At 51.8% G+C, this 141,323-nt stretch overlaps 2 protein-coding genes and 1 long non-coding RNA gene across 10 annotated transcripts; 2 read left to right on the top strand and 1 right to left on the bottom strand.

Moving 5' to 3' along the window:
* The first annotated feature begins 44,255 nt into the window (after positions 1-44,255).
* Positions 44,256-48,242, top strand: Tmem250 (transmembrane protein 250). Of its 4 annotated transcripts, none has more exons than XM_006233691.4 (2): positions 44,256-45,233; positions 46,129-48,242. In XM_006233691.4, the coding sequence occupies exon 2, from the start codon at positions 46,240-46,242 to the stop codon at positions 46,657-46,659; it is 420 nt and encodes a 139-aa protein (XP_006233753.1). In that variant the 5' UTR covers positions 44,256-45,233; positions 46,129-46,239; the 3' UTR covers positions 46,660-48,242. The 4 variants fall into 4 exon arrangements, with proteins under 4 accessions (XP_006233753.1, XP_006233752.1, NP_001119767.1 ...); XM_006233690.4 differs by having other exon boundaries at positions 44,256-45,650; NM_001126295.1 differs by having other exon boundaries at positions 44,550-44,888.
* Positions 48,243-50,883: 2,641 nt separating this feature from the next.
* On the bottom strand, positions 50,884-64,225 carry LOC103691752 (uncharacterized). Of its 3 annotated transcripts, none has more exons than XR_005502057.1 (5): positions 64,097-64,224; positions 55,109-55,193; positions 54,679-55,002; positions 54,378-54,525; positions 50,884-53,629 (listed from the first exon to the last, which is right to left on the bottom strand). It is a non-coding gene; the product is annotated as an uncharacterized LOC103691752 (long non-coding RNA). The 3 variants fall into 3 exon arrangements; XR_010064734.1 differs by lacking the exon at positions 64,097-64,224 and adding an exon at positions 62,926-63,763; XR_001837060.2 differs by lacking the exon at positions 55,109-55,193 and having other exon boundaries at positions 64,097-64,225.
* On the top strand, positions 63,914-130,935 carry Nacc2 (NACC family member 2). 3 transcript variants are annotated; one of them, XM_006233679.5, is made up of 7 exons: positions 64,627-64,762; positions 95,388-95,792; positions 97,075-98,011; positions 121,856-122,020; positions 124,201-124,306; positions 124,846-124,943; positions 126,037-130,935. In XM_006233679.5, exons 3-7 carry the CDS (start codon positions 97,135-97,137, stop codon positions 126,546-126,548), a joined length of 1,758 nt encoding a protein of 585 aa, XP_006233741.1. In that variant the 5' UTR covers positions 64,627-64,762; positions 95,388-95,792; positions 97,075-97,134; the 3' UTR covers positions 126,549-130,935. The 3 variants fall into 3 exon arrangements, with proteins under 3 accessions (XP_063139538.1, NP_001094003.1, XP_006233741.1); NM_001100533.1 differs by lacking the exons at positions 64,627-64,762; positions 95,388-95,792 and adding an exon at positions 64,238-64,310 and having other exon boundaries at positions 126,037-127,822; XM_063283468.1 differs by lacking the exons at positions 64,627-64,762; positions 95,388-95,792; positions 97,075-98,011 and adding an exon at positions 63,914-64,310.
* Positions 130,936-141,323: the final 10,388 nt, after the last annotated feature.

Below are 141,323 nucleotides of genomic sequence, written 5' to 3'. Positions count from 1 at the left end.
GAGAAGGGCAGAGCCTTTGTTTGCTCTGGGGGTGAACTGCAGCCTCTGGCCTCACTCTGCCTTCCTGATGACTTAATCTGGGCTTTTGTCTGGGAAGAGCCCTGCAGCCGGAATTACCTGGGCTTTGGTTACGGTTCCTGAGCCTCTGCCCAGGAACAGGTGGTGAGGGTAAGCAGGAGCCTGTTTCTGTGCAACCCTGGGAACTTTCACACAAGCCTCGCCCCCAAGTCGAAGGCTTCCTGGGGCTTCCCGCTCTCTCTACGGGTGTGAATACTGGGGAGGTGCAAGCTCCTGAGTGGATTTCTAAACTTGCAGCCCAGGGGAGAGAGGGCCATGAGACCTGCAGATAGGTGCTTTACATAAACCAGATGCGTTCCTTTGTGAAGGCTTCACTCTCTCTCATCTTCCGTTTTTGAAAGGGTCTCATGTAGTCCATGCTGGCCTTGAACTTCTGATGCTCCTGCCTCTACCTACCAAGTGTTGGGATCATAGGATTGCACTGTCGTACTTGATTTCTTAAGAGTCAGGCACTTGGGGCTGGAGAGATGGCTCAGGGGTTAAGAGCATCCAACTGCTCTTCCAGGGGACCAGGGTTTGATTCTCATCACCCACGTGGCGGCTCACATCTGTCTATAAACCCAGTTCCATAGGAGCTGGAACCCTCACACAACAGAAAGGCATGCATGTAGGCAAGACCATCAAAGCACATAAAAGTAAAAGTAAATCTTTTAAAAAGCCACCTTCAAACCCAAGCAATCATCCTGCCGTAACCTCCCGAAAAGCTGGAAGGATAGGACTACCCCATGTGCGGGTCTGGTCAGAGGGCTCATTTCAGCCAGAAAGTACAAGTCCTAAGGCTGGCAAGAGACTGCGGTGGGGAAGGAAGATGGCCACTCAGACTGGTGAGGCTGGGAGGAGAGGAGGGTTGGCCACACCCTTCAGTCCCATGGAGAGACTGTTGGGTGGCAGATGGGGTCAGTACCAGGGGCTGCCTCAGCTGAGCGGCAGACAGGCAGGCTTCACCATGAGACCTGCTCAGTAGAACACTCATCGGAAGTGGGGACCAAGGGTCAGACGGTATCCTGGAGACAGAGCTGGGTGTCTGCCCGCCTCCCCTTCTTAAGTGCAATCAACTCCAGGATCCGCTTCCCTAGGGGGTGTCCCAGATCTGGCTGGCGACACCGCTAGGCTTCTAGAGGGGTCTCAAGCTTGACACAATGGGAGTCCCTTGCCATCACTGGATAGCCTCTGCTGCCCCCTGGCTGTCACCCCGGCCAGGGACATTCTTGCTCATGAGCAACCTGGGATTCTGCAAACAGGTTCACCAAATTGTCAATTAAGTAGAAATCAATTCCAGGCCATTTATCATAGGCTTCTGGGGTTGAGCACAGAATGCCATCGATTGGGGGTGGTCCCTAGGGAGTAATTGAGGCCAAGTGCAGCCCCACGACTGCTGCGCCAGGGCAGACACTGCGATCCATCACCTGCAGAGGTTACTGTGCTGCCCCGGGATCCCGGCCTCCCAGCAGGGAGGGCAGGGTACACACACAGGCCTGTGAGACTCTCAATACTCTGTCCATGATGCTAAACTAAATCCGAGGGCCATTTCCTGCTATGCAGGACCTTAGCCCCTGCGTGGGACACTTTGGTGTCTCCCTCACGCTGATGCTGTCAAGGCTGCAGCAGAGGGGAGCAGCTGCCCCTGCCCCATTCAGTTTCACCACCAGGGCACACTCCCCATCCCACCACCACTGCTGGGATATGATGGGCTCAGACACGACCCCTTAGGCACCTTCCCCTCTCCACCCAATGGGTCTCCTGCAGGGACAGGCTAGGGGTAGATATGTCAGCAGAGTAGGGCAGCTCCACTTGAAAGTCTCCCAAAGACTCCTCCAGGACTCTGCACACACCCTAGGAAATTTACATTGCCCAGAAGTGTCTGGGTTTCCATAACTCCTTCATATTATTTTTTTAAAGATTTACTTATTTTATATATGTGAGTACACTGCAGCTGTCTTCAGACACACCAGAAGAGGGCATCGGATCCCATTACAGATGGTTGTGAGCCACCATGTGGTTGCTGGGAATTGAACTCAGGACCTTTGGAAGAGCAGTCAGTGCTCTTAACCACTGAGCCATCTCTCCAGTCCCACTCCTTCATATTCTAGTACATTGTTGCCACTACCTACTAAAGGAAATAAAACACCCACTCCTCCCTCAATCCATAGCTGTGCTCCTCCCTTGCCCCACTCCTGAGGCTCCAGGAGAAGCTGCCCACAGTGAAGCTAGAAAATGACCATGCAACAGAACTGGTGGGACGGAGCAGTGGCCAAGAGCACTGGCTATTCTTCCAGAGGATCCAAGTTCAATTCCCAGCACCCACATGACAGCTTAGAACTGTCAATCCAGTCCCAGAGGATCTGACGCCCTTCTGGCCTCAGCAGGCACAAGGCATGCATGTGGTGTTCATACATACATGCAGGGAAAGCATGTGTGAGCCATACACATAAATAAATCTTCGAAAGATACCCTAGTGCTTTATATATATATATATATATATATATATATATATGCACTATATATGTATTCATATATGTGGCTCTTGTGTCCCCTTCTGTTTCTTTGTCTCCAGGTTCTTCTGAAAGTGACACAGTAAAGTCCCATTTCAACAACTTACATAGTATACTTCTTATTCCTTCATATACATGTGTGTGCATATATGTATATGTAAATATATAATATGTATATAATATATAATATAAATGTATATTTATACATACATAGTTATATATACATATGTGTATATATGTATATATGTATGTGTGTGCATATGTATGCACATATAAATGTGTATATATGTGTGTGCATGTGGATATGTATACACACATGTATGTATGTATGTATGTATGTATACAAGAAGACACAAGAGACTATGTAAGTTGTTGAAATGGGACTTTGCTGTGCCACTTTAGTGTAATTTGCGAGTTCCTGGTTCAGTGAGACCCTGCCTTACAGGCTATCCTGAGGACAGTTTCTAAGGCTTCCAGATACATATATTATACATGCTCTTGTGACCTTCACACATATGTGCATACACCCATGAACTCGAACATACACAGCAAAAGCCTTGATTGTTCCAAAAAGTCAGAAAAGGGAGCAAAGAACAGAGGAGAAATAGAAAATGGTCGCCTCACTGGGTGGTGGGTGGGTGGGTGCACTTAGTCCCAGCACTGGGGGCGGGGGAAGAGCAGGGCCAGGCAGATCTCTGAGATCCAGATCAGAGCAAGTTTCAGGACAGCATGGCTACATAAAGAAACAAAACAACCCCTCACACACATACACACGTACAAACAAACAAAACGGTGCTGATAACCCTGTTCCCCAATGCAACAGCCTGGACATCCACTTGGAAGGCATGGCCATGGTATGTGGCCTCCAAATGGCCCGAAGAGTTCTGATGTCTCCTATGCTGGTTACATTTTTGTCAACGTGCATAAGCTAGAGTCATCTAGGAAGGAGAAACCTCAGTTGAGAGAATACCTCCATTAAGCTGGCCTGTGGGCGTGTCTGCAGAGCATATTCTTAATTGATGATTGATTAGAGCCCAAACACCACTGTGGGTGGTGTCATCCCTGGGCACACATTTAAAACCTGTTTTTAAAAGACAACTGCATAACTCAGGGAAATTTCTGTTGCACTGGGTTCAAAACAGGGCAAACAGATTAGAGAGATGGCTCAGCTGTTAAGAGCACTGGCTGCTCTTCCAGAGGACCCAGGTTCAAAATCCCAGCACCCACATGGCAGCTCACAGCTGTCTGTAATTTCCATTCCAGAGAATCTAATGCCCTCATACAGACAGACATGGAAGCAGAACAGCAATACAAAACACAAACAAAAACAGGGAAAACTAAGCATGAAGCACGGTGTGACCCGTGTGCACACCACACACTCACACACACTCACACACACTCACACACACTCACACACACATACTCAATCTCACACACACTCACACACACTCATACACATTCACACACACTCTCACACACTCACACACTCATACACATTCACACACACTCTCACACACTCACACTCACACACACTCACACACACTCACATACACTCTCACACACTCTCTCACACACACTCACACACTCACACACACATACTCAATCTCTCTCACACACACACACACACACTTGTCAGGTATGGTGTGATCGTTCCACAGAACATACATATAGTCCATGGTATACACCACACACACACACACACACACATCACACTCACACACACACTCACACACACACCACACACACTCTCACACACTCACACTCACACACACTCACACACACTCACATACACTCTCACACACACTCTCTCACGCACACTCACACATTCACACACACACCACACACACACACACACACACACACACACACACACACATACAGAGTCTCTGCACATCTGTCATCCTCCATCTGACTTTGCAGATAAGGGGCTGAGACCCAGGGCCTGTGATGATCTGCTCAGAGCTGATTCATTTTCCCTCCTGACGACTTCTCCCGGGGTTGACCCATCCTAGAGCAGTGTGGCAGCTTGCTCCCTCCCAGACTGAGATTCTTTGGTGATCATAGCTGTTCCTGAGCACCAAAGACCCTGTCTTGGTCCCTTAGCCACCAGGTTGGTGGAAAGAGCCATGTCGCCATGTAAGGACCCAGGAACAAACCTCTGCTTCAGATCTTGCTGTCCCAGGAACAAATTAGAACCTCACTGGAATCCTCATAAATCTTCCAAAGGAAAACTAAGGCGGAGGAAGAAGGGGGCGGGGAGTGAGCTGGGTCCCTTGTTAATTCTTCCAAACTGCTGTTTATTGAAATGAGGCTCCAGGGATAAACAGGAACCAGATCAATAGCAGCCTGTCTAATACAATCAGAAAGGGGCCTTCCCGGCGACACTGGTGGCAGAGGCTGGGAGAGGCCAACGTGGGATCTGAGCCTCCCCTTCTCTCTGCAACACTAGAGACACAGGCAGCTGTCCTCTGGGCATACAAGGCTGCCTGCTCCCTGTCTGTCACAGGCGCTCCCCTTTTAGGGACATTCAGACAGGCAACTGTGTCACAGGCCCACGGTCCAGCTGGTGGGGAACCCGATGACCTCTGCCAACTCTGCTCCTCTGCCTCACCCTGCCGCTCCTGGCCAGTCTACAGTGCCCCATCGCTCCTTGTTCAGTTCCACCGACCAGGCTGCACACCATTTTTCTGGCCTGTTCCCTGCCCAAAACAACCCCTGGGCCCAAAAGTAAGGAACCACTCCCGACTCAGACATCCTTCATGCAGCCCCAGCTGCCTCATTCTGCTCTGTGTAGCCTTGATCTTTCAATGTAGCCCAGGCTAGCCTTAAACTCACCATCTCTCTGCCCATGCCTCTCTAGGCATGAGATTGTAGGCTGAGCCACCATGCCCAACTCTTCTGTAATTTATATGAAGTGGTCATCTGGGGGGGCTCTTGGCCTGTCCAGATTGCCCCAAGCCACGTGCCCTGTGGTTCTGACTAGTTGGTCAGACAAACTCTGCAGCACCATACCCAAAGGCCTCTGCCTAGGGGTGGGGCAGCAGGAATGAGTAAACACAGCACCTCCTTGACATAGATTTGACATTTGAGGTGCCCTGCTCACCTGTTGGCCTGGTCTTCATGAACCTGCCAGAGAATGGCTCAGAAGGCCCTTGACAGCTGCTTCCCTCACATCTGGAGATTTGAGTCCTTTACCCCCCCCCCCACGATGGTAGCCACACTTCTCAGCTGTCACCTCCACCACCTTCTGTTGTATAAAAATAACTCTAGGCAATGGTCTCGTGGAGGCCCTGAATCAGTCTTTTCAAGAGCACTCTCCAGGTTTCCCACATAGCTGCAGGAGAGTCACCAAGCTCAGAGATAAGGTGACGTATGGCCTGGCGTGGCTACTGAATTCATCAATTTGGAAGAGAGGCTTGTGCAGTGGACGTGTGCTGTCTAGTCTTCCCCAAGGCTCACAGGCTAGCCTTGTCCATCATCGAGAAGGCCTGGAGGATAAAGAGGGATCTGTGAAGTGGCTGCATCCTGACCACCCACCTATGCGCGGAAGCGGCTTAGATGAAGACGTCAAGGTGAATTTACAAGTCAGCCTGTGGTGAGCTGTGGTGAGCTGTGGTGAGCTGTGGTGAGCTGAGGGAACAGTTTGCTTCATTTGTCATAGACAGGATGGCTCCAAGGGAAGAAACGTCCTGAGGAGCTGGCCTGGCTTTATGGCCTTCCGACTGCTGGATCCTGTCACCCACAAGGCCCTCACACCCCAGGAGACAGATCCCGGCAGGGAGCAGGTGTCTGTTTAACTACCTCCATTTCTTCGGAGGAGGAGCGTGGGTCCTCACAGCCTGTCCCCAGGATCTCACCTTCACATCCACAGAAAGCCTGCTATAGAGACAAAACCACAGCAGAGACCATAAGGCTCTGGGTTCACAGCTCTGACCCTGTAGCCTGAGAATTATTTGAGGACCATGTGTGTGTGTTGTTGAAGTCAGCCTGGCTTTTGTTCAGAGTGCATCTGCTCAGAGAGGGGCAGATATCAGGACCAGCGGAGAGGTGCCCCTGGTTTGACCTGGATGTCGGCCTTCATGAAAAGGTAGTTTGCTGGTTGAAGAGAAGCCACTGTACTGATGGCAAGGCTCAGTGGACCTAGGAAGAGAGACCTAGGTCCTTTCAAGCTCCCATCTGGTACTTGGAGCCTGTAGCTCAGTGGCTATGGCCCTAGAGGCTTACAGCTCTGCCTGTCCATTGTCCCAGGCTACATCCACACTTCCCTTCTCTCTGTTTCTAAATGCCCACCCCTCTAGCCTCAGTTTACCTTTGCAGGACCCCATCTGTTTCCACCATATGCTTACCACCATTGCAAGCCGCATCACCCTGTGGAGTAAGGACTTTTCTAAAGCTCAACCAGCAACCAAGGTATTTCACTCAGACACACACCTCTGTCCTCAACCACCCAGGTGGCCTGGGCTGCCCGGGAACCCATGATCAGGAAATGCTGAAGTCGGCTGGAGGGGCTCTGGGAGGCCGTGAGCCGGATTCACCCAGATCAGCAAAGATGGCCGGGGGCCTCCACACGAGGGCCCTGACTCTCACCCGGGGAGGGAGAGGAGCAAAAAGAGCTGTAGAGGCTAAGAGGAAATCAAAAGCAAATTATTTTCGGGATTATAGCTCCGAAGCCCCAGCAGGTATTACCCATTTTTCATAGCAGACAAAAACATTTTCTAAGGGATCAATTTTGCCCAGAGAAGTCGCCTTCTTTCAACCCACAATCCATCATATTTCCCCATTTGCAATTTCTTGGTGTCTGAGTGTTTTAAGTTTCCTATGAATTATTTTATAAAGCTTTCTTTCCTCCTACTGAAATGAGTCAGCCCAGCCCTGCCAGACGGACCTGACACTATCGGCCATGGCTGTGGGGGCCCATGGTGCCTGGTGGGGGAAGGGATGAACTGCAGGCAAGGGACAGGATGGACTTTTTGTCAGATGGGACCCACATCCCTCAGCCATGACCAGGGCCCATCAGAGACCTAGAACAGAGGTGTCCAGCAGAGACAAAGGTGGGGACTCTCAGCCCAGCCCTTGGGAAGGGGGGCCACGGGAAGACCGCTGGAATGGGATGGGTCACCTGCTCCTGGGGCTCGGATGGTGGACGAAGGGAAAAGTTCCAGAAGAGATTTATTCCGCTGCATTGCTGAGGGTGGATCATCCCTCACAAGGCTGTGTGTGTAAAAGCTCCGGCCTGTTGATTGGTCTGTCAGGGTGATTTGTGGCTCCCCCTGTGGTAATGGGGAGCAGGGGGGCTGGTGAGAGGCAGCCGGACAGATTGCTCAACAGAGTGGCCACCCTGAGATTTATTGACCTTGATCCACAATGTCCCTTCAGGGCTTTTAATCTGCCTTTTCTGTTGTCACTGGCTGTGGTAACGCCCCCTTCCAGGGGCCCTGAGGCTTGGAGGGACAGGAGCATGGGTGACATATCCTGAGGGCTGTACCATCTGTCCCTGGGGTTCTCTTCTCAGAAGAGGACAGAGAGCCCATCCTCTGTGGGCCTGGGTATTTGCTTTTTAAAAACAGCTTTAGGACTGGGGAGATGGCTTGGTGGATAACGTGCTTGCTGGGTAAGCACGAGGACCTGAGTTCAAATCCTCAGGGCTTAAGAAAAAGCTGGGGGGCTGGAGAGATGGCTCAGTGGTTAGGGGCACACTCACTGGCTGCTCTTCCAGAGGTCCTGAGTTCAATTCCCAACAACCACATGGTGGCTCACGACCATCTCTAATGGAATCTGATGCCCTCCTCTGGCACATAGGTAATAGATGTATACATAGGCCATATACACAAAATAAATAAATAATCTTTAAAAAAAGAAAAGAAAAGAAAAGGCTGGGAAGGTATGGTGGTTGCTGACAATGCTAGCACGTCTTGAGAGGCAGAAGTGTGAGTATCCCAGGAAAAGCTGGCTCTGCAGACGATAGACACGCTGGGATTGGTGAGCTTGAGGTCTAACGAGAGACCCTGTCTGTCTCAATAAACAAAGTAGAGGGTGGTCAAAGAAGACTTCTATTGTGAAGTTCAGGTCACCCCCTCCTACTCCCGACCATGCCCATTCACCTGTACACAGGGCAATCTGAACACACACACACACACACACACACACACACACGAGGCTCGGCTCAGGAGTAGAACACTGGCCTGGTGTTGACTGTACCCTGGCCTCTATCTGTATCCCAGGACTAAGAAGGCTGAAGTAGGAGGATCACAGGTTCTAAGCTAACCTGGGCTATGTAGAGAAACCCAATTTCAAAGACAAATGAACAAAACATGTCCATTGCCTTGGAAACCTCTGCCCCGTAGCTGTCACCTCACCCTTGTCCTATCTGTGGCCGCAATCAGGCCACACCAAAACGCCTATGGGCCTTCATATAAACAGAGCACCTCCATGTTCCTTGTGTGCTTGCCTGGTTCTTTCATTGCACATACTCCAAGGGCCGCCCTGACTTGCTGTGTGTGCATCATGGCTTTATGGCTGTGTTGTGGCTGCTGTGGGATGGAGCATTTTTCTTTGCCCTTTGTTTGAGACAGAATGACCTTGAGCCGCTGATCTCTCTGCTTCCCCGTCCTGCGTTCGGGTTACAGACATATTCCGTCAGGCCTGGCCTAGACGGGTTACTTTCTAGATCCATTCACCTGTCGGCGGGCACCTGGGCTCTATCCAACTTTTAACTGGACTTAATGCTGTTGGGGACCTGTTATCGTTGGATTGTGGAATAACCCCATAGCCTCGTGTGTTTAACACTTGGTCTTCAAGCAGTGGTAATATTTTGAGAGATCGTAGAACCTTTGAGGGATGGGGCCTACCTGGTACATGCAGGGCATAGGGCTGAGTCTGTGAGACTGGAGGCACAGCCAATTTCTGACCTTAGCTTCGTCTCCTGATCCATTGACTTGTGTGCTGAATAGCTCAGCTTGACACAGGATAGAGTCACTGGGCAGAGGGAGCCTCAGTTGAGAAAATGCCCCCACCAGATTGTCTTGAGGGCAAGCCTGTGGGGGCATTTCTTGGTGGATGATTGTTGGGCAGGGGGTAGCTTATGTGGCCAGTGTTATCCTTGGGCTGGTGGTCTTGGGGATGAATAAGAAAGCAAGTTGAGGGGTTGGGGATTTGGCTCAGTGGTAGAGCGCTTACCTAGGAAGCGCAAGGTCCTGGGTTCGGTCCCCAGCCCCTGAAAAAAAAAAAAAAAAAAAGAAAGCAAGTTGAACTGGGTGGTGGTGTCCACACCTTTAATCCCAGCACTCAGGAGGCAGAGTCAGGCAGATCTCTGAGTTTGAGGCCACCCTAGACTACAGATTGAGTTCCAGGACAGCCTGGGCTGGAAAGAGAAACCCTATCTTAAAAAAAGAAAAGGAGGGGTTGGGGATTTGGCTCAGTGGCAGAGCGCTTGCCTAGGAAGCGCAAGGCCCTGGGTTCGGTCTCCAGCTCCGAAAAAAAGAACCAAAAAAAAAAAAAAGAAAAGGAAGGGAGGGAGGGAGGGAGGGAGAGAGGGAGGGAGGGAGGGAGGGAGGGAGGGAGGAAGGAAGGAAGGAAGGAAGGAAGGAAGGAAGGAAGGAAGGAAGGAAGGAAGGAAGCTCGCTCAGTAAGCAAGTGTTCCCCAATGGCTTCTTCTTCAGTTCCTGCCTCCAGGTTCCTGCCCTGCTTGAGATCCTGCCAGGACATCCCTTAGTGATGTGCCATTTTCTTGAAGCATAAGATAAAATAAGCTTTTCCCTCCCCAAATTGCGCTTGGTCAGAGTGCTTTATTATAGTGACAGAAACTCTGAGACAAGGCATGAGCTGACCGCCCCTCAGGCTCCTGCCACCACCACAGGCCCAGCTGCCTCAGTTCCCCTGTCTCCACAACCATGGAGGAGCAGAACCTCCTTCCTCCTCTAATTTGTTTCTGTCAAGGGTCTCCCCAAAGCAACAAGTTGCCAGCTGTGTGCCTGCTTCTCCAGGTAGACCTGTTCTCATGACTCATGGGTTGCTTATGCTTACTGGAGCATTTCTGGGTCACAATTCCGTGTTTGAAGAAACAGTCCGAGCAGCTGCAGGCGCGCTGGCCTCTTCCCCACTTTCCGTATCTAACTCCATCATCAGAGCAGTCCTTGCCCACACCTCTAAGATGCAGAAGGGCATGGAGAAGCCCAGCTTGCTCTTCCATGGGCCCTGGAGGCTGAGGCTACCCAGGCTCCCTGCCACTGCACTGCCCTCTATTTAGGGTCTGTGTCCCATCTGCCTTACTAGCTGTGGTTTCACAGTCAAGGTTGAGGTTGTCTTGTGCTCACGAGCTCTCCCACACATCATTAGCTGCTCTGTGCACTGACAGGCCTGTTGTCTGCCTTGAAGATCTTTCTAGCATTCCCAGAGCCATGCAGAGTAGTGTCAGTGCCCAGAGTATTAGAACAAAACCTCCTGGAGGCGCCATGCATCCCAGCCATCTGGCCATGGCATCTGCCTGCTCAAGGACCAATGACAAGTACCAAGTATTCTCAACCCGAGTGCAATCAGACTGAGCTCCATGGAGGCCCCATCCTCTCTCTGGACCTCCAGCTGCCCCCAAACAAGGTATTGCCTGTCTGGGCCCAAAGGTCCTACACAGAGAGCAGGAGTGAACATTGCAAGTAGGATCTTGTGCTTTGTGGAGACATCCCGTGACTAAGCTTTTCACACCACACTCCCACCCCATTGCACACATAAGCAGACTTTGACCCAAGAGGATTAAGTGAAGTGCTCATGGTCCTGAGGCTGCCAGGGGGCAGGCATGTGGGGACTGGGCTGTCCTCTTCTCTGTAACATATTTGGGTAGTGACTTGGCCACCTGCTGAGTGGCCCATTTCTGAGTGGGTGCCAAACACCATCCAGTAGCACCCGGTGGTTAAGATCACTTGCTATCCTTGCAGAGGACCTGGGTCTGATTCCTGGCACCCACACAGTAGGACTTCCTCCTCAGCTCTCCTCATCGCGGTCAATGGATTGAACAGTACCCATGGCCTCTTTCCAACTCCATTCTTCCTAACCTCCTCAGTGCCCCCGGCCTCTGCTCATCCACCCCTTCCTGACCTGCACTGAGCCCTGAGCCCTGTGATGGCCTGGGAGGCTAGCCTTGGTCCCAGAGGAAGGATGTACTGAGGAGACTGCTGTCCAGAGCAGAGGGCTGGCAATTCACCCTTATTAACGAAGGGCGGATATCTAGGTTCAAGGTTACCTAGGGAGCTGAGTATGGTTCCACCTATGCCTTCCCTCAGAGCCTTGATGACTAGACTCCTGTGAGACATGTTTGGGGGGCACCATACACAATTCCTAAAGCCCCTTACCCAGAACTTTATCATATGAAAGACGGGGATGCTGGGCAGGGGCAGGATGCACAAGTGGCCACCAGTTTTCTTCCCCAACACCCAAGGGAGGGAGTGCCTTGGGGCTCTAGGTGTGTTTGAAAGAGCCTTTCATCCTGGTCCTTCAGGACCACGGGGATGATCTACTCTCTACCTTCATGTGAATCAATTCCCCTTTCTGCATACCGCCAGTGTTTAAAAATCAGTGAGAACTCCAGCAAAGCCACTGGCTGGGCAGACACTACGAGGAAGTGACAGGAAATGGTACCGCCTCTCCCAAGACTCCTGGCTCAGGGACTCCCCCCACCGCACCCCCCTACTCCCGCCCGCCCGTGACCATCTTGGGGACGCCAGCACAGCAATCTGCACTGCCTTTGCACCTGAAAATTAAACTCCCTCAGCCGAAAGGAGCCTCGGCTTCAATCACTCCAGCCTGGCCTCCCATCCCCCACAACAGCATCTTTTAAGCATGCAAATGGTGACACCTTGCTAAACGGTCAGTGGGATTGATCCTGGTGTTTTCATCCAGGAAATAAAATTAAAATGGAATTGGGTAGTTATTGGGCTGCCCGGAGCACTCCCCAAGGGCCTGTACCCTTCGGCTGCTTGGGCATTCTCAGGACAGCTGCAGCTCTGGCCCCTGACCCACTTCCCGACGGGCTGTGTTCTGACCTTGAGAACTTCTGGAAGACACAGGTGAGGCTGCTGCTGACAGCAGGAGGATGGGATGTGGAGGCATCTGCTTCAGGTCTCAGCTGGTTCTTTGGGGCCTTAGGAGCGGGTGTCTAGTTTCACATCTGTCATTCATGTCCCCCTCCTCTGAACTGCCATTCAGTAAAAGAGCCAGGGCTCCCCAGACCTGCCATTTGTGATCCCCATAAATCAGACTGGCTGGGAGTGACAGAAGTCTGGACCCAGGGACCCTGGCAGAGGCAAGGGCCTAACTTCCCCTTCCTTTTACTCAAGCCCTAAACCCCAAATGCTCTAGACTCTGTAACCCTGCTCTGCCTGGCTCTGGCTCCCTGTAGGCAGGGCAAAGGCTCCAGAGTCATCCCACCCCCACCCCCACCCGCGACTGGTGGTACCCTGAGCCTGGGTTTCCTGGAAAGAGCCTGCAGAAGATGAACGGAGTCTTCATGGACTTGGAGAATAGCCTGGGGTGGTAGAAAGATCGGGAGAGTTGAAAACTGTGGCCAGAAGCTCACCAAGTCCCTCTTCCAGGCATCAGAGACAGGATAGACGCCTGCTACCCTTGAAGAGCATTAGGATATAGGACAAGCCCAGAGGACGCTTCCTGAAAACAGTAGCATGAGAATTTGGCACGTGCCTGGGACAAGGATGGCTAAAGACAGTGACACTAAGACCTTCCGAGAAGGAAACAAATGGCTGCTGTCTCCCCACCCCCAACCCCGACTAGTGCACTGCCCAGCTCAGCCTACAGGGCCTGCTCTGCTGCATGCTTCTGAGGAGAGAGAGGAGACTGCAGGCCTGGTGGCCACCAAGGCACCATGGCAGGAAAAGCCACAGTCTAGGACCCTGAGCACAAACTAAGCCCTTGTTAACTTCCCTACCCATCTCCCAGGCCTTAAGAATCAGTTCAACGGCCACTGGATAAGAAGCACAAGCCTGTTGGCCTCTGCTATGTCATTTAAAGTCATTTTCTTCCATTGTGTGGGCTTGTCTTCTCAGAAAACAGAAGTTATTAACTTCCACAGTCAGCTCCACAGAGAGACAGCTTCATTGCAGAACTTACCACAGCAAGAAGCACCTAGAAGCCAAGCCTTTGCCAGAGCAGTGTGGCACCATGTCATGACCCTTGTATTTCCTGGGGAAAGTCTGTCCCACATCCCTGTGAGAATGTTTTTAACTCCCACAACCTCTGGTTGCCTCCAGCACTGTGTGTGCTTGGATGTAATATGCCAAGTCCCCTTGGAAAGGCTGAGTACTTTGGGGCCTGAAGGTGGTCCTGGTGACTTTTTCTTATGTGGCCCTGTTTCTCTGGAGCCAGGGTTGGGGAGCAGGAAACTCCCGCACTCATCTCTGATTTAAAATGAGAATGTTAATTGTGATGTGTGATTCTCTCATAATTAAACTGATTCATTCCCAACCATCGAGGTTACACTGCATAATGTATTTAATTACCAAGATCTCCGGCACACGTTGGCAGGGCAGCCCTGGAAAGTTCTAGAGGTAATATGCTTAATTATTAAATAAATCACTGTTTAGATTGATGCACATCTGGGTTTTCTGGGTGCCCTAAGGACCAGAAACACATAGGGTGTAGTCTGGCATCTCCAGCCTGAGCCGGACTCACAGGGTCTTCAGCCCTGCCTTCCGGGAGATGGAGGGCGCTCAAGTGCTAGGCTAGAGGGCCAGACAAAACCATGACATCATCGCCTGGAACTTGGGCTGTCTGTGGGATGGTGGACACCTGACCTGTGTCCTGTGGCTTTGGAGGTATGTAGAGCCCTGGACACCTGAGAGACGATCTCATGAGGGTCAGTACTGGGGAGCCTGGCACCCCCGGCACAGGTACTGCCTCCCAAGGTCCCTGAAAGCTGACCTTATCCCAGCCCCTCCTGTCTTGGGCTGTCTGATCTACCCATCTCTAGTGCAAGCCTGACTTTAGTGCTCCGGGCATAATGTCATGTACCACTTGGACTGGCAGAGAAATAGGCAAATCTTGGCATTACAAAGGAAAGTGCTGCCTGTGACCCAGCCAGTGGGGAGAGACATAGCCAACTGGGGCCAGCCCAGTGGAGAGCTCCCATCAGGTCTGTGTTCCCTCTGCTGTGAACCAAGGCCCCCACCCCACCCTGTGCCCAGTGCTTGCCTTTCTCTCCCTAGCCCTGCCCATCTGGGGAGATCTCCCCTTTGAACACCATCTTCCAGCCTTCTCAGCAATTGCTTCTGCAAAGTACAGAGCTAGTGACTGGGAGGAGCCAAGGAGCTGTGACACCCGGCCATCTGGGACATACAGAGGGACACATGCAAGGCAGGGGGCTGTTCCTGGGACCCCAATTATGCAGACTCTTTGTCCCTTGCAGTGGAATCCCTGGGTGGGAGGGGTTCCCTATGTGCACCCTTGGCCCCCAGGGACAGGAGCAGGAGAAGGGGAGGTGCCTGCTGACAGGGCTCCGGTTACTGTGTGCACTGCCATCTGCTGCCTGGGTGGCTGGGCCTCGTGTATAATTCAGATACCTTAGACAGGCCCCAGCGAGGCACTGACAACTGGAATGGACTGATCGGATGTCGTGACACTGGACACTGGCTGTACGAGCCACGTGTCCTTTTGCCCCCTCTTCACTGGGTGACAGGTCGGGTGAAGAGCTGAATGGGAGGTCTCTTACACTGACCTGGGGATTAGGGGCCTCATTAGTCAGCAGCATCTGGAGAGGTCGCAGTGGGCTTGGGCCCAATTTTCGCTTATTTGTAGTATGACCACGAGGATGAGTTCATTGCACCCTCAGACCTCAGGCCTCAGTTTCTTTATCTGTAAAAGGTCCTAGGGCAGTACCTGGGACTGTTGTGTCTGACCAATGAGTGACCTCTGGAGACTCAGAGTGGTCCGTTCCAAGCAGGAATTCATCTAGGGATGATCTGCAGTCCTGTTCTGGCCCTGGCTTACCCTCTGCTCCTGGACACCAAAGAGGCAGGTCTAGTCTTACATCTGACTCTAAAAATGGGGTTATCCTTGGTCTGTGATGCCTGAACTTCACATCACCATGCCAACTATGTGGTCTAGTGGGGATACCAACTGTAATTACCATTCATGGCTGTGCCCTGTGGTTCCCCAGGAAGTTGGAGCAAGGGGGGGGGGCTTTCGTCCTGTCTATTCTGCAAGCTCAGTGCCTGCCCCCACCCCTGGAGGAAGCAGGTAAGAACTAGTTCTAACAAGTGCTAGGCCTGGCCATATCCAGTGAGGACACAACCTGAATGACCCAAAATCCCTAGCCGACTTCCCAGGAAAGTGCTGCCCACTTGAGGAGAGGTGAAGAGTGGGGAGGCAGGACAGCCTTCCTCCTAGTCCTCAGGGTCAGTGGGGCTTCCTCAGGAGGCACTAGAGAAGCTTCCAGCAGAGGAAACTCCCAATCTGTCTCTTCCTCCCAGCCTGTCATGGCTGTGAGAAGTGGCTGGAGGACCACTGAGCTCACAATGGAAGGACCTGAGGCTGGGCCCCTCCCAGCTCTTAGTTGTCTGAGGTGGCACTGGTGCCTTTAGGACAGTAACCAGAGCCACTCCCAGCCACCTGCAGCACTGTGGCTTTTTCCAGAGGGACGCCTCTCCTTCAATAATTGATAAGCTAGTGTACAGTTGGACCGGGGACATCTGGCAGGTGGAGAGCTTTTCACCCCCGCAGGAATTAGAGTAAACCAACTGCTCGGAGGACTGGGCTCAGAGGGTGGGAAATGGGTTTGCACCTCCCCTCCCACACTCTGGGGATTTGCCCAAGCAGGAACCAATCAACAAGAGGGACCTCTTCAGGGTTCTTTCCCCAGTGGCACATGTGAGCTCGTATACACACATTCAACACAACAGACACAGTTGAACACACTAGACACACACGAATACAAGAAGACACATTACATATGAACATCTTCCTGCGGGTGCCAAAACATCACAAGCATACACGCAAGTGTACACAGGTTTGCACACGCAGACTCTGATAAACGTGTGCAAAGACTTCTGGGTGCAATATTAGTATGCGCGTATCACATATATACACACCATGTGTGTATACATCACACATCTGTGCATACCATGTACAAATGCACACTACCTGTGTGTACCCTAATCCTCTAGGCCCACAGAGACCTCAGAGACCTTGGGACCCTCTGCTGTGTTAGGAGAGTTCCATGTAACTCTGGTCTCTGAGGTGGTGGTGGAAAAGAAAAGAGCACGCAGCACCTACAGGGATCCAGCACCAACTTGTTGAGGTGGCATCTCTTTTCCAGCCTGGGGACCTGGTGACCACAGAGTAACACCTGTGGGACATAGTGGCAGAGGGCAGAGGAGGTAGACAGAGCCTGGAGCCTTGGAAAAGCAGATGATCCTGAAGGGCATTTCATCCAAGGATGCTCTTGCCTGCTTGAGGGTTATGACACCCCTGAGGCTACACAGAGAGGCCCTCGCTTCCACTCATTCCTTAGAATATGGCGCTGTTATCCCACTTTCTAGCTGAGAAGACTGAGGTCTGAGTCAGGAAGAGCATGCCCAGTACGGTCGACTGCCAGTCTCAGTTCTGCACATCCCACTGTCCCACATCTGGCTCTGCACTCTCCCAGCTGTGCACATCTGGCCTTCCATATACGCCCTCAGCTGCTCACACGCAGCCTCACTTCACTGCTTGCCCATGCAGTAGTGACAGGGGTTCCACCAGAGGGCCTGCCAACCGGATCCATCTGCCCCCCCAGCCTTCCCCACCGCATGTCTAGTGCTCCCACATGCCACTACCCATCTGTGTCAGGGTCTCATCTGTTGTGTGTGTTAGGGAGAAGCACGCTGGGATCCAGAATCCTCAGCAACTAATTCTAGAAGTCATGGCATCAGAGAGGAAGGGAGCAGCTTCCCCCAGCAGGCAGCACCCAAGCTATGAAGATAGATTTGGTAGGCATGAATGTCAGCCTAGGACCCTAGGTAGTGCAGGGAGGGACACAGACATTGCAGTTGCTCAAGGGGCAGTGTAGCTGCTACAGCTGTCTTCTGTCACTGGTTGTGGCGTGTGGTGGACTGGCTGAGACTGTCCTCCATAGGATCTGGCACTTGAACGTCTGTTTCTGAGTTGCATGAACTGTTGGTAGAGGTCTCGGCGATATGACTTTGCTGGAGGAAGTGCGTCACTTGGGCCAGACTTTGCAGTTTCAAAGCCTGAAGTCATTCCTAGTTTGCTCCTCTTCTTACCTGCGTTTAGGATGTGAGCCCTCGCTGGGTGTGTGGCACACGCCTTTAGTCCCAGCACTCAGGAGGCAGAGGCAAGTGACTTCTGTGAGTTTGAGGCCAGCCTGGTCTACAAAGTGAGTTCCAGGACAGTCAGTGAAACCTGATCTTTAAAAAAAAAAAAAAGAGGGGCTGGGGATTTAGCTCAGTGGTAGAGCGCTTACCTAGGAAGCGCAAGGCCCTGGGTTCGGTCCCCAGCTCTGGAAAAAAAAAAAAAGAACCAAAAAAAAAAAAATTAAAAAAAAAAAAAGACATGAGCCCTCTCCCACATGATGGGCTTGTTCCCCTGAAATTGTGCAGTGGTTTGATTGATAAATGCACTCAATAATCCTTGATATTTGAATGCTTGATGACGGTGTTTCATCTATGCCCTGTTTAGGGAGGTTTGAAGTCTGGCTTTACTGGAGGAGATGTGTCATTGAAGTAGTTTTAAAGCATAAAGACTTACAGCATTTCTTGTTTGCTCTGTTCTCTGCTTATGGTTTGAGTTGTAAAACCAAATAAATTCAGTGCCTGCCCAGTGCCTGCAGCCACACTTTCCCACCATGATGGTGATGGGCTCCAGTCCCTCTGGACCTGGAAGCCCAAACAAACCCTTCCTTCTGTAACCTTGGCCATGGTGTTTTATCACAACAGGAAAATAACCCAGGCCCTAACCCAGTCCCTGACAAGCCTCTCACCATGCCTGACATTTTCACTGGGACTTGTGTGGGTGCTAACCCCTTCCTCTTGCAATGGGCATTCTCAAAAGTCACTCCACACCCGTGTCCTTGTCCCCAAATCCATAGTTTTCTCAGTACAGCAACCCTCTGTGACTTGTGACCACACCTATTAGCTGACTTCAAGAATGACCCGTGGAGGTGTCCATACTAACTGACCTGGCTCTGTCAACCTTGACCTAAGCATAGTCATCAGGACTCTGGGAGTTGGGAGCCAAGGTGTGCAAGAGCCACCTGGAGAGACTCTGAAGCCGTATCAGGACCTGCATCCTCCCCTTCTTTAACTTCGTTGGCTTTGGCAACGTTGACGTGACACCTTGGGCCTCACTGTTCTGTCAGTGGCTGTCATCCCCACACACCCTCATACAAGAGCATGTAGGCCCTGAGCTGGAGCTCACCCCCTCAGGAGTCTTCCTGTCACCTCTGGGGTCTGCTGAAAACAAGGAGACAAAGATCTGAGAGCTGAAGCCCCCTGCTGACCTGCTGTCGGTCTACAGCACAGGAAGGGAGAGGAATCTGGGTCACAGGGGTCACGGCGGCTGAGGCCAGAGTTCATAGAGGCCTGGGGAAGAACTCTCAAAAGTGGCTGCCAGTTTGGAGATGGAGTTGGGTGGATAAAGTATTTGCCTTGCACGTGTTGAAGCCCTGGGTTTGGTCCTCGATACCCTGTACAGAGTGGTGAGACTGAGGAGGGAAGTCAAGGCAGGAGGGTCAGGAATTGGAGATTATCCTCCGGGTACATAGTAGGTTTGAGAACATGCTTCAGATGTGTCAAAGATGGGGATGGGGGATGGGAGAAAAGAAAGATACAGGTTCTCGTTTCTGATGGAAACTGAGCAGCATTTCAACTCTTCCACCTCCCCTTACTCATCCAGAGAATGGGCAGAAGCAGAGTTACTCACCCCCTACCACTGGGCCTTCCCAGAGGGTTGACCACTTACATCAGGGTGGTTCACTCTGCTGAGACTCTAGTTGTCTTATAGGAGATCCAGCTGGGTCTAGGATCATTAAAACCTTCCCAGAAGACTCAACTAGGCAGTAGATGGAATCTCCATGTGGGGAGCCTCCTACGAGACCTCGCTTGGATTTGAAGTTTGGATGGTGAAGGAGTGGTGAAGGGGTTCCCCCAACCCCAGCCTTCTGCTAAGGACCTTAGAGCAGAGAGGGGGTGGCCAGTCCCTCACACCCTCAGGCCCGGAGCAGGATTGGGAGGTAGAGGGAAGGCAAGGTTGTCTAGTTCTTCTCCCAGCCCTGACCCTCCTCTTCTCCTGCCCAGCTGGGAACAAATGGACATCTGCACTCCACACAGGCCCAGGACTGCTGGGCTGGGTCTTGCCTTAAGCAAGTGCCTTCCCAAAGAGCCTCTCTTCCTGCCCAAAGGCCATGCTATTTAAGCCCTCCCAAGGGTCTGCAGCCAGGCCTGACTCGTCTGATCTCAGAGCCCTGTCATTCCCAGAGGCCATGCAGGATGCCTAGAGGCAGATGAATAACACGTTCTAAATTTTTCCAGTTTTACAACCCAGAGATGGCCTTTTAGATGGTTTCAGCAGCCACAAAGTAGGGGTGTCAGTTTATGAGGGGGATAAGCAGGGCATAAGCACGTAGGCCTGCCTGCCCCATCCCACCCAAAGATTTTTCCAGAGCCCCCAGGGAACCTCTGTCCGTAAGCAGTGACATCCGGTGGCCCTGGGGACCTTTCCTCTGGTTCACGGAATTGGTATTCTGGCCCTCGCTCATTGATCTCTCTGAGTTTTTAAAGGAAATTTTATTTGTTTAGGGTTTCTAGTCATTAAGTTAAAACCAGAAAAATAGAGCAAAATCAATAGACAAAGCCGGTTGTATTACCATGTAAAACAGACAAGGCAGGTCCTGAGCGAGAGCTCACACTGGGGGAAGGGCAGCCAACAAGTACCGAGGATGGCTGCGGGATATCTGTGGGGGTGGGAGCAGCAGGGGCAGGGTCAGACACAGTGCACAGAGGCTAGGGAGCATCTTGGTTTATAAACACTCTGTTGTGTTTTATAAAAAGATAGAAGGAATGTGTTTCGTGGGGGTGCCCGGTAAGGTGTGGGAGAAGGGGGTGCCTCCGCGGGCCCATGCTGAGGCATCCCTGTGCCCAGAGGGACCAGCCACAGCACAGTATAGTATAGAAGAGAGTTTCTTCAGGGCATGGGGAAGGGAGTTGAGAGGATAGGGGGAAGAGAGAGAGAGAGAGAGAGAGAGAGAGAGAGAGAGAGAGAGAGAGAGAGAGAGAGAGAGAGGATGAGAATGTAAAGGAGTACAGGTAGGCCACAAGCACGGGGAGAGGGGTTGGGGGGAGGAAGAGAATAGGGAGAGAGGAGGAGTGGGATGAGAAGACAGAGTGAGAGCAAGAAGGCAAGAGAGAGCAGAGAGAGCAAGCAGCCCCTTCTGTAGTGAGTCAGACACACCTAGCTGTTGCCAGGTAACTTTGGGGCGGAGCCTAGAGAAAATGCTAATGCTCTCTGAAGACCTTACTGGGAGGGAGCCTAGAGGCAACTCTGAGAGAGTACCAACCAATTAAGCTCTTTGTATGCCTGCCTTCCTCACAGAGAGGGTCCTAAGTTGGGGTGGGAGGGAGAACGCCCAGGTTAGACTAGGCCTGGTCAACAGCCACTGGGTATCACCCACCTGGCCGTCTCCAGAGAGAGCTCTTGTTGCCCCTTTCAGTGTGACTTGTCCTGGGAGTCATAACTGTTATGCACCTGGGATAGGGCATTGACAATGGATCAGAGAAGCGATTCTACCCAAGTGTACTTTACAGAGCCGGTGACCTCCCTGGAGTTACTTACAGGAAATGGTCCACTCCAAGGGAGCTGCACCAAGAATAAACCCATTCCAGCATGGCTGAAAACTCCTGTGAGCCCAGAACTTGCAGACAAGCCAGCTTTACTGGGCCGGTCCACAACTCTCTCCTCAGCATCTGTTACTACTGTGCTGGGCGGGGCCTGGTGATCATTGCCTTTCCGGGGTGTTCTGAGATTGTGCGGTTGATGAAATTATCTACACACCCCTGTTTCTACAGGAGGGTGGGTCCTGGGCTACTTCACAACTGTCACTAGATTAAAACCCAGATTTGCACCAGAAAACTCAGGGTAGCTCCAGGTGTACTGAGGTGTGTGTGTGTGTGTGTGTGTGTGTGTGTGTCTGTGTGTGTCTGTGTGTCTGTGTGTCTGTGTGTCTGTGTGTATATGTTTGTGTGTGTGTCTGTGTGTGAGCTTGTATGTGTGTTTGTCTGTGTCTGTGTATGAGCTTCTGTGTGTGTCTGTGTGTGAGCTTGTATGTGTGTGTGTCTATGTCTGTGTCTGTGTGTGAGCTTCTGTGTGTGTGTGTGTGTGTGAGCTTGTGTGTGTGTGTGAGCATGTGTGTGTGAGCTTGTGTGTGTGTGAGCATGTGTGTGTATGTGAGCTTGTGTGTATGTATGTCTGTGTGTGAGCTTGTATATGTGTCTGTGTGTGAGTTTGTGTGTGAACTTGTGTGTGTGTGTCTGTGTCTCTATGTGTGTGTCTGTGTGTGAGCTTGTGTGTGTGTGTGAGCAGTGTGTGTGTGTGTGTGAGCAGTGTGTGTGTGTGTGTGAGCTTGTGTGTGTGTGTGTGAGCAGTGTGTGTGTGTGTGTGTAAAGTGGTGGCTGCTGAGAGTTCTTCCAGGGCAGCACAGCTGGGTACACAGCTTGACTTGGTTCTCAGCACTCTGAGTTTCCTAAAATGTCTGTCCCAGGGCAGGAGGCAGGGGGATAATGATCCTGTGTGTAACTCAGACAATAGAGCCAGGAAAAAACCTATACCTCCCTGCCAGGAAACAGAGGGTGAGAAGACTGGAAGAGGCCTAGGCCAAACCTTTGAGCTTGTGTGTAACGGCTCATGGGTTGGGGATTTAGCTCAGCGAGCGCAAGGCCCTGGGTTCGGTCCCCAGCTCCAAAACCTCCCCCCCCCAAAAAAAAAAACAAAAAAAAACCTTCCAGCCCACCTGCCTTTAAAAAAAAAGAGAGAGAGAGAGAAAGATAACTCACAGAGCTACGTGTGGTGGCAACTCTGAGTTCAATGGCAGCCTGATCTCAAAAAAACTGAAGAAGAAGGTGGAGGAGGAGAAGGAAGAAGAGGAAATAATTTGTAGGCTGAGATGTAGCTCAGTGGTAAGGTACTTGCCTCCCATGGGCATTTGATTCTCTAGCATCATAAAAAGAGACCAGAAGAAGGGGTCAGAAACCACGGAATGGAGTTACAGCTGGTTGTAGCTCCTTGATGTGGGTGCTGGGTATTAAACCTCATTCTCAGAGCCAAAATTGGGCTTAAGCATTATGCCGTAGTTCTCAAAGTGGGTCATGACCCCCTTGGAGGTTCGACGACCCAAGGGAAAACACAGACATTTACATTATGATTCATAACAGTAGCAAAATGACTGTTAGGGAGTAGCAATGAGAATAAGTTTATGGTCGGGGTCACCACAACATGAGGAACTGTATGAAAGGGTCTCGGCATTAGGAAGGCTGAAAACCATTACACCTCTCCAGCCCCGTTTTTATTTATAGGTAGGATCTAGAATCTTCAATGAGCTCACGGTTCTGAACTATCATTCTGCTTCTCTGGAGAAACCTGACTGATAGGAACGGTAATTGTGTCTTTTTCTTTTTATTTGAGACAGTGTCCAGGTTAAAAATCCTGGCTGGCATGCTGACAGTGAATTCAATGTGTGGCTAAGGATGGCCTTGAACTTCTGACACTCTTGCCTCAACTTCCTGATAACAGATGTGTGCCCCCACACCCAGTTATGAGGCACTGAGGAGCAGATTCAGGGCTTCGTGCACAGGACTCCATTTAACATCTCCAGGCCCCAAATGGTAATTCTTTTATGCTTTCCCTTTCTCTCTCTCTCTCTTTCTTTCTTTCTTTCTTCCTCCCTTCCTTCTTCCTTCTTTCCTCCCTCCCTCCCTCCTTCCTTCCTTCCTTCCTTTTTCCTTCTTCCTTCCTTCCTTCCTCCTTCCTTCCTTTTTTACATAATTGGAAGGGAGGGTTTTGGGATAGAAAGGGAGGAATAGCCCCTGGCCAAGCCCTGGTTGACACGCTGTCTCTGGGTTTTCCTAGGCTGGGCTGTTCATGGAATCAGAGTCACAGGACAGTACTGTGTCACAGGCTGTCCTGATGACAGTGTCCCGCATCCATCTGACACAGTGTTCCTAAGTTGTATTTCATTCATTTAAATGTTTTAAAATTACATGTATTTGTCCATCACGTGGGGGGTGTAAATACATGACCCGAGCACGTGTATGGAGGTCAGAGGACACCTTGCAGGGGTCAGTTCTTTCCTAGTGGTTTGATGCTGGGTCCTGAGGTTCTTTCACACTATAAAATACGTGTCAGGGATGAGATCCTGACACAAAATTAACTACCCAAGCGATCAAGCTCAACCAAAGAAAGTAAGTTTCCTTTTCTACAGCACCTTCCTCCCTGAGCACCCAAAGGTCGCAGACAGGGTTTCACCCCAGCCTTTAATTCTAGCACTCAGGAGGCAGAAGCAGGTGGGTCTCTGAGTTCAAGACCAGTCTCGTCTACAGAGTGAGCTCCAGGACAGCCTGGACGACACAGAGAAACCCTGTGGAGAAGAAAAGAGAAGGGAAAAGGAAGGGAGGAAGGAGGAGGGAGGAAGGAAGGAAGGAAGGAAGGAAGGAAGGAAGGAAGGAAGGAGGGAAGGAGGGAAGGAAGGAGGAAAGGGAGGGAGGGGGAGGGAGGGGAGAGGGATGGGAAGAAGGAGAGAGGGAGGGGAGAAGGAAGTAAAGAAGGAAGGAAGGAAGGAAGGGGGGAGGAAGGAAGGGAGGGAGGGAGGGAGGGAGGGAGGAAGGGAGGAAGGGAGGGAGGGAGGAAGGAAGGAAGGGAGGGAGGAAGGAAGGGAGGGAAGAAGGAAGGAAGGGAGGAAGGGAGGAAGGGAGGGAGGAAGGAAGGAAGGAAGGAAGGGAGGAGGAGGGAGGGAGGGAGGGAGGGAGGGAGGGAGGGAGGAAGGAAGGAAGGAAGGGAGGGAGGAAGGAAGGGAGGAAGGAAGGAAGGGAGGGAGGAAGGGAGGGAGGGAGGAAGGGAGGAAGGAGGAAGGAAGGAGGAAGGAAGGCTGGCCAGGAGTTGAAGACGTGGCTCGGTAGTGGGAAGCGCTTCTTGCTCTTGCAGAGAGGATTGGAGTTGAGTTGCCAGCAACTACACTGAGTCACTCACAACTATCTGTACTACAGATCCAGGAAATCAATACACACACAATACATACATAATACATACATAACACATACATACATACATACATACATGCAGACACACAGATGTACACATAAACAAAAATTAAAAAATAAGTCTTAGAAATGTAAGACCAGTGAAGTCCCACTGCCCACACAGCCATTCTTGTACTCCAGGTATTTCTGTCTTGCAGGGGCCGTGGGGAAGTTTCCACCTGTTGCCTGGGACCATGGTGTCCCCTCCACATCAGAATTGTGCTTCCTCCTACAGACACTGGGCAGTTTCTGTGTCCGCTGCATCCTGGAGCCGTTGGGCCCAGTGCAGCCACAGGACCTGTACAATTCTCTGGAGACCCTGGCAAGAGGACATTTAAAGTGCCCTGCTCAAGACTCTGCTATTGGACAAATGGCTTCCCTGATCTCTGGGCAGCCCACTCAATCATACTTTGAGATGACTCACCAAACAGATTCCTTTCCCCAGAAGCCACATAGTCAAGACATGGTTACTGCTGTCTAGGGCCAGTGTGGAAATATGTCTCTCTCCTCAGTCCTGAAGAAACTGAGGCCTGGGCCCTGTGGAGACTCATGTGGGGTGGGAGTAGGGGTGGGGGTGGGGGTCTAGAATTCTGTTTTACAGTAGGGCTCAGGTGGGGAAAGCTGAGATCAGGGATGGGTGGTGAGAGAGAACCTCACACACCAGGGACAGTGTTCCCTTCTGATCATCATCTACATCCCCACGATAGCAGTGTTCATCCCCCAGGATTTGGGAGTTCACACCATAGAGGTATTTGGCACTTGAATCCCACGAAAAAAAAAAATTAAATCAATTACCCAGTCTAATCAAGAACTCCAGGTTTTTAATTAAACTAAGCTTAATTAAATGGCGGCCGCGCGGCTCTGTCGATGTCCTGATCAGGCCCTGGGGGCTGGGAGCAGCTGAGTGGTCCATTGCTGGCTGCTGGCTGCTGGCAGCTGGCGGGAGGATCGATGGGTTATTCGCTCACAGGAGCTGGCCCTATGACAGGAAGCATGGCGGGTGATGAGCAGCCAGGGTTCCCAGCCTGCCCTCAAGCCCTGGTCTCTGGGAGAACCCCATGAGCACAGGGGAGCAAACCCTGGAGACCCCCAATCACCTGACACAAGGGGACTGTCTACAGACACTGAGGAGATATTTAAGGTTGCACGAGGGCGGGGAGCCCTGCAGTGGAGGTCCTGTGGCATCCGCAGGCAGGTGGCCATGGATCTAGGGTCTGGTTTTGGAACACTTGGCTTCTGCAGGGTTTCTGGGCCTGGCAGTTGCCAGGGCCCTGGCTGGGCCTCCATTCATCTTGGGACTCTTCCCTCCCCTTCCCTTATTTTGCTCTGCCTCTCTAGGTTTTTTATGCCTCCTCCTCCCTCAACCCAAGCTCATTTGTGATCACAGGGCCTGACTTGGTCAGAGCTCTCAGTGATCTTTGACTGCGACTGCTGCAGGTAGCCCTGTGGAAGCTGGCTTTCCTGAGTGTCACTGTACTGCCCCTGTCAGACCCAGGGCACTTGCCCACAGTGGGTGAAGTCATTGACAGGCAACGTCTGCCTGGCCCTACCGTGGGTAAGTGGGAATAATCCTGAGAAGTTCTGAGGCTGGGGGAGGAGCTTCACTGCAAGCAGGGACTGAGTGTTTTAGAGTCTGGTCCAGGCCCACATGGGGGCCACATGTGAACAGGCCTGGGCTGGAGTCCCAATTACCAGGAAACTGTACTCGGAGGCTTCAAGTCTCTGTACTAATTGCAGGTGGAAACAGCCATCCAGAGCCCTCTTACTGCCCAGATGGCACTCACAGTGGCCCCCAAAACCAGGTTAACTCAGAGAGCCCATAAGGTCCTCTTCTAGCCCCTGGCCCTCCCACCCTGATCTCTAAGACAGGTCTCTTGGAGCCCACATCGCGTTGAACTCACTCTATATCCAAATTTAAACTTCTGATCTACTCTACCTCCCAAGTGCTGGGATTCAAGCTTGTGCCTCCATGACCGTGCTGGGCTGGAACTCAGGCTTTGTGTACACTAATGGAGCATTCTACTACTGGGCCATATCCCCAGCTCCTGCCCTGGCCTCTCTGAACGGCACGAGACTCCACGGACACCAGCAATACCTACTCCCTTTCTAATGTGTGGCCTGGGCACATGAGCCCCTGGGTGCGAGGGGTTCCGGGGCTCCGGCACTGCCAGAGGCAGCAGAGCAGCCCCATCCTGGCGTTTGAGGCTCACAGACTTTTTGGTCTCGCATTCCAGTCCACTGTGCTCTGTGGTCCTCACCGAAGCCCCTGGGATGTAAAGCTGCTCAGTTCTCGTGGGGACTCCACAATGCCTCTAAGGCCTGCCAGTCTCACCTCCACGTGCAGCTGCGTTATGCCCCTCCCCCACTGCCGCATGTGAGCAGGTGCGTCTTCCCGGCCAGCCCGGGCGCCCCACTCTGATGGATGTCTGTCGAGGGAAGCCGTGAGCCAAGAGCATCCCACCCCGGGCGCGGGAACCAAACGCATAATAAAAAAAAATAGAACCTTGACTGCAATTGTCTGATCTATATTTATTTCATAACATGTAGAATTAATAAGATACCGGGTTTGGGGTTGCCATGGCAACGGAATGCACAGAAGCTTGGCCCGGCGAATAGATGAATTCATAAATAATGCCAAAGTGCTGATAGCAACAATCGAAGGACCCCTCTCTAAGGCTCGTCTCTCACCCCAGTCTCTGCGCACCCATATCTGGGGGCAGGTCACGAGCTTGTGTCACAAGTGTCATTTTAGGATGAAGATTTCCCGAAGCGTGCCATGCAAGTAAGCTGTCGAGGAAGAGCTTTTGTTGCGATGCTATCCTACAGAGGGAGCAGATCTGGAGATAAATGGCCATTGAGAATAGGAAGGGCAGGGGACCATGAGACACCCCTCCCAGCCCTCTTACTGCCCAACTGCTCAGACAGGTAGGTGCTCAGCCTCCTGTCCTGCTGTCATGAAAACAGGACAATTCACACGAAAGCATCTCTCACTCAGGAGGTCACCGGCTCACTTGGCCCCATGCCAACCAGACACCACGCATGTGAGGGTCAGCAAGGACTACTGCAGAAGGACACCTGAAGTGGCGGTCACTTCCCGCAGAGCAGTCACCTGTCACACTGGCTGATGGTAAGATGTGCTGGGTCACCGGGGACCTGACCACTTGACGTGCAGCCAGTCCCTGCTAGATGTTCTCCAAGCACCGAAAGCTGGCTATAGCCAAACCATTCCTGTGATCTTGGGAATCTCCCACTCTTCAAGAGTGAAATAACTACTTCCCAAAAGCTGGAGCCATCGGCTGAGTGCCCGCCACATACAACTTCCCACCAGGTCACAGATGGGACATGGCTAAGTCATGGGATGGTCTGCTCTTGACTTGCCTGGATTCACAGGTGTAAGTCCTTTAATTCCTGCTCTGTGTCTTTCTGTATGGACCGTGTGGGCCCCTCCCAACCTGGCAACTTAAAGAGGCAGGAAACTCTCTGAGTCCGAGGCCAGCCTGGACTATAGAGCTAATTCTAGATCATCCAGGGCTACACAGAGAAACCCTGTCTCAACATAAAGTAACATAAAATAAAATAAAGACGACTTAAAAGAGGAAAACCTGGAGCAAAGGCCGCAGAGGTGAGCGATAGACACAGAGTTTGTGGAGCCCTGTGACAGACGGATATCGCACACCTCTGTCAAACCCACCAACTCTCAGACTATACATTAAAAGGACCCTTGTGGAGCTGTGGAAAAGTAGTCCTAAAACTGCTCCAACAAGCAAACCCCTCTGCATTTTAAGGATACAGTTCAGTTTCCATTTTTCTGCTTTTTTTTTTTTTTTTTAAAAAGAGACACACATAGCCCAGGCTTGCTTTGAACTCAGTATGTTGGTGAGGATGGCCTCAAACTCCTGATTCTCCTGCCTCAACATCTGGAGTGCTAGGATTTTAGCCATGCGCCACCACATCAGTTTAAGCATCGCTGAGGATTGAACTCAGGGTCTCACGTATGCCAAGCCAGCTCTCTACCAACTGGGCTATAGCCTTAGCCCCACTTCAACCCCTTTAATGGCCCATTATCTCCGTGAAAGAGGTTATTCTGATTGTTCGGTCCTAATAGAACTGTTCAGAACCCTTGGAGGACCTGGGGCCTGCCAAGACCTCCTCTGTCCCGAAGGCCTCTCTGTCTAACAGATGTTTACTGAGTTAGCTGGTGACAGAAATGTGTCAGGTATGAGTACCTGGGTCCAACCCATAGCCAACAGTTCCAGGTGAGAACGAGTCGAGCCTGTCATAGGATTGTGAGATTGATTTCCACACCTGCCTGTGACAATTGCACCAACAGTGGCCAGGAGCCAGGAAGTCTCCTTGCACAAGTGCTGGGGCACTCAGAATGTAGCAGTTTTCTTACTGTCATAACCACAGGCTTTACCAGTTCCACTAACAGCTGCTCCTGGCCCTCTGAGCCCAGCAGCCTATGTGAGCCAGGTACACTCACCTCATTGGACAGATGGATGGTCTAATGCTTGTGTCCTCTGTGTCCACCGTGAGGATGGAGAAACACTAGGAGCATCCTGGAGGAACGTGACCCTGCCTTGTTTCTACCACAGATAACTGAGTATAAGCCCTGCATTCCAGCCACCAGCTTCTCCACATCTGTGTCCTCCATCTCCTCACCTGGGAAATGTAGGAGTGTGTGTGTGTGTGTGTGTGTGTGTGTGTGTGTGTGTGTGTGTGTGTGTTGTGTGTGTGTTGTGTGTGTGTGTGTGTGACAGGAGAATGAAACTTAGGAGCCTGGGAGTGGTCTTTGCAGGTGTGCAAGAAAGCCTGAAGCCGCCCACAGGACAGCTCCTCCTTTCATAATACAGCAGCGTGGGATGCTCCCCTGCACAACTGTGGTGCTGCACAGAGGAGCTGTCACCCCCATTGTCACTACCACCCCCACTCCTCCATCATTGCTCCGACTGCACCTCTGTAGACAGGACGAGAAGTGGAAAGAAAGCACAAGACTGCCCCCTAGTGTCCACAGCACAAACTGCTCCAGTCTCCACTGGTTCCTCCAAAAGTAGCAAGTTCCGTCTGAGCGCCTGAGTTGGGAGACCCTCTCACAGGGCTCTCCGGGAAATAGGCCCTCTAGAGGTCAAATGGTGACCCAGCCCACTGAGTCAGAGCACTCTGGAAGTGTGGCGACCTGAAATGGAGAACCGCCAGGAGAACAAGGGCAGTGTGGTGTTGCTCAGTACTCCCACACCCCTGCCGACTAACTGGCTCCTCCCTAGTCATCTGTGACAGGTGTATAAGCCTTTTTAGTCTTGGAGTTCATCATCACCGCCTTCCCCTGGAAACATCCCCTGGGTGCTCCAAGGAAGTCCGTGCTTCTGCAGTCAGAGCACACCATCTTGCTGAGGTCCCCAAGTCAGAGTCCAGCCTGGCTGCAACTTACTGAAGGTCCCGTATCCCTCCTTGCTAGATCGGGAGTAAACTGAAGCACAAAGAGCTAGGTGATCAGAGTGAACTGAGGTACTCAAAGATGAAACTACGTGAAGTGAGGTAAATGGAGATGAACTTTATTCTGGGGTGACATGAGGCAGTATGCTGGGATGTGCAGAGAGACCCAAGGTGAGACGAACGGGGCTGAAGTTCATGAGTTGACCTCATAACACAGTCCAGACACCGCTATGGCCAGAGCTCAGATCTCCACCAGTCCCGACCCAGCAGACACTGAAGCCTCGGGCTAACCACAGCTCAGACCAGATGCGCCCTCTGGTGGCTGAGCCTGGACCTCTGGCCAGACCTTGGGGCAAGTCCCCTGAGTGGCCCTCCTCGCATTGGTCCCTGGCAGGTCAGGTGCTGTACCACTCCCACACTGACTGCAGGCTCATTTCTTAGAATACAACTCGGAACCTTGCCAGAAGGCAGATTTACCTTCAGGTGGCTAAGAAGCAGGCCAGGGAGTGACTAGAATCGCAGGTGATGTTCGTTCAATAGGTAGGCCTGCGTTCCCCTCCACTTCAGGTAAAATATGACTCTGAGGCACTATGAACAGGTTTTAAGATCAGCCTCAGGATATAGCCTCCTGCCCTGGACCCCTAGAGAGCCTCTATAATGAAAACCAACAACAAGCTTGGTGCTTTGGTGCTTCCCGTTCTCTCTCTCTCTCTCTCTCTCTCTCTCTCATTTGTTTTTTGTTTTCGTTTTTGTTTGTTTGTTTGTTTGTTTGTTTGTTTGAGATAGGGTTTCTGTGCATAGCCCTGGCTGTCCTGGAACTCACTCTGTAGACCAGCTAGGCCTTGAACTCAGAGCTCTGCCTGCCTCTGCCTCCCAAGTGCTGGCTCCCAAGCGCCACCACTGCCAGTAATTCGCTGTGCTTCTTACTGCACCCAGGCCCACCAGCCCACGGATGGCCCCATTCATGGTGGACTGGGACCTCACACATCAATTATCAATCAAGAGAATGTCCTGGGCTGGAGAGATGGCTCAGTGGTTAAGAGCACCGACTGCTCTTCCAGAGGTCCTGAGTTCAATTCCCAGCAACCACATGGTGGCTCGCAACCATCTGTAATAGGATCTGATGCCCTCTTCTGGTGTATCTGAGGACAACTATAGTGTACTTATATATAATAAATGAATAAACCTTTAAAAAAAAAAAGATAGAATGTCCTGTAGAACAATCCCATAGAAGCATTTTCCCAAGTAATATTCCTTCTTGGACCCACAATGCTGTGGTCCATGTTGTAGTCAGACTTCCACGTGGAGTCCTTGATCTGTGCAGCCACTGACGACGCAGGGCAAGGAAGCTTCTTTTGCAGGGGTGTGGATGACTGCAGACTCACAGTTAAGAATGAGAGATTAGAAGGCTTCTGGGACAACCTCTCTCTTCAATTCCCCATTAAGAAGCAGTTTAAATGGGAAGCCATTGAAGAGAACTCTTTAAGTGTTGTGGTGATAATGCTATAGTGTAGCTCCTCACGGTTGGCTTCCGCACGGGTGGGGAAGGGAAGGATTCAGTTATCTTTAAGGGGCTGGCCTCTGGGAGGTTGACCCTGCTCTCCCGTGAGCATAGGAGCAACACAAATTGAGTTGCGTTTCTTGTTGTTGTTGTTGTTGTTGTTCTTTTTCTTCTTCTTCCTCTTCTTCTTTTTCTCCTCCTTCTCCTCCTCTTCCTCTTCCTCCTCCTCCCTTTCCTCCTCTTCCCTCCTCCTTCTTTCTTCCCCCTTCTTCTTCTTTTCCTCCTCCCCCTCCTTCCCCCTCCCCCTCCTCTCCATTCTCCTCCTCCCCTTCTCTCTTCTTCCTCCTCTTCCTCTCTTCTCCTCTCCTTCCCATCCTCCTCCTCTCCCTCCTCCTCCCTCTTCTTCTTCTGTTCTGGGGAAGGTCATAGGGTGGGGAGTAGGTCTGGGAGGACTGGGAAGTAAATGGGGTAAAGATAGATTATGTGAATTATTAACTTAAAAATTATTCATTCCCCAGTGACCCTATCTCGTATCAAATCAACATAAAGCTAGTCAAAACGATGGAAAAGGAGGCTTGACCTGAACCACAACTGGTCAGAAAGGAAAAATTTGGAGGGGTAAAAAGAGCTAGGGAAGGGGCCAGGAGGAGGAGGAAATCATAAGCAAGGCCCAGAGACCTCAAACCATAGGATTTGAACTGTAGCCATAGGGAGCTTGGTTTCCCTAAGAAGTGGCAGGCCGGGGTTGGGGATTTGGCTCAGTGGTAGAGCGCTTGCCTAGGAAGCACAAGGCCCTGGGTTCGGTCCCCAGCTCCGAAAAAAAAAAAAAGAAGTGGCAGGCCAAGAGATATCTTCTGTGGTTGAAGCAGGAGCAGGAGCTCCACCTGTGGGTCTGGTTTGTCTGTAAGAAGCTCCCCTCCTGTCAGAGAAGCTCCAGGATCTTAAGGAATCAACTGGAAGGAGCTGTGTGCATCACAGCTGGACAGGCATAAATGCTGCAGAACCCAAGGATGTGTTTGCCAGAAAGGACCAGGTCACATGGCTTCTATGTAAGTTGGTATCCAGACCTGACGGTGTGTCCTCGCAGACAGCAGACCTACCCTGAGTGCCTACCGTAGGAAGGCCATACAGCTGTGCAGACTGGTGAGGATGTCCCTGCTCGGTGCAGAAGGAGCGCTGGGGTTAAGGCACCTAGGTGTGTGCGTGGGTCCTGTAGGACCGCTCAGAGGAGGGGTCTAGAGCAGGCAGACCTACGGAGGTAGGCACTGGAGTTCATGGAACAGACTGTCAGGTTGGGAGGACGAGTGTAACCTGTGGGTGGTGGCTGTTACAGAATGCCATCCTTCAAGTTGGACAGTCCTCATTTTCAACAGTGACCACTTGTAAGTCACTGGGGTCAGGCCGAGAGACTGCTGCTTCTCTCAAGGAGAGTACAAGGAAGGTCCCTGGACTTCCACCTGATATCTCTTCCACTCCTCCCACACCTCCTGTGTCAGCCCTAATTGCACGTGGCCTAGTGATGGTGATTACGGTGGTAGCTATGGTGTATAGGCTGTAGAAGGTTAAGTGAAGGGGATTGTATTGTCCCACCTCTGCAGTTAGGGGACATTGTACCCATGTTGGGGTGGGAGTTTCCTGTGATGTGCTGCTCAGGCGACGCCCAGGCCCCATGAGCAGCCCCTCCACAGTGAACTCTGGTTCCACAGGTTGGGCCTTGGTGGGGCTGTCTTGGAATCCTGTAACAGGGAGACTTTTTTTTTTTTTTTTTTTTTGTCTCCTTGATGGCAGTGATTCTGTGCCACAACAGGTTCACTGTGTGCTTACAAATGGACAGGCAAAATGGTACATTTTAGGCTGTGTATGTGACCTACTAGAGAGAGACTGCAAAAGGGAGGGAGAGGAGAAGCAAGCATTCCTGACCACAGCCAATCAGACCCCTCAGGTCTGCATCATTTGGTCTTCCACTGTAGGCATGTCCTATTTAATAAAAATCTTGGCAGTGTTGGTGGTGGTGGTGATGATGATGATGGTGATGATGGTAACGATTGATGATTGATGATGTTATGCCAGGCTTAGTGACACATGCCTTTAATTCCAGCATTCTGGAGGCAGAGGCAGGTGAGTTCAAAGCCAGCCTGGTCTACAGAGTGAGTTCCAGGACAGCCAGGGCTACACAGAAAAACAAAGCAAAACAAAACAAAAAAACCAAAGAAAACATAAAACAGAGCCTGTTCGGTCCCCAGCTCCGAAAAAAAGAAAAAAAAAAAAAAAAAAAAAAAAACAGAGCCTGGAGAGATGGCTCAGTGGTAAGAGCACTGACTGCTCTTCCAGAGGTCCTGAGTTCAATTCTCAGCAACCACATGGTGGCTCACAACCATCTGTAATGAGATCCTATGTCCTCCTCTGGTGTGTCTGAAGACAGCTACAGGGTACTCATATAAATAAAATAAATAAATATATTTTTTAAAAAAGTACTTATTTCTCTTCCAGAGGACCAGAGTTCAGTTCTCAGCACGTATATCAGATGCCTCAGAACTTCCTCCAGCTCTAGGGATCTGACATCCTTTTCTGGCCCTGGGGAGGGGGTGCCTGCATATACACAGCCAAGTATCACATTGGTTCACAGACACACACGGATAATTATAAAAAAGATAATGAGGCAAGACTGGCTGGATGAGGTGACTGTGAGGAGCTGGAGGCCTCGGCTCTGGTATCGGTGGGAGTAGGCAGACAAGAATCTTCCGGGGAGCACAGACAGACGCCAGGGCACTGGGCACTGGGCACAGCCATCCACTGACCTCTGAAAGAGAAAGAACGTCAGCGTTGGAAATGCTGAAACTAGCCTGGTTCTGCCTGTCAGTTCCACCTGATGCATGTGCCAAATCTGCTCTGAGCGTCCAGCCAAGGACCCCAAGAGTAGGACACCAGCATGGTCTCCAGAATGCCCCCTCCATCTCCACTTGCTCCAGGGTTTGGGAACCTCGCTTGAAACCCTGTTCTCCAGGCAGGCTCTCCTTCCAGTTTTTTGTTTTGTTTTGTTTTGTTTTGTTTTGTTTTGTTTTTTGTTTTTTTTCCCTCCCGGAGCTGAGGACTGAACCCAGGGCCTTGCGCTTGCTAGGCAAGCGCTCTTCTTCCAGTTTGTTTCAAACGAATTTGTCCAGGAATTCTAGGGGTTGGGAGTGCCTGGTTCCAACAGGACTAGCCAGGATTCCCCCATTCCTGCACACACCTGCACCAGCCTGCACACACCTGCACCAGCCTGCATGCCCCTGCACCAGCCCGCACACACCTGCACCAGCCCGCACACACCTGCACCAGCCAGCATGCCCCTTCGCCAGTCTGCACACACCTGCACTAGCTTGCACACACCTAGACCAGCCTGCATGCCGCTGCACCAGCCCGCACACACCTGCACCAGCCCGAACACACCTGCACCAGCCCGCACTCACCTGCACCAGCCCGCACTCACCTGCACCAGCCCGCACACACCTGCACCAGCCTGCACACACCTGCACCAGCCTGCATAACCCCTTCACCAGTCTGCACACACCTGCACTAGCCTGCACACACCTGCACCAGCCCGCACACACCTGCACCAGCCCGCACACACCTGCACCAGCCTGCATGCCCTTTCACCAGTCTGCACACACCTGCACTAGCCTGCACACACCTAGACCAGCCCGCACATACCTCCACCAGCCCGCACACACCTGCACCAGCCTGCACACACCTGCACCAGCCCGCACTCACCTGCACCAGCCTGCACACACCTGCACCAGCCTGCACGCACCTGCACCAGCCTGGACACACCTGCACCAGTGTGCACGCACCTGCACCAGTCTGCACGCACCTGCACTAGCCTGCACACACCTGCACCAGCCTGCATAACCCCTTCACCAGTCTGCACACACCTGCACTAGCCTGCACACACCTGCACCAGCCCGCACACACCTGCACCAGCCCGAACACACCTGCACCAGCCTGCACACACCTGCACCAGCCTGCATGCCCCTTCACCAGTCTGCACACACCTGCACCAGCCCGCACACACCTGCACCAGCCCGCACTCACCTGCACCAGCCAGCACACACCTGCACCAGCCAGCACACACCTGCACTAGCCTGCACACACCTAGACCAGCCTGCACGCCCCTGCACCAGCCCGCACACACCTGCACCAGCCCGAACACACCTGCACCAGCCCGCACTCACCTGCACCAGCCCGCACACACCTGCACCAGCCTGCACACACCTGCACCAGCCTGCATAACCCCTTCACCAGTCTGCACACACCTGCACTAGCCTGCACACACCTGCACCAGCCCGCACACACCTGCACCAGCCCGCACACACCTGCACTAGCCTGCACACACCTAGACCAGCCGGCACACACCTGCACCAGCCCGCACTCACCTGCACCAGCCCGCACTCACCTGCACCAGCCCGCACACACCTGCACCAGCCTGCACACACCTGCACTAGCCTGCATGCCCCTTCACCAGTCTGCAAACACCTGCACCAGCCCGCACACACCTGCACCAGCCCGCACACACCTGCACCAGCCCGCACTCACCTGCACCAGCCTGCATGCCCCTTCACCAGTCTGCACACACCTGCACTAACCCGCACACACCTGCACCAGCCCGAACACACCTGCACCAGCCCGCACACACCTGCACCAGCCCGCACACACCTGCACCAGCCCGAACACACCTGCACCAGCCCGCACACACCTGCACCAGCCCGCACACACCTGCACCAGCCCGCACACACTTTCACCGGACTGGATGCCCCTGCACCAGTCTGCACGCATCTACACCAGCCTGCACACACCTGTACCAGCCTGCATGCCCCTGCACCAGCCTGCACACACCTGCACCAGCCTGCACGTACCTGCACCAGCCTGCACACACCTGCACCAGCCTGCACACACCTGCACCAGCCTTCACGTACCTGCACCAGCCTGCACGCACCTGCACCAGCCTGCACACACCTGCACCAGCCTGCACACACCTGCACCAGCCTTCACGTACCTGCACCAGCCTGCACGCACCTGCACCAGCCTGCACACACCTGCACCAGCCCGCCCTCACCTGCACCAGCCTGCATGCCCCTTCACCAGTCTGCACACACCTGCACCAGCCCGCACTCACCTGCACCAGCCCGCACTCACCTGCACCAGCCCGCACACACCTGCACCAGCCTGCATGCCTTTTCACCAGTCTGCACACACCTGCACTAGCCTGCACACACCTAGACCAGCCCGCACACATCTCCACCAGCCCGCACACACCTGCACCAGCCCGCACTCACCTGCACCAGCCTGCATGCCCCTTCACCAGTCTGCACACACCTGCACTAGCCTTCACGTACCTGCACCAGCCTGCACACACCTGCACCAGCCTGCACGCACCTGCACCAGCCTGGACACACCTGCACCAGTGTGCACGCACCTGCACCAGCCTGCACCAGCCTGCACCAGCCTGCACCAGCCTGCACGCACCTGCACCAGCCTGCACGCACCTGCACCAGTCTGCATGCCCCTGCACCAGCCCCTTGCATTCATGGTATCCTGTAGCTTTCAAGGCCATCCAGCCGCAGAGCTCCCATCTTCCCGACTCCCTAGTGCACACTGACTCCACAGCCTACTCCACCTCAACCCATTTGTGTTTGGCAGCTTCCAGGCGGCCTCAGGCCCTGTCCCAGAGAGTCTTGAGCCCTCAGATGACCAGCACTTAGGGCCTCACTGGGGTGCTCCTCAAACAGCACTGTTTGCTCTTGCTGTGAAGATGACTGGTTGGGGCCAGTTCCCTCAAGCAGCTGGTTGGTTTGCCAGAGAGTAAGTCTGATCCCAGGGAAATCACAGGTATTCCAGAGGACTCACGCTTGGAGTCAGTCCGTGCTGGAAAGTGGGCAGGCGTCTGTCCGTGCAGCCAAGGAAGCAGAATGCCTGTGTGGTGTCTGGTGTCCAGACTCTTGAAATGTTAGTCACGGCCAATCCATCCCGCGGGACTTGTTGGAAGCGTGAATGCCCACAGATCTATTACGAGGATGTTCATTGCACCATTATTTATAATTACAAAAGCTTGGCAGGGGCTCACGTGTTTCACTGCAGAAGAAGGATGGGAGTGAGGGGGTGGAGCACGCTGGATGTGACATCGCTGTTGAACATTAGATTTGTGAAGGGGATTCACAGACACAAGACGTGTTCATTCTGGGCTGGACAGATGGCTCAGCGGTTATGATCACTGGCTGCTCTTCCAGAGGTCCTGAGTTCAATTCCCAGCACCCACACGGTGGCTCGCAACCATCTGTAATGAGATCTGATACCCTCTTCTGGTGTGTCTGAAGACAGCTACAGTGTGCTCATATAAATAAAAATCTTTAAAAACAAAACAAAAGAAGAAGAAATGTTCACTCTATTTGGCCAGGCAGGGAATACAGCAGAATGCAGACCCGGGTCCTTGGCATCTTCCCCATTCTGCTAAATAAAAAGAAGAAAGCATCCATACCCAGGCAGGGGCTGAGGCTTCATCTACTCTGGGGCCCCAGGGTGGGTGGAGAAACAAGAACAATGGGTACCTTCTGAGGGACCCAAATACCTCACACTGAAATGTAGGGGGAGGGGACAGGTGGGAGCCCAGGCTCAGGCAGCAGATGAGCTGTGTCTCCCTTCTTTATCACTTGCTTCTGATTAAATCAGTTCACTATATTTTACAGAAAGCAACACAATGTCTGCGTAACAGTGGCCATGTTTGTGGAATACACACAGACAGCAACACTGTACAGGTCTGTATAGGTCTGCAGTGTCCCTGCAGACTGCTTGGGTTCAGAGACGTCTCAGATGTGGCCACAGTCTGCAGCCCCAGATGGTTAGAGTTCGGTATGGACAAGGTATGCCTCTCTGTTGGTTCTGTTCCCTAAGTGTACTTGCCAAATCCTCCCTCAGGCCAGTTACAGGGCACAGGGGCCATCTCTGCAGTGAGTACCTAATACTGTCCACCCCACAGAGACATGAGCTGCACTGGGGAAATGAACCCTTTCTCCAAGCATACTTCAGTTCTCATGAGGGATGCATGGTAGAGGTGGGGTGCTTCCAGTGAGACCTTAAAGGAGAAGGCCAGGAGAGAGCCAGGACCTCAGAGTCAAGCAAGAGGACAGATGTCAGAATGGAGGACACCCACTCTTCACTTTGCCCACCCCAGGCAGTGCAGGTGGTCATTCCCCAGGCTGGAGTCTTCATAGGAGGTGCAGGTAGAGCGGTCTCCCAAGCAAAAACACTAGAGGGCTTGCTTATCACACACGAGGTCCTGGGTTCCATCCCCAGTATGGCAGATAGATAGATAGATAGATAGATAGATAGATAGATAGATAGATAGATGGATGGATGGATGGATGGATGGATGGATGGATGGATATCATGTTGTTCTCCGCAGTCCCCATGACCACGGGGCTACTGCCTCGGGTTGGCCCTGCCTGGCCCCCTTAGGGTATGTTCACAGGAATTCATCTTTCCTAGCCTCCACATCACTCTGGAGCTGATTAAATTAGCGAATGCAATCACAAGCTGAAGCGAGTTAATTGAGAGAATTTATTTGGGCCTGACAGTTTTATGCATGGTTGATTAAGTATTATAAGGTTTGTTTTTGATTTTGCATAATTTAACTTTAGATCCTGCGCTGGGGGGCCCATCAACCATTAACGACCAAAATAAACCTCTTTTAAGATGCGTCCATTTGTGATTTATTTCTGAGTGCAGTATCTTCCAGGTTTTTTGGGGGGGTTTCTTGGTGCTGTTGCCAAAGTGACAAATATGTTTAAAGTGACATTTTGAGCCATCCCCTTTGCCCTATAAATCTTCCGGACTGGATACAAGTCATTAAAAGTTTTGAAAGAAGTACAAGTTAGTATTTATATTGTAACACGTGACATATAAATGCCTCTGTTTGTCTTTTGCGTGCCATAAACTATATCTTAGTGACATACCCTGGGAGCTGCGCAGATCGCCCATGCTCCAGAGCAAAGATAAGATTGGTCACAAATCCTTACTGCTGTTGACAAGAAACTGTTCAATCAACAGTGGTCCAGTTAAGTCTGCTGAAATTAGTACAAGACTGGAACCCAGAAAAGACCAAGCCTGAGCCCAGCTTCTTTGATCTGTTGGGGTCAAGGGCTAGGTGGTTCAAAGGGCATGCCCACCACCAGCTAAGAGCCTCTGGCCTTGAGGAAGCCATGGTGCCTGTCTTCCTGTCCTGAGGTCTCCTACCTCCACAGCCCAAGGAGCATTTCCCCCTGTTCTGGTGGCAATGTTTACTGAGTGTTTATTCTGCCTTGGACCTTGACTAAGGGTTTCTCTGTCATTAAGTCATTGATTTACTACATGGGCTGCCAACTCAGATTCAGGAAAGTGAAACACTGTACCCGTGAGAGGGTAGGGGGTATTTCAGATCAGCATGGCTCTGTGAGTGTGGTCCTAGTGGTTCCTCATGCCTCTCTCAAAGCATCCAGAGGCACATCTGGGTGCTTCCTCAGCGTCCAAGGCAGCCTCTGTCCTCCTGTGTAGACCTGGGTGGGTTAATGCGTCTTGAGGCCCCTGAGCCTTGCAACTCTGGGGCTTATTACCCTCTAGCTCTAACATGAATGCCCTTCCTGAGGCAAACGTGTAAAAGTGTACACGTGGTATAAAGCAAACAGCCACCAGAGGTGGGTCCACCTGCATTTTGGAGTCAAGACCTCCCCATGTCAGTAAAATGGAGGCTCAGCTGCTGTCCTTGAAGTAGTTTATAAAGATCAATGCGGCCTGTTTCCTCGCTCAAGTCACAGAAAAGAGCAGCTCAAAGTGAGAACAACTCTTGTTTTAAAGGACGGCTGTGTCTGTTCTCAGATGATGCAGACAGCAAGAGGGCCACTGGGTATCTGACACAGCTCCCCAGCCCCGAATGCTCTGTTGTGATGGCACCAACCGGCCACAGACGGGAATGAACTTGTTCCATGCATGTTCACACCAGGGCAGAGCAGAAAACAGAGGTGGCCTTGGCCCAGAAGCCTCTCAATTGAGACTCTGGGCAGGCAGAAGCAATAGCTCACGGGTGACTAAGGTGCAGGGCGGTGGCTCGAACAGTGTGGAAGGACTCAGAATGATGAGGGACTTGAGAAGCAACGGCACTGAGCGACCACACCCTCCCTTGACCTGAGGAAACAAGGGTGGCTAGCGTGTCCCTAGGAAGAGTATGTGGAGTGTATTGGCCTGTGTGGCCTATACACTCAGGATGTTCCTTGCCTGAGGTCAATGACATCACACAGAGTGTGGTAGACTTCCCTGAAATACAACACTGCAGAGTACTGGCCTACTATGCTCAATTCTGGTTGAACCCTTAGCACCACCGAAATAAATTTTTAAAAAAAGAAGAGGAAGAGGAGGAGGGTGGGAACGGACCAATCTGCACCTCCTGCTATAAAAGCTTAGTGATTGGCAGCTCACACAACAGGCATCCATGGCCTCGAATCCCTATCTTCATTTCATCCTCTCATCCCTCGTGTGTGCGTGCACACGTGCATGTGCATGTGTGTTGGTCTGTGTCATGGTCTCTAGTCGTCCTGGATTAGGACCTATCAGCATAGAGACTCCACTTTACAGTACTAACCTCTTTCAAGCCCCAGTCTCCAAGTAGTTTCGTGCTGAGGCCCTAAGGGTTAGGGTTTCAACATACAGAAGTGCAGAGCACAATTCAGCTCTAAGGTACTCTGACCCTCCCAGTTCTACGAGCCAGGAGCTGGGGCAAGGTGGGACTGAAATCTGTTCTGGAGTTTCTTCTGCAGGCTGCAGAAAGGGTGTTTGGGCTGTCTGCTGACAAAAGGACTCGCAGTGTTTCCAGGTTGGTAGTGTTTCTGGGTCATCTCACTGAAGACAGCAAGCTGGCACTGGCTGCTGGCCAGAGGCCTTCAGTTCCTGCCTACAGGGCTCGAGGTGGCAACTGTCAGCTGTTATGCTATCCCTTCAGTTCCTGGGAGACCCGTGAGGGCAGGGAGGGTACCACAATGAGCCCTGTGACCTAGACTCAGTCAGCTCTGGGCAGTATGGAAGAGTGGTCCTCACAGAGGGGACTAGAGGGCCACCCAAATGCTGCCTCTGGAGCGGCAGCAAGAGATGAGCAAAGCTAAGTCCCCAACTTTCTGTGAGGGCTTGTGTATTGCTTCCTCACTTTACAGACAAGGGAACTGAGACCCAGGAGGCTGAGACTTCACCCCTGGCCAGAAGTGGTGGCTGGGACACAGAGTGGCCATTCCTGGGACACAGAGTGGGACTCAGCATTCCTGTTAGTTTGTTTGTTTCTCTATGTAACTCTGGCTGTCTTAGAACTTACCCTGTAGACCAGGATGGCCTCTGCCTCTGGAGCGCTGAGATTAAAGGTGTGTGCCACCACCACCTGGGAAACACCTGTCATTTCTACCGTGACCACAAGAAGGCCACCTTTCTTGGACTCCTGAGGTAAAGGAGTAACTGTGTTACGGATATAAGAGATCAGAGGTTGAAATTCTGTCACCAAGGTCCAGGGAGGAAGGGGATATAGTGTACAGTTTACCAGTGACACCTGCTACAATATGTTACAACAACTGTTGTCTGAGGTGAGGATGATGTGGAAGGACACACATGCCACATAGCAAATGTCCAGTCATTATCTGGATTTTGGAGTCAAGCCCAACTTAAAAAATTCTTGCCTTGTCAGTAAAATGGCAGCTGAGCTGTTGTCCTTGAAGTGCTTCATATGGATTCAAATGGCCTGTTTCCTCACTCAGATCACAAAAGACAGAAGCTCAAAGTGAGGAAAACATTATTTCAAGTGAGGGTTGCATCCACTTTCAGGCAGCGCAGACAGCAGAGGGCCACTGGGTCCCTGACACCACCCAGCTTTTACTGCCCTGTCAAGCTGGCACCAAAGCAGCTATAGACACAAATGAGCTGGCCTCAGTCCCCCGGGCCCCACACCTGGGCTTGGACTATAATGTTTACCTCCCTCCAACCTCTGTAGGCCTAGAGTCTGGGCTACCAGGTGCGCAGTCCCAGCAGGTGGCGCCAGGCCACTGTCCAGCACTTGACCACAGAGAAGTCCAGGGCAGATAGCAGAGTGGAAGGCGACAGAGAGACTCGAGGCAGATTTTTTATAGCAGGACTGGACTGTGGCAAGCAGAACAATTGGGATTCGGTCCTGTCCTTGGGGATGACCCTGCTGTGGTCAGGCTTCGGGTCCTGAGGGGGTTCCAGAATCACTTCAGTGGTGGTACCCAACACTTCCAAGAAGCAACAGAAAGCAAGAGAGTGGAGGTGACAGGAAGCATCCTTTAGTGAGACGATCTGAGTGCTTTCAGTCTGTGTACAGTGGTCTGAGGTTAGAGGGCTCTCAGCCACGGGGGGCCAAGAGCAGTCAGCAGGGAGAGAGCCACAAAGTCAGAGGTGAAGGGGTCTTACAGGAGGTACAGAGCTGAACAAGTGGAAGGAGACAGAGAGACAGAAAAAGTAGAGAAACTCGACTTTGCCCTGGAATGTGTCACTGAGCCAAGGAGAGAGCTAAAGGAGGGGTGTGTGTTTAGAAAACAGAAGGTCATCATTACTCCAGGGTGATGGAAACTCAGGCCAGGGGAGAGAATGTTTCCTTTTGTTTTGAGATAGGATTACATAGTCCAGGGGCTCCAGCTGACTTCCCAACCAGCTACAGAAGATTTACTGTAAGCATTAGTTCGGTGTGCATACGCATGGTGTGTGTGTAAACATGGAAGTCAGAGGGCAACACACAAGGGCATCGATTTTCATCTTTGTTATCTGGGTACCAAGGATGGAACTCAGATTGTTAATTTCGTGGCAAGTGCCTTCACCTACAAAGCCATCTCACTGAACCAAGATGTTTGACATCCTCTCACTAAGTAGACCTGACTGGCATAGAACTACCAAGATCTGCCTGCCTCTGCCTCCTGAGTGCTTGGATTAAAACGGTATATAATAACATAAGGCACACTCACTTATTTTTACATCTATTCGTGGGCGGTACAGGCAGGATGTGCACATGCCACAGCCTGCAGGTGCTTTTGGTCTCAAGTGGGCTGGGGCCTCCAAGAGTTCCCTATAGAGTGCAAAGGTGCGTTGCAGCCAGCTCCAGATTCCCCTTTCCTGTCAAGGGTCTGTTCCCCTTCCCTGGGGAGCCTGCATCTGACGCCTGGGCTTCAGTAATCAGGGCGGTCAATGTAGGATAACCCTGTAAAGCTACTTTCTGGTCCATCATGGGATGGACCTACCTTCCCTCCACGCCCTAACAACAAGCACACACATCAACTTTTAGCTGAAACCCACGACACCTGCTCTTAGGAAGCAGGCAAGGACATTTAGGCCGGTGACACACCAGCTTAACACTTTCTTTTGGCGCTTCCAGGATCCTTGTGCTCCACAGTGAGTGCCCCGAAAGTCCGAGATCGCTTCATCTGCAACCGTCTCTGTTCTCTGGGTGCCAGCGGCGCCCGTTGGCACACAGGAAAGTTGAGCTCTACCGCACCACCAGAAAGACAACACCTCGCTCACACCAGAGCGAGAAAGCCCCTCCCACACTCGCGCACGCGCACTGACTTGGAGAAGAACACCCCTCAGCTCCCTTAGAGTCCCCCATTTGCGCCTGCGCAGAATAGGTCAAGCCTTCGGCTGAGACCGCGGACCCTGACGTCATTGACGGCTCGCGGCGCGCGCACGTGAGCGCGCGTGCTCGGATAATGTTGAATTCCTGGATGTTTCGCGCGGGCCCGCGGCCGATGCTGCGAGGCTTCACCGTGTTGGCGCGGGCGGAGGGGGCGTGAGACCGCGCTACGGTGGCCGCCGAGGGACGACACTACGGCTCCCACGCTGGGACAAACGCCTTCGGCCCGGCCCGGGCGCGCCCTCCCCTCCGGGCCAGAATCAGCCGGGGCCAACTGAAGGGCCGCGCGAAGCGACCCATCTACGGCGGCATGTGCCTGCCCTGGCGACGCACCCCCGGGGCACAGGTTCAACCGCAGGCCCGGTCCCCAGCGCCGTCGGCCTGCCGCACGGTTCCGGACACCGGCACCGCCACGGAGAGGGCACCGGGTGAGCGGCCGAGGACGGGCGGGGACCGGCCGCGGACCTAAGGGCCGTCTCCACGGCAACGGCGCCCCGACACCGGAAGTGGCGCCCGCAGAGAACGCGGGCTGAGGGCCGGGGTCGCGCGTCGCCTACCGGGTTGTGAGGGCCGTGTCTCCACATGCCGGGTTAGCGGGCCCTGGAGAGCCGGACCTCCTACTCTGGAGTCCCGTGCGCAGAGACGCGTGACCTGGTGCCGGGCCGCCCCCATGGCGTGCACCTCCACCCGAGTACACCTGCTGCAGAATGCAAACTCCTCCGTGCTGTGTCCAGTGACACGCCTGAATGAGGGCCATTGCCCTGTCTAGCTGGGTAAAACAGAGCTAAACCTCCCCGGCTCGGGACAGGTTTCCTCCCTCTGCGCCTCGGCCGCAGCTACACTGGCGGCCATTTGCTCAGGACCTGCGGCGTGAAGGCAGCTGATGGAGAGGAAGTCGCAAAAGCCTGTTGGCAGTATTGCCCTGTCCTGTTACCAACTTTTTGGTCTCTATTGTCGTATAGTTTGAAATTTAGTTTTTTCTTTCCATCTGCAAATTAACATAGGCAGCTGCAAATGACATTTGCTTGGTGAAACAGGGAACCACATGCCATTTCTCCTCTCTTTGTGTCCCAGTTTGGAGAACTCTGGCACTATGCCCAGCCTAGACAAGCCAGCGATGCTTCTGTGTACAGGCAACTCCGAGGGAAGAGGTCTTGGTGCCTCCATTTACAGAGAAAGAGCAATGGGAGGTGAGGCAGTAACCTGCCAAAATAATGCCAGAGTTCCGGCCCAGCAGGTGACCTTAGGGTCTCACAATGTGGACACCCTGTCTTCATCCCAATCCTTTTGTGATTCTCATGGAGTGTCCTTGTAGGGTGTCATTAGATAAGTCGCTATGGAAGTACTGGGGAGTAATGGGTCAATAGAAAGCAACCAGTGACAGAGTGCATGGGGTCTTCTAGAAGTCGTAAGGAGTGGGCTTAGCTAGGGCACTACTGTCCCCGCACTATCACTGGTAGCCCTTAGAGGGGACTCTCCCCTGGCTGCTGCTGAGAGAAGGGCACTTTCCTTTCTTAGCACTGTGAGGTAGAATGTTAACCTTTGGCCTGCACAGGTTGTGGACTTATGAAGAGAATCATAAGTGCAACCTTGGGGTGCAACTGATTTACTGCAGGGGCACCCTTGAGGAAGTCTCACCTGGCACTCTCCTTGTATCTCTCCCTGCAGGCCAACACCTCCCCCAAGGCTTAGCTGAGGGCTCCTAGATGCTGATGACACCTATGCCAGCCATCTGGACACTGCACCACCACTGCAAAATAGCACTGCCGCCCGGGCCCAATGCCGGTCATGCCCATCCCGCGGCGGGTGCGCTCCTTCCACGGCCCGCACACCACCTGCCTACACGCAGCCTGCGGACCAGTGAGAACCTCTCACCTGGCCCGCACCAAGTACAACAACTTCGACGTGTATGTCAAGACCCGCTGGCTCTACGGCTTTATCCGCTTTCTGCTCTACTTCAGCTGCAGCCTCTTCACAGCGGCCCTCTGGGGCGCGCTGGCCGCGCTCTTCTGCCTGCAGTACCTGGGCGTGCGTGTGCTGCTGCGCTTCCAGCTCAAACTGTCAGTGCTGCTGCTGCTGCTGGGGCGCAGGCGCGTGGACTTCCGCTTCATGAACGAGCTGCTCATCTACGGGATCCACGTGACTATGCTGCTGGTCGGGGGACTGGGCTGGTGCTTCATGGTCTTTGTGGACATGTGAAGGTCCAGCCTCCATGGGGCTCCTGATTGGTCCTATCAAGCCGCTTTCCTTGGAGGGTGGGGCTGGTGGGGCTTTTGCTTGCCCCATCCCAGAGGTAAGGCCTGAAGCACACACTCCCACTGAGGGGAGGGAGACAAGGGCTGAGACTACTCTGTAATGGGGACACCACACAGTCTTCCCCGTTGGCTTCTGCGCTACCCTTCCTGTGCACTTTCCCAGACGTACTGTCCCTCTCAGCCTCTTGCCTTGGGTTGCCTGTGTGTTTTCAGGTTGTCCAGTGGGTGGCCCATCTGTCTTCTCTGCACCTTGAGACTTTCTGTGTGACATTCTTACCAACATCAGGCCCAACCAGTGGGACACAAAGGGGTGCCTTTGGGCTGCACGGCCCCTTTCTGTGCCCTGTTCCTGGCTCTAGCCTCAGGGACCCATCTGGCTACACAGGCAGACACACTGCTGCCACTACTTGCACCTACTCTGAGCTGCTTGAATCCTAAGCCCATGGACCACTCTGCTGTCACTGTGGCCGTGTCAGTCTTGAACCCCGAGTCAGGCCTCAGAGTGATCTTGGTTTGCATAGGTACAGTCTAGCAGGACAGCATATGTGGGATTGGCTAGTCTCTGATACAAGGGGACACAGGCACCAACTTGGACTCCAGAGCAGGGACTGGTCCATGCCCTGGGCAGGTCTGTGTGTCAGGCCATGCTAGAGCTCTGCAAACTGAGAGAGCCTAGAAAACCACTTCTGCTTGACACTGGGAGGAGTTTTCGCTATCTCTGAGGGATGAGGCCTCCAGCAGCCTCCCAGTCTTGGCCAGACCTGTGGAAAACAGGAGCAACTGACTACCCGCTAAGTGGTATTTACCAGCCCTGGATGGGCAGCCTGGGTGGGCTAGCTGTACCTTTCTCACATGCTGTTAGGCCTGGTTCATGAGATAAAAGATGGAGTACCTGACCATCTTTGGCCTCTGTTAGGGTTGGATTATGACTCTCACTGGTGACAAGGGCCTGGGTGGCCAGTGAAGTGCTTTGGTAGCAACTCCAGGGGCAGGATATTGAGCATATCGTGCTAACACATGCTTCACTCCAGATTGTCACCCCACACCCTGGGCATGGGGGTGGCCCCTTTGACCCTACCCTGCCAAGAAAACCAGTTGTGTTCCACTTAAGAAACCCAAACTGGGAAAGCAAAAGTGTAGGACTATTGGTCTAGCTCTTTAACTTGTAGCCAGCCATTGCCATTGGTCTAGCAAGAGGGCTCTTGGAGGAAGTCTGCCTGCCTCCCAGGATAGCAATGAGGTGCCTTCCCCGGGGACCCTGCTGCTGCTTGCTTGCTGCAAAGAATTGTTTGCACTAACTCCCACTCTTCCCCCAAAGCAGCATTGTTCTTTGTTAATTAGCTCATGTTTCTCTGAGTGGCCCGAAGCCCCATTTTGCTGGGTGATAGTGGGTGTGTCAGGGCTGGTGGTGGGAGGGAATGATGGGACCTTGTCACTCATTGCACACCCAGCTGCCCAGTGTCCTGAGTGCCTGTTAAATTCTTTATGAGATGAATCACCTGCATTAAACCTATTTTTTTAAGTGTGCGGATGGAGTGATCGCTTAAGTTTGCTGTGCTAGAGCCTGACACATGTCCGACAAGTACGCCGGGACAGTCGCTGGTATCTCTGTAAAGCCAGAAATCTCGTCCTTGTCAAAGGACAGCATCTGAATGTCACAGAAGCCTGTTGTTGTAAAATTATAAAATAGGGCTGTCTTTTACCCCCTCTAGATCTGGCCCTGCAGTGCCCCAAGATATCTGCTAGATAACTTGCCAGAAGCACACATCCGGATTCCGTGGTGGACCAGTGTCTCTGCCGCCACACACTCTCCCATGGAGGCTGATGTTAAGATTCCCCGCTGTACCTTTACAGGTTGTTATGAATGTTCTTAAGGGATGGATGTGTGCAGGGCTTTGTTTAGGTGGGCAATTCTATCTTATCAATTGGATCAGAGGTTACTGGGTTGTGTGTGCTTTCTTGTGGTGATTTGACTTTGGGAGAGTGTGTGCCGGCAGAGACACTGGGTCACCACGGAATTGGGATGTGTGTTTCTGGCAAGATGTCTACCAGATAGCGCTGGACCTAGTGGGGTAAAAGACAGCCATCTTTTATAATTTTACAGCCACAGAAACCATTCGCTACAGAACTGCGTTTTGAAAGCAGTTGATTTTAATGCTAAGTGCCGAAGCCTCAAAACCAGTGGTTCCACAGTCACGTGGGCTGCCCAGGACGTAGAGTGGAGTTGGTCAGTAAAAGTGAGGGCTGGATTTCTGGTGCTTTCCAGGAAGGATGGGAGCAGCATGTAGGTGCTGCGCACACTTGAAGATGCAACGTCCAGAGGCTGGGAGGAACAGGAAGCCGGGTTTCTCTGTCAGGTGCATTTGTGGTTGTTACTGGAGGATTCCTTCCTTCCTTCCTTCCTTCCTTCCTTCCTTCCTTCCTTCCTTCCTTCCTCTCTCTCTCTCTCTCTCTCTCTCTCTCTCTCTCTCTCTTTCTTTCTTTCTTTCTTTCTTTCCTAATTCTATTCCACATGTATGGGCGTTTTGCCTGCTTGTATGTCTGTGCACCTTTTGCTTGCATGCCTGGTACCCATGGAGGCCAGAAAAAGTATTGGAGTCTGTGGGACTGGGTTACACATTTGTGAGCCACCATTAAAACCGAGATCCTCTGCAAGAACAGCCAGTGCTCTTGAACCATCTCTCCAGCTCTGTTACAGGGATTTTGAGGTAGGAGTAGGGTCTCACGAACTTGTTCAGGCTGGCTTCAAACTCTCAAATGTTATGATTACCGGCATAAGTCGCCATATCCAGTGAGGTTTGTCAGGCCTCTGTCTGTGTGTATTTAAAAAGATTATTTTTGTTTCGAATGTGTGTTTTTCCTGCATGTATGTGTGCCATGTGTGACTTGGTGCCCACAAAGGTCAGAAGGCAATGGGTCACTTTAGAGCTGGAGTTCTAGATGGTGTTGTAAGCTACCAGGGGGTGCTAGGAACCAACCCCAGGTCCTCTGGGAGAATAGTCAGTGCCCTTAATTAATGAGCCATCCCTCCAGCCCTGAGTGTGTTTTGGTTTTGAGATAGGGTTTCACTGTGCACCTAGGTTGTACAGACCAGGCTGGCCTCAAATTCATAGCAATCCACCTGCCTCTGCCTCCCGAAATTAAAGGAATGTACCAACTGGCTCCCACCCAAGTTTGAGTTTTTTGGTAAGAGTAAACTGCAAAGTCAGAGAAGGGGTTTGGGGGGAGCTTAGCTTCACAGACCAGGGCTGGGGGTTGGTAGAGATGGGCCCCGGCCCAGGAAAAGCCATGCTAGGGACAGTCCTGGGATGGCTGCTAAGGCACACTAATCTGAGAATCCAAAGCTGGGCTCAATAGCAGATAGTGTGGCTATGGCAGTGACAGTAGCCCATGCACTCTAAGCCACTCAGTGCACCTGATGGGACAGACAACATGTGCTTTCCAGGAACTTCCCTAGACGTGTTCTGTGTCCTATGGTCTGAAGTGGTTAATTGGTTCATTTTACAGTGCTGGGGATGGAACCCATTGGCTTCCAAAGACCTGAAGTATTTCCCATTGTCCCTTTGCTGGGAAGAATAAGAAATCAAGTTTTAACCCCTGTTTGAGTAGATGCCACCGTCTGCTGGGACCTCCAGGCTGAGAGGCCACTGAGCACAAGGAACGTGACTGCTGAGAACAAGCTGCTCAGACCCAAGGTAGCTGAGGGCCAGGAGTTGGTGCACTAAGGGAACTGACTTGTTCCACGCGCTGGAAGCTATGGCCTATGTGTCACAGGCCTTGGAAGACCCCGGTTGCACCAGCTCCTCCTGAAAACCAAGAGCCCTTCCTGGACTCAGGGGTTATGAAGCAATTCCTGGCTTCTCTGATCAGCAGGCCTGGGTTTGTGGGCCACATTACCTAGACATTGGCGCCATTTTTGAGTGTGTGGACCTTGTGGCTCTAGGTAACATTTTGAGTTGTACAGTTGTACCTGGGGCTATCGCCTGTCTGAGGAAGTCTGGTGATTGCCCTTGGTGGCAGACATGTAAGCCAGGTCCTGGATAAAGCACCATTTTGAAGCCATTCATTCGAATAGCTCAAGAAACACCAGTAGTAACTGCATCTCCACAGGGTAGAGAAACGCTTTAGAACTACTCCCCAGGCAGGGGCATTCTGCTAAAATGCCTTGTTTCAAGCATTTTTGTTTGTTTATTAAGGCAGCACATAGGAGTATAAAAATGGGACTGAGCTCACCGCTGAAGGGCAGGGCAGGGGACCAGACCTGGCACAGACAGGATGTACCTGTGGACAGAAGGCCTCGGTGGCTGGATACGAAACAGGATCCACAGTGATAAAGCCGCCCATCTGGTCAGCTGCTGAGCCCTAGGCCCCTGACGTTCATGAGGTAGAAAAGGCAACAGACAGCTTTCAGGCTAGCCTTGTGAACTGACTTCGAAGAAGAGTAGTCAGGGGGCTGCCTGTGACCCAGTGGGTGGGAGGGAGGCAGGAAGGAGGACCAGGAATCTGGCCGCCGGCTGGCACTGTTCTGAGGTTTGCAGAGCTGGCTCAGGGGACCCAGTAGAGTGCTTAGGGTGCAGTGTCAGGGGCTACATGTTAACTTGAGAGACCAGAGCTGGGTTCTGGGTCTTCCTGGAGGAAGGGCCTACACCTCACCATCACCACAAGAAAGGGGCATCTGAAGAGAGGGGACTGTGCCCATGAAGACTTGGCACTACTCCCTAGGCAAGATGGTTAGGAGCTAGGACCAGGAAGGAAGGAGTGGAGGTGAGCAGGCCGCCAGGTGTGGGCAGCACAGACGGAAAGTCTGAAGCAGTGCTGTCTGGCCATGACTCAGGTTCTCCCTGGCCCATGTGAGGTACAGGGACCGGGTCACTGCTACCTACAACCCTGGGGAAAAGGGCAGGTGCTGCAGGGCCCCAGGCTTGGGATGAACTCATGGCTCTGAACACCCATTTGCTGCCCCTGTACCAAGTAGCAGCTTCTGCAGTCCCTGGTGAAGACCCAAACAAACATAGTACCTGTGACCTTCCCAGGGTAGTGTGAGGAAGAGAGCCAGATGGTCCCTACTCCCGAGGATGGCAGGGGCAACCCAGAGCACAGACCTGTGCAGCCACAGACTCAGCTGCGGTTATTGATGTCCCCTGACCTTGGGAAGGCCCAGTCCCTGCCAGCGTGTGAGGGGGAGGGGAGGGAGCCGGCGCCTTCACATGCTGATTCAGCGTTTTCGGGGGGGGGGGGGAGTGCTAGATTCACAGCAGCAGGGTGCCTTTCTCTTCTCCGTTTTTGGTCTTGTTTAGAAAGAAGGGTCCCCTTCTGCCTGGCCCTCTTAGGAAGCCTTCCCTCCCCTAGAGACACTGGCTCCCAGGAAGCAGCAGTCCCAGGCTGAAGCAAGCAAGGGAGATTTTCCGGAAATCCCAGCATTCAGGCTTGCCTCCCCAACAGTTCCCAAAAGAGGGAGCTGCCCCCCAGGCAGCAGCCTAGCCCAGGGAGGGACGGTCCAGAGCAGCTGATTCAGCGATCTGGAGCCCAGTGCCCCTCCCCCACCCCGCCAGGCTGCTTGCCCAGGCCTGTTGGCAGCTGTGTCACATGGGGCCTCAGGCAGAGTTGTGTGGCCCGCACTGCGCCTGGGGGTGGGGTGGCAGACTGAAGGGCACAGGCTGCCAGGTGACCCTTCCCTGCCAGGCCCGCTACTCCACCCCATCCCCACCCCTGCACTGCTTGGGTAGTCTCCTGCGGAAGAGCAGCCATAGGAGGGTGCCGGTGGACTCAGTGGGGAAGCACCGAGTGTGGTGCTGCTGAGCTGTGTTTTGAGGACTCTGGTACTGTGTCAGCCCTAGGAAATCTCATCCCAAAACAGCTGACTCCCCCAGATACAACCATTCTTCCAGAAGCCAAGGTCTGAGGCAGAGTTCTCATCTCTCTCTGGTGGGGCCAGCTGTGACCATCTCCCAGGACGGGTTATAACTAAGCTGCATCCCACCCTGAGCCAGCCCACGACCTCTGGGGCCTGGGGCCTGGGGGGCTCCTACAGCAACAGGGACAGCAGGGAATGAAGCAGATACCCTCTTCCTTGGAGGTCTGGCTTAGAGTTGATGTTACTCCAGGCTTGGGGTGTATCTAACTGTGGACCCTGGGCAGGACAGGGGAGTCTGTGGAAACCACTGACCAGGGGCAGGCTGTGTGAGCTACTTGAGAACGTGGGGCCTGTAAACAAGCTTGCTGAGTTGGTACACAGCCCTTGGTATCTTGTTACGATGGGACCGTGGCTGTAGGTAAATATTTCGGGCAGGGTGGGGTGAGGCAGGCCCAAAGCTGAAGGAGAGAACAGGATTGGTGAGGAGGGCATGGCCTGTAAGGTAGGCAGGAACGTTGAGGGGTCATCTGTCAGAGAATGGGATGGGGGTGGGAGTGGGGACAGAGTGGACATCTTGTCAAGCTTGGAAGCCCATAGGTAGATGCAGTAGTCACAAGCTACAGGTTGACCTCCCCCAACTCCTTACATGAGGAGTTTTCCCTTTCCTGGAATATTGATGACAGACTGCTGGATGCTGCATGAATATTCATACGGAGATCAATCAAGTCCAGGCTCTGGTAGTGGCACCAAGAGGTGGGACCTGCCAGGTAGCTGGTGCTGTTTGGAGGGATGCCATCAGGGGCGTGGTTATGCATCCTGCCCTGTGGGGACCAGGCTGAAGCAGTCTGCTAGGCTTCAGGTGGGTGCTGTGGTGAGTGAGTGGTGAGCTTGCTGTGCTCATACACTTGGGTACAGCCAAGGATGGACCCCAGGGAGATAAGAGAGGCCTCGGAGCTCCTGAGCAACGTGGTTGTTACTTAAATGACACCAGTGTGGAAGTTCCAAGTTTGTTTCTTCCAGTCCCCGCTGTTCCAGGCTTTGCTCTGCCCCCACTGCCTGCCTGTGGGGTGAGGAAGTCCGGCATTAGTGAAAATTCATTATTTACAGCACTATGACATCATAGCAAGATGAATTATTTGTGTGTTTTTTGAATTGTGCTGTGATAAGCCTGTCTGTTTTCCTGGCTCTGTAATACACAGGGCGTCCGTCCCTGGACGCCATTCTCTCTGGTAGCCCCGGCCACAGCAGCTGCAGCCTAGGCTGACACTTCTAGCCCACCCCCATGCCTCCCAGCAGCCAGGCATGTATCTGTTAGTGTTTGTTAGTGCACAGGTGTGTCAGTGTGAGCCGTGAGTGTGCAGGTCCTTCTAGATGTTTCCGTGGCTAGAAGCCCAGATGGCTGTCTCTGTCCTGGACAGTCCTGCCGGAGACAAGATGGCAGACAGGTGTTCTCGTGCTATACCACACTTAGCCGCCACGTCCTCCAGGAGCCGTGGAATAAGGGTAAGGAGCAGGAGGCAGGACCAAGGCCTCAGGATGCATCTCTCCTGTGGTGAAGGGAAACAGCGTTGGGAGAATCTTCTGCCAACGGAGGAGTCAGACCTGACCTCTGAACACTGGCCTTGAACTCAGTGGCCAATTGTTAAGAGAGTGAATGAACAAGCAAATGAATGGACTGCTGTTTCTCACATGCCCAGGCCTGGCACATGGCGGCCATCAGTGTCCACTTTCTGAATGACTCAGTACAGCCTAGCTGCTGGCCTAGCCTGGACCTCTTTCTGTAAACAACATGCCCAGCTCTTACGTACGATGGCCAGCAAAGGGCACAGTTGACCCCGTTGCCATCCTCACGGGGTGGGATATAGCTGGGGCTCTTGTCCCTCCTGGGAGATGAATCCCTGCAGCCAGCTCGACCCTCAGCCTTCTCCAGAGCAGGAGGCAACAGCTGTGAAGCAGCTGCACCAAGGGAAATTTAGGACAAAAGAGGAAGGAGATTAGAGCATCCAATTTAAATGGAGGGGAGGCATTCAGAAACCAAAACCGTCCTGCCCTAATTCCTGAGCAGAGGGAGTCACGGGCTCTGCAGCAACAAGAAACCAAAATACTCACCCAGTTTTCTCCTGCAGAAGGAATCCAAGTTCTCTTGGCTAGGAGCCCACATATGTCCCTGTCCTAAAGAGAGATCCACACTCTGACGATGATGGTGATGGTGGTGGTGGTGGTGGTGGTGGTGGTGGTGGTGGTGGTGGCGGTGGCGGCGGCGGCGGCGGTGATGGTGATGGTGATGGTGGTGGTGGTGATGAATGAAGAGCCCACCGGTGTCTCCTGGTCACACCCTTTCAGGGTCTGGACAGGGATGTGGGTCCTGTTCTTTGTTTGACAGGGAATCAGTGAGCATCTGCACGAAGGGCCCAGGGGTGCGGAGAGGTGCACCTGTGGTGAACAGAAGGCTCCTTAGGCAGTGTTCTAGTGCTGTGAAGAGACACCAAGGGCACAGCAACTCTTATAAACAGAAAGGATTTCATTGAGAACCGCTTACGGCTTTAGAAGTTTATGTCATTGTCATCACGGCAGGGAGCATGGCAGACTGATAGGCTGCTGGAGACATGGCCTCTGCATCCGACCTGCAGGCAGCAGGAAGAGACAGCCACTGGTCCTGGCTTGAGCTTCTGATACCTCAAAGTCAACCCCCAGTGACACATTCCTCCAACAAGGCCACACCTCCTAATCCTTCTAAGCAGTGCCACTCCCTGCTGACTAAGCATTCAAATATATGAACCTATGGGGGCCACTCTTATTCAAATCACCTCAGAGCAAGACTCCAGCATTCAGGCCCAGTCCCCACATCAGCCTGTCAGAGACTAATGAATCTTGCTAGCTTTCACCACAACCCTCAATGCTTGGACCTGGACCAACACAGAGGTACAATTCAACTCCAGTGGCTGGCTGATGCTACGACTCAGGCTTGTGAATTCAACTTGAGTCCAGTGGTGGCCACAGGAACACAGAGGCTGCCCACGTGAGGCCTTCTTAGGAGACCAGTCTAGGTGGACATTTTTATTTCAGCCTCCAGCGGCATCCAACTGCTAAGCAAAGGATCATCCTCTATAGCTTTATTGCAGAAAACAGAGATGGAGAAGCTGAGGCTAGCTGAACCTGACTCTGCTCTCAGAATTTCACCAGTGAAGTGAGTGGGGCTGTTCTACAAGCAGGAAAGTGAGCAGTGGGCATATTCCGCTCTTCACCTGCTCAACCATGCAGCCAGATCACAGGCAGCCAGGGGCCTCTTGGCTGCCAAGCTTGCAAACACTGGGGGGCCAGGCCCATCATGCCCACCCTGGCTCATCCCCCAGTAGGGCTGAGGGGTCCATGGAACGGCACCAAATCCATGAGATGAAACAACAGGCAGGGTTGGCCAGCCAACTCTAGCATTACTGTCTCAGAGACTCTGGCATTTCTGGTTTTCTGAAGCAAATTTACAAACCTAAGCCAATGAGGCAGGAATTGAGGGAGACTCTGCTCTGGTCTGAGAAGTGAAACAGGGGGGAAAAGAGTGTGTACTGCCCAGGAAACTTGGATGTGCATGACCCATCCATCCTTCAACCTATAGTCAAGAGACACCAGGCTGGGTATGGTGGCTCACACCTTTAATCCCGTATTCTGGAGGCAGAGGTAGGTGGATCTCTGTGAGTCTGTGGCAGCCTGAACTACATAGCAAGTTCCAAAATAGCCAGGGCTACATACAGAGACGTTGTCTAAAGAAAAAAAAACCAATTAAAGTGAAATAAATAGAAGTACAAGAGAAACCTCTGCCTTGGGGACAGGGGACAGTTGCCATGAGCAGCTCTAGGGTTCTTGCTCATACAATGTAGGAACAGTTTGGCTTGTTGGGACAGGCCACAACACAGGGTGGCTCTCAGTGTTCTCTCCAGGGCCACCTCAGCAGTGGGGGCCAGAAGTGGTTCAGTCCTTCCCTCCTGGTACCTTCAGGGCACTTTAAGGATTCATCATAGACCGCACCATCTCAAAGGTTTCAGAGTACAAAATGGGCAACTGTCACCAGAGCCCATCCCGGTAGAAACTATCTCTACTTAAACCCTCCCCCAAGGCCACCTTCTGCCTTTTGTCTCCAGGACCCGAGGATTCCAGAGAGCTCGCTGGAGCAGAGGTTCCTTTTGAGAGTGGGCCACCATTCTCAGAGCCATCCCTGTGGTGTCAAACTTCTTCCCTGCAGAGGCCGGGGCTGCTGCAGTGTGGATGGGTCCTTCATTGCCGTTGCCTCCACCGTTGACTGGAATGCCATCATACACACCAGTGTGCAGCTAATCTCGCTCATACCGGCTTGCATTGATTATTGATCGATTGATTGAATTTATTTAAAATTATTTTATCTAATTATTTGTATCGGTGATGCTGGATATAGACCCCAGAGCCATATACGTGCTAGATAAGCTTCAACCACTGCTATCCACCACACACCTCTGCTTTCACCTGTTTTGGGGTACTCACTCAGAGGAGGTGTGCTGAGTGGGACGGGGGTGGGGGGTCTGCCAGGGATTTTTTTATTTTCCTTTTTAAAATGGTGTGTTGTTTTTATCTTATGTGTATAAGTGTGTACATAACACAGTGCCCTCAGAGGCAGGAAGAGAGCACCAGAACTGGCACCAGAGTTAAGGCTGGCTGTGAGTCACCACGTGGGTGCTGGGAACTGAACCAAGTCCTCTGCAAGCATAGCGTGTTCTTAACCGCTGAGCCATCTCTCCAGCCCTGCCGTGTGACTTCTCCAGGCCCCCGCCTGGCCGCATTTCTCCAGCCATGCACAGGATGCTAAATTCCCCATATCCTCATCAGCCCCGATTGTTTCATATTTTCCACATCAGCTGCCGCATTGAGGGTGATGTGGAACCTCGCTTTGTCCTCCTTACTTACTCAGCAGTCAGTCTCAGAGGCTGAGAACAGTCTAGGCCTAGATAAGACTGTGTGGAGGCTGGAGGTTTCCAGGACTAGCAGCCCGTCTCAGGCCTTGAACTTACTATGACACGGAAGATGACCTTGAACTCCCGGTCCTCCTATCTCCATCTCTCAAATGATGGTATTAAGGGTGCGTACCACACCTAGTTGATGCAGTGCTGAAGACAGAATACAGGGGTATGTGCATGTTGGGAAAACACTGTGCTAACCTGTACCCAGTACCCAAAACTTGCTGATACAGTCTATTCACGGGGTCTACCTTCCCTGCTGAGACAGAAGACCATAAGAAGCTTGTTGCAAGATATCTGATCATACTGTGAACCTTGAGATTGTTTTTTTTTTATTATTAAAAAGAAAAAACAATTTCTAGTCGTGCTGTGGCCCAGCCCTTTGCACCTCAATCCCTGGTTGCAATGCACAGATACATCTGGCCTTACTACACACATTTAACCCCAAGCAATGAAGACAAAGTTAATTTGTAGAAAGAAGTACCCATATTTGAAAGTGATGTCTAATTGTGTGGCAGATAAAGTGACAAATCAGAGGAAGATTTGACAGAATAGGATATGTCCAACTCTCACAAGAAGAGAGAGGAAGAGGAAGTCACTCGAGGAGTAGTGCAGAGAGAAGAAAGGAGGCGGTTGTACTGGGGGAGTTTTACAGGTTGAAGAGAGAATGAGCCAGAGACTGAGATGAAGCCAGAAGATTAGAACAGATTGCCAGGGGCTGGAGAGACGGCTCAGCGGTTAGGAGCACGGACTGCGCTTCCAGAGGTCCTGAGTTCAATTCCCAGCAACCACACGGCGGCTCACGACCATCTGTAATGAGATCTGGTACCCTCTTCTGGTGTGTCTGAAGACAGCAACGGTTTACTCATATACATAAATCTTGAGAGAGAGAGAGAGAGAGAGAGAGAGAGAGAGAGAGAGAGAGAGAGGCTGCCAGAGTTAGTTTGAGGCCAGAGTTAGTTTGAGGCCAAGCAGAGCAACTTAGGCTGAGAGAGAAGCCGGATTGAATCAACCTCTTGGAGAGGTGTTGGAGCCAGGACAGCTGAGTTGGGCCAGCCAGAGCTCAGAAAGAACTAGAAAGGGTACAGGTCCCTGAAGCTCAGGGTGACTCCTGGTATGAGGTAGACCCTGTGCAGGGACTATTGACATGGCCTGTGGCCCCAAACAGGGAATGGGTGGTCCATACCCATTCACAGGATGGGTAATACTAAGAGACTAGATTCAAGGCTAGGGGTGGGATACAAGGGAAGAACCTGTGTGGGATGCGCTGCATGGGGGACGCCGCTCATACACCCCAACTTCCTTCAGCCTTGGTGGCTCAAGTCTGGTACTGTGCCAGGTAAGCTAGATATCCAGCCTCTGTGTCTGGAGTTAAGATAATTATGGTCAGGGGCTGGGGATTTAGCTCAGTGGTAGAGCGCTTACCTAGGAAGCGCAAGGCCCTGGGTTCGGTCCCCAGCTCCGAAAAAAAGAACCAAAAAAAAAAAAAAAAAAAGAAAGAAAAAAGAAAAAAAAAGATAATTATGGTCTGCTGTCCAAAGCTGACCAACAGGACTGTGTTCTGGCAAGAGTTCAGTTTGCAGCCCCTGCTCGGTGGTGGAATGAAACCCTGACTGTGTTCTAGACTAGTCTTGCTTGGAACAGCCTTTGCCCATTTGCATTCCTGGGAGGTTTACTTTGCTGGGTTTCTATTGGGGAGCACAGCTTTCCTATGGGGAGGACACAGTCTTCTGAGTCTAGCACTTCAGGCAAAGGCCTGTGGAAGGGTCTGGTCTTAGTCACTAGGCATCCTGGGTACCTAGTCCAGTTAGAGATGCCAGCACTCAGGTGATGGTGAAGGTATCTGTCCCTTACCAGCCTGTGAACCTCCCATCACGTCCCCGGGCAGTTCCCAGGACAGGGAGACAGACAGCCTCAGGCTCTCGGGCTGCAGACATCTGTGGGTTGCTACAGCCAGAGCCCAGACAGTGTGGAGAAACAGGGCCTGTACCTGTATATGTAGGTCAAGCATGGACAGGAGTGCCAGGTAGCCCATGGGACTCTTTCATGCAGAGGGGAAATGGGCATTTATAAGACATTCGGGGAGCTAAGGATGTGACTCAGTCAATAGAATGCTTGTCTGGCATGTACAAAGTACAAAGACTGGGTTTGACCTCCAGCACCAAAATAACCCCGGTACGGTAATACACACCTGACCTGTGACACGTGAAGAGAGGGAGCAGGGCCAGAAGTTCAAGGGCATCTTAAACTACACGGTGGGTTCAAGGCCATACTGTGTTACTCGAGACGATTTAAAACAAGATGAGGAGGAGGTGAATTTGTGCTAAAAACCTCACTTGGGCCCACAAAGTAACCGAAAGCAGGACGAAGGCGTATCTGCCTTCAACTGTCTCCTTTCTTTGGCTGAAGGCGACAGATATAAATTGTCATCCTTAATCTTGCCCTGTAGATCCCTCTTGGCTTCCCAAGGCCCACGGGATAGACTTTCCTCCTAGGTAAAGATACAAACCCTCAAAACGAACATATTAGGGCTGGGAACAGAGCCCTAGGTCAGTGGAAGAGTTTTTGCATAGCCTGTGTAAAACCCTAGGTTCAAAAGGCATTGGACATGTTAACAGTGTAATAGCTTATCAGTCCGACCTACAGGACAGACCAGAGCAGAAACCATGATGGGCCAGTGGTGAGCAGGACCACAAGTTGGTCAGGGACGCTGAACTCTTTTTTTTTTTTTTCCCCTCTGTTTAATCCTGAACCTGTCAGAACCCTGTAGACATTCTTTGGACTCACTGGCCCCTTTGCTTGCCCCTCTTCCTAATGTAGACATATTGGATAAGATTCCTTTGTTTTTCTTGTATTCTGCACACTTGTGTGCATGCTTGTGTGCATGTTTGGAGACAGGAGCTTACTATATTTGCCCTGGCTGATCTGAACTCACTATGTAAACTAGACTGACCTTGAACTCACTTGTCTCTGCCCCACAAGTGCTAGGACTAAAGGCATGTGCCACAATGGCCCAGACTTGCCTTGAATTTGCTATGTAGCTGAAGAGGACCTTGGCGTTCTGATTCTCCTAATTCCACGAGCTGAAGACCTAGGCATGCTGGCAACCAGGCCCACTACTCGTCTCTTTGTCGTATTTGGAAATGGGTAGCTAGGCATAGCTAATTCTCATGACAGCAGGGACAAAGGCACTGGGGCAGGAGAGTCCTAGAACTGGGGTGGGGGAGGCAGCTTGCATCTGGGGTGTAAGAAGGGTGACAGGAAGTCCAGCCAATGAAGCCATCACTTGTTATAGTGCTGAAGGTGGTTTGTGGGTATTTATTGAGTAACATCATGGGTAGAAGAAGCACAGGCCTTGAATTGAAGGAAGCAGGTCTCATCCTCGTCCTAGGCATTCAGACCCACACCTTGGAGTGTGGCCTCAGAGGCCTCTGGGGACTTCAGTCCTCAGGGCAAAAGCTCCTAAGCTTTCAGAATTCCCAAGAAAACAAGAGTTTTGTGTGGTAAAGTTTCTAGCACGTGGGTGCTTAGGGCCCCGCTTTTATGGCTACCCCCAGTCTGGTGTTTTCCAGATGAAAGGGGGAAGACCCTGAGGGCTGAGATGGAGATGAGCCTGCCCTTCACAGTCTTTGTTGTTAGCAAGGCTGATGGTCAGCAAAGCCTCATGCAGGACAGACAAGCACTCTGCCACCAAGCTATGTCCTGCGGCCACATGCTAGTCTTATTGCACACTGACCAAGTGCAGGGAATGCACTGCACAGGCCCTCAGTCTGCAGACTCTCTACTACAGAACATCAAATAGGTGAGCCTGAGCTTCCCACGTCTTCCTCCTCAACCGAATTCTTCTCATGTATAAAACAGGAATTAGGAGGGCTGACCTCAGGTTCGTCGTCAATACTGTGTTAGGCAATGTTCTCAGTATGAGCCCAGGCACAGGCCAGAATTTGTAACTATTCCATGCTCGCAAAAGAAAACATACAAGGAGACAAGCAAATGCTTGCGTGCGCGTGAGAAATAACTGCTACCTGTTGCCTTCTTCTGCACAGGTACAGTTGTTTGTGGGCATGTGTGGGCACGCATCTGCACATACATGTGGAAGCAAAGGATGATGCTCCTCTCCCCTTTATTTACTGAGGTAGGCTTTTGACCTAAACCCACAGTCACCAGTCATGTCCGATTGGCCCTTATGTGAGTCTAGGCAATCTGAACCTTGGTCCTCGAGTTTGCACAGCAAGGGCTTTATCCACAGAGACATCTGGTATTTTCTTAATATATCATTGAATGAAAAAAAGAAAAGGAAAGAAAAAGAAAGAAGGGGACTGGTCCTAGGTATGGTAGGAGAAAAGGTTTATTGTAGATCTGTGGGAGAGTGTAGTCAGAGGCAGGGACTTCTAGAAGAGTGCAGAGTAGACATGACTAGACTGAGCCGGGCCATGTGGGGAGGGGAAGAGGGGAAAGAAAAAGGGGGGAAGAGGGGTGAAGGGAACCAGGTGCAGCAGCCAGGAGGCCCAAAGTTACAAAGATCAGATAACCAAAATGGTCGGATTATAAAAGGAAAAGCAACCCAGTGCCCTGGGTGGGACAGTTCAGGGTATAGGGCAGGGCATGCCAACTAGGAGGGCCCTGTAACCAGGACTGTGGGCGCTGGAAGAAGCTGACAGCCAGGTTCACCTACTAAATAGGCCCCTCAGCTGTTTGTCCCAAGTTTGAAATCTCACACTCATTAAAGAAAGTGTTTATGAGGGGTTGGGGGATTTAGCTCAGCAGTAGAGCGCTTGCCTAGCAGGCGCAAGGCCCTGGGTTCGAGCCAGGTGGTGATAGCGCACACCTTTCATCTCAGCACTCTGGAGGCAGAGGCAGGCAGTTCTGAAAGTTCGAGGCCAGCCTGGTCTATGGAGTGAGTTCCAGGACAGCCAGGGTTACACAGAGAAACTCTGTCTTGAAAAAACAAACAAACAAGCCAAAAAATAGTTTTTTGGGCAGGGAGCAGTGCTCCCATTCAGCATAAGAGGAAGTTCTTGCTACATATTTCATTAACATTAACTTTTACAGAGGTAAAGGAAGAACCAGTTGTGCACTGAAAGGTACTAAATGGCTCAGTAGACGGTATGGGAGAGGTTCCTGGCACCATCTCCGTCTATGGGTCCCTTCTGTACATAGTGGCTTAGCCCTGGTCGCTGTGTCTCACGGACAGCCTCTGGTTTCCTGGAGCTCACCGTGTAGACCAGGTTGGTCTCGAACTCCTCCTACCTCTGCCTCCCAAGTGCTGGGAATAAAGGCACTGGAGCTGGTATTTAAAGTTAGGAGCCTGAAGGAATCCTCTGTGGTTACCGTCTCCAGCCTGGCTCAGGCTTGGTAAAGCCTTGCTCCCACTCACCTGTGTGGAGTAGGTAGCAGGAAAGCATCATCGCTGGTGCTTCCTGCCGGCTTGCTTAGCCAAGTTACTTCTAGCTCAGCCACGTGTGGTAGAGGGTCTCCAGCATGTAGACTCTTGCTCCTTTTCCTCAGTTTCCCTGAATATAGCAGACAGCCATCAATAGGCTGACAGTGTGGGGGTCGGGGTTTGGACCTGGGACCAAATTTAGATTTAAGTGGGGTTCTGGGGAAAGTTATAAGGTTCCATATACTTTTTCCTGGTGGGCTGAGCTACTGTGTGTGTGTGTGTGTGTGTGTGTGTGTGTGTGTCTTTGTGAGTGTGTGTGTGTGTCTGTGTGGTCAGGGTAGGGTTTGGGGTGTAGGAAGTGTTTTCTAGAAGCAGAGCTGAAGCCAAGTTTAGGCTACGAGTCAGTTATGACCACAAAGCATGGACAAAGATTGAAGCCAGGGTCTGAGATGCTCTGCCAAGCAAATGCCTAATAATGACCTTAGCCAGCAGTTAAGGTCTTGGGAGGGATGGGCCAACTTTTATTCACTTAATGCCCTTCCTCCCTAGTGACCTTGCTCATGACCTCTTTCCTGCTGCCATTCTTTCTGCAAGCACCCTTGTGTGAGCATAAGGTCAAAATGGCTGCGACCCTTGCAAGGTGCTAGTGCCTGAGCACTCACAAGGACTCAGGCTGGGAGGGCAATCAAGGGGGCTCCTGGTTACTTTGAGGTTGAGGTGCGTGGCCGGTTTTATTTCTAAGCACTTGACTTAAAACCAGATCTCTGTCCATGAGAACGTGGCCTCGAGCAAACAGAGAGCACAGTTGACCATGTCTGGAGACACTGACACGCCTGAAGCCTGAATCCCACTGGGCCTGAAGTACTGCCAGAGCCTCCTCTACATGGCTGTAAGTCGGTGGGCAGCAGGCACCAGGGCCCGGTGGTACTTATTCCAAGGCTGCTCAGTCACGCAATTTCCCATCCAAGGCCGGTGGGTGCAAATGCGGCCACGGGAAATTAAAAGGTTGAGGCTCGGTGCCCCAGGTCCTATTCCTGTTCGGCCACTGATCCCATCCCCTTCGGTGCCCGGTGCAGTCTCGGACGCTAAGCGACCTGAAGGCACGGCGCAGCAACTCTCCAGATCTCCCACCCGACCCTTCTTGGATTCCCACTCCCGCGCCCACCTGGCGACGAGTGCGCGCGCGCGCGGTCGGCGCTCTGTCCCTTTAAACAGCCCGCGGGCGCCTCCCCCGCGCCCCGCCCCCGCCGCGGTGCGGCCGCCGGTGCTGGGCGAGGTCGGAGAAAGTCCGCGGGCGCCGGAGCTCGGGGACGCCGGAGCACTTCCTGCCGCGGGCGGCGCCGCAGCTGCCCAGGCCGGACTGGGCCGGGTGCCCGCAGGTACGGCCAACTTGGCGCGCGTCGCGCCGTTTCCGCCGCGGGCCAGTCGTCCCGCCCGCACTTCCCGCAAACTCCGCGGCGCGGCCGCCCAACTTGCGCACCCGCCGCCTGCCGCAGTGCCCGCCGCGCGCCCGGGGTGCGGCCGAGTGGGGCGCGGGCCGCGCTGAAGCTGCGCGCTGGCCCCAGGGCGGAGAGGCCGGCTCGCCGAGGTGTCCCGGCCCAAAGCCGGGCCCGAGCTCGGCGAAAGCTGGCACTCCGGGCGCGCTAGCGCCTTCCTTTCCCGTTGGGGTCGTCTGGCCACGGGAGACCCCGGTTCGTCCCGCACAGGAGGGGAAGCCCCGATGACACTGGCCTCTGGCCAGGGCGCAGGGGACACACCCCTCCTGGCCGGCCAGGTCAGAGGCAGCGCGTCTGCGCATCAGATTCGGCCCGCGACCGTCTTCCCTAGCTAGGTGGGCCGTTTGGTGCCAGTGGTCGTCACTGCCTCCCTTTCTCCGGTGCCAACTCCAACTTTGAGAGACACTGGGTTTCGCTGCAGTGGGAGGGGGCTCTTGGCTTGTCCCTTTTTCTACATCTCAAAGTTGTTCATGTCTCCGGACTCTTCTCCAAGAAAACTCAAGGGTGTGTGGGCTGAGGGAGGTGAGATTGGCAGTCTTCACGGTTTTTTCGCTCGAGGCTGGGACTCGGTTCCCGCTTCTCTTGTGCATATGTTACAGGAGCCTTTGGGGTCGCCTCAGCCCTGCATTTCATGGGCAGATCTGTTCCGCGCTGCTTATTGCTGATCTCCTCCTGGTGCTTCTTGAACCCTAGGGTTTGTGCCCCCCCCCCCCCATTTTGCTCCCGGGAGCTGACCTCACCGGCACACCCACTGTGCCCTACTCCCTCTCCTTGGAGATTCTGGATGGAGGTGTTTGTTGGGCCCTATATTAGCTTTCAGGTGTAGCTCTGAGGAGTGTTGCGGCTGAGTCCGTCTAAGGTGGAGGGGGCTGGGCCATGATCCTGGCTGGCCTGGCTGGGTTCTTGGTCCAGTAAAGCCCTTCCTTCTAAGCAATTCATGTGCATATTCGTGTGTGCGCGTTCATGTTCTGGTCCTCCCTGGTGCAGCCCTCTGGTCCTGCTCTTCTGCCTCTGGTTTCCTTTTCTGTCCTAGTCTAGAAATTCTTGACTGCTACTCCCTTTTGTTTCTGTCTTGATGAAGGGTGAGAGCAGGATGTTCCATGGTGCCCTGCACACTGTGGTCTTTAAAGACGATGTCCTGGGAGGGTTAGCTGTGACTTTTCATTGCACAGTTGAGGGGACAAAGCGCGTTCAGCTACGGGGTGGACAGCCAACATTCCTGTCTCACCCTCCAACTATTTTCTCCAGGCCCGTGGAGCCAGCCACTCTTCCACCAGGGTCCTTTACCCTTCCTTCCCTCAAGGATGCTCTGTGACACTTCCTCATTGGGTGAGACCCAGGGCGGTTGGCCACTGTTCTTTGGGCCAGCTGGCTGGAATTAGCACAGTAGAACAAGGTATCTCCTGTCACTTCACAGTGGCCCGGATCTTTCCTCAGCAGTCATGCCCACGGCAGGATGGTGCTGGGTGATTCCGGGAGCTGGAAGCCATTTAGAATGCTGGGAAACACTATCAGAGAGAAACGCTTGTGCTGCAAGAGTTGAGCGCCAGGCTGCTTCTGAGCTGCTCACCCTCCACCATCGGTCTGCTCTGTGGACTGACGGCATTATGTGTGGGTGCCCAGAGTGTGCTTCCTAGGAGTGGGCTTGCGTGTGAATTGGACAACCTTCCCAAACCTCTTTCTTCAGACTAGTTCTGCACTGTCCTATCAGAATAGTGGTTTGAGGTGGAGAGCTGGGGTGCCGCAGAGTCCTGTTTGCCATAGAGGTCCTTTATGCCTGATTTACATGGTGGCCAGTGTGATCTAGGCAGGTCTTGGCATGGGGTCCAGCACTGATGGGGCAGAAACTGAGGCTGTGGTTGCCTTAACAGAATGTGAGTCCCTCTTAGATCCATGCCTTTGACATCCTTGATCCTAGAAGGTGTGTGGCACCCAGTGCCTGCCAACCCTGGCTGTCCATGTTTTCTGTACTTGATGCCCCAGACGTATTCTCTGCATGCCATAGCCCATGAAGTCACCCCATCTCCTATCTTCCTCCCACCTGGTGACTTCCAGGGAGTTCTCTGGAGAGCTTACAGTGGATCGAAGTCTCCTTGGGTGTAGGGGTGAGGTGAACCACCAGGCCTCCCTGCCTGCTGAGGGTGTGTGTGCTGATTGTTGGTCCAGTGACCATGAACCACTGTCAGACCTCAGTCCCTTCCCTTCCTCTGCCACAAAGCCACACACCCTCAGTGTAAGGGTCAGAGAAAGGGACTTATGCGCACATCCCTGGCCCAGTATGTGCTGCTGTCTCTGCAGGTCCCCACCCTTGCCTTGATAGCTGCTTATGTGTGTCTGGTCCATGCTGACCTCCTGCTGGACCTGAGTTCTCAGGCTGACATAGGCTGCCTTCCAGCTCTGAAGAGTTGTGGCTAATGGGAATGGAGTTGGATGCGTGGTGATGTTCTAGGGGTCACCCTGATCTGAGGAAACCTGCGTGGACTTTGAGACCTGTTTTTGCTTTGCTTTTTCCTTTCTTTCTTTCTTTCTTTTTTTTTTTTTTTTTTTTTTTTTTTGAGTCAGAATCTTCCATAGTTCAGGCTGGCCTTGAACCTAATATGTAAACCGAGGATGACCTTGAACCCTTGATCCTGCAGCCTTCTAAGACCCGGGATTACAAGTATGTGTCCTTACACATTCTCCAGGCCTGGCCCTTTGGAGAAGGGAGCAGAGCCATGTGGTAATGCAAGAGATACGTTTTCAATGCAAGGGGCAGTTACCGCCAGCCCCTGGGACACTGGGCTTTCGCTGTTCCTGGCAGGTGTAGCTTCCTGCACTGGCCGGTGGGAAGTGTTAAAGCCTGCTGTGCTTCAGGTGATGAAGGGGTGCTACCGCTCTCTCTGCTCAGGCAGTGTGAGCAGCCTGGCCCTGAGTTATCATGAAGTGGTTGGGGAAGCTTAGTTAGCGCCTAGCAGTCTCTACCAAGTTTCTCAGATGTGAGTAGCCCTGCTCAGAGCCTTGCCCACCGTTGCCTCCTTCTGTTTTTTTCTTTCTTTCAGCCTTACACCATCCCCACCCCCACCCCTAGCTGGGCCCCTACTACTGTGGAAGCAGCATGTGATCTGGCTGAGGTGGCCGCTCTGGCCTGCTCTCCAATGCAAGGATCCTGGCAAGCTGTGTTGCTGCTTGAGCAGATTTTCACTTTTCCTAGGCTGCCTCCCGTTGGCCTCCTGAGCCTAGAGTTCCTAGAGCCAGGCTGCTCTCTCTGCTGCAGGTGGCCGGGCCTGTCGTTGACATTAGAAGTTTGGGTTTTAGAAGCAGAGCCCTCTGTGTCTGGTTCTCCCAGACTACAAGCCTGTGAACATAGAGGAGTCTCTGTGTCCTCAATTTGGAGCTCACATTGTCTCTTGCCCAGAGAGGAGTCTGAGCCGAGCAGAGAATGAGCAGACAGAGAACGGACTCTGACCCAGGCTCTGCCTGCCCTGGAGTCTGCAATGCCAGGCCTGGGTTCTGGGAAGCTGCCGGATTAGGAATTTGAGGCCAGATTACTAGAGATTTTGCTCTCTCTCAAGGCTGTGTGACCCACCCTCCCTGGGATCCACCCTAGGTCTCCAAGCTGGCTCTGCCTGGCCTAATGCCCTTGGGGTGATGAGACCCTTGGTGAGAATGTTGCTGGCCCTTTAAGGGGAGGCTGGTTCAGTCTCAGGGAGAAGGAGGCTTTTTCTCTAGAGTTGTTTCCAGGTCCCCAGGGAAGGGCTGGCTGGGGCTCTTAGGAATCATGCCCCTCCTCCCTGCACCAGGCCTGGCATCCAGGAGGGCATCCAGCCACAGATGGGCCTCCAGCTCCAGGCCCGCCCCTTGCTGGTGTCTGGGAAGCAGGCAGGGGTGGGGTGGGGCGGGAACAACTTGGGGCCTAAAAGTGCCCATATATAGTCACTGGGGGTGAGCAGGGAGTCAGGCCTGTGAGCTGTCTGATCCTGGGGTAGCCATTGCCCCCTGGCATTCCAGTGGGGAGGGATTGCCTTCTGAAAGGCAGGAGGATCTACAGTAAAGTACACTGGGTCCAGCAAAGCCAGCCCCCAAGAAGTGTTTGTTGATTGAAAATAAAATGTCCCGATTCCTCTGTAGACAGATCCAAGAACACTTTGAAAACTTCCATTTTTAAGAGTCAGAGGTAATACTATGTCCATAGTCAAGAGTGGTTTGCAGCCCCTGGTGGGATGAATAGGAGGGTCTGGTACCTGATGGTGAGGCCATCTTTCCACCATGAGATGCTGAAGCCCCTTTTATGGGACCACTGGGTGTCTGTTCTCACTCACAACCCTATTTGGAAGAGAGGGGCGTGCTTGCCCATCCTCGTGGTTCCTGAGTCTTTCTCTTCCGGTTCCTATGTTGCTAGTTGGGGGATTTGGATGGTGGGGTTGTTGGGGATGTGGGCTGCTACCTGTGTGTGGGTCATCCCGTCCCTACCGGAGCCTGGGGCTTCTTCCTTAGCCTGCCTCTTCTCTGCCCATTCACTCTTTGCTACACTTGACTCTACTTTTAAAAGTCACAATGTTAACACAGTTTTTGGTCATTCAATCTAGTTACTATTGTGCTGCTAAGCGCCTTTGTTAAATTTTGTATATTGATACTTTTTGTTGTTGTCAGCAGTTTTTTTCTTTCTTTCTTTTTAAGATATAAAGCCATTAGGGTGAGAGAAGATTAAAAAGATACATTACAATTAAAATGTTAATGAAATCTGCATCATGCAACTTTCGAAACCCTTCAGGCATTTATCTTGCCTGTGTCATGTCCATTAACTTTGGCTATTCTTATTCCACACTGACCCCTGCTGAGAGATTTGTGCTATAATTGGATTTTTTTTCTTAAATAAAAAAAGGGGAAGGGGGGGGGAAGCTTTTAAGAAAATAGAGGTTGAATGGCCGGTCCTGGTCCTGAAATGAAGAGAGGAGAAAATGGGAAAGCTCGCTCCCTCACTGGGCAGGCTCAGAGCCCATCTCCCTCCTTGGCCTTAAGATGTGTATTTGGGGTGTGGCTTTGCAAGATGGAGAGGCTAGAGGGATGAGCATGTGGGCCAGGTTGGGGTATTGGGTATACTCATTCCTCAGGGAAGAGCCAAGATGCTGGAGTGTGTGTGATAGGAGACCCCCCCACCCCCCATCGCTCTCCTTTACCTGTGACTATTTAAGGGCACACTGGTGTTTCTGGCTAGGGCTTTAGGCTATAAAGGGGGATTCCCCAAGTCTTCCCAGGACAGTTGAGAGTTCAGGGCAGGACTGTGTGACTTCCGGGCAGGCAGGTGGGATTTGTGTGCATAGGTACGCATATGTATGCACATATGCAGTTTCGTGCTCGTGTGGCCCATGGCCAGCAGCTCCTCTCTGTCCCTGGGACTGGCTTTCCTGGGACAGCTCTGTGGGCACCTGGCAGTGCTGGAGCTGGTCAGGTGGTTGGCAGTGGGCTGCAACAGACAGATTTCATGTCTATGTTTCTGCAACACCTTTCTATAAAGGGAAACATAATTTAAAATATGATTACTTAGTGTTGTAACAGAGCCCCAGCCGCTCTGCTGTGAGGGAGATCATTATCAGTCTGATATTAACTTGCAAAGAATATTATGCAAATTGCCTGTGACTTGGGAATCCTGGCAGGCAGGGCTGGTCTGGCTTCCCTAGAGCTTGGGCCCTTGTCCTTGGGGCTGAGGCTTTTTCTTCTTTTCTTCTCCCCTCGCACACACCAGCCTCTGCCCTCAAGGTCCTCATGTCCTAGCAGTGGCCCTGAGCCTTAGGTCTGTGGGGGCCCCACCCACATCCTTGACTCCACTTTGCTACAGTGATAGGAAACTAGAAGCCTTTGGCAGGCTTGCTGTGATGTGGGGGTAGCATTTATCTGGGGTGACAGTACTGTGATGATGATTGTGGCTGGGCCTTGACACAGCACTCAAGCTCCTATGAGTCAACAGCCCCTGAGGAATGGACAGAACCAGGGGAGGCAGTTGTCCCACTGGTTGTAGGACTGCTGGGTTTGGGCTGCTTCTAGAGTATAGGGCAGCACCTGGGAAAGGGGTTACTCTGAGCTACACCATCATAGGAAGGAAGTGTTCTCAAGTATCTACCTTCCCAGTTCATCCTAATGGGCGTGGCACAATCTGGCTAGGAGAACATTTTTGTTCCACTGTAACAGAGCTCCACAGAGCAATGCCCCTGACTTTAAACAGCGGAAAGGCCTGTTTTGGGGTTCTAGAAACAGTGTGTACCTGCTGCTAGTGAAAGCCCAGTAGTCGCTTCCTTAAAGATACCCACTGGGTGTCACTGAATCTTGCTGTATCCCTAACTCCGGATGCAGTGCCAAGGTCTGCGTGGGAAGTAGGTACCTGCCTGAGTGTTCCCAGAGCTGGGGGCGGGGGTGTGTGACCTCTGGCATCTGGTAGAGAGGTATGCTCTCCTCAGAGCAGGCAGGGGCGCTTGCAAAGGCCAGGAATAGATAGAGGCATCCTCAAGGATCATATTGATGCTTATTCCAAGTGGTTCTACCCATAATGCCCGGTTTTCATACCCAGGGTCCTCTTGGAGCGTGGGCCCCAACCCTTACTGCAGTTGGGTCCTGATCCAGGGCCTAGGTTCTCTGTGTGTGGAATGAGGGAAGTGGATCATGACCTCTGAACTGCATCCAGCACCCGACTTTAGTCAACAGGGTCTCTGGCCAGGGCTGATCCATGGTGAGCTCTGGGAAGGCCACCTTGTATCACACCAAGCTACCTTCTTCCTGACTTAGCCAGTCCCTCTCCTGTGTGCTGCTACTCTGCCCACTTAGGATGGCCTCTGGAGGACTTTGGGTGCTATGCACACTTGACCTTACCTGTACCATTCTCCCTGCTCTCTCCTTATCTCTGCCTCTTCCCTTTAACTCTGGAGGAGTTCACCTCAGCTTCTTAACCCACCAATGCCCTGTTTGTGAATAAGGTCCTGTTGGAGGTTCTGGTCCAGGACAGAAAACCTTAGTGCTGGTGGCTCCTGCCGTACGTGCCAGCAGGGTGGGCTTAGGCAGTATCTGCTGCTTCTCAAAGCCTAGCGGAGGCTATGTGAGTGGCAGTCCAGCTAGAGCTCTTTGAAAGAACAGAGCAGAGGGGACCGAAGGCGGGAAATGGGGCCAAGGCTTATATAAGCTGTGGGATAGGAGAGACAGACACTGTGTTAATTATTGTAACCCAGTTTAGCAGTGAGTCTGTGTCACATGAAATGGCCTGGAAACTGAAGCGCGTGGGTCACAGTGAAGCCCAGGGGTGACATGGCTGACACAGGAACAGTGTGGGGTGCATTCCAGCCGAAGCTGTCGGGGAGGCTGAAAGAATGAGATATCCTTGGGGTTCTAACCACACCGTATTGCAGGGAAGTATTGCTCCACAGGCCTAGGCACCCTTGACCCTGCCTGCACCAGTGCTCTGTCTCCTTGTCCCGCCTCTTCTCTCTAACTGCAGGTGAGCTCACCTCAGCCCCATTTGTACCTGGGACTGAGCGTCAGGCCAGGCACTGTCTGGACCAGCAGTGGCCTCGTCAGTCTGATGTCTCTGATGTCAGTGTCAGTGGGGTTAACTTGTGCAAAATGATAGCCTTGGTTTCTCTCCTGTCACACAGCAAGCTCCCAGGTGACCAAGTGTGTGGAGGATAGAGCCCATGGACCCCGGCGTCACGGGAAGCTGCCCTGAGGTTTGGCTCTAGACCACTCGGGAGGTTGTTCATGGCATAGGAAGTTATGTCATGATGTCCTTGAGAATCCCCGCTCCACCCCCCCCCCCCCAAACACTGTATGGGACACCTCAGGGTTTGGAGACACCTCTGTCCCTACCGGCAGGGGCCTCTAGGAAGGCCAACCATTACCTTTCTTGCTGGGAAGACCTTGGGTATCTTCTGTGTGCTTCTGAGGGGTGACAGAACCTATAACCCATAGACCAAAAGTCTATGATCCATTCTTTGGGCTCCGATGGGGTGACATGATCTCCTCCAGCCTGAGGCCAAGGGTTGTGGAAGGGTAGCCCTGCCCTTCTGAGCACTCTGAAGTGATTCTGTCTACCCTCTATCCTTGCCCCGCTGACCACCACCTTCACTGATCCACTGGCTACCTGGTATTGACAGGTGACATTGTAGTTCAGATCCTTGAGGGAAAGATTAGCAATAATGAAACTTAGAGACTGCGTGTGCTGTTTAAAGAACTCTTCCCAGGCCTCTTAGGAGTAAGTTACCCTGCATACTTTAGTGTATCTTGTTCAAACAAGAGCCACCTGCTACCTACCAGTGCCAGTGCAGGCTGTGACCCCCTGGCATGCTCAGCAGCTCTTACTTGGGGACATCCTTCATAGCGAGACATCTGGTGCAGAGGCCACTTCTGGCTACTTGTGTGGCCAGAAGGTAACTTTATGTTTTTAGTGAATCTGTGGGATTTATTATTTTATTTATTTATCTTTTTTCAAAGAACAGTTTATTGGCTACACTGCAATAGTATCAGTGGCTGGCTGGGTGGTAACTAGAATTCGGATTCCAGTGTTGTTTGGTTTAATTTTTTTAACATTAACCCCCTTTCTCCCCTACCGTGTGTGTGTGTGTGTGTGTGTGTGTGTGTCTGTGTGTCTGTGTGTCTGTGTGTCTGTGTGTGTGTGTCTGTGTGTGTTCTCATGTATGCACAGTGTGGAGGTCAAAGGGCAAATTGTAGAAGAGAATTCCCCCCACCTCCCCCACATCTCTACCATGTGGCTTTTAAGCATCAAATGTAGGTAGTCAGGCTTGTGGCAAACTGCTTTACCCCACCAAGCTATCTCACTAGCCCTGTTTGTATTGGAGTATTGGGGGTTCTGTTTGCTTGTTTGTTTTCTTGAGAACAGCCCCCACTGTGTAGATCAGGCTGGCCTCCGAGTCCTGATCCTCCTCCCCCAACCTCTCCAGTCCTAGGATTACAGGTGTATACTGCAAGCCTGGTCCCCCGGGGTAGAGTCCTGACCCATCCCTTGAGGTCAGCTGTGGGATCATCTGCTCTGATGAGGACTTTCCTTCTGTAGGTGGCCGGCTTCTCTAACATCTTCCAAGCTCATCTGCCTTGTGGCACGCGCTGGCATGTGCTGAGGTATACCTTGCTGTGTGTGACGTCTGGAGCGCTCGGTGTGCCTGGTGAACGTGCTGCTGCTAGGAATGCAGTTAATAAGCACTGTCCCTACTGGCCTCCACTGATACGATGGTGACCCTCCATCCTTGCCCCTGCTGACCTGGGATGGTCCACTGTCTCTTCTCAGTTCTTGTGGTCTTGACCCAGAGGCCAGGCCAGGTGGAAGGACGTCCCCAGTTGGGTCTGCCCTGTGGCTTCCCTGATTCATACTTGTCATCACACATGCACCACTGTGTCCTCTGGTGTCCCCTCTACAGCTGGAGCTGGCGGCGTGCTCCATGGTGTGCTCTATGGCGTACACCTCATCACTTGGAGAGCTTGTCTGTCTGTTGTTTGAGGGTTCTCTTTCTGGTTTTGGGACAGTCTCTCACTGGTACCCCATGTCCTAAAACTAGCAGTGTAGCTCAGATGGCCTTAACTTATGGCAATCCTCCTGCTTCAGCCTCTTGTGTCCTGGGATTATAGGCATGAGTTGCCACACTTGGCTCGTTGCCAGAGTCTCTCAGGCTGGCCTTGGTTGAGGACTGTGTGGCTACAGTGGAGAAGTGTCAGGCATGGGATCCTGAGTGTGTGTGTCTTTGGTAGAAGCAGGAAGCTGTAGAGTTATGGAATCTAGGGATGCTAGAGGCATGTTATGGCCAACAACTGTTTCTAGAGAGGCAGGTTCCCCCTAACCCCTTCCTGCTTTTTGAGACACAGTCCCACTATGTAGCCCTGTCAAGCTTGGAACTCCATGTTTAGAACAGTCTGGCCTTGAACTCAGAGTTCTCCCGAGAGGCCAGAGGCAGGTCTCATCCTGGATGCGAGCAGCATGTTCTTGGGGATCCTTGGAGCCTACGGGTGCCTGATGTGCCCACATAGAGAAGCTCAGAGCTGGTGCCAGGCTGGCCCTGCTGCTGTCCGTCTCCTGTTCTTTAGATTGTGGAACTGTGGGGAAGAGGTGGTGATATGTCCAAGCCTGGCATCCCCATACCTCATGATCGGAAGCTGTCTCTCTCCTGACCCTGAGGTGCTTGGGTCTTCTTGTTTGATACTAGCAGGGTCCCTTCAGAGCTGCAGCAGACAGTGTGGTCAGGACAGCCTTGTGAATGGGACTGCCATTGGGAAGGACTAGGAGCTGGAAACATAAACCTTTCTGAAGGGCAGAATGTTTACTTGAGGTCCTGCTAAGTGGCACTCGTCTTGTACAGGCCGTGGGGAGTTTCTCTTGCCCTGGCCAGCCTGCAGGAGTACCAGCAGCCCCTGGCTTGGGCTCAGGTTCACAGTTTGGGCTTCTATTGTCTCTCGGCCTGTGTCTCTGTCTGCATCCTGTTGTTGGAGTAGAATACCTGAGACTGGACAATTAGGAAGACTAGAGGTTCATTTGGGTCCACAGGCCTGGATGCTGGGATGTAGAGTATGGTACCGTACCTGCCCTTCACAGCTCCTGGATGGGGGGCTGATGTCGCCCCAACTCACAAGGGAAGTAGATGGACAAGTGGATTTGAACCTCAGGTTGCTTTGTGACCCCCCTCCTATAGCCAACCTGTTTATTTTTCTGGTTTTTTTGTTTGTTTGTTTGTGACAGGATTTCTCTGTGTAGCCCTGGCTGTCCTAGAACTCTTTGTAGCCCAGGCTGGTCTTGAACTCACAGAGACTCCTGCCTCTGCCTCCTGAGTGCTGTGGTTTAGTTGTTTTTTGTTTTTTTGGTTTTTTTTATGGTATGTGACTGCATATGCATGTATACTACATGAGTACAGTGCCCCTTGATGACAGAAGAAGGCAGCAGAGCCCCTGGAGTTGGAGTTTGAGACAATTGTGAGCTGCCATTCGGTCCTTTTCAAAAATAGTTCTTAACTGCTACACCATTTCTCCAACCACAGGAAATCCATATTTGAAGTTACAACTCGAGCACCTTCTCCAGGGTCACTGCCCTGTGAGTTAGGATCTACCCGTTCTCATTCTGTCTCTGTCTCTGTCTCTGTCTCTCTGTCTCTGTCTCTCTCTCTCTCTCTCTCTCTCTCTCTCTCTCTCTCTCTCTCTCTCTCTCTCTCTCTCTCTCTCTCTCGGCAGGGTTTTCCTGTGTACCCCTGGCTGACCTGGAACTCACTCAGTAGAGCAGGCTGGTCTGTCTGCCTCTGCCTCTGGAATGCTGGGATTAGAGGAGAGCACCAACACTGCCTGGTATGCTGGTCTCATCTTGGTTTGGTTCCTTACATCCACAGAGGCCCTGGTTTCTGAGCTTCTGGGATTATGTGAAGTTTGGATCTCCCATTACCTGTTGTTTCCTTTTCTCTCTGAGCCCTTCCTTCATACCCCAGTGCCAGTTCTGCTGACTGCCAAGTAGCTTCCCCAGTTGTGGACAGACTGATGAGGGTACCCTGAATTAATTAATTCTTTCTCTTGTTCCCTCTCACTTTGTCCCCCTTCCCCCCCATCTAGTCTTTCTCGGTGCCAGCCTTAAACTCAGAGGTCCACTTCTTTCTGGTTCCCAAATGCTGGGATTAAAGACATGTGCACCATGCCCAGGTGGCCCTTACTTCTTTACCAAATGGTGAGGTGGCATGCACCTGTGGTACCAGCTGCTTGAGCCTGGGACAGGGCATTGTTTGGGTCTAGGAGTTTAAAACCAGCCAGGATAATATAGTGAGTCTTTATCTCAAAAAACACAAAACAAGTGAAATGCTACCGGTATGGCAGCTCATCCTAGAATCCTAGCACCTGAGAGGCTAAGGCAGGAAGTTTGCCAAGATTTCCAGGCCAACCTGGGTTCCAGAGTGAGTTCCAGGTCAGCTGGGGCTACAGAGTGAGGTCGTGCCTTTATATATATGAGTGATGTATATGAGTGCTGCACGAAACCTGCAAGCCAGAAGAGGGCATCAGATCCCATTACAGATGGATGTGAGCCACCATGTGGTTCCCGGGAATTGAACTCAGGACCTCTGAAACCTCTTAACCACTGAGCCATCTCTCCAGCCCTGAGGTTGTGCCTTTAAACACCCAAATAATCAACAACAGAAACCCAGTCCTGACCCTCAAAGAACAGTTGCCAGCAGCCCCTGCCCTCTCCAGCCGATTTTCCTCCCTGGGACCTGAGGGGCTGAGGGGAGGACACATTGACCTTCAGAGCAGAGGTAGTGATGTTTCTGGAATTGAGGACCAGCACAGTGTCAGGAGGGCTCTTTTCAAACTTCTCAGTCCTACTAGGAGAAAACCGAATAGACCGTGTCCTCAGCACAGGTCTACACTGGCGGAACAGCTCTGAGACAACCTGTGTGTTCCCCTGAGCTCTATAATTAGACGGGCCTGAGAAGGCTAGTGGGTAACTGTGGTTTGAGGTAAACTGTGTGAGATGGGAAATGAGTAAAAAAGCCAGTTTGGTTGCCTACAAAAGACAGTGTCTGATTTTTCCTGAGAGGAGAAGAAAGTGAACCCAGGAGTTGTGCTGACTGTGCAGTGACGTGGTTGGATGGTGGCCTTGCTGCTTCAGGATCCATGCAAGTTGAGTCCCCCAAGGGGGCCACAGGAGGGATTTGTGGAGAGGTGCTAGTAGGAAGGCGTTGTTTGGTAGGACTCAGCTGCCCCAGTGCTATGGGCCACAGACCTCCTAGGCACGCTAGTTGGTCTGCCCAGGGCATAATCACACTAGCCCCTCCTCTTCAGGGAGGACACAGGTAAACCTGAGCCTTCAGGGGCTAAGCTTCTGACTCAAGGAAACCAAACAGATAGGCAGAGCTAGGCTTGGGGGTTCAAGGCCCTCCACTCTGCAACAGGGCAAAGGGACCTACGCAAGGCCTGTCCCCACACCAGCTAAGGCAGGGCAGGGTCTGTGTCCTGACTTGAGGAGTAGGCAGCCTTCACCTTCTGTGGGTCCAGAGCTTCCCTAAGGCTTCAGGTGCCCCTCCCTGTGATCCTGACTGAGGCCAACTGGTACTGGTACGGAGTGTCCTGAGCCCCTAGGCAGTGGCCTGTCCCTGGGTTTGCCTTAGCTCTACTTGGGGAGGGGAGAGAATAAGTTCATTACCTCTGCCAGCCAAGCTCAGGCAAGCAGTCCCACACCACTGTCTCCCTGCCCTAGAGGCCCAGGTGGCTGCTTGGGTTTCCAGCAGCCTGAGGGATGGAGAGTTCCAAACTGGCCTCAAGGATCCCATTTGGCCAGGGATTCCTCCTCCAGGGATCGTTTCCTATGTCTTCTTTGATTCTGGGAGACGGGAACACCCTGTTATTTTTCTCTAGGGCTGTTTGCCTCCTTAGTCACAGGCCCAGGTGATCATGACAAAGCTTCCAGTGCACTTGGGATATCTGGGACAGGAGGGGACAACTGTCCTGGACATGTACCTCCTACACATACATGGTTTTGCCAGGCCAGCTCTAAGGTGGTTCCATTTCTCCTTCTGCCCCTTCTGTGATGCCTCTTTTGTTACTCAGGCTCCTACCTGGTCTACACAGTAACACTCGCAAATTGGTGAAGAACCCCTGTGGGCTACATTGTGCTGTCTGCACGGCTGGAAAGATTGGTGCTATGGGATGCAGCCAAACTTCCTACTCTGCTTGGCAGTGCACACCCCATCTCGTGGTTCAGAGAACCTAGACTGAATTCTGGATGCCTTTGGGGGGGCACCCCAGGTGGAGCAGCAAGGGGTCCAGGCTCAGAGAGGAGTGTGTGTAAGAGAGGCTGCTCTGGGAAGGGGAAGGGGGGTGGTCATACTCTACTTTTTGGGTCTCTGTAGAGTACAGTAGTCATTCCTGAGGGGTATGCATCTCTGTGCCCGGTGGGCACTGCAGGTCTTGGCAGCCTTTAGCAGTTCAGACTCAGAGGGCCTCCCTAGCTTGGTAGCAGGGAGCACTTGTTTGCAGCCATTGTCATCCGGGGCTCCTCTTTCCACAGCGACTGCAGTGAGTGGCTTGCAGGCCATTCCCACAGGAATGAGGGCACATGGGTCTGACTGCTCAACGCACAGTGTGAATTTTGGGATTTTGCTGCGTTTTTGAGACTTCCTGGGATTTTGGAAACTTCCTGTCCCTAGACACAGAATAGACCACCGAGGGATAGACCACCGAGGGAGGCCTCACAGCCTCCTGTTTTCAGGTGTAGCTAGCTCCAGGCCTCGGTGAACACATTGACATCCAACATGAGCTGGGATTGGGGCTCCTGAGATCCATGGAAGGAGATAGAGGGTCTTTAGCTCCAGGTGCCCTCAGTTCCGGCTCCACCTTCCCACCCGGAGAGCTTTGCCATTCCTTTTGAGGGGATCTGCACCTCCATGTCCTTTCTCCTGGAACATATGATCCCCTCGGCTGGAAGAAAGGAGAGGCTGGCCAGGAGTCCTGCTTTTAGACTGTACTGTCACAATGTCCCTGTTATCTAGTTGAGAGCTAGGCGTCTGACTGTTGCCTGCAGAGGACTTCCAGGAACTTTGGCCTGGATGGCTCCCAGAGTTGGCACAGCAGATTCAGTGGTTGATGCCTTGTGCTTAGAGAAAATGTCCCTAGCTTGGAATCCAGGATGGCACCCACTGCTCTGGCCAGCGGGGAGGGAGGGGGTGGTTGTGTGCCAGACAGACCAAGTAAGAATCCCACCGGACCCGGCCGTACTGTGGCACTTTGGGTAAACACCCTGCTTCTCACTGGTCTCCACACCCACCCAAGAGGTGCTGTTGCTTACTCTGGGGGAGCATCCTGCCTCCTGGTGCCTGAAATGGGGGCATAAGCCTCCAGTTACTGAGGACGTGCAGTGCACACACATGTCTAAGCGGTTCTTAGGATCTGAGCCCTAAGCTAATATAGCATGGGTTTTTTTTAAAGCCATGATTGAAGTCAAATTAACATATTTACCTTCAGCGCTCCCGTGGGAACCGTTAGAGAATCTAAGAGGTGCGGCGGCTGCATTGCACTAGTGACAGTGACGTGGATGTTAGCTCCCAGGGGACAGGTGCCTGAGCCTCCCCATGGCTTCCTGGCTGCTTGTAATGTTCCCTAGATGAGGTGAGAGACGTATACATGTGATTCCAGCTGAGGCTATGAGGTGATTTCTGAGACCTACCATAGTCTCCTGAGGGCCGCTTGGCTCAGCCTGGCCTGCTCAACCTTGTATGTCTGCCCCACTAGGGCCAGACCCAGTGTGGCGGTTTGAATGAGAATGGCCCCTAGGCTCACGTATTCGAATGTTTGGTCCTCAGTTGGTAAAGGCTGTTTGCAAAGACTTAGGAGTTGTGGCCTTATGGAAGGAAGTGTAAAGTCTTTGGAAAGTCGGTTGGGTGGTGTTCTGCCGGGGCACAAAGGAATGTTTAGCTGAAGCAGACACAGTGGAAGAATGTTCTGCGAAAGCAAGCATGCGAAAGGACACACGAGGAAAGTTCTTCACTAAGAACATGCATCTATTGATCCGCCTTACATTTCACATTTCTCCACCCCCCCTCCACCCCCCAATGTCCTTTCTTTCCCACTACCTTTGGTAGGTGGTAGGCTAGAAGGGAGGTTAAAACATTTAAGAACCATCATTAGGGGCTGGAGAGATGGCTCAGTGGTTAAGAGCACTGACTGCTCTTCCAGAGGTCCTGAGTTCAAATCCCAGCAACCACATGGTGGTTCACAACCATCTGTAGTGGGATCCGATGCCCTCTTCTGGTGTGTCTGAAGACAGCTATAGTATACTCATATCCATAAAACAAATAAATAATTAAAAAAGAACCATCATTAAAAGTAAGCCTTGGGCTGGAGAGATGGCTCAGCGGTTAAGAGCACTGACTGCTCTTCCAGAGGTCCTGAGTTCAATTCCCAGCAACCACATGGTGGCTCACAACCATCTGGAATGGAATCCAATGCCCTCTTCTGGTGTGTCTGAAGACAGCTACAGTGTACTCATATAAATAAAATAAGTTAATAATTAAAAAAAAAAGTAGGCCTTGAAAAAGTTAAAGTTGCGGGGGTCACTAGAGTCACTACAGGTGGGCTGTGAGGTTTCAAAGATCCCTCGCCATTCCCAGCTGCCCCTCCCTGCCTCCTCTGTAGAGTGCATCAGCTCTCAGGTGCTTCTGTAGTGCCACATGTGTTGCCTGGTCCTCTGCTTCCTTCCATGGCAGTGAGGGAGTCACCCCCTGGAACGTCTACCCCTACATTAAACAGTTTTATAAGTCGCTTTGGTCACGGTGTCTTAATATAGCAATTAAAAAATAACTAAGTTCCCATCTCCCCGCCTTCCCACGAGTCTCAGGTGTTTGCACGCTGGCAGCTTCAGTTCACTGTAGTCAAGGGCAGTCCAGGGCGTAGAAGCATGATCCCGCCTCAGATGTGCCTTGGGAGAGTGGGCTGCTGCACCTCTCTTGATCGTTTCTGAATCGTTGAGAGGCTTTGGCCTTTAGTCACCTGAATGGGACAGAGCCCACATGTGCTGTCCCCTTCGTAGGCCCTGGGTTTAGAGAACATGGATTTTGGAAATCTGGAGTCTCAGGAATGTAGGGTGACAGGGCTGGGCACAGGACATGCTACAAGGTGGGGCTGCTTCTGGGCTCCGGGCTGAGTGCCTAGGGGATGCCTGGCGCCTGCCTCCCACCACTGCTTTTTTTCGTGGTGCTCAGGATGGAAGCCAGGGTGAGACTCTGGGTTCAACTCCATTATTAGAATAAAAAAGTATGAGACCAGGTGTCGTGGCAATGTCTAATCCCAGCACTCAAGAGGCAGACAGCTCTGGTCAATTACGGTTACATGGTAAGACCCTGTCTCAAGAAAAAAAAGAATAAAAAAAGTGTGTATGTGTATGAGAAAGAGAGGGTGTGTGGTTTGTTCGAGTGTAAATGTTACTGATTTACATTTGTTAATTGATGTCTATATTCAGAAGAGATATGGAACCCTACTTTTCATTGTTTAAATATTTTGGCTTTATTTAAAAATATGTATCATTGTGTGTATGTGTTTGGGGGTAGTGCACAGGATGTGGGAGTCCAAGGACAACTTTGTATAGTCGGTTCTCAGCTTCCGCCTTCACATGGGTTCCAGGACTGAACTCGATTTACCCTGTGTGGTGCTTTGAATATGCTTGGCCCACGGAAGTGGCACTATTAGGGGGCCAACTTGGAGGAGGTGGGTCTTGTTAGAGGAAGTGCATCACTGTGGAGGCAGGGCTTTGAGGCCTCATATATATGCTCAAGTCTGGCTGGTTTAGACCTTCCTCTTGGCTGCCTTCTGTAGACCTCTTGGCTCCTGTAGTACCAGGTCTGCCTGCACAATGCCATGCTTCCCACTCTGATGACAATGGATTTCATGAACCTCTGAACCATAAGCCACCCCCAAATTAATGTTTCTCTTTATAAGAGTTGCAGTGGTCATGGTGTTCTCCACAGCAATGGAACCCTGAGACGCTTTAGGAAATGAGCTGGGGACTGGTATGTAACTCTCTGGGCACCTGGAGTGACCGAGTCCCTGGGTACATCCACCGTACAGCGAAAAAGAAAATAGCAGACTGGAAAATCCCTCCATTCCTCGAGGGATTGTGTGCAGAACTGTCTGCTACTGAAGCCCCAGGAGGGCTCTTTGAATTTTGAGATTTCCTTTTGAAATTTTGAAATTTCCAGATTAAAATTTGAGTATTTTTAAGAAGTTTGTTTGAGCATGCTCTTTCACTGCGTGTGGATCACGCATAGTAGAGTAGGTGTTTGCTGAAGAGCTGGTTCACTGGTGGCCGGCCGTCAAGGTGGGTGGTCCACGTGTTCCCTTCACGGCAGGCTCTGGTATTGGTCTATAGTAAAGGCCTCTGCTTTCTTTTTCAGACTCATAGTTAATTTGTATATTTCCTTTTAAAAATATCGTTTGCACTTACTTGTCTTGTGTATTCAGAAATGTGCTGTTCAGTTTCGAGTGCTGATACTTTGTTGCTTCCTTTGTTGAGTTTCAACTTTATTCCTTTGTGCTGGTGGTCAGAGATTATTATTATAATTCCTCTTTCCCTCTCTTCTCCTCCTCCTGTGCTGGGTCTCAGGGTGTCTTTCTGTCTGTCTGTCTACCTATCATTTATGTTTCTTTCTTTCTTCCATTCATTCATTCGTTCAAGATATGACCTTACTCTGACTGAACTAGAACTGACTCATTGTATCTCCCAGGTTGGCATCAAACTCCTGATGATGTCCTTCTGCTTCAGCCTTCTGAGTGTTGGGCTTGTAAGTCTGAGCCACCATGCTTGTCATATTGCTTATTTGTGTGTGTGTGTGTGTGTGTGTGTGTGTGTGTGTGTTCGTGTGTGTCAGTGTTCAATTATTGGAGGCAGAGTTTAATATGGCACAGCTGGTCTCCAACTTGCTGATGTGCAGTTCTGATCTTGAGCTCCTGACCTTCTTGCTTCCACCTCTCAAGTGCCAGAATTCCAGGGGTAGGTCACCATGGCAGGATTGATCCCATGGTATGTGAGGCTTAATTTCAAGTCTTAAGTTCCTCATTTTTGTTTGTTTGTTTGTTGTTTTTGTTGTTGTTGTTGTTGTTTGGTTGAACTGCTCTCTATCCTGTGTAGTGCTCCGAAGTCTCTGGGACAGTGAAGTCTTGAAGCTGCTGCTGGGTGGGGTGGTCTGCAAGTGGTCTGGATACTTGGTGGAGTTTAGTTCTCCTGTTGCTGGTTTTCTGTTTGGTTGTTATGCCAGTCATTAGAGGGTTGGAAGGACTCCCATGAGTCTTTGGCTCTGCCACTTTCTGTTTCATGCTTAGAAGTACTGCTGTCAGCTGTCCACAGCGTGGAGCTGAGTGGTCCTCGCAGGCAGACCTCTGTCCTACAGTGTCTCTCATTTGCTTTATGCATTTTAATTACGAAGTAACCCTGCCTTCTTCTGATTATGTTCACATGACTTATCTTTTTCTGTTTCACTTTAGCCTGCCGATAGTATATTATCATTATTATTATTGTTATTATTATTATTATATTTTTATTATTGTTATTAGATTTATTTTACTTATATGAGTATACTTCACTACACAGACACACTAGACAGGGGTATCCAGATCCCATTACAGATGGTTGCGAGCCACCAAGTGGTTGCTGGGAATTGATCTCAGAACCTTTAGAAGAGCAGTCAGTGCTCTTAACCACTGAGCCATCTCTCCAGCCTGCCTGCCTATATTGTTATATTTGATGATTTCAATTCTTAAAATGATATCTATGTAATTGTCAGTGGGGTAGGTATATGCCTGTTGGTGAGGATGCTCCTGGAGCCAGAGGCATCAGAAGTTACAGGCAGCTCCGTGTGCTTCTGGGAACCTGACGCAGGTCCTCTACAAGAGCAGTGCACGCTCTTAACTGCCAAGCCGTCCCTTTAATGCCATGTTTGAGGATTTCTTTCTTTTTTGGTTTGTTAGTTTTGTTTTGTTTTTCATGATGGAGTTTTCTGTCTAGCCTTAGCTGTCCTGGCGCTCCCTCTATAGACCAGGCTGGCCTTGAACTGACAGAGATCCTCCTGTCTCTGCCTCCAAGACCTGGCATTAAAGTCATGTGTCACCACTGCCTGGCTTGAGGCTTTCTTATGCAGGACATAGAACTGGTTCATACATTTAAAAAGTGAATTAACTGCATTTATGTATTTGTGTGTTTGTTTGTGGGGGGTGAAGGTTCACAAGCCACAGTGCTTTTGTGGAGATTAGAGGACAGACTGTGGGAATTGGTTTCTCCTACCATTTGGGTTGGAGGTCATCAGGCTTCATGGCAGACACCTTTACCCACTTAGCCGTACTAGGATCATGCTCTGTAGCCCAAATTGGCCTTGAACTCACAAAGTAACCTAGGCTTGCCTTGAACTTGTGGTCTTCATGCCTCAACCTCTCAGTACCTTTTTTATTTTCTTTATTCCACCCTGCTCAACTCCCAACATACATGGAGCTTAAGTATGTAGCCCTGCCTGGCTGGCCTAGAACTTGCTGTGTAAACCAGGCCAGTCTCAAACTCAGAACTGCCTGCCTCTGCCTCCAGGTACTGGGATCACAGGCCTGCACCACCAGGCTCCATGTGTTTTCCATTTGAGACATCTTTATTTATGTACTGCGGTTTACCCACGTGGTCGCAATGATTCAGACCTGGTTCATGAGAGCATTTTCATCACTCAACAAACAAACAAAAGTAGGCTAGGCTTAGTGGCACAGCCTTTAATCCTAGCACCTGGAAGGCAGAAACTGGCAGATCTCTGAGTTCAAGGTCTGCAAAAGCAAGTTCTGGGACAGCCAGGGATGCTACCCAGAAGAAACCTTGCCTTGAAAAACTAAAACTAAACAAAACAAAACAAACAAACAAAAAAAAACAAACAGCCACAACTTTAGCAGGCCCTGTCCAGCCCCAGCCCTGGGCAACCTCTAATCTCCCTTATCTACCAATCACCTGTCCTAGACATTTTGTACAGACGGCGTGGCCTTGAGGGAAAGGCTTTTCCCTCCTGCGACATGGCTATCACACTCCTTCCCCTTTATTGCAAATAGCATTCTACCATGTGATTTTCCAAATTTATTTATCCTTCCTTGCCTGATGCTTAGGTTATTTTCACCCCTTGCCTATTGTAACCAGTGCTTCTAGTAATCTGTGCTTTGCAAACTTTTGTGTAGATAATGTGTTTTCATTCCTCTTGCCTACACGCCTAGAAGTGGAATTTCTAGGTCATGCAGAAATACTGTTTGACCTTTAGAGGAGTCTGCATTTCATGTCCCACTATTGGTTATCGTCTGCTTTCTAGTCTGTCTGTCTGTCTGTCTGTCTGTCTGTCTCTTTCTCTCTCTCTCTCCTTTTTTTTCTCACTTCTTTCTCTTTCTGTCTCTGGTGCTCGCTTTTGTTTTGGGTGCTGGGGATGGAAGCCAGGGGCTGGGTTACATGTTAAAGCCAAGTCCTGATCCAGCCCTAGCTGCATCTGCCCCTCACCGTGGTTTGACTCCAGTGTTCCTGCTGGCTAATGATACTGAGTGTCTTATGTGCATATTGGACATTTGTGCCTATTCTTGGTGGAAAGTATTTTTAGATGCTTTGCACATTTTTTGTTAACATTCTGGGTATAAGTCACATCAGAAATATGATTAGCAGGTGTTCCTTAATAGATTTCCCCCTACTGTGCGCTTGGGGGTGGGGTGGGTGAGAAATGTGTGCATGTGTGTGTGTGCACAGCTATGTGTGTGCATGTGTGTGTACACAGCTATGTGTATGCTTCTTCCACAGTCAATCACTGCCCATCATATTTTTTGAAACAATGTCTCTCACTGAACCTAGGGCTCTGTTTTGGCTAGACTGGCTGGCCAGAGAGCCCCTGGAATCCACCTGTGTCCCTTCCTCCCAGTGCCAGGTCACTGGTACATGACACTGTAGCAAGGCTCCTCTGGCTTACGTAGGTCCTCACACTGGTGCAGGTGGTAACCACTGAGCCACCGCCCAGCCCTTATTTAACTCCTTGCTGCCTTTGAATTCATGTTTCTCTGTGGTTTGAGGTCAGGGTCTGCCTCTCACACGTGCTTATCCTGTGGAAGGGAAGGCCTTGGCATCTTTATTAAATCAGTTGGCTATGCACATGTGAATTCATTTTAAGACATTTCTACCCCAATGATCTACACTTGTTGGTGGTGGTGGTGTTTTTGTTTTGTTTTGTTTTGTTTTGTTTTGTTTTTTTATCAGTACCAGAGTCAGAACTACTGTAGCTTAGAGTAGAGTAGGAGTGTGTGTTGTCACTTGTCTGTAGATGGTCTCTGGCTGTCCCAGAACTCACTATGTAGACCAGGACAACCTCAGACTCACCTATCTTTGCTTCTTAAGTGCTGGGGTTAAAGGAGTGCACTCCCACACCCAGGCATGAGGTCATAGGTTTAAAAAACCATTTGTTCAGCCTGTGATTGTTCAATCTGTGAGCCTATAGGGCCTGGCTCTGTCTTGCCTGTTTTGCTTTGAGGCATGTTCGCAAATCCCATATTAGCTGTGGATGACCTTGAACTCTGACACACCTGCCTCTGCCTCCCAAGGGCTACAATTAGAGGTGTGCATCGCCATGCTTGGTCCCTTTTTGAAGTTCTTAGTCTTGATAATAAAAGACTTTACAAATGGATTAAGAAGGAAGCTTGAGGATGGCTTTATCGAAGAGAAAACTAACAAAGGCAGGCAAGCTATAATCTGGGCCAGAGGAATGAGATGGGAGAGGGCTGTTTAAGTTGGGTCTGAGAGAGCTGCAGGTTTAGCAGTGGGGTTTGGGGCTTTATGGAGTGGCGATGTGATAGGTGGTTATGGTTTTCCAAGGAAGGAATTCTGGAAACAGCTGCCCTAGGCCAGAGGACTCTCTGGACCAGGTTGATTCCTGGATGATCCCTTCCCTCACCACTTGTCCCTGGGGTTTTTGTTTGTGACAGGGTCTCATTAAGTGGCCTAGGTTTATTTTGAATCTTCCTTGTCCCTCCTGCTAATCTGGGATACAGGTGTATGCAGCTCTGCCTGGTGAGCCCCAGTATTTGATAGTTCTCAGCCTGTTAACGTCTGGGAACAATCCTACCCGGCTCAGGCTCCTTCTCTGTTCTTGCTTGTCTGAAGTCCAGCCGACCCATTTTATCATCACCAATGCTGTCTGCCTGGATCCAGGATGCAGGTGTGGAGTGGTCTCTTGAGGTCAACACCCATCAGCCCAGACCTGTTCATCCTCCCGTTCTTCAGTCTTAACCTCAAACCAGAAAGTTTACCCTTCTGTGGGTCCAGTGCTTGAGAAGGGCAGGCTAGCCTCACCTCCTGGGTTGTCCTTTCAGTCTTGGCCTCATTGCATGCCTTAGATCTGGAAGGACCTAGCAGTGGTTGACAGAACAAGGCCCCTGGCGACTGTCTCTGGAGGTTATCAGGCTTGGGCCTGGTTCTTGTTTTGTTCTTTGTTTGAGACATAGCCCTAGCTGTCCTGGAACTCACTATGCAGCCCTGGCTGTCCTGGAATTCACTATGTAGCCTGTACTAGCCTTGAACTCAAAGATCCACCTGCCTTTGCCTCTCAAGCACTGGGATCACAATACCGGGTGCACCACCACACCTAGCTTGGGCCTGGCTCTTAAGGAACCACTCCCCCAAGTCTTTTCACAACCCAGCAGATGTTTGTCCTGATAACCTGGGCGCTCACCACTGAGGCTGGGCAGTAGAGTCTGGAGGTACCAGCTTGGCCCCCTGGCTTGTGAGACCCACATGGAGTAGCTGATGAGGCCATCATGCTCAGCCTTCCCAAATGGCTTTGTTTTCTGAAGTAGGCTGTGACTGTGGTGGCTCCTGGGCCTCCTTAGCGGGGATGGACGGGTGGTGAGTCTTGGAGCTGTGAGAGATACCTCAGTTTCTGGAAAGAGTGACCGCCACTGTTTGCTGTTGGAGTCCCTGACTGAGAACTCCTGGAGCTGGGCACTTCGGGTTTTCAGATCAGCAATTACCTTTTATGGCCTGCGGTACAGCAGCCTGGGCACTCAGACGGTTTTTGTAGTCCTTGAGCCCAGTGCAAGTCCACAGCCCTCCTTACGGGACTCAATGGGTGCTGTGCAGGAGTTTGGCGAATGGGTTTCTCGGTTAAACTATGGCGTAGAACGTGAACACAGCTCTGTGCGTCCCTAATTTGCCCCCCCCCCCCCAGGATTCCTGCCACATTATCCATATTTCCTTTAATTTGTGGGATTTCTAGTAAATGGGCTTAAAAATAGTTCTGGGCCGATTGCCAGGGCAGATGCGGGCGGCAGTCATTTCACCAACAGCGATGGGGGTAACCCTTGTGTCTTTTGGGCCCGTGCCTCCAGCAGGTCCTCCAAGTTGGCACTCCTAGAGGGGAAAGGTACAGCATGCCACCTCTGGGTAGGAAGTCAGCTTGGTCTTGACTGAGGGCTGGGGACGTGTGACACACACACACACTCACACATGCACAGACACACTCACGCACACATGCACACGCACACACACGCACACAAGCACACGCACACACACACGCACACAAGCACTCACGCACACACACACTCACACGCACATTCACACGCACACACACACATACACACAGTCACGCACACATGCACATACACACGCACACATACACACGCAGACACAGACACACACACACGCACTCATGCACACATACACTCACACACATGCACACTCACACACACGCGCACACATGCACACATGACTCACAAGCATGGGTAGATACCCATGCACCACCCTGGACCCCCTGCACAGAGAGGCCCATTCTGCCGGCTGAGAACCAGTTCTGTCTGGTTGGGTTGGTAGCTGGGACTGCCGGCCCCTAACACTTCACTGAAAGGCAGAGGTGTTTACTGCCCAGTGTCTAACAGCCCAGCACTCTTCTGCACTAGTATCTCTGAGCTATAATAAGTAAGGGCGGGGTACCTGAACCCTGTGCTTGGGTCAAGATACTGCTCTCTGCTCAGTTTTCTCAGCCTCTTGCTCAGCCCCTGGTCTTCTGTGGCACTGACTTGGCATGTCCTGTGTGAGACAGGCCTGCCTGAACTGGTGTCTGGAGACTTGGAGTGCCCCTCATTTAGCCCTTGGCTTCCCACTCAGCACTTCTGGTCCTTGTATTGCTCTTTCCTGGTGGCCAGAAGTGTCCTGAGCATGTCTCCGTCCTCAGCACAGGGAGCCGGCCCTTGTCTAGGACCCTGGTTCAGTCTGAGCCTGGGAATGGCTAAGCACTGAGGGCTGTCCTTTGTCTGATGTCTAGGTCCAGGACTCTTCGGGGTACCCTTGACGGAGTCTCAGCGGTATCCCTTCCCTTAGAGTTCTGTGATCTGTTTAAAGCCACCCTCAGGTTAGTGCCACATGCAGCAGTGTGGATTCCCAACTTGTCCCACAGCCCCTGGGCTCTGCCTCCACCTCTGGCCCAGAATTTCCCCATTCTGTAGGTCCCCATGCTCTTCTCCCTCAAGGTAGGGGAGGTGGGCCTCATCACCTCTGCAGGAATGGAATCTTCAAGGGACAGTGCTGTCATTCAAGGTGGGGATGGGTTAAAGCCCTGGGACCCTTTATTGACCCTGGTTCTATAGTCAGGAATGGCCAGAGGAAGGGGAACATCTGATTCCCCCCAGAAATCCATTCCCAGATAAGACTATAGGTAGTACTGATGGGTGTGTGTCCCCCCCCACCCCCCCAGCTAGATATGGCCTCTGAGAGCTTTTCTTCTGCCTAGTGCTGCTACCCTCAATGAAGTGGGGGCTGGGCATCTGTTGTGGGTAGGAACTGTATTGGGATAGGAGAGCAAGTGGGAAGATGCCTTGGTCCTATTTTAAGGGACACACCCAGGTGAGGCTGACTTCCCCAAGGTCATACTTGGGTCCTTTGGGCCTGTCACTAACAGCTACATTGCTAGGGCATGGAAATGGGGGGCTCCCAGGCTGTGTCCTCCCTGATGATTTAGTGCTCCTCTGTGTCTCTGATTTACATTAGCTTTTTAAGCATAATTAGAAATGCAGGGGCTCTTTGTGTCTTACCTTGCCTCTGACTATTTATGGCATGATATGCAGATGAGGAGATCTATGAATATTAAAAATGGGGTGTTCTGGGAAGTGGCTGTCTGTACTGAGTTGGGTGACCCATAGCCCAGCATGCATCTATGCCGCTCGCCCATGCTCAGCTCCCTCACAGCACCTGGGATCCAGGTGACCCTCCCCTGGCGCCCTGGTGGGGAGGGTCAAGGTCGCAGACTGCTATGGGACCTGTGGCAAGTCCACAAGTGAAAAGGGTCAGCAGAGACAGCTGCTCCTGCTGTTGGCTGTGGAGTACCCCCTGGTGGGCCTGGAGCAGGGATCTGCTTCTGCTTCTTAGGGAAAGCTGAGGGGCAGGTGCATGTGCGCATGGAGCTGCACTGGCTTTTTAAGTTATTAAACTATGCCCGAGGGAGACACTCTTCAAGCTTACGTTATTTAAATTACAAATACGAGTAGGGAAGATTGTTGGCTCTTCTCAAAACACTACTTAATTCTTTGGAAACCTTCTGGAAGCAATCTGTAGCTCAGGAGAGTTCTGAATAGTGGGTCTGCAGGGCTGGGGAGCCAGGGGTCAGAGAGGGAGATGGGTTTGTGGAGGGACATTCCTAGTGCTTAGACCAGTAGCTCTCAACCTTCCTAATGGAGTTCCTTTAACACAGTTCCTCATGTTGTGGTGACACCTCCCCCCCACCATAAAATTACTTTGTTGCTACTTTATAACTGTGATTCTGCTATTATGAATTATAATGTAACTATCTGATATGCAGGGTATCTGATCTGACACCACAAGGGTCAAGGCCTCCCAGGTTGAGAACCGCTGGCTTAGAACACATAGATGGGTGTTTATGTCTCAGGTAAACTGTAGATATCAGAATTGTTACCTGCATTAGCTGTTCCCTGTGGACATAAGGTTCTACTGGGCCATACCAATCCACAAAGTTACTAGATGCAAGATTGACAGACCACCATGAGGAGAAGTAGCAAAATCTGTCTTTGTGATGCTTGGATGTGGTGGTTGTGGTCCATAGAAGATTCATGCTGGGCGGTCATAGGTCATGTCCGTCTGTCCGTCCATCTGTCACACACACACACACACACACACACACCCCACGTGCATTGGTTTGCTGGTCTCTCAAAGGACCAGCAAAGAGCAGCCACGGGGCAAAGATTGACAAGTCAATTTTTTGAATTGGTGTGCCTCCCTTTTCCTCCTGGGGAAAAAAAAAAAAAAGAAAACAGCTTACAGGCAAGCACTGTGTTATACAGTTAGAACAGGATTTTGTGGCTGCTGCTGGCCCAGGCCTGTGGTCTGGAAGGAAAGAGCATCATCTACTCGGGTTTATGTGGTCCCTCCCTGCTTCTCCAAGGAAACCTATCATATTGGGGGACCCTACACAGTGCTACCTCTGGTCCAGTCAGTTGAACAGGGCCAGTCTTCCCCTTCTTGTTCTTGTCATTTGATGACCAAGGACTCGGTTATGCTCTGGATGTCAAAATTAGGAAGCTAGATTATCAGATTTGATTATCAGATGTCCTTGACTAAGGCATCCCTGGGCCTGCAGCTCCCAGGTCTGTGGTCCTGGTCTTCTCATCTGTACCATGTAGAGGGGTTCGAGTGGGCAGAACCAAGCAGCACATGCAGTTCCTGTGAGCACTGTGGGAAGGAGCATTGGCTTGGGTCCTTGTGTGAGATGCTAAAGATTCCATTAGCGGCAAGGCCTGAGGCAGCCTAGCTCTGCCTGATGGTATTTTAAAAGTTTAATGCAAATCTCAGGGCCAACCTGGTGCCTCACCCAGCTCTTGGAGACCTGAGCGCACCCAAGCTAGCAGTCAGGACGCTGGGCGGGTTAAGCCAGGGCCCTGGTGCCCCTCCCCCTTCCTTGGTGATGACATGTCTGGTCAGCTGTTGGGAAGGACTCAATAAAGAAGGTGCAGGCCTCCCTTTCTACCCTACACTGTGGTAGAAAGGGGTTTCTTTGCTCTTCACTGAGCTCCTGCCAGGCCATGATCCTGAAACCCCACATGCTGTGTGCTCTGGCATTTTCCATCTGCAGTCCCTCCTGGGGTTGCTGCCTTGCACAGACCTCCTTGTGCTTCTTCCCTGCCCTGGGGTGGGTGAGAATTCCTGGGGAGGGCTCTGTTGCAGTGCCCTCTTCCTACCCATGTGTGCTGAGGTCTAAGCATTATTAATTTGACAGAATTAAATCCTGCAAAATAATTTAATTTCTCCTTGTTTTCCTTGCTGGTGGTCACCATGTAGACACCAAACACCACCCTTTCCACTGGCTAACAAGTTCCTAGTCTTTGATGGGATGGAACGGCTTCTGTCAGATTCCAGTCAGGACATACAGGCCCTGGAGCTGAGACTGGTTTGGAGATGCTGGGGAAGTTGGCCTCTGCTTTTGGTGATCCTGCTTGGAGGTCCTTGGAGTTATCCTTGGAGTGGTTTTGTGCCTTTGCTTCCCAGGGGTGTGGCTCTAAGATCCAGGTACACCTTGGAGGGCCATGTGGCTGCAATCTGTGCCCTCATTTGAATCTTTCCTGGGAAGTTAACTCTGGCAGGCTCTCCCTTCTGCTTGGGGACTGAACTCTGGTCCCTGTGTGCACGTGTGTCTGGATATAGTTCTAGGGCCTTCACCTCGGTCCCCAGTGCCCCTCGTCAGTTTTCTTTCCACATCTACCCGTTGGCTTTCAAGGGACTGTAGGACCCTAGCCCCCCTTGAGGGATTTTCTACAAAAACCTCAGCCACCTCTTATCCTGGAGACATCTGGGAATTCCCAGGAGTCTCCTGTGTGGGACAAGGACAGGAAAGGTGAGCACGGCAGCAGGCTTGTGTTTGGCCTTGGGGTGTTGTCATAGATTTCCCAAAGTAGAGTACGCCCTGAAGATTTTTATGAAGAAACAATTTCCTAGTGTAGACACTGTGAAGATGGATGGGGTTAAGCAAAGGCAGAGACTACCAGTTTACTACTTGACTCTAGAAACTTCCACAAGCAAACAAATATAGCATAGCTCAATATGGAGAGAAGCCATGCTGGGCCAGGAGGGGAAACAAGGGAATTGAGTTACAGAAGAGCCAGGAGGGTGCAGTGGTACAGGACACCACTATATAGGGCTGGTACAGACAGTCATGAGGAGGCCTTGATGCTGGAGTCAGGCTCTGCCCTTCCCACGGAGCAGGCAGCCACACTTTGGCCCATTTAGATGCGAGGCTCCTTGGTTCCCCAGCCGTAGCCCCAGGGTCGGCCCTGGCTAGTCTTACTGTCATGGGGCGTAAGCCAAGCCTCTGTTTGATTCTTTTCTCCTAAAGTTCAGCTTTGTCTTTGCCCCAGCCAAGGCTTCTAAGAAAGCAACCTAAAACCAGCTCTGGTCTGGTTCTTGCAGGCCGGGTGCAGGCATCAGCCTTGCCAGCACAGGTGGCCTGAGGACAAGGTAGCAAATGAGCCAGTTGTCCTCAGTCCCTGGGGACCTGGTCAGGCCTCGTCACCTTCTGGGAGTATAATGGCCCCTTCTCTGCAGGCCCTGGGCTGGCCCGGGTCCTGGGCGCCAGCCCCTGAGGCATGCACATAAATGCCTCACCTGCTCAGGTCAAAGCAAATCAGAGACATCAGCCTACAGGGTAGCAGGGCCAAGCTGCAAGCTTTATGGGTTTCTGTCTTGATTTGTGCTCTGTAACTTCCCCAGGGTCCACCCTGACCCCACTACATGACTGACTGGGGAGATAGGTCATAGGAAATGGCTGGTGCTGACAGTTCTGAGAGTTTAACTTGGTCCACAAGCCAGGGCCCCTCTGTTGGAAGGGGCTGGTCCCATGGCTTTACTCTAGCCTCTGACTCTGTACCTGGTTACTGATCCGCTTAGCCCTGAGAATTAGGACCCTTCTGGAGCTGGGACAGCTTTGCTGGCTTCCGTCCGCTGGCCAGGCTTCCGGAGAGCCTGTTTGGTTGGGGTTGCCTGTGGCAGAAGCTGTGGCTCTCTGAGCAGAAAGCATCTCTGTGGTGGGTGCTGTCCATTAGGGAATGGGGCCTCTTCATGTGTCTCTCTCTAGCCAGGCTCAGCTGTTAGGCAGCAGCACATACAGCCCTGAGCACACCTAGTCTTGCCCAAGGTGGGCTTGTGAGGCCTACCTGTAAGATTTCTGGAAAGAAGCAGCCACTAAGGGGTGGGAAGGTAGAGGACTGTTCTGGGTAGGGTATGGCCCAGAGGTGATTCTGCCAAGCCCTGGGTCTCCTGGCCTTGTGGAGACCCTCCCTTCAGCGGGACCAAACACTAGTTTGTAGTTTTCAGGTCCCAGAGCAACTCTCTCGGCCAGCCACCCTGAGGGTTCTCATCACCTCCTTTAAAGAGGCAAAGAGGACAAAGGCTTGGAGGGCGCTGCAGGCTGGGCTTGCTGGCAGCTTCCACTCCAGGACTCCCTTCCCTTCATCCCTCTTCAGGGGCTTCTTGTCTGGAGCTCAGGGTGTGTAAGTAAGGAGGTGCCAGATGGCTCTTTTTTGTTGTTCTCTTGGTGTCTTAGAGGGTACACTGGGAAGGAAGGGCCATTAATACTACCACTCTCTCTGAGCCTGTGTCACCTTGATACCACCATTGCCAGCCTCGACCCTTTCCTGTCTTGCAGGTAGGATATGTTCTTTCTGGAAGCACTGTTAGTGACAGTGAGAGAAACTGAGGCAGGCTGTCCAGTAGCTCTCCCTAAAGCCCTTGTAATTAAGCAAATGCTGTAAGCCCCGAAGGAGACCTACCCTTTCTTTCCCCAAGCAGGACATGACTGGCCCCTCCCAGAAAAAGATCCCATAAAGGTCATGGGAGACACCTTACTAAGCTGCACAGCTAGCTGGTCTTTATTCGCAAGTGTTTCAGGGAGCTGAAGGAGCAGGCACCCTTAATCTTACAGGGGTCTGCTGGGCCATAAAGTTCCTCCTTTCTTAAAGAGCCAGTCAGATATGAGGAGATGAGAGTGAGGTAGGGTTCTACTGTTAGGGAGCCTGTGGCCCAGCAGAGTGCTTGGCTCTGAGGCCCTGGGGAAAAGTGGGGGAGAGAGCTCCGGGGTCCTAATCTCTTCCCAGTCTGTGCCTCTTTAGGACCCCTTTGGCATTCTCCTTCCAGCTCCTCACTCCCCATCTCCTGGTTGTGCTTGCACCCCATCCCCATTCCCTGCCCTGCCTCCTGCCCAGTCTCTTGCTACCCAGGAAGAGTTAAAAGTTCCGATGCTCTGCCAGCTCTGCAGACTGTTTGGAATAGTTTAAATGCTTTGACACTGGGTCTGTACAGGATGGCAGGGAGGCAGTTTACTGGGTAATTCATATGCAAAACTGCACTATAAATTTCCAAGCTGTCTCAGTTGCCGTGGCACCACGAAGCATTTCTCCACGTACAGTACAGTATTTCTGCCATCTTTGTTTGCATTGCAGTGAGTCATCAAAAGTCTGTCTTGCACCAACACCCGGAGCCGTGCATTCCTCTGGCACCAACGCGCCACTGTTTTTAAAGCTGGGGCTGGGAGCTGGCATTTACTTCAGCTCCCAAATCAAAGGCGGCTATTCATTCCCGAGAGCTGCCTGGATGTTCGTCTGCATCCGGCTGCTTCATTGAGATGCTGCGCGCTGCCCGGGAGAGCCGGCCTGGGTGCAGCTGAGCTGCGGCCGCCGAGCCCAGCGCCCAGCTCTCTGCCACCCCCACCCCTCCTGCAGGGCTCCTCACGCCCTCCCCACCTCAGGGTTCCTTGCTGCATTCCCCGAGCAGCTGGCGGGCCGGTGTACGGGAGCCTGCTGCCAGGCTGAGTGGGCAGTGTCTGCCGCCGGCCACAGCCGCTAAAGGTAGGTCTTTCCTCTCCGGCTTGTGCCTGCCGGCCAGCCCAGCAACTTCTCTGTAGCGGGGGCACTGCGGGACACCCCGGCGCTGCGCCCACCTGCCCAACTCCTGGCGCAGGGTGGCTCCGCCCTCCTCTACAGCCACCCGGCGCCTCTGCGGCCGCCCGCACTTTCCTCCCGCGGGACACAGCGGCCCTTTGTGCGGCTCTGCAGAGTTGGGCCAGGGCCTGCGCCTTCTCCGGTCACCCCCCTCCGCCCCCCGCCACCGGCAGAGTCCTGTGCTGATAAACAGTGGCGGCCTGCCCTCTACCCCTGCCCCCTGGCGGGCTTCGTCCTAAGACCCTTCTGCTTACCTGGGCTGGGACCAAGCCAGCTGGGATTGGCCGGTTTTGGAAGTGGGGCGGAGGGAGGGCGCACAGGCGGGAGGCTGCTCTGCGACAAGCACCAACTCCTTTTGCATCCCTGAGGGTGCTCAGGACCAGGGTCCGGGTTTAGGGCGCCGCCGGGAGCTGCCAGGAAGTACAGAGTGTACCCAGAGTCCTTCCACCCGGCAAGTAGAGGTCTGTCCCCAAGGAAAGAGCAGAGGAGGGAGCCCACTGAGTTCTCCCTTAGTCCACCTTCCTTGTTCCTCCTCATCTGACAGAGGAAGCTTGAAGCTGAGTAAGGGCTATGAGAGGGGACAGCTGCTCTGCAGTTCCTCAGAGTGCCCTCCGCAGGCTGCTCAGCGGGCAAAGAAGAAAAACAGACCTGAAACTGAAAAGCCCTCCCTGCTCTGGGACATCCTTCTCGGGGAAGGCTGCACAGTGAGGGGCTTTTGGGCTAAGGGAACTTTTTCCCTCTAGAGGAGGAGTCCCTGAGATTACTCCTGCCTGGGCTCAGCCTCTACACCTCCCACCCCAATCAGTGGGTGACTTCTCTGTCCAATTCACTCCTGTCTTGTTTTCTGGAGGGTTCAAGCCTCTGTCCTGTGTCCTCTGTACGGATGTGGAGAACAAAGCCCTACCCTCAGAATTGTTGGGAGTAGTCCATGGGTTCTGTGGACCGAGTAGGTGACAGGGGTTCTCATGCCCGGCTAGGGTTAGGATCACTCTGCCCTACCTCCAAACCAGGATCCGAATCCGGAGACACCTCCCTACCCCAAGTCCTTCTGGGAGGAATGTTCTAGCTAAGGAGAGTGTCTTAAGCAGGGTACTGCCCTTCCCTTCCCTTGTCCGAGGCTGGGAGCAGGTTGCTAGACAGGGGTGAGGTGGCATCTGGCATTTAATTGACCACAGTGTTCCCCCAACAGATGTGCCTCATCCAGGCTGCCCCACGTTGAGTCTAAGACCCACCCACCACAGCACCCACCATGTCTCAGATGCTGCACATCGAGATCCCCAACTTTGGGAACACAGTGCTCGGCTGCCTCAATGAACAGCGCCTGTTAGGCCTCTACTGTGATGTGTCCATCGTGGTCAAAGGCCAGGCCTTCAAGGCCCACCGTGCAGTCCTGGCCGCCAGCAGCCTGTATTTCCGAGACCTCTTCAGTGGTAATAGCAAGAGTGCGTTTGAGCTGCCGGGCACGGTGCCGCCCGCCTGCTTCCAGCAGATTCTGTCCTTCTGCTACACAGGTAAGCTTACCATGGCGGCCAGTGAGCAGCTCGTGGTCATGTACACAGCCGGCTTCCTGCAGATCCAGCATATCGTGGAGCGGGGCACAGATCTCATGTTCAAAGTGAGCTCACCCCATTGTGACTCGCAGACCGCCATGATCGAAGATGCCAGCTCAGAGCCCCAAAGTCCCTGCAACCAACTGCAACCGGCCACTGCTGCCTATGCCACCTCTCCTTCTGTGCCCATCCCGCTTCTGACCCGTGTAAAGCACGAAGCTATGGAGATGCCACCGGCCACTGGCCCAGGCCTGGCTTCCAAACGCCCACTGGATACGGGCCCTCGAGATGGTGTGGCGGTAGCTACAGGTGCTGCAGGGACACCCGGCACAGCCCCTCTGAAGCTGCCTCGAGTCTCCTACTATGGTGTTCCGAGCCTGGCCACTCTCATCCCCAGCATCCAGCAGGTACCCTATCCCCAGGGGGAGCGGACCAGTCCTGGGGCCAGCAGCCTGCCCACCACTGACAGCCCCACCTCCTACCACAACGAGGATGAGGATGACGATGAAGCCTACGATACCATGGTGGAGGAGCAGTATGGCCAGATGTACATTAAAGCCACAGGAAACTATGCAGGTAACACACGGCAGGGCTTGGCACACGCCAGCCTTGCAGACAGCATTCAGAGAACATGTGCAGAGTGGGACTTTATGATGATTGCAGCCTGGTGTGGAAGGTCAGTCACTGTGCTGCAGGCAAGGCGTGTGGTCTGGAGGAGTTGGGCAGGAGCCCAGACCCTGCGAGTGGGGTCCGACACTAGTCTGTCAGAGTTGTAACAGGATGGTGCAGAGTTTCTGCCTGACAGCGAACAAATGAAGAAGCTGGGGGCTCTAGTGGCCCAGGAGGCCCTTTAGCGTTTAATGACTCTTACACTTTTGTATAAGTATTTCCGAATGGGGCTCAGGGCCTCCTGGGTCTGGGTAGATAGCTTCTGTTTCCTTTTCATGAGGAGAACTGGAGCTGGTTTTCTCCTGATAGCAAGATACAGTGCTAGCCGCTACATTGGGCAGGGTGAGCAGACCCACTACAGTGAACCCATCAGGGTATATGGCCTACTCCTGCTGACCACCAGTTAAGAGGCCAGGGAAGGACCCAAGACCCCTTTGTTCCTGGGACCCCAAGGCTTGGAGGTTTCTGTAATACAGAGCCTATTAATAGTGTCCTTTCCTACTATGTTGATGGCTGTGCACAGCTCTGATACGGGGTTGGGGCAGAGTCCGTGTGAGCTGAGGGCAGGGGATGGTCGCCGGAATTCCACAGAGCCAGGAAGGGATCCAATCTCTACTCATCCCTCAAGACCATCCTTGCACATCCCCTACGCCCCCAGTGCCCTTGGCTCTGGCTCCCTGGGTGGAAGAGTGGGAGCAGGGCAATGTGTACCCAGTACTATGTGTGTTGAACTTGCCCGCTCACTGTCGGTGCTTGGGTAGTCTGTCTCCCTAGCCTTGCCGACACAGGGACAGCCCAGCTGCTTCAACAGGTTTCCTGAGGAGCCCGTCCGAGCCAGTGGCTTCGGAAGGTTTTGCAGGGTTGGCATGTATAGGGTGGGAACAGGAGGCCAGGCAGCTCTCACCCACTCTTGGTCAGGCTAGTTGAGTACTTCAGCTCTCTTGGTTCATAGATGGTTCTGAGTTTTAGGGGCTGTGGGACAGGGACCTTTCCAGGGGTGTTCTGTGGAGCCTTGGGTGTCAGGAGGGAATCCGGTTTGACCCATTTTGTGGTGGTGAGGTGTACTGGAGCACGGACAGGCTGTGGGGCTGGCCCTGCTCTGTTGGCCCCTGTGCACAGTCTAGCTTTACTTGTCTTTCTCTTCAGCACGCCTGTAAGTGGGGCAGAGAAGGGGGTGCACAATTTCTTGGTTAAAATCTAGGTTATTTGGTGGCGACGCTGGCTGTGCTTGGGATGGGAGTCATGGGATGAGCAGGTAGAGGGATGGCCCTGACCCTGGAGCTGCAGGCTCCCTGTGTCTGGCTTTGACTGGGGGGATAGCCTAACACCTACCACCTGGGCAGGTGGCCCATTGCTCAGACAAGATGTCTAAGTCTGAACCGATGGACTCTGGATCATTCTCAGGTGCCTCCCTCTGGCTTCAGTTTCCCACCCCGAGTGCCACTCAGGGACTGACTGTCTGCTGTGTGTCCTGAGGTGTAATGGTGGCTAGGATCCCCCTCACCTGTAGGAACTGTTTCCAGGGTGCTTTGCTGTACCTCTCTGAAAGCAGGCGTGCTGATCTGCCCTGTAATTCTAGCACTCGGGAGGTGAAGGCCGAAGGTTCAGAACTTCAAGGTCATTGGCTACATAGGGAATTGGAGGCCAGCCTGGGACACACTAGACCCCATCTTAACCTCCTCCCTAAATAATGCGGCACCCTTGTAACCCAGCCCTCTGTGTCTCGAGCCATTTTAGTCCCCTCCCTCTGGCTGCTGCTCTGAGCTTAGATGTCAGGCATTGCTGTTAGAAGCAAGGCCCTTGAGCTCTGTGGCGGGACACAGCCCCGCCTTCCGGAGGCTTGACCAGCTCAGTTTACACAACAGGATGCCCATCTCCACTTCCTGCCCACCCCATCTATCTCAGCCTACACCGGGTAGCCCTTCTAGTGCCCAAGACTCTGCAGCACGGTAACAGGCAGAGATGGGCTCCTACCCTGAGGTGCTGCCAACCTGGGAACTACATGTTGTCATAGAGAACTCTGAGGGAGGACAGGCAGGTGTCCAGCGTCACTCCCTTTGGGCTGCTGGTGAGCCCTCTCCAGGAGTGAAGCACACACATACATATTCTGGAGCCACTGTTCCCCAAGCCAGAGAGATTGTCAGTGTCCAACACTTCAAGAGCAGGAGGATGGTGCCCCAGTCCTGGATCCCAAGCCTCTTCCCCTCTCCTCCCTTACCCCGACCCCATCCTTCACTGGCCCAGGAAGCTTATCTGAGCTCTCAGAGCTCCTGGCTGGGTTGTGTTGTGTCCACACAGCTAGCACTCAGGAGCCGGGAGCTGCCTTGGTCCCAGCAGCAGGCCCAGTGGTGTAGTGTAGGATCTGGGCTACAGAGACCAAGGACCTCTCTCTGGTTCTGTTCCCCAGGCAAATCTGGCCTCCCAGTCCCTTAGAGGCAGACACGTTGCTGCTTCACTTTCTGGGGATCATGAGTAGTTACTGAGCTGTGGTTGGTGTCAAGGGAGGTCATGCCACCTTAAGTAGGTTCCTCTGGTAGGACAGGCTGGGGCTTAGGTTGTAAACCCAAAAGGGCATGGAAGTGACCAATACCAGGAGGCCTCCCTGTCCTGTCCCACAAGAACCTGACCCAGGCCATGGAGCTCACCGTGTTCTGCCTTTCCCGATGCTTCAGCGTTGATGGCAAGCCCAGCTCTTCTTTCCCCGGGAAGACCCTTAGTTGTTCTGTCAGCTCCCACCCCCTGTACGTCTGAGTTAACCCTGCCTGCTTTATGCCATCTCCCCTCTAAGGTACCCACTACTGGGTTCTGCCCATTCTCCTGACTCTGTTCTTTGAGACAGGAGAACTGGTATCCATTTCTGCGGGCCACCGTGTGAGGGCTGCCCAAATTTAGGGGAAGTGGGGTTACTCCCAGAGCACTCACCCGCTATCTCCACTTGACGTGGATGTATGCCATTTGGGAGTTGTACCAGCACATAGTGGCATGACTGACTGTCCTGACTCCACCTTCCAAAAGAGATCCCCAAGGTGGTCCTTGGTGTTTGCAAGGGGGAGGGGTAGAAGATTGCTACTGTAGTTGTGTGGGGCACTGAGTCCTGTGTGGGGCACTGAGACCTGTGTGGTCATTTGGTCCTTCAGCCATGCCATACCTGAGCTCACTGGGCTGCCTAGGCTTGCCCAGAGCCAGTGTAGCCAGGGAGGCTCCTGTCTGGGTGGCTAGTCCTGCTCCCAGCCTCCCGGTTTTCCTAGCACAGTGCAGTTTATGGTAAGACTCTCCTGTATGGCTGGCATGGTGCTCCTTAGAGGGTATTCCTGCCACATCTCCCCATGAGTAGAGAGAGGGGCTGGATTAGGGCGCCGAGTCTGTAGGATAATCCCCTCCCCCAGCACCCCAGTCATGTGCCACTCTTAGCCTGGGCAGGGGACATATAGTCAGAACCCAGCTTGTCTCATAGAGCGGCCCAACAGGAGTGTTTTTTACCCCTGGTTTTTACCCCTGTGTAGACCCCGAGAAGAAGTCAGTGTTGGTGGGGCGCTGCTGGCTGCTGCAGTCGGACCTTCTTCCTTCTAAAGGGCAATGTGTTGCAGTCGGGACTAACGGGAAGGCAGTGCTGGCCTCGTAGGTTATACAAGCCCTGGCCTTGGTTCCCAGTTTACTCTTGAACCCTAAGATTTCCACTCCAGGCAGTGGCTGGCCTAGGCTTCTGGCCTAGGGGGCTATAGATGTAAACCACCGTGTTCATCATCTTAAGCCAGGCTTTTATTTTCATTTTTATTATTTTAATTGTTAAAAAACGACGTGCATCCATCTGTGTGTTTTTCTGTGTGGGTCTGTGCACATTAGCCCAAAGAGGCCAGAGGCATCCAGTCAGTATCCAGCGCACGCCCGTGTGTGTGTGTGTGTGTGTGTGTGTATGTGTGTGTGTGCGTGCACATGTGTGTGCATGTGTGTGTATGTGTGAGTGTGTGTGCGTGTATGCACATGTGTGTATGTGTGTGCACGTGTGTGCATGTGTGTGTATGTGTGTGTGCACGAGTGTGTATGTGTGAGTGTGTGTGCGTGTGTGCACGTGTGTGTACATGTGTGTATGTGTGTGCACGTGTGTGCATGTGTGTGTATGTGTGTGTGCACGAGTGTGTGTGCACGAGTGTGTGTATGTGTGAGTGTGTGTGCACATGTGTGTGCACGTGTGTATGTGTGAGTGTGTGTGCGTGTGTGCACGTGTGTGTATGTGTGTGCACGTGTGTGTATCGTGAGTGTGTATGCGAGTGTGCACGTGTGTGTATGTGTGAGTGTGTGCGTGTGTGCACGTGTGTGTACATGTGTGTGTGCACGTGTGTGTATTGTGAGTGTGTATGCGAGTGTGCACGTGTGTGTATGAACCACCTGCGTACCTAGTACCCACAGAAATCAGAACAGAGCACTGGATCCCCTGGAGGTAGAGGTAAAGATGGTTGTGAGCCACCATGTGGACTTGGACCTGGGATCTTAACTGCAGAGCCATCTCTCAGCCTCTCATCCAGTTTTTTTTGTTTGTTTGTTTGTTTTGTTTTTTTTTATTTTAAAGAGTGCTGAAGAGTTCCTGCTCTAATTTATAAACAAGTTCTTTTTGGATATACGTATAAAAATGCTTTCTCTAGCTCATTCAGTGTCTCTGCTATCATGGTGTATATTGCAAAGACAAAGAGTAAAATGTTTTGTTGAATACCAATGTTTGACTTGTTTTTGAGACAGGGCCTCTCAGTCCACGGTTGGCCTTGGGTTTATTGTAGTCTTGCCTCAGCCTCCCCTGTGCTAGGGTTTCAGGCCCGAGTCGGGCTTGATGAGATTCTGTCTGCCTGACGCAGAGCTTGGTATGAATTTATTCTTCATATTCAGATCACCGGTCCCCCTTGGGGGAGGCCTGAGGGAAGAGTTTGTTTTTTTGGTGTGGATGTTTGGAATTGTACTGAATTCACACCTGAGAGGGGGCCTGTTCAGGAGTTCTGTTTCTGTCAAATTCCCCACTGGCCGAGTAACTGTACTTTTAAATAAGTCACCACCTCAGGGGTGTGAAGCCCTTTCTTTTTCCAATTCAAACATGTTTTTGCCACCCTAACCATTATTGGTGTCCGTAGGACTCAGCCATAGAGCACAGTGGGCAGGGCCAATCTCTGAGCCACTGGAGCTCCTTCCAGCGTGGCTTCTGCTCACCGTGCCACGCACGTGGCAGTTCTACTGAGGTGGAACCAGTGGACTGTATCCATTGCTCCTGAGAGCATTGCAGCTCAGTGGTTTGGGATCATTCCCAATCAGGTAGCCATCACCCCGTCAACTTCAGAATGTGGTTCTCGCTGCCCACCAGGCCTCGCCAGCCCTGGCAGCTCCCGCCCAGTCTAGTGTCCAGACTTCAGTGACCAGCATTTGACAGTAAGAATCATTATTACCAAAGAACGGATAGATGCTTTATTTTTTTCTTGCCGAGTAAGATTCTGAGGCGGTGTCACCCTTTCTCTGGAAGTCCGGAGCTCACGGGTGCTTGGTGCCAGCTCACAGAGGCTGTGAGCAGGAAGTGTGTCTGCCCGCCCAAGCAGGCTCTTGTCCTCCTGTGTTCGGCACAGACCTAGGGGTTGGTTCGAGTCACTGTTTTCGTGTTATACTGCTTGTGATCTTATTTTCATTACTATGCAGTCTTGTTTGTTGGCTCGAACCTACCACCTTGTGCTTCAAGTCCTGGGCCCTCCAGAGTTCTCTGGAATGTTGCTTCCCCCTGCCTGCCATATGGGAGCAGCATTTCACTGCCTCCTTCCAACTTCGGGGATCATCCCACCTTCCCTCAGCCCCAGACAGGGTTTTCTATTAGTAGCCGTTCTTATCTTGAACTGTCCCTGATTTGTTGTGACATGACTGCACCTTCCAAGTGCCATTGTTTGCAGTTCTCTAGAGAAAGCTCGTGCGTTCACGAAAGATCTGTGTCCTTGTGTTTTCATCTGTTTGTCCATTAGGCCGAGTGTCTGATTGTCTGAGACAGAGTCTCCTTTTGTAGCCCTGCCTAGCCTGTAACTCACGATGTAGACCAGGCTGGCCTCATACTCACAAAGATCCCACTGCTGGAGCTAAAGAAGTGTCACCTGCCTGATTCAGCAGCAGGGAAATGCTGGCCCTGTGTTTCTTACCCCCACTGCTTTTTAGTTTTGTTCTTTTTTGTTTGTTTTTTGTTTCCTTGTATTTTTTTTATTGAGATATGGGGACTTACTTGTGTAGCTCTGGCTATCCTAGAATTCCCCAAATAAACCAGGCAGGCTATGAAGTCACAGAGCTCCTCCTACATGTGCTTCCTGAGTGCTGGATCACCACACCAGCCATATTGATTTACTTTATTTGTGTGTGTGTGTGTGTGTGTGTGTGTGTGTGTGTGTGTGTGTGTGTGTTCGTTTCCTGTTCTCGCACATCCGCAAGAGCATGCACGCGCATACCCACAAGCATGGATCTGAGTGCACTGAGCTGTCGTGTCCCCTGGAGCTGGAGTTAGAGGTGGCCGTGATCCTGTAAGTGATGTGGGTGCTGGGAACTAGACTCAGGTACTCTGAAAGAGAATAAGCACTCTTGACCACGAAGACGTCCCTCCAGCCTCCTCCTCTGTTGTTTTGAGAAAGTTTTTATCAGTTTGGCGATATTTCCTGCTTAAAGTCTGGATGGGAGTGTGTCACTCGAGCCTCCTGTTTGTTGCTCTTAATTGTGGGAAGACTTTAAATTCTCGGTTTATTTTAACTGCCAATATTACTACCAATTACAATTTCCTTTAATTCCCTTAGATGTGGCACCATCGAGATCCCCCCCTCTCATTTTGCTTCTGTCATGGTAATTTGTGTACTTCATGGAACTTACCATCTCTGAAGTCTAATTTGATGGTAATAGGCCCAATGCAGCCCCTCCCTCTCCTCCCCAAGGCCTCAGTCACTCAGGGAAGGCAGTGCTCCCCCACCACAGCTCCAGCTGTCTGAACGGTAGCAGCCTGATGGCCCCTCACCCACGTCAACGCTCCCATCTGAAGCGCACTTCTGTACATGGCGGCTGGCTGACCCAGCCTTCTGTGGCTGAAGTACGGGCCCCAGCCCACCGTCATGCTGCAGCCGCTAGGTCTTGTTTCTTGTGCTCCTTGCTTTTCCCCCCTTAGCTGGACGGTTCTTGCTGCTGTTGGCTCAGCGTGTGTGTGCAGCTCCAGGCTGGCATCTGTGTGCTCTGCCCTTCTGCACACTCCCGTCCTCCCTGCATCCTCCACGTGCTGCTGTGGTCGCAGCCTTTCTCTCCTTTCTCTGAGCAGTAAGTCATGAGATAGGCTATTATTTTTACCTTAAATGGCTGGTTATCATTTGTCCTCCCCCTCTTTGCTAACTTTTGGCGTTTGCATGAGTAAGAGCTACTTCTTGGGATACAGCTCTCTAAAGATAAGCCGATATCAGGAGTCCAGGAAACCCATCCACAGTGGAAACTCGCAGTGGAGATGCAGCCTGATACCCCTTCTCCACCAGCCCCCTCAAGGGCATCTCTTTCCTTTCGTCTCTTGGCAACCGTGGCCTGTTTTGTGTCATATAAATGGGGATCCTAAGCAGCCTGTGCCTTTAGAGCCTCACACAGCTGAGGCTCAGTCAAGTGGTGTCTCTTGCGGTTCAGCTTGTGCCGTTAGAACCGTGCGTAGTCGAGGTTCAGTCACGTGCTGCGTGTTAGACGTTTGTTCTTTTTATGGCCAAGCCAATCACCTCCCATTGCACTAGACCCTCATTGGTGAGTACACTGCTCGGTAAATGGCATCTCAGTTTTGGGCAAGTGGATATCGGCGTGTTTGCCCAGGTGTTTCCTCTTATCCTCGTCCTTGGGCTGTAACACCACTTCCCTTCTGCTGGAGAATTGCTCTCGATGGTTCTCAGAGTTCAGCCAGTGATGAGTCCTGGAAAATCAGAAAATTACCCGTAGCCTGCTTCTTCAAAGCTTCTACCTTGCTGAGCATAGCAGTGCATGCATTTAATCCCAGCACTTGGGGGCGACGGTAGGAGGATCTCTGTGAGTTTGAGGCTAGCCAGGTCTACATAGTGAGTTCCAGAATAGGCAGGGCTCTGTACAGAGACCCTGTCAATAAAGAGATAAATAAGAAAAGTAAGAATTATATGCCACCCATTTATAGTCTTCAGATGTGTTTTCTATGTGTAGCTGTCGTGCCTTTGCTTTTGAAAGCTGCTTTCGCTGGAGGTGTATGCCAGCCTGGCTGTACCTGGCTTTGGTACTTCTTGTCTTGTACAGTGTGGTAAGTCTTAGCCATGCTGCCCGCTCCTCTCTCTTGGCCGCTGTCCGCTTCTCGAATGCACTCCAGTGCACTGCGCTGGTCCCACAGTCTCTGCTTGTTTATTTATGAACTCTTTGGATTTTTTTTCCTTCTCTAGCCTTTAGGTAAGCTAACTTACTCATGCCCCCGGAGTCCCTTCTGCAGCTCCATCTTGTCTTCTGTTTCTAGTGCTGGTCATGCTTATCGTGGGCAGTTAAACCCGTGTCTGAGAGTGTCAGCATCCTGCCGCTCCTGGGTCAGCTCTCAGTAGTTGATTTTTCTTCTTTCTGTGCTTCTCCACATCTTTTACTTGGGAAGTAGATTCTGGCGTTGCCAGTGCAGAGTGTCTGCTGTCTGCTGAGTCTCTCCAGGGCTGTCATTTTTCCCACACTCAGGCATCCTCCTTAGACATATTTAAATGTTTTGTCCCACTTTTTGTTGTTGTACAGAGCATCATCCTGGGACTCACTATGTAGCTCAGGCTAGCCCCAAACTTTCTATGCAGGCGAGCGTCCAGCCTTCACCTCCTAAGTGCTTGGAATTGCAGGCATGCACCACCATCCCAGCTCTTCAGACACATGTTACAAATCTCTGCTCTTCAAGTTCTCCCTCCTCCTTTTTCTCACTCTCTTTTCTTCTTCGTTTCCAGTGTTGGGATCTCACACATGCTAAGCAAGCACTTTTCCATCGAGGTGTACTCAAAGTTAGTTAATTTCAAAATCACAGCTTCTACACACTATTTGAAGAGCTCTCTCCCATCCTCTCATGATTGTAAAGAATGAAACCACTTTAATTTGAAGTCATTTTAAACTCACCTAAAAGTTGCTAAGCAGAGTTCAAAGCTGCATCCCTAGTGTGTCTCGTGGTCTCGGCCACGGCTTGCCACGTATGTAGCTTGTCCTTTTAGCTTCACCTGTAGTTTCCCAAAGCTGCGGATGCCATGCCTCACACCCCACATGCTCTTACAGTCACCACATCCACCCAGTGTTCCAGCCCCCAGCTCTGATCTGATCTGCAGCCCTCCGACATTCTCATTTCCAGTTACTCATGGCGGGTACTTTCGTCCAGGCTTCACTGTCTGCCGAGCTCGGTTCCTTTGGTAGAGCATCCTCCAGAAGGGTCCCTGCTCTGGGTGCCTGCCTTCACTTCTGTTGTAGTGAGACAAGGATTCCAGTACATATTTGGCTCAGTACAGGTGCCGCTGCCAAGGGTGGGTTTGGAGCTGCTCTCTGGCGAGCCCCCCCACCCCCCCCCCCGTGAGGTCACCGCCCCCGGCCCGCCCCCGCCCCGCCCCCTCCGTGAGGTCACCGCCCCCTTGAGGGCATGGCCGTCCTGTGTAGGCTCCTCCCTCTCTGTGGCAGTGCTGGAGATGGATGCCTCTCAGTGTTGCAGGAGTGCCCCGTCATCCATCGTCCCACCGACATTGCCCGCTGATTTATTCTCATCCTTCAGCTGTTGCTGTGATGCATTTACCTTGTTTTTTAAAGAGCTTTCCCCTACTGGCTTAATCAGCAAAAGCAATCCAGGTTCCCCCACCCTTCCTGTTGGCTACTCCTGAATAAGTTTTTTTTTTTTTTTTTTTTTTTTTTTTTTTTTTTTTTTGGTTCTTTTTTTCGGAGCTGGGGACCGAACCCAGGGCCTTGCGCTTCCTAGGTAAGCGCTCTACCACTGAGCTAAATCCCCAGCCCGAATAAGTTGTTTTTAATTTTCAGTGGGGACCTCCTGTCTATTTTAGTTTTCCTTTCCTCTCCCCTCTTCCCTTCCTCTTTTCTTCTCTACCCTCTCCCTTCCCCCAGTCTTTCCTTCTTGTAACAGGTGGTATGCCACTGAGCCGTGCTCAGGGATGTTTAGGGAAGCTGATCTCAGGGCTGGGTTTATTTATTACTGAATCCTCCCCACCCCCCCCCTCTCTCTCTCTTTCTCTCTCGGCAGGGTCTCACCATGTACCATGTAGCCTTGAGAGCAATCAGAGCAGCCTGGGAATATAGTGAGACCCTGGTGGAGGGGTCGGAGAAGAACCACCAAATGGCGAATTGGAGCAGTTGTCTCCAACACTGACCGTCTGTCATGTCCTCATCTGATGATGATATCTGCTCACTCGCTCCCTCTCCCTACCCCCTTCTCCTGGAACTCATTCTGTAGATCAGGATGGCCTCAATTTTACAGAAATCTACCTGCCTCTGCCTCCTGAGTCCTGGGATTTAAAGGTCAACAAGCCTGGTCACCAAGTTACTCCCCCAACCCCCACCCCTTGGAGACAGGGTTTCTCTGTAGCCCTGGCTGTCCTCAGATCACTATGGCTGGCCTGGAACCTAGAGCTCCACCTGCCTCTCCCCCTCATCCCTGATACCCCACCACCACCACCACATGCTGGGATTAAAGGTTCTCCCTACCACACTGCCTGGCTTCCAGTTACCTCTTAAAGGTATGCTCCTCTCTGAGAATGGCCTGGCCGCAGGTTCTGGGATCATACTCCCTGCCACTTTGGCACTTTTTATTTTTATTGAAAGGGACATCTTACACGCCACCCCATACCAGCGCCCTTAGTTCAGGCCTCGCTGTCCTGTTGACTTGTTAATTCGGAGCCTGGGAGGGGCTTCTTTTCTCTGCCTTGGAACTGTTCAGATTTTTTATTCCCGCCATCCTTGACCTTGGCCTGACCTTGGACTCATTTTCAGTTATTGTTGAGAATCAGGGTACCCACTCCTTCTTACAAGTGTAACCAGACATGGCATGGACTCTGAGATTCAGCCATGGCCACCTGATGTCCCAGATTTTCTCACCGTACTCCGAAATCTTTCATTACATTTATTCCTGGAAATCCATTTCTCATTTTAATTCCGTGTTTAAATTTCTTTCTGGTAGTTGCGTGCTGCTCTTGATAACATGTAGAAACAAACTGGTTGACGGGGTTTCTGCCTTATCTAATGATTTACCTGCCGTGTCTTCTGAGATGTCTGTGTACACAATGGTACACTCTGCTAGCAGTGACTCATCCCTCCTTCCTCCTTCCTTCCAGCCCACCTCCACTCAACTTGATTTGTTTATATATTTATTTTCGTTTGATACAGGGTTTGTCTCTGCAGCCCTGGCTGTCCTGAAACTCTTTTTGTAGACCAGGCTGGCCTTGAACTCAGATCTGCCTGCAGCTGTGTCCCCGGTGCTAGGACTAAATGTGGGCACCATCACAGTGAGCTTCTTTTATTTTTTTATTTTTTTTTTTTTTTGTTTTTTTTTTTTTTTCTCGGAGCTGGGGACCGAACCCAGCTTTTATTTTTTTTTAAATTGGATATTTTATGTCTTTATATTACAAATGTTTTCCCCTTTGCCCCCCCCCCCCTTCTATGAGGATGCTCCCCCTCCCATCCACCAACTCCCACCTCACCGCCCTGCATTCCCCTATACTGGGGAACCGAGCCTTCACAGGACCAGATTTAGTTTAGTTGTATCAGGCTAGCCTTGACTCTGTGACTCTTCTGTCTCAGCCTCCCAGATATGGTAATTACAGGCTTAAGATACTACTTTTAGCTTGTTCTTTTCTCTTTGTCTCTTTTCTTTTTTTTTTTTTTTCCGGGAGCTGGGGACCGAACCCAGGGCCTTGCGCTTCCTAGGTAAGCGCTCTACCACTGAGCTAAATCCCCAGCCCCTCTTTGTCTCTTTTCTTCCTTTTTTTTTTTTTTTTTTTTTTTTTTTTTTTTTTTTTTTGCAACAGTGTAGCCTTGGACCAAATGTAGCAGAGGCTGACCTTGAACTGCTGATCTTCCCGCAGCCACCAACTGCTGGTATTTCAGGCTCCTCACATGGGATTTATTTATGTGGGCAGAGCTTGAGCTTAGGGCTCTGTACATGCTAACTACATTCTACCGAGTGAATGGCAGCTCCTGTCCAGCCCTGGACCTCATTTCCAAGGTTAACCTTCCAGGTCCTTTTCTTGCCTTGTGGCATTAGCTAAGATTTCTTGTGTGCTTTTTATTCCCCAATTCAGGAAAAGCTTTTGGTCCCACAGTCTGCAGTGCTGCTCTAGGCCTGCTCTGATGTGGTTTTTGTTGTTGTTTTGTTTTTGTTTGTTTCTTTTTATCAAACTAAGGATATCGCCCCACCCCCACCTAGTAATAGCCACACACCACTTGCATTAGTTACCACTTGCATTAGTTAGTTTTCTGTAGCTCTGATGAACATGCCATGACCAAGGTAGCTTTCAGAACAGTTTGTTTGGAGTTACAGTTCCAGAGGGAGACTCCATATTAGCAGAGGTGAGAGTGGGCAAGGCAGCAGGCCCCTGGGACGGAAGCAGAGTTCACATCTTCAACCACAAGCATGAGGAAGCTGAGAGACCAAGCTGGAAGTGGGAGAAAGCTATAGGCCCTGCAAGCCTGCAAGCCTGCATCCGGTGATACCTGCATGCGGTGGTGGAGGCCCTCCATCAGGACCACCAGAGTCGCCAATAGAAGCCTGAAGTGCTCATCCACTTGAGCTTAATGCTGGGCTGCACTGGGCAAACCGAAGGCAGAGAGCATGTCCTGTGGGTAGCTTCTGTGGATGAGACATGAGTTTCCTGTTGTGCTTTGTAAATGTTATTTCCCTTTGGGGGTTGGTTTCTGAATTTTGAGACGGATCTCACTGTTGTCCCTGGCTGTCTTGGAGGAGTTTGGCTATTTAAGCCAGGCTGGCCTTGAACTCAGATCTGCCTACCCCTAATGCCCCCAATGCTGAGGGTAGCATATGCCACCATACCTGGCCTTGTGCTGTTTATTTTAAAAGAACTTGGTATTCTAGGATAAAGCCATCCTAGCTGAGATCTAGCTTGCTAGTTTCGTCTTTCAGAAGGGGCCTCAGGCATGAGAACTCAGTGGGATGCTCATGGCTGGCAGTTGCTAGAGCCAAGAAACCAACCTCTGTAGCCAGATCCCCAAGGCTGTGCTAGATGGCTCTGCCTTTGTTGTTTCCAACTCTGGGCCTGCATGGGACACGCCCACAGCCCATGGCTCCTCAGGATCCCAGAATGCGGAGGTCCAAATTCAAGGCCTGGTTCTGTGCCCAGATGGTTGAGTCCAATAGCCTTGCATCCTTCATGGTTTGGATGGGACGTGCTCCCCAGGCCATGTTTTCAATGTTTGGTCCCCAGCTCTTGAGAAATTATGGAAATGGAAGCAAGGGAGTGCCTAGCTAGGGAGCATAAGTCTCATGGAGCTGGGGGTGGCTCAGCAGTTAAAAGCACAGGCTGTTCTTCCAGAGTACCTGAGTTCAATTCTCAGCTGCCACATAGCCAGTCACCACTGTCTGTAACTCCAGTTCAAAGGGACCTGAATTCCTCCTCTGTCTGTTAAGGATGCTGCATACTCATGGTATGTAGATAGATGTCCGTGCATGCTGAGCACTGGTACACATAAAATAGTTTTAAAAAAGAATTCCCAGCCCCCTCCTTTCTCTCGGTTGCCTGTCTACTGTGATGTGAAACCTCCCTCCCTCCATGATGGACTGAGCCCTGTGAACTTGTGAGCTAAAGTAGTGGGTTTTCTCTTGAAAAGTCACGTCAATCATTTTGTTATGACTTAATGAGCACTGAGTGATCTGTGTGGACAAATGCCATCTTTTTTGTTAATACATTTAATAATTAACAAATTAATAATTTATTATTGTCATTACAGTATTCCCTTGGGTTTTTGAGATAGGGTCTCACTATTTAGCCCTAGCTGACCTGAACTTACTACGTAGACCAGGCTGGCCTCGAACTCCCAGAGATTCATCTGCCTCTGCCTCGTAAGGGCTGGGGTTAAATTCACGTGCCACCATGCCTGGCTCAGGTTTTCTCTTACTGAGCTCCTCTGGATCCCTCCCCCTGCATAGCCCACTGTTCTTATATTGGCTTGTGGTTAGTTGCTTGGTTCCTTTGTTTTAGAGAGTATGTTGGGGGACTTGTGCGTGTCCCAGTGTCCCATGGCTCATGTATAGAGATCAGAAGATAACGTCTTGGTTCTCTCCTGGCGATCCAACATGGATTGTCTGGTTTGACAGTGGGCACCTCTATCCACTAAGCTGCCTCAGGTCCTGCTTGCTTGTTTGTTTTTAAGATAGTGTCTCACTGAATAGCTTTGCCTGGTCTGGAACTCGCTCTGTAGCTGAGGTTGGCCTGAAACTCACAAAGTCCATCTGCCTACTGGGATTACAGGGATGTACCATTATGCCTGGCTTACTGCATTACATATGTTTTAGTTTCAGTTTACAAAACCAAAAACTAGGGGCTAAGTGCACTGCCTGGTCTTCCGGAGGACCCAGGTTCAATTCTGCACCCACATAGTAGCGTACAGCCATCAGTAATTCCAGTTCCAGGAGATCCAGGCTTGTACATAGTGTACTGACATGGATGCAAACAAACCACACACGCACACACACACACACACACACACACACTCACACACTCACACACAACAATTCCAGACATTAAACCCCACGGTAAGTAATTCTACTAAAATAAACTCCATACTTAGGCCTGTAAGTCATGCTTCTTTGGGATGGAGCCCAGTGCTCCTTTGAATCCATTCTACCTTGAATGCCAGGTGGGGTTCCACATGTTGCCAGGTCGTTACCACAACATATTTTGGTGTGTCCTATTGTCTCCATAAATAGTTTTCTAATGTACGACACTCTTCCCCTCTGCCCCCATGGCCCTTGGGTTTATGGCATCTGCTTCATTTCCGAGCACCGTCAGAATTGGGCTCATCTTAGCAGACTGGATCCTGTGTGGTCCTGGAGTGGGCTCAGACTCCTCCTCTCTCTAGAGTCTGCGGAGTCTTGCTTGGTGCCCTACTTAGTCCCAAATGTGCCAAGAGGAGGTTGCATGGGCCACCTTATAAGCTGTGCCGAGGTTTCAAGGCAGAGCTGGGAGTTCTTCCAGTTTGGCCTGGTCTCGGGCGGGCACAGAGACAGCCTGTGACTGACTCTCGAATCCCACTGCTGATTGCTGCTGTACTGGGTGCATGCTAATCTCAGGCTTGTTTTCTTATTACGAAGTAAGCCCCATTAAGACTGGCAGTGTTTTCTTACATTAATTTCTCTTGGTCTGATGTTCGTATAGTACCTGGCTCTCTTCTAAGTACAGTGTACCTGGACTTTCTTTTCTGCTTTTTGCTTTATCTTGTGACAGGGTCTCACTGTGTTTCACAGGCAGGTCTGACTGCCTGATATCCTTCCCCTCTATCTCCTGGGTAGCTGGAACCCACAGTGCCCATCACTCCCCCAGCTCCTAGGAGTCATTGGCGTATGTGGCCCACTCTTACTTCCTAAAACAAAAGGTTTGATCCCTACTGTACCCTAAACATTGCTTCACCTTCCTTTCCTTGTCCCTTTTTACATTAAACAAATGTCCTTTCTTCTAGGAATAGGGCTTGTAAGTTTTTACGTTGTTCTTCTAAGGCAGTGGTTCTCAACTCCGAGGTCACAACCCTTTTGGGGTTTGAACGATCCTTTCCCAGGGGTTGCCTATGAACATCTTACACATCAGATGCTCATATTGCAACTCATAACGGTAGTACAATTGGGCTGGAGAGATGGCTCAGTGGTTAAGGGCACTGACCGCTCTTCCAGAGGTCCTGAGTTCAATTCCCAGCAACCACATGGTGGCTCACAGCCATCTGTAATGGGGTCTGATACCCTCTTCTGGTGTATCTGAAGACAGTTACAGTGTATGCATATACATAAAATAAATAAATCTTTAAAAAAAAACAGTAGTACAATTACAGTTAGGAAGTAGCAACGACAATAATTTTGTGGTTGGGGTCACCACAATGTGAGGAACTGTATGAAAGGGTCGCGGAAGGGTGAGGGTACTTGCTCTGAAGGCAAATGGTTTCAGAATCTGTGCAGTGGGACTTTTATAGTCTCTGGGACATTTACTTTGCAGTTGCCAAAGCCCAGGTTCTCCACTATTTGGATTTGCCTTTTTTTTTTTTTTTAAATGAAAAACTTGTAGTGGTATTTTGCCTCCGTGTTTGTCTGTGCACCATGTGTATGCAGTGCCCGCAGAGACCAGAAGAGGGCATTAGATGTCTCTGGAACTGGAGTTAGAGGGGGTTGTGCCCTGCCTTATGGGTGTGGGAATTGAACTGGCACCCTCTGTGTGAGCCACCAGTGCTCTTTACCACGGAGCCAACTCTCCAGCCCTGTCTTCTGCGCTCTGATTTTCTTCTTTGTTTTTCTGCCGACATCTCAGTATTTTACTGGATTATTTTCTAGTTCACAACTCTTAGCTGCTCTGTGGGATTCTTCTCCAAATTGTCCTTCTGAACTCACAGTTGTAGTTACCGCCGCGTTTTATTTCCTTATTGATTCTGGTTTTCTTTGGAACCCCCCCCCCCCCAGTTTTGTTTCCTTTCCACAATCACAGCAGATGTAGGGTAGTTCCTGCTAATGATCGGATTGAATGTCTTTTTTGTAAGTTGCTCTTTTACCATTGGATCTGTGTTTAATGTCCTCGTTGCTGCTTTCTGGTCTTCCTGGCATTGTTCTATTGATGAAGCCTAAGCAGCTGTTCCGACAGGACCTGGTGGCTGGTCCTAGGCTTCAGGGAAGGCCCTGGGTGGGCCAGCATAGGCTCAACCATGGCTGCTGGGAAGCCAGAGCTGCCCCGGCAGACTCAAACCTTGTCTGCCTCCCCGGACAGGAGCCACCAAGCCATGTATCTTGTTTTTGAATCTTGTCCTGCATACTTGCTTTTTAGTATTCTACGAAGACAGCCAGGGCTGGTGTGGAATGGTGCTCAGAATGCCATCCCCAAGTCCTGTGCCTCTCCCCAGTCTCCTGTTACCCAGCCCTTAGTGCCCTATCTTGCCTGTCTTTTGTGTCTTTGGGGTCTTAGCCCCTATCCCTGGCCACTGAGGAACCCTCCAGTTTATTTTATTATATTTTATTATATTTTACTTTATTTTATTTTTAGGCACAGCTCCTACAGTTGTTCTCCACATTGAAGCTCTTGCCCTGGTGACTTCATAACTGCAGCACGGTCTCTGGAGGGTGGATTACTGGTTAGATGTGTTTATGTCTTCATAGCTAGGCACTGGCTTAATTTAGAGACCATTAAAAGGGTGTGCAGTGAACACTGCTCGCTTGCTGGTCTGTTTCCTGTGGCAGCCATAGGTACCATATTTTAGGTGCTTTTCCAAGCCCAAGGTGCGCGCGCGCGCACGTGTGTGTGTGTGTGTGTGTGTGTGTGTGTGTGTGTGTGTGTGTGTGTGTGTGTACATGGATATAGGTGTGAGGTGTTAGTTTAGCCCTGTACTGGCTTGGCCTTTATACACACAGATCTCTTTACTTTGACCTATGCCCTTTGTGTGACTGTGGCCTGTTCTCTGTGCACCACTGGTCAAGGGGGCCACATTCAGTCCTGTGAGGGTTGTACTGTGTGCCTCTTGGATGTCACTGGACAACCTGGAAAGACTCATGGCAGGATGGAGAGCGAGGAAGAGGCTTGGTCAGCATGGTGAGGAGCATTCTGATGGAGCACAGAAAGAGGGGGCAGCCTTGGGGGTGGTAGGAGGATTTAGCTGGATTCAGGTGCCAGAGACTCTTGGGGATAAAACCATTTCACCTGCTAGGCTGGGCAAGCTAGGCTCAGGGAGAGACATTAGCCAGGACCACGAGTGTGAAGGCTGTGCCAGCCAACAAGCCTGGAGGACCGACCAGGCCACCCACAGAAGCCGTAAAGACCATGAAAAGAGAGGGTAGGGGACCACTTAGTTCCAGAAGCTTGGTCACTGGGTCTGACATGGGCCCATGCGTCGGACCCTCCTGGTCCCCATGTGGGTGCCGTTGAGGTGTACCCCTGCTGCCTAAGTCTTCTGTTAACTGAGCATGGTGAATCTAAGACCGCATGGCCCTCTGTTCTATACTGGGAGCCCACATCAGCCATGAATGTGTGCACATCCCCTGGTCCAATATGCACTGTCCTCTCTGGATCTCCCCAGCCAGCTTGTCTTGTGTATATAGTTTGCCACATTTCCTCGACTCTGAGATGGATTTGTTCTACATATTGGCATCTGTGAAATGGGTATATCCAGGTAACGTTTGTAACATGTCCAACCCCTGTCACATAGTCCCTCTTGGCAATTAGAGTCTTGGCTTCCTTTTTGAAGGGCTCTGGAAACTGTGGGAAGGGACACTGCTTCAGAAAGCATCTGTACTGGGTAAGTCCCATGTGTGTTATGCCCTTATAAGATGACAGGCCACTATCTAGCAGGTTGTGCTGAGCCAACCCAGACAGAGCCAACCAAACCACAGAGCCTGCAGTGGGTAAAGACATGGTACCCAGAGGAAAGAGAGCCACACGAGGCATCCTTAACCTTTCAACCTTTAAGTTCCTGAGCCAGGAACTGCTGATGATCCAGGCCTGGCTGGTGTTGGGCAGGAGTCGGGGGCACAGTGCTCTGTGGAAGATCAGGCATGTGAGGGGCCCCCCTTGCCTGGGTACACAAGCAGTATCTCCCACACCCTGCCTTCCTGCCATCAGTTACCGAGGCCTCCCCTGCAGGCTGCCTGCTCTTCATCGCTGTAAATCCGTGGACCCAAGACCGCTGTGTTCAGGTGGCGTCCTTTACGGGAATGACCGTTAGTGCCACGCTGAGGCCTGCAGAGGTGGACCATGTTCGTTTTTCCTGGTCTCCCACTTGGAGCCTCCGTGACACCGGTTTCCCAGGTGGCTCCCAGTGTGAATTCACCAACACCACAAGGATGCCAGGTTCCACCTTTATCAGCACACAGCCTCATGGCTTCAAAGAACGGGATAGGATTCCATTGTGGTTTCAATGTGCATTTCCTGATGGAATGTTAAGCCAGCGCTTTCCCAGTGCAGGTTCTCTTCCATAAATCCTTCTACATGGGGCATGGTTCTGTTTTTAAATGTTTATTTATCCATGTGTGTGGGTGTACATTGGCACACCAGAGGGGATATTGGAATTCATGGGATTATGGTTAGAGCTGTGTGTTATGGTGATAGCCAGTTGTGAACCACCATGTGGGTGCTAGGGACTGAACTCAGGACCTCAGGAAGAACAGCCAGTGCTTTAATCCCTGCGCCATCTCTCCAGGGTTTGTGTTGTTCTCCCTGTGTAGCTCTGGCTGTCCTGGAACCTGTACTCTGTAGACTGTGCGGGCCTTGAACTCAGAAATCCACCTGCCTCTGCCTACTCACACGGCTGTTTGTTTTTGTTTCGAAGTGTTGAAATTTTCTTTCTTCCCTCCTGTCTGTAGCCACCCTGCTTCTTCACACAGGATTTGGTTTTGTTTCGTTTTTTGTTTCCATTCTGCAAACCTCACGTTTCTGCTTCTTTTAAGGATTTGTACAGACTGAGAGCTGCCCTGGCTTGGTTTGGGGTGGCTGTGAGAGGCCTGGGCCTGCTCTGCTGACTGGTTGACTGGCGTGGTCTGTGGGGCTCTGTGATGAGCTGCCTGTCTGACTGCCCCGTGCTCTTGATGACTCAGCTGTATAGGTACAGGGAGTCTTCTGAGGTGTGAGTCAGCCGTTTTCTCTAACCCCGGGCTCCTTTACTCCACTCATAGTTAAGACTAAGGTTTGTTTTCCGATTCTGAATTTCGAGGGGGTGGTGTGTGCATCTAGTCTGCGCAGTAGCTCTGACCTGAGTGGCTCTGCCCACTGGCAGCCGTCTGCATTGGCCTGGTTTCCTGATGGGGTTCCAGCAGTGGGGTTGTCATGCTGCTTCTGAAAGGGAATCCAAGGGCGTTTGTGGATGGGGTAGGAGAGGCTGGGGAGAGGGAAGCTCCTGCTGGTACCCTCCCCAGGGCAGATCCTGTGGGGAGAAAACAGTCAATGGGATCCATCCGCCTTCCATGCCGCCTACTTTCCTCTGCCGCCTTCTGGTGCTGGCAAAGGCACCCAGGGCCTTATCCCAGCTAAACATGCTCCACCACTAAACTACACCCAAAGTACTTTCTTTGCTGCTGCTCCTTTCCTTTTTCACACACGGGACCTCATGAAGTTGACCCTTAATTTGCTATGTAGCTGAGGATGACCTTGAGTTCCTGATGGTCCTGTCTCTGCCAAGTGTCAGGATCACAAGCTCGAGCCACCATGTCCAGCCACTGCCTCCTCCTTTTCAATGTGCTTATAGTACCCTGTGATAATTTGCAGTCATTTTCAGTGGCATCTTTATACTGTTCAGCCATTGCTCTTATCCACAGAACTCTTCCCAAACTGACAGCTTCCCTACACAACATCCACATTTTCTTCTTGATTCTATGGGGTTTGATAACTGACTTAGCCGCCTTCCTGGGTGGCCACGTTAAGGGTCCTGGAATGCTACCCACAGTATCATGTGACCACAGGTATCCAGTTTGCTTCCGTGGTGTAACCCAAGGGAGATAGGTCACCGATCCTGGAGACGCCTGAGTGTCTAGGGACACCTATAGCAGAGCTTTCTGCCAAGACTAGGAAGTGACTCCACTTCAGCCAGTGGTCAGTCAGCTTTTCATAGCTAACCATGTCTCTCGTGCCCTCGCCCTACCGTGCTCGGTCCTAGAAACCAGAGCCTTGTCACCTGGCCTGGGAAATGTGGAAGTGACATTGATACCACTGGGACCAGTCCTGAATGATGGGAGACTTAAGTCTCCTGGTACTGAGACGGGGACACAGGAAACCTCATGTGATCACAGGATCTCCCCTCAGCTCACAGTCCTCTTGGGGGAGGGGGATGGCACAGGGATGACTAGACAAGACTTCCAGCACACCCTGATACTATCAGAACCCACTGAGGTCTGTGTGTGTGTGTGTGTGTGTGTGTGTGTGTGTGTGAGAGAGAGAGAGAGAGAGAGAGAGAGAGAGAGAAAGAGAGAGAGGGAGAGAGAGAGAGAGAGACCGAGACAAAGAGAGAGAGAGAGACAGAGACAGAGAGAGACAGAGACAGAGAGAGACAGAGACAGAGAGAGAGAGACAGAGAGAATGTGTGAATGTCCAGTCTCCTCTGGGAGTAATTCTCTAGAGTCGGATATAACACCACCCTGTAGCCTAGGTGGTGATTGAAGCCACTCAGGCTTGTGATGTGGGGACTTGGGGAAGGGACGGGGCACTCGAAGAGCTCAGAGCACCTTTGCAGATGAGCTAAGACTCAGATCAGTGTATTTTTAGCGGCGGTAGCATGCAGCACTTGGCAGGGCAGAAATAGAAGAGGTTTTTTGGGGCTCTGGGCTGACAGTCTCTGGCTCTTGGGGAGCCAGGCGGGGAGGGGTGTGCATGTGGAGCACAAACAACTTCTGCTGTTGAGAAAAACATCTCGAGAGAGCGCTGGCTGCGGATGGAGAATTATTTCTGTTGGTGAACACTCTTTATGTAAATGCCACGCACAGCGCACAGCGTTGGCGCTGTTCGTTTGCATGTGTAATCACAGCAGGCGGGGCGAGGGGGGGCGGATAATTATGTTTTAAAATACCATCCGGATTGTTTGATGTGTTCCCTCAGTCTCTGGGTAATTCCGGGCTGTAAAGATTCTTTATTGCTCTGTTGGATGGGAAATGCCACCTGGCTAGTCTGACCACCAGTTGGTACCAGGGGTATTCACCTCAGCAGTTTCTATTTTCCTAGCTTCTGCCCTCTCTGCATGTCTAGCAACCCTCTAAGACGTCCACCCAACACGGGTAGAGCTGTGCTTATTTTGAACTGCATCAAAAAATAGTGGGGCTGAGGCACCCTGCTCTGACTGTAGACACTGGGGCTCTCCACTCCACCTTTCGGGCTGAAACCCCTCCTGCATTCTCCAGTAGTGATTCACTGTTTCTTAGGGTATCAAAACCCAGATATTGGTCATTGGGAATGGGCACCCCAACACCTCTCTTAGGGGCAGGGTGTCAAGATGGCTAGCAAGTCCTTCCCGTGCAGGACCCTCCCTTGCCACCTGCCCTTAAGGGGCCCCTGCACAGTGGCCCCCTGCCGAGAAGGGCTGAGAGTCCCTAGTGTGCAGTCATTGTAAGAAGGGGCCGGAAGCCAGCCCTGCTGTAGCAACCAGGTGCACCTGTGTCTGCTCTTGGAGCCGTCTCAGGGCGAGATCTAAGTGTGAGCCACCTGCCTTGAGCTGCCAGGCTCTAACTAAGCCTGTGAGGCCAACAGCTGTCCTAGAACCTGCACCACACCTACTTGCACCACACAGACACGTACAGAAACACAGGCCCAGATACAAATGTAGACATGACTCATATTCATACATACAGACACTTAGATACACAAGCACACATGTATAAACATACGTAGGGCACACACACAAACACATGCATAGGCACACAGATACATAGAAACACACACAGCTGGGAACTGCTGGCTGGGAACACAGGAAGGAGTGATGTGTCACCTGAGGTCCCTGAGCAGAGTGGCTCTATGGGTTCTTCCAGTCTCTGTGGTCTGTGGGAGCACGGACCAAGGACTAGCTAAAAGCCTAACCCAACTGCAAGGCCTCCTGGGGAGAGAGACTGGAGGGGCAGTGCAAGAATGGAGGACCAAGACTGTGCAGGATTGGTTAGCACCACAGGTCCTCCTTGGTCTTGTAGCATACAGGGTGGCCAGCAAGTTGTCCTTATTAAGGAGTCTTGGCCCAGGCCTTCTGTGACTTGTAGGAGACGGTTCATCTTGCCTTATGGATGTTGATGCTGGCATCTTGTACTCTGGAGCACACTCATATCCATGACTGCCTCTGTGGGCAGGTGGGTGTCACTGGTGTGGCCTCAGAGATGTGGGTACAGAGGAGCTCTTAGGCCCAACTGCCTGTTCTAGAAGTGGTTTGCCAGAACATTTCCAGACAGGGATGCCAGACTGCCTGGCTTTACTCCTGACAAATATTTAAGAACACTTCCTGTGCCAGGTCAAAATAGTCCAAAAGGATAGATATATCCTGGACTGTGCTAAGATCCCTATCCCCTTGGCTGCTAAGTAGAACTAGTCACATCTGGTTACCTCTTGCATGAAGCCACTTTGAGGAGAGCCCAGTTCCCTGCTTGGGGCCCTGTTCTGTTTGCTGGCCGCCTCCTTCCATGCGTTTTCCTGACGGCAGAGCCAGCAGCTTCACTCTGAAAGGCGCAGGCTGCTGAGTTTAAGCTCTACCTGCAGCTTCAAGGTCTCTGGTCAGTCTCTCCTGTATCCTGCTTCCAGCACATACCCTCTGGCCTTCCCTTCAGCTCTCGACTTCCCGCCCAACCCATAGCCTGTTGGCCAACACCTCTGGGAAGCACCATTCACCCCAGCAGCCTGTTGCCAGGCATGAGCAGGCATTCCTCATAGCAATCTTATTCATGCTATCAGATATCTTTGCAGGACAGTGCTGGATGTGGAGGAGGAAGACGCATGGGTCCAGGCTGATAGGGAATGCTTCTGACCTGGGCCTTGGGGAATGTAGTGGACAGCCACCGAACAGCACGGGTTCACCCACAGACTCCAACCTAATTGGGTTAGTTTTTTGCCTTAGTGCAAGAGAAACCAGAGCCAGTGCCCCTGGAGAGCCGCTCCTGCGTCCTCATCCGTCGAGACCTGGTGGCACTTCCAGCCAGCCTCATCAGCCAGATTGGGTACCGCTGCCACCCCAAGCTCTACTCAGAAGGCGATCCTGGAGAGAAACTGGAGCTTGTAGCAGGTGAGGAGGCCCCACCCACCACTATATGCAAATGTCCTACTCAGTATTTTTCCGACCTGTGAACAATACACTCATCACCAATCAGTCAAAAAGAAAGAAAAAAAAAAGAACATCTTAAATTTCCTCTAATTTCCTTTTAGAAGAATGTGTCATTAAGAGGAGTTATTCAATTGAATTAATTTAGCATTTTAATTGAGTCCCTTGAGCTGGCCAGGCTCCTGATTGGCAGGGGCTATATCCATGATGCATTTTAATTTAGGTCACAGATAGAACCAAGTCACACAGTTACCAGTGTCTCTCTTGCCCCAGTGTTCGGTTGTAGTGTCTGAACGGTAGCGCACAGTGCAGAGTGGAGTCCAAAGCCCTAGGTAGGGGCCAGCGCCTTTTCACAAACATCATCCCTTTAAGTGTCGGGATGCTTGCATTTTGTAAGGCAGTATTGAGCAAGATCCAAGTGGGTGGTGCCTCATTGGCCCCCACAGTTTCCTTTAATTGCCTGTTTGAGAGAAGTCTCTCTATACAGCCCTAGATTTCCTGGGACTTGATATGTAGACCAGGCTGGCCTCTAACTCACAGAAATCGCCTTGTCTCCTTGGTGATTGGATTGAAGGGCCACCATGCCTGGGCTTTAATTGCTCTTTTTGTTTGCTTGGGAAGCTCTAAGCAAGCTGGACAGGTTCCTCAGCCCTGCACCTTAGCTCTGCCTTTGAGCCACCCTCTCCTGCTTCTGTCTTGATACCCTCTACTGGCACATCCTGGGTAGCATCCTGAGGCCCACTCTCGTAACAGAGCAGCAACTTCAGATTCTGTCCCATTGTTCCCCTCTCCTGGAAACCACTGCCTTAGAAACTTCATCACCAACCAGCTCTCTGGTAGGTAGCAGGAGTGTAGTTTCCAGGGTGGTATGGGGTAGGGCTGCTCCAGCCAAGTCCTAGGGCAGAATAGAATCTCTGGAAGCCTCTCAGACTGCTGTGATGCCTTCTAAGAGGGTAGACGTGTTCCTCAGGCAAGAAGAACAGGTTCCTGCTAAAACCTAATAGACAGGACTCATGGGAAGCTCCAAGAACCAGGCATGGTGTGCACACCTGTAACCTATGCCTAGGAGGCTGAGGCGGGGGGATGGAGAACTAAAGGCAAGCTTAGACTCTATAGTAAGAGCGTGTCTTGAAACAAAACGGTTTAGCCCATGCTCTGTCAGAAACAAGGTAAGCAACCAGGTGGTGGCGGCGCATACCATTAATCCCAGCACTCAGGAGGCAAAGGCAGGTGGATTTCTGAGTTTGAAGACAGCCTGGCCTACAGAGCTAGCCCAGGATAGCCAGGGTGACACAAAGGAAACTCTGTCTTGAAAAACAAAAAAAAAAAACAAAACAAAACAAAAAAATCAGACGAAGGGGCTCACGTAAGTAAGTGGGAATGCATAGCCAGAGCCACAGTCTGGGTGAACCTCTCATTGTTTCTGCCTGTGCTTCCCTCCAGTCAAGTGATGGGCTCTTCACCTGTAGCAGCACCGTGTGAACCGAACCCCCGAATCCTGCTGTTCTAATCTCCATAGGCTCTGTCCTCTGCTCACCTATACTATACAGGGGTTCCTGGCACATTGTCATTCTCTTCGGGGCCTCTGGCTGGGAGTGGCTTCCGTGTTCACACCTGAGCTAGCGCTTCCTTGAACACATGAGGTAGAGAGGCCAGTGCTGGGCCAGGGAAAACCTCAGTTAGATTCTCCAGACTGCTGTCTATCTCTCCCAACTCCTGCCCATGGGTCTTTGGTGTCTGGGAAAAGGACAAGGTACAAACCCAAAGCCAAAGCTAGCCCCAGAAAGTTCCCGAGGAGGAGGTGGCGAGGGCTGAGGAACTCTAATCTTGCCCACAGGCCTTATCACAATAAAGAGAGAGGCTGAAGGTAAGGGGTTTGCCACATCTTTCCCCAACCTTGGTGTCTTATCAGCGAGGATGGGGCTATGACAGGGAAAGGTTTGGCCTTGGCATCCTCCAGGCCTAGTGTCTTCCCGCAGGTGAGAACTGAGATTGCTTTTGTCCTAGAGGCCTCTCTTCACCTCCCACCCCTCCTTAGGCTCCCCTGCAGCCTTTCCTGGCCTCAGGCGTTCCCTTAGAGGTCATGGGCCCTGGTTTACTTCACAAGGCTAAAGACCTCACGCCTTGGTGTTTGCTGGCTTTAGGCTCCGGGGTCTACATCACGCGTGGCCAGCTCATGAACTGCCACCTGTGTGCGGGAGTGAAGCATAAGGTCCTGCTGCGGAGGCTGCTGGCCACCTTCTTCGACAGGTAGGTGTTTAGAAGGCTGCAGAAGCTTCCGGAGTTTCTCCTCCAGCTGCGAGCCAGCTTGGTCATGAATGGTTTGAGCTTTTACAGCCTTCCACTTTTTCCTACCACAAATGTGGGTTAGATGCCCTACAGAGGCTCCAGAAAGGTCCTCGTAGGTTAGGGCTCAGTCTGGAGAAGTACCAGCTGTGCACCCCTCCCCAAGGAAAGCGAAAGGCGATGTGTACACTACCATGTGCATGGGTCAAAAGAGAGCCCCTTCCCCAAGGAAGAGCAAGTCACCTAGCTGACTCAGGGTCTCCCACGGACAGCGCCTGGGTTAGTCGAGTCCTAGTCTCGTCACTCAGGTTGCCCACTCATGGGAGTTCCCTTAGAGGAAGACGGGGCCTTCTTCCAACACTGTGCACGGCTCAGAAGACAGTGCAGGGGAGACACGGGTGGGTGTGGGAATTTGAGCTCTTTCACCTGGTGTGTGAACGGGGAGCCCTTTTCCTTGGGTCACTTCTGGGCCAACTCTGCCTCCTGCCTCATCCCTCCTCCAGGAACACACTGGCCAATAGCTGTGGCACGGGCATACGCTCCTCCACCAGTGACCCAAGCCGAAAGCCACTGGACAGCCGAGTCCTAAACGCTGTGAAACGTGAGTGGGCAGTGAAGGATCACTCGCCGGGCAGGGTGGGCCCGGGAAACTCTAGGAATCCCATCTGGACATAAGATCTCACTCGAGGCAGGCTAAGGCCCCCAGGTCATTCTGGGCCACGGGTTCCTGTCCTGTGTGCTTGCTTTGGCCTGCAGCGCTGGGACCAGGAGAGAGAAAAGAGCAGCAAGTAGAACTCATCTCGAGGTGTTAACGTCCTTGGTAGGTTTCCAAGTGTGATGAATTCAGCTGCGAAACTATTTTAATATGTGAAATAGATCTAATTTTCCTTTTTGAACAAAACCCCTTATTTACATGTTGAGGTTATTTTGAGCCTTTGCCATCTGTTCGGCCGGCTTCTGCCTCCCGCTCCTGCGTGGTAGGGCGGAGCCCAGTCCATCTCTGTGGCAAGCCACCGCCCAGCCCTGTATCCTCAGATGCAGAAGAAGCTGTACCACCCAGCACACATACAGACTGGCCCGGAGCACAGCTGCCTTGGGCTGCTGGCCCGAGAAACGTCTTGTTCTTTTACTTAGAAATGCCCTTTGTGAGACCATTCCTGTTTTATAGAAGAGGGGAGTTACAGTCCTGAGGAATGAAGTTATCTAGAGAGGCCGGAAGGTAGTTAAGCTGGGCTCGGAGGGACCTGCTCTGTGTCGATGCTTGTGGGGATCTAGGCCTGACTTTGGTTTCCAGGTCCTTAGGAAGCAGAGGCTTTGTTTTGTCACATTGACGAGGACACCCACGCTCCTTTTTGGCTGCCGTGTCTAAAACCAGCGATGGTGTTGGCAAGCCAACTGATCGTGTGGGGAGGACCAGACCTGTCTCATTTTTCAGGGGGAGGTGGGATGGTTAGACACAGGTCACCTAAGCAGACTTACCTTACTGTTATAGACACTGTCCCCAAAGAGTCACATGGGCCTCCCGGGCGGAGGAAAGAAAAGTGACTTCTGGATTGACAGCTCAGATGAGGGGACACTGTGAGAATCAAGATTGCAGACCCTCCAGCCCTGGGTATCTTAACTTCTGTGGACACTAAGGCCACAGCAGGCAGGGAGAGGCTACCCTTACCGCTCTTCTTTTCTCTCCCATGTAGTGTACTGTCAGAACTTCGCCCCCAGCTTCAAAGAGAGCGAGATGAACGTGATCGCCGCCGACATGTGCACCAACGCTCGCCGTGTCCGTAAGCGCTGGCTGCCCAAGATCAAGTCCATGCTTCCAGAGGGCGTGGAGATGTACCGTAGCGTCATGGGTGCGTCCGCTGCCAGCCTGCCCCTGGACCCTGAGTTCCCGTCTGCTGCCTCCCAGGTGTTTGAGCAGCGCATCTATGCGGAACGACGAAATGATGCAGCCACCATCGTGGCTCTGAGAACTGATGCTGTGAATGTCGATCTGAGCACCTCGGCCAACCCTGCCTTCGAGGCTAATGAGGAGGTGGATGGGGCTGGCTCGGTCATCCAGGAGGTGGCTGCCCCCGAGCAGCTGCCTGCTGATGGCCAGAGCTCCCCTCAGGCCTTTGAGCAGGGCAACACCAGCTCCAGCAGGCCTCAGACACCAGTGGCCACAGCAACAAGGAGGCCAGAGGGCACCTATGCAGGGACCTTGTAAGTGGCCGGCAGGGCCCACTCACAAGGGACCGAGCACTAAAGCTGCTTGCATGCGTTACTAATACAAACAAATGTGATCAAGCCACTTACCTACTGAACTGCTACTGCTGCCTGACAAAAATGTGATTTTTATCCTGCCTGTATTTAAAATGGATGAAGGAAACAAATGCATTCATTATACTGTAAACATTTAGGCCACTGGCCGAGCTCTGAGACAACGGTCCCAGGGCAACTTTTTGATATACCCCCAGCTCAGTCTCCCGTGGTAGTGCTCTCTCTCCCTTCTTGGGGAGGTAGAAGAGGCCACCAGGCCCCTGATATCCTGCCCTGACCCTGCCTCATCCACCTTTCCTATTCCCCCTGCTCTGAAAGCAGAAGCTGGGGCAGCAGTGGCCTGGGGCTGGAGGGGCAAACATGACACTCCATGCTTTACCCACAAGGACCCCACTGCGACAGTGAGGGGAGTGCTGGGCCCCCAGGGGCCAGACTTCTCTTGTTTTCATTCCTCCCTAGAAGCCGCCTGTGTGTGTGTGTGTGTGTGTGTGTGTGTGTGTGTGTGTGTGTGAGAGAGAGAGAGAGAGAGAGAGAGAGTGAGTGTGTGTGCTTGTGTGTTCGCAGGAAGACCAATGATGTCCCTGCAGGAGCTGTGGCTGGTCACCTGGGGGTGGGGGAAAGATGAGGTGTTCCCCCTCCATACCTGCATCCTCACTCTGCTCCACCCAGACCCCCAGCGGCTGGCCTGCTGACCCCCTAGGGTCTCTTTGCCCCTGGCCATGGCTGCCCTCACCACCTTCTGCCTCTCCAGCCACTCTGGGATTTTGCTTGTTTGCTGTTTTTGTTTAGTTCAGATCTATTTCGTTTGTGGTTTGGAAACTTTCAGACCGAACAGAGAAAAAAAAAAAGAAAGAAAGAAAAAAAAAATTGAGAGACTAGTGTCCCTGTCCCCAGCCTGCTGCGGATTTGGTGAATTCATGCCCACAGCCCCACCTTGGCCTCCCACTGGAGGCAGAGGGGCCCAGGGAAGTACAGTTATCTGTATACAGCCACACTGGGCTAGCGGGGCACTGCTTCCTGGCTTGGGCTCACTGCTCACTGTGGGTACCTGTGAGGTTGGCGGCAGGTATGGGCCCTGCGTGCCGGGGCCAGGGTAGTTGGCAGGCGTGGATCTCTGGGGGACCAGAAGCTTAGACTGTCATGAGGATGCAGGGAGGGGTTGAGGACAGCCGGTGGGCTTGAAGCTGGCATTTTATAATTAAGTGTGGACTGTGCTCCTGAGGCCACTTACCCAAGTGTCTCCTCTTGGACTCTTGTCCGGGGACTGCCTGCCCACCTACAAAACCTAGCAGCTGCTGAGGTGCCCAGGGACACCCTAACCAACTTGAAAGGTCTAACCCCCATCCCTCTACACATCTTGAGTTTGCTTCCCTTTGAACCCCTCCTGTGTGCCCACAGGCTGAGCAGTCTCCTCCCCATTTGGAGGATCGGAGACCTGAGGTGCAGTCTAGACTCCCTCTGTGTTGCCTTCGTTTCGCAGGCACTTCCCTGTCTTGGGGGCCTCACAGGTAGACCCCGTACTGTGCTGACTATACATGTCAATACATGTATACATATGAATACATGTATAGTCCTGTCTTCCCTCTCCCTCCTCTGCAAGACCTGTGGTGTGGGGAAGGGAAAGGGGCATCATGGCGGGCACTGTGGGAACCGAGCTGAGCCCCTCCCCCTGCTCCTTGGTAACGCAAGGCCTGCATTCCTAGGGCCAGTTAGTTCCGAGGCTACCAATATCCAGCTCTGGAAGCAGCTGCCCAGAGATGAACCTCTCACCTCTCCCGTTTCTATCTTAGCCCTAGGTAGGTTGGAGCCAGCCCTTTAGTGACTTGGACCAAACCCTCCTGGTGCTGGGTGAAGACCATAGCACTGTAGAAAGTATGGCAGGATTGGGGCAGGGCTGTGCCCTTCCCCTCTGGAATATCCCTTCATCTGCTTCCCCCACCCAAATTTGCACTTTAATTTGACCATCCTTGGGGACCTTTGGGAGACAAACCCACCTGTTTTGGTTGGTGGTAGAAGGGCTCTTTCTCATCCCTCCACTCCAAGATGGGCATGGTCCCCACCCTGGGCCAGCATAGGGAGAGCGCCCCTGGCCATTAGACGGTGGCTGCACAGAATGCCTGAGCACTGCTCGGGCTAGCACAATGTCCTCAGCCTCTGTCCCTTCGTGTTTATGATTGCCATCTGTTTTGTTCTGGGTAAGGAAGGCAAGAGCTATAGGTAAAACTTCAATAATATTAATTAAATGTGAATGGATTCCGAGCTCTCCCTGTGCCCCGGGTGGGCCAGGCAGAGCGTTTTGCACTAATGTGTCCCATGGTGGACGTGGTGGGGAGCGTTTGCAGACATGCATGGCCAATGACTGTACCTGCTTGGGGGCGGGGGGGGGGGCACTCCCTCTGCATCCTGAATGTACTTCGAGGCAGGCAGGTGGCAGGCCTGGGCTCCGAGGGGCCTTCCAGAGTGCCTTAGCATCTTTTGATTATTTTTTTTCCAAGGAAAACCAATTTAAAAAACCAGACCCCCCCTCCTTTGTTTACAAGATGACTAATTCCAGAATTGGGGCTGTCTTGTCCTGTCATGTGACCCTGACTCGTCCAGATCCTATAGGGGAGAGCCTCTCAGCATTTGTCAGATGTCTACACCTCTGTTCCTAGCTTGACTACTAGCAATATGCACATACTATGTACAGTCGATTGTAGAAACTATTGCTACATCAGCGTCTTTGCCGTGAGGACAGTTGGGACTGGATCAGGTTGGAGCTGCTGGGGCAGGCTGGGTCCAGCCGTTACTCTTTTGTCCTCCCAGAGCAGACAGTAGTCCCTGAGGCAGCTGGGACGAATACAGCAGGTCCAGGACAAGGGACCAGAGACAGGGCTGATAGTGTGAGCTGGGAGGGGCTGCCTATCTGCCCGGCTGTCGCAGTACTTGAATTCTGTATTGTTTTCTATACCAGTTGCTTCAGCTAACATCTGATTCGGTGTCTTACTTTGCCCTTGAATGTGGATGTGTGAAAGGTAACTGAGAGACTCTGAGGGGTCCTTCATGGTGTGACTGAAGGTGTGGGCCTTGAGGAAAACTAGCTGTGTGGTGTTTATTTAGAACCTAGAGGAAGGCAGAAGAAAGGGCCTGTGAGGGCTTGACAGGTTCAGTTCCCTCCAAGCGACTGTGGGGTGCCTGGTGCTACCTGGTTCAACAGCAGGAACTTCCTAAGTCCAGTGCTACCCCATGTCATGCTCTGCCCCACTGTGCCCTGCTTGGGTTCCCTAAAGATGATGATTCTTAGCTGGCGTGGGAAGGGCAGGTGGCCCGTCAGTCAGCTGAAAACTTGAAAGACCCTGTTAGAATCTGCTTGCTGTGGATCCCAAATTGGCATGGCGACAAGCATGTGACATCTCAGCCTTACCCACTGCTTGGAATGGTGCTGCTGCTGTGTGGTTCTGCATGTCAGGCAGCCCAGCCCGTGCTGTTGGAAGAAGGGCTCAACACGAAGTGTTTCAAAATGGCAAAGGTGTTCGCTTTCGTTTGTTCTGTTTTCCTAGAGAAGGAAAAGGATGCGGGAATCTAAAACGTTCTGGTTGAATAGCCTCTGCTTGTGTCCCATCGGCCGCCTCATTGCAAGCATTTTGCACACGATTGTGATTTTTATGTCAAAAGAAGCCAAAATTTGCAATACTATTTTTAGCAGACAAAAGAGAACTCAGTATAAAATGTGTAAATATTTTTGACTTGAACATTTTGGGTGGCTCTGGGTTCAAGGAGAACATTTATCCCTTCAGTGGGATGTTTGTAGAAAAGGACCCCAGGAAGAGGGTTGTTTTGAAGGCACTGTCTAGGGGTTAAAGTAGCATCATAACTCATGACTGTTAGAAAATAATAAAGTCAGTTGCTCCCCTACCTCTAAGGAGGCCTTCACACTGAGCTAGAGCAGACACCATTTCTTGGCTTTCTTTTGTTTAAGGGAGGAGGAGGCTTTGTTTTTGTTTTGTGGGGTTTTTTTTGTTTGTTTTTGTTTTGTTTTATTTTTTGACCCTCCAGCATCCTCCTTTCTCTGTGCTGTGACCCTGTAGTGACAAGACTGTTACTTTGTAGCCATGGCTGAAAACATTGTATCAATAACAACAAAAACAACAAAAAATTTAAAAAAAGAAAAAAAAAAGAAAAAAAAAAACAACCCACAGCAATGTCTGCAAGCTGACCAGGGAAACCCGAGAGCTGTGAGCCGGCGCTCAGAGCTGTTTCAGACATGGAAATCCATGGCAAAGGATGTCATCAGTAATTGTAAAACGCTTTGTAAAGTTCACATTTACAGAATAATAAAGTCAATTCAAACCCTGCTTTCCTGCACTTTGCTTGACTAGTGGGATTGGGACACAGTATTGGAGAGAAGGGAAGAGATTTGGCTGTGGAAGAGTGTAGGCTACCTGTCCCCGACGAGTCCCTATTTGAAAGACGGAGGACTGTGCCACTGCCTAGATTGAGTCATGGTTTTATTCAATTTATTGTCTACAAAATGTCTCTTCCTCATCACCTGGCCCTCCTGCCCACTTTTGGATGTGTGGCTCCCTCTGTCCCCTCCCCTTGGCCAGGCCTGCCCCCAAGTGGGCAGAGGGGGAACTGCATGTGGGTGGAGCTTATCCGGGCTGAACCTGGCAGCTGTTCTCTCCATTTCTCACTGCCTTCAAGTCCTGGCTCAACTCACTCTGGGCTCTGGGATGGGGCGGGTGACCAGGCTTTAACGTGAGTCTCTTCAGAGGGTCCTGGAAGCAGCCCTTGGGGTCTTACCCTTGAACCCTGACTGTATGCCTTATTACTGAAGATCCCCTACCTTCCGATCCCCATGACTCATGTTTTTGCAGCCTGCGAGGGTTTCTCCAGGGCCACTTTTGGTCACCTGATAGGATCCTAATCTCTGGCTCCCTATTCTGTGGAGTTCAGGATAGATTCCCTAACTCACCCGTGTTTGTTTGTTTTTGTTCATCAGGAGCTAATAGGTCTGTGCCATGTGTATGTCCCCAGAAGAAGGTGTCTTGGAGCCCTGGCCAACACAGCATGATCACTCTCCTCCTCTTCCTCCTCCTCCCCTTCTCCCTCCTCTCCCTCATCTTCCTCTTCCCTTTTTTTGGTTTTGTTTTGTTTTGTTTTGTTTTGTTTTGTTTTGTTTTGTTTTGGAGACATGGCTTCTCTGTGCAGCCTCAGCTCTCCTGGAACTCACTCTGTAGACCAGACTGGCCTTGAGGTCAGAGATCCACCTGCTTCTGCCTCCCAAGCGCTGGGATTAAAGTTGTGCACCACCACCACCATCCAGCTCAGTCAGTCACTCCCTTAAAGGGGTGTTTGAGGTAGGATACTGGTTTAGGACCATCCGGAGCCTATCCTTTGGGAGCCTCAACGATACACACCGTCCCCATCAAAATGGTCAAAGAGCAAGGTCACAGGTGTGAGAAGTGAGCATTGATATCCTGCTCCCCCGCCCCCTTCACAACCAATTCCAGCTTGGACCAGAGTCAGTGGATCCATGCCCACATTCTGGGGTGGGGCATTAGAGATTCGTTACGCTGGCTCCAAAATCCCTCCTCTGCTGCCACTACCCCCACCTCGCCTTCATCTACTTGGGCTAGTAGATTCTTCGACATGCACCTTGGCAGTTAAGGGACCAGAAGGGGCCATTGGATGCATACCCAGAAGGCCCCAAGACCCATAGTGTCGGAATGGGGGCACATAGTGGCACAGGCTTTGTCTTAGCAGGAACTTTGAAACTGGTCACTTAGCTCATGTCAAGTGCCACAATCATCTTAGCTTTGCAGAAAGAGAAGGCTGTGAGGTGCCACCAGGAGTTGATCCTCAGCCCTGCCCTGCCCTTCCTGTGACCTGGAAGCCTCTGACAAAATCCGGCTATGCTCGGAAACGTGTATCAACTTCTTACATTTGTGCACAGTCCCTTCCACCCTTGTCTTTGCCCTTCCGAGGAGGAAGCAGGGGCATCAGCAGGCCCCTGGCTTTGCCCAGATTTCTAATCCTTCAGGGAGTTGCTGCTGGCCCAGGGAGGCCTGCAGAGGGTGGGTTTAGGGGACATGATAAACTCACTTAAGTCCTTAAGTGCCATACTCCTGCATTGCTCTCAGGAGGGCCAGCCCCTCCCTGCCAGTTTAAGAGGGATCTTAATGTGGTTTTGGCCAGAGCCAGCCCTATCAAGGTGAAAGGATTCAGTTTCTGCCATCACAACTCTGCCTGTGAAAGATCATCACTTATCAGGGACTCTCACAAAAGAGGAAAGTGAGGGGTGGGAGGGCACAAATGGCTTTAATCCCAGCACTCAGGAGGCAGAGACAGGCGGATCTCTGTGAGTTCGAGGCCAGCCTGGTCTTCAGAGCGAGTTCCAGGATGGTTAGGGCTATACAGAGAAACCAACAGAAAGAAAGGGAGGGAGGGAGGGAGGGAGGGAGAAGGAAAGAGAAAAGGAGAGGGGAGCAGCAAGGTGGGCAGCAGTGGACAGGCAGAAGACCCCTTTCTCTTCAGAATGAGGGCAGAGCCCTGCAGTGGTAGGCAGGCCAGGCCTGCTCTGTGTCTTTGTGCCCTCTGGTAAGACTCCAGCTCCCAACTCCAGATCACCTGGATCCCCACAGGCTTCTGTAGGAGAGCTAAGGGGAGGAAGGGAGGTCTCTGCCCCGACAGAAGTATAAAGCTACCACATTGACTTTGGACCTCTGCTGGGGCCCTAGGGCCAGGAAGCGACCAAAGGGACCAGGCTCAGAAGGATGTGTGCAGGTCCTGCGCTGAGTGGGAGGGGCTCCATGACTGGGTGACTCGGGGGTTGTGAGGATTCAGAGCCAGCAGGGACACTGGGCCAGACCCCCTGCCATCCTTGGACTCAGGCTACCTCCTCAGGGACCGTGGTAGCTGTCTGGGCAGGGTAGGGGCAGAGTAGGAAAAGGAGTCGGGATTTCTATGGGGGAGCGGCCCCCGTGTGTATGTGGTTCTATCCTTAAGCTGCCTCAGGAGCAGACATTACCTCAGGAGGGTTGGTGAGTACCTAGGGGTGGCGTACCTGATGACCTAAATTCAATCCCTGGAATCCACATAGTGGAAGTAGGAGAACTGACGCCAGCAACTTGTCCTCTGATCCCCAAGCATACTCTGTGCCATTTGTTTCTCTTTCTCAAGAAATGTAATTAAAAAACACATGTCACCCTGAGCTGGAGAGCACTGGCTGCTCACCTAGGAGTTTTGAATTCAATTCCCAGCAACCACATGGCTATCTGCAATGGGATCCGATGCCCTCTTCTGTCTGACGTTCTCTTCTGTCATGCAGGTGTATGTGCAGATGGAGTGCTCATATACATAAGTAAATAACTCAAAAATGTGTGTCACCCCCAGAGAACTACATTGTGATAATGTATTCTGATCATAGTCACCCTTTTCTCTGTCCTTCTCCCACTGATACCCTCCCTCTTTCCAACTGGTCCCCTCTGCTCCTCAGCCTTTTGATGAGTTTCATTTGGGTTGCTTACAGAGAGGCATGGTGAAGAGGCTGGAGAGATAGTTGAGCGGTCGAGAGCACTGGCTGCTCTTCCACAGCACCCAAGTCTCACCTCACATTCTTCCAGTTTCCAGAGTTTCCAGCGCCATTTTCTGACTTCTGCGGTCACTGCAACACATAGCCGTTCACACAGAGAAACACTCATACATGCAGAATAAAAACAAAGGCCAAAAAATAAACCATCGGAAACCTGGGTGAAGGGCTCTTTGCAGGAGCATAGGTGACTTACGAGTGGCTACACCACTGAAGATAATGTCTCTCTCTTTCACTCAACACCCATGTAGTTCCATGTAGACTCTAAGGGAGAGGTAGGGCCTTGTGAACCCTCTTTTCTCGGTGACAGAATGCTGACAGGCCTTACACTCATGTGAGTGTGCATGTGTACACACACACACACACGCACACGCACACACACACATACACACATGGGGGGCACCTTTCAGGGACTTAGGGCCTTCTCTCAATCCCAGTCTTATGCAGGTAATCATAGATGCTATGAGTTAGTAGAGAGTAAAACACCCATGTCATACCCAGGAGACAGCACCCCACAATGTCCCATCCCACACTGAGCTCTTTCTGCCTTTGTGATGTTCCTGAGCCTTACAGGGTACATGGTATAGATATCCTATTTAGGGAATTCAACCATCATTTTTTTCTCAGCACTTTGACCGTCTGGTGTCCTCTTGACGGGGCAGGATCTGTTTCTCTTAACAGAAGCTTTGGGTAGCCCCTGACATACACACAGGTCAGTCCTGTTTCTAGCTAGGCTCTTTGTGGAGGAGGAGGCAACCATGGCCTCACCCTTGCCTTGTTAGCCTTACCCTGGTTTGTGAATACGGGATAGGCCTCTCCCAAAGAAGCAGCTGTGATCCCCAACCTGGAAGGGCGGTCACAGAGACTCCACTGACAGCTTTAGCTACCTGGGTGACTAACAATATGCAGCCATCTGAGGGTGGAGTTCCTGGTCCCTGATTGTAGGTCAGCTCTCACCAAGCCAGGGCCTCCCCTGTGAATTCCACAAAGAAACTCCAGGACCTGGTTCAGGGTCTGATGTGGGGCCTAGGAGGTATTGGGGCCAGGCATTTCATATAGGCCTTTCTATATAATTGGAGTGGGGACTGGAACTACCAGTCTGGGATTTGGGTTTTGATCTGGCACCTGCCTCTGTGGAGTTAGCCCAGCATGGGCAGACCACACACACACACACACACACACACACACACACACACACACACACACACACACACACACATACACACACACACAGCAACGCAAAGGAATTTCTCTAATCTTCCACCAAGGAGGGGAGAGTGATGAGATCCAGTACATCATCAGTTGAGCCTTGGGTACCTATCAGAGGAGTAAGGTGCTCAGAGACTGGTTCTTGGGGTTGGCAGATCTGAATCAGGCAGTACTATAACTCCCCAGTGTCTCCATGTAGGAGGAGGCTAGGCGCTAGGTAGAAGGAACTCTCACGGAGCAATGAGGACGTGGCCCTGAATTGCTGTTGCTGCACAAACTCTCAGGGCACCATTTCAACAGGAAAGAAGAGCCTAGTGTCTACCTGTGGTGAGGGATAACCTGCAGGTCAGGCCATACCTTAGAACACCACTTAGGAAGTCTGTCATCTGCCCCCACAGGGATAGCCCCCAAATTCTGGGAAGTCATATGGGACTTTACTGAAATGATGTCCTTAGAGTCCTCCAATCCATAGAGACAGATGGCAGAAAGTTGGTGTCAGGGTCTGAGCTGGCTGAGAAGTCAGTGTTAGTGGAGACTTAGGGTCTGCTTGGGAAGGCGAGAGCCCTCTATGGATGGTGGCAGTGACTACACACCAAACTTTAAAATGGTTAGAACAGGCTGCCGAGATGGCTCGTTTAGTAAACCACTTACGGTATAAATCCGAGGACCAGAATTTGGGTCTCTAGAACCCATGTCAAGCTGGATACAGGGACACCCATCTGTATTCCCAGTGCTTATATGGCAAGATGGAAAGTTAAAGACAGAATTCCCAGAGGCTTATAGACCAGCTAGCTTGGTGTGCTAGGTAACAAACAAGAAATCCTGTCTCAAACAAGGGCTGACACTGAGGTTGTCCTCTGCCTTACACACATACACACAAATACACACACACTCACACACACACAAATACACACACACTCACACACACAAACACACACACATACACACAAACATACACACACGAACACACATATACACATACATGCACATACACACACAAACATACACACATATACACACACATGCACATACACACATACACACACATATACATACATGCACACACACACACACACACTCCATGGTACATGGGTCTCCACATTCACATTCACACACATACAAACAACCATTATGTATTTTATATATATGTAAAATATGTTTTAAAATGTTAAATTTTATCCCTTTTTTTTTTACAAAAATATGTATACGTTGGGCATTGTTTAATGATGGATTAGATTCCGAGAAATGTCTCGTTAGGAATGCTTTCTCACCAGTGTTAGGAGATATGGTACTCTCAGTTGATCTATATTGACAGGGGGAAGGAATCAAAGCCACTGGCCAGAGAGATGGCACCTGCCACTAAGGCTGACTGATGGTCTCACGTAGTAGAGGGAGGGAACTAACCCCCACAAGTTGTCCTCTGACTTCTGCATGTGAGCCATGGCACCCTGTCCCTCACCACCCAACATCACAGCTAAGCATCTAGGGTCCCCATTCAGAACCACCTGCAATCACAAAACATATTAGATTGTTTTGCTTTTTCTTTTTCTGTGGGGGTGGAACCCAGGGCCTCATTCATGCCAGACAAGGTCTCTATCCTTAATTTTTTTTCTGAAACCTCTCTGCTCACTGGCCACCCAGCAGGTCCACAGGCCACCCGCCACTGTTGAGCATCCTGAGTGTCTTCTGATTTTTAATTGGGCATTCATCTCTGTCCCCACACCCCTCCGAGCCCTTTGTTAATAGGCTGTGGGCTTCTCCTGTGGCTCTCTGTGTCTTCCTGACTTTTGCTTTCCTGTGGGTGAGCACTGGCCAGTGTTGTCCTTCTTTATCTATGAAACATGGACTGCACTTTCCTCCAAGTAGTGAATGTGATGATGCCTTGCCCAGGATTAAGTCTGGAGTTATGCTGGGCCCTGGGATCTTCCCTGCCCAGCTCTGGCCATGGAGAGGTTTGCTGTGGAGTCTGAGAAGAACCCAGGCAACATTGTTGCACTTCCCTGCCTTAGCTGTGTGCTTTAAAACACTCCTTTCGGACTGGAGAGATGGCTCAGTGGTTAAGAGCACTGACTGCTCTTCCAGAGGTCCTGAGTCCAATTCCCAGCAACCACAGTGGTGGCTCACAACCATCTCTAATGGGTTCTGATGCCCTATTCTGGTGTCTGAAGACAGCTACAGTGTACTTATATATAATAAATAAATAACTCTTAAAACTACTCTTTCCTTTTAATTAATTAATCAATTAACCAAGACAGTGTCTCACTATGGAACCCTGGCTGGCCTGGAACCCACTACTTAGACTAGCTTCAAACTCACAGCGATCCATGTGCCTCTGCCTCGAAAGTACTGGGATTAAAGGTGTGTGTCACCGTCTATTGACTCCTGATACCATTTCCAATAGACCCAGGGCTGCCTGTGAGAAAGTACAGGGAAGAGGGGGAAGACCAGCTTGTCCTGGGGGCTGTCCCAATCTAGTCAAAAGGTGTAGGGAGGGTTGACAGGGTGGCCTTGAGGCCTTGGGAGGGCTACCTCTCTCATTTCTACCTAGAGAAAATAATGAAATGTGGCGAACATTGCCTCTGATGGGCCTGCGTGTAAGGAATTGGATGCAGGGCACATGGAGAACTCTACAGGAAGTACACTGGAAGACCTGGCGTGTCTGAAGGACCTAGGACTTGACCTATGTCCAGTAGAGGGAACCTATGCCCTCTGTGCTCGGGGCCCAGGACTGGGAGGTCATTAGCTTCTGGATTAGTGGCTTAAGCCTCCAACACCTTATTGTATGACTTAATTATCCAGAAGATAAAATGTATCCAGACAGGGAGAGCCTTGGGTTTGCCTAGTCTGGGATTCTAGGAGAGTTCCAGATCTAGAGAGAAGACAAACTCAGATCTGCATTGAGCCATTGCAAAGGGAGGCTTGCACTGTGGGTATGGAAGGCTCATCCTTGAGGCCCTTCAGGGTGGGATGGGAAGAAGCCTGCTTGGCAGCCTGGCCACCTATAGACTCACATGGCAGATAGGCTGGCAAGTGACCCTTCCCGAGTGGGAAACATAAATTATTAGGCCTAAAAGCTCAGGCCATTTAGGTTTTACTCGATTGGCAGAGGCCCACCATGCCCTCTGCTTCTTGTTGTTGGATTATACATCTGTACCAAGCGCCAACTGCTCAAAATACCATTCCTGGAACGGAGGCGGACAGCAGGACTCTCTGGAATGAAAATCAATTTGATTAGAGAGCAGTCAATTACCGTGGAGACCGCGGCTGTGATCTGGGCAGAGAACCAGCTCTGAAAAAAATGTGTAAAACTTTCAGAGGAATGGCCTGTCTGGGGGAAGGGTGCTAGACCCAAGGCTCGCAGAGTCTGCCCACAGCTCTAGGACAGGCTGAAAGAAATGGAAGAATCCCAGCCACTCTTGCCACTTGGACTTGGCTTTGGTTTAGTTCTTAGTTCTGGCTTTTCCAGTTCGCTGAGGTAACACTGATGCCCACTGTCAGGGTAGGAGACTTAAGTGGTAAGTTTTGCAAAGTGCCCACCAGTGCCTGCTGGTGAATAGTAAGTACTTGGCAAATGTGTCCACAGGGACACTGGGACACCTGGGCCCACCTGGCCCTAAAGAATCGGAGAGGTGGCTTAGCAGTTAAGAGCCCTGTTGACCTCGCAGACGACCTGGGTCCAGTTCTCAGTACCACATGGTGGCTCATAACCATCTAGAACTTCAGTTCCAGAGGAATCTGATGAAGCCCTCTGTGGGGATCAGGCATGCAGGCAGTGCGAAACTCTCGTGCACATCCAACAAACGAACAAATAAAAAAAACCGAATTATTATAAAAAGAATTTCAGGATGATTTCATACCAAGAGTTGAGGGAAAGCTGGGTCCAGCCACCAGTGCCTGCCTGTGACAGAAAGAAAAAGATCCTTGTTTTATGACTCTGGACACCATGACCCTCAATTTCTCCCTCTATAAACAGAGTAATAACGCTCCCTGCAGGGTAGTCAAGGAAGGAGGGGTGCCTTGTGGCATCCCCCCAAACCCCCTCTCCTGTTTCTCTTTCATTGAAAGCTAAAACATAAGAATGAACCCTCAGTTCCAGGAGGTAGCAAATACCACACTACCCTGCCTTCTCTCTCAGAAACCTTGGTTAGGGCCTCAGGTCTCTCTGGCCTCCAGTCTTCTCCCTTCTACTCCATCCTCAATACTCTGAGGTGAACCTGGCACATCGAGCTGTCTCCAGTCCATTCCTCACTCTGTAGGGATCACAACGAGGTGTCTCTGAGCATTGCCAGTTCATGACAGAGCAGAGAAATAACAGGACCGCCCCTGTTGCTGCTTCAGTCAGACATCTCCATGGAACGGGCCGCCTGCACACGGGTGGGAGGCCTTCAGAGTTGTATGAACTCTCTGAGACTTTGAAGAGTCACAGTGGCTGCCTGAGTGGGGTGTGATGGGCCCTGGAAGTCCCATGGGCATTTAGGATGCCCTGGGTACAGCAGCACTCAGGCACAGTAGTAGTGGGTGATAGTGAGTGCACCTATACAGAAGGCTAGGTTCCCCTGTGCGGTGGTGCACACCTCTAATCCCAGCACTGGGGAGGCAGGGGCAGGCAGATCTCTGGGAGTTTTTGGCCGCCCACTAGGAGCACCAATCCAAGCTAGCTAGGTAGGCATGAGTGGGTTGAGGCCCAAGTGAGACTCTTATAGCACCCTGGGGTTGGGACCTCCCTCCCCCAGCATATGTCAGAAGCTTCCATGGCCCAAAAGGATCTTATCCACAGCCTGGTATTGTGGACAGAGCCTTATATCGCCAGGGTCCCTGAGATACTCAGATATCACATCCGGCATCAGTCCCACCCACCAGCCAGGTTGCGATGGTTTGTACATGCTCGGCCCAGGGAGTGGCACTATTAGAAGGTGTGGCCATGTTGGAGTAGATGTGTCACTGTGGGTATGGGTTTTAAAAACTCATCCTTGCTGTCCGGAAGCCAGTCTTCCACTAGCAGCCTTCATGAAGATGTAGAAACTCTCAGCTCCTCCTGCACCATGCCTGCCTGGGTGCTGCCCTGCTCCTGCCTCGATGGTAATGGACTGAACCTCTGACCTGTAAGCCAGCCCCAATGAAATGTTGTCCTTATAAGACTTGCCATGGTCATGGTGTCTGTTCACAGCAGTAAAACCCTAACTAAGACACTGGTGATTTCCAAAGTCCTTCGATGTTTGTCCACAAGATCAGTCTTCCTGCAGCTGTACAAGGTGAGGAGGTGACGTAGCCACTCTGAGCGATGTGCTTACTGCATTTGTATTTCAGTACAGCCACCAAGCAGATAGCTGTGCGAGGAGACTTTAACTCAGATTTCCACTCAAATGCTAAATTTAGATTTAGTATGACAGCCATTATATGGAAATTAAAGACTCATTGGTTATTTGTGAATATTGGTGTCTGACAGTCCCAAACTGATGCTTGCTGTATCAAGCACTGCCGGGGTGGGTAGAGAGGTGGCTCCACATACCAAGTGGGTAGAGAGCCTCTTCCCAACCCCCAAGGCCAGCTCGCTCTCCCTTGCTCTCCCTTCTTTCTCCCATCGCTCTCTTCTCCTTTCCCCTCTTCCCTCCTCTCCCTCCGTCCTGCACTCAGGGGCAGAGGCCAGTCACAGCAGCTCCTGCTACTCTAGTACACATCATGGGGTCCTCCTTGAAGCTGCTTTTTCTGCTCTCAGGTAGGGCTCAGAGTGGGACCTGTGTAAGTAGCTCACACTAGAGGAGAGAGACCTACTGACTGGGAGTACCTGGCCTAGGAGGAGCCTGGGGGCCTCCTGCAGTCTTCCTGTCCACAGGCCTGCCCACCCTGTGGGGGAAGGGATGATTCCTGGAGCTGCTCCTGCTGCCCCACTGGCCGGCCCACCTCAGCCTCCCCTCCATTTCCCCTCACACCAGATCAGGAGGC

Source organism: Rattus norvegicus, chromosome 3, assembly GCF_036323735.1.
Source record: "Rattus norvegicus strain BN/NHsdMcwi chromosome 3, GRCr8, whole genome shotgun sequence".
NCBI lineage: Eukaryota > Metazoa > Chordata > Mammalia > Rodentia > Muridae > Rattus > Rattus norvegicus.
This window is presented reverse-complemented; position numbering and strand designations above follow the sequence as displayed.

What these genes read in the sequence shown, in the direction of transcription:
- Tmem250 (XM_006233691.4), top strand. Translation starts at nt 46,240, where the DNA reads ATGCCGGTCATGCCCATCCCGCGGCGGGTGCGCTCCTTCCACGGCCCG.
- Nacc2 (XM_006233679.5), top strand. Translation starts at nt 97,135, where the DNA reads ATGTCTCAGATGCTGCACATCGAGATCCCCAACTTTGGGAACACAGTG. An exon ending in GAAACTGGAGCTTGTAGCAG is followed by an intron (nt 122,021 to 124,200) that starts GTGAGGAGGCCC and finishes TGCTGGCTTTAG; the next exon opens with GCTCCGGGGTCTACATCACG. An exon ending in CTGGCCACCTTCTTCGACAG is followed by an intron (nt 124,307 to 124,845) that starts GTAGGTGTTTAG and finishes TCCCTCCTCCAG; the next exon opens with GAACACACTGGCCAATAGCT.